We start from the raw sequence: 144179 nt of genomic DNA on the forward strand, positions 1-144179 counted from the left end.
GGGAAAGTGGATTGTGTAGAGGACACAGAGAGGCTGCAAAGAGATTTAGATAGGTTAAGCGCAGGGGCTAAGGTTTGGCAGATGGAATACAATGTTGGAAAGTGTGAGGTCATCCACCTTGGGAAAAAAAACAGTAAAAGGGAATATTATTTGAATGGGAAGAAATTACAACATGCTGCGGTGCAGAGGGACCTGGGGGTCCTTGTGCATGAATCCCAAAAAGTTAGTTTGCAGGTGCAGCAGGTAATCAGGAAGGCGAATGGAATGTTGGCCTTCATTGCGAGAGGGATGGAGTACAAAAGCAGGGAGGTCCTGCTGCAACTGTATAGGGTATTGGTGAGGCCGCACCTGGAGTACTGCGTGCAGTTTTGGTCACCTTACTTAAGGAAGGATATACTAGCTTTGGAGGAGGTACAGAGACGATTCACTAGGCTGATTCCGGAGATGAGGGGGTTACCTTATGATGATAGATTGAGTAGACTGGGTCTTTACTCGTTGGAGTTCAGAAGGATGAGGGGTGATCTTATAGAAACATTTAAAATAATGAAAGGGATAGACAAGATAGAGGCAGAGAGGTTGTTTCCACTGGTCGGGGAGACTAGAACTAGGGGGCACAGCCTTAAAATACGGGGGAGCCAATTTAAAACCGAGTTGAGAAGGAATTTCTTCTCCCAGAGGGTTGTGAATCTGTGGAATTCTCTGCCCAAGGAAGCAGTTGAGGCTAGCTCATTGAATGTATTCAAGTCACAGATAGATAGATTTTTAACCAATAAGACAATTAAGGGTTATGGGGAGCGGGCGGGTAAGTGGAGCTGAGTCCACGGCCAGATCAGCCATGATCTTGTTGAATGGCGGAGCAGGCTCGAGGGGCTAGATGGCTTACTCCTGTTCCTAATTCTTATGTTCTTATGTAATAAGATCATGGCTGATCTGATCTTGGCCTCAACTTCACTTCCCTGCCCACTCCCCATAATTCTTGACTCACTTATCATTCAAAAATCTGTCTATCTCCACCTTAAATATATTCAATGATCAGGACCTGCGGGGTATGAGGGGGTATGGATAATCACCTCATCTCAGCTGGGACAATAATCAGAATAAAAGGAGACAGAATTTGTACCACTATCAGTTATTTTGGTTATTAAGCAAAATAAAGTGTGGCAGATAATTGAGAATAATCACCATCATCATCGGTAGTCCCTCAAAGCAAGGATGACTTGCTTCCAAGCCAAAAAGGGATGAGTTCACAGGTGTTTCAATGAAGGACCTGACATTCTAGATCCCGAACTACATGTTGAAGGGTGGAAGATGCGTGTGCGTGGAATTTTTAACGTGTGGTGGCCGTTGCACACCAGCCACCACACGGGCTTGACAGAGCTCGGTCTTGGTCCCGTGGCAAGGATTAACCAAGATGAGTGGAGACCAGCTCTGCTACACGGACCTAGTGCGCACACATATCGCAGTGTGGCCTGGCCCATGCTGCCCCTGGGCCCTCACCTCTTCTGAGCCCCAAACTCATGCCTCTCCTGTGCTCCGGTCATTTCCATCTACAAACACTTGCCGCTCCTTCACCCCTCCTACTGTGTCTGCCCGCACTGCAATCAGCGACCTGGCTTTGCAGCCGTCGCTCTCCTGCAGCAACACCTGCTGCTCTCTGCAGTGGTATGCCGCTGCACTCTGCTCCCTCCAATGGCCCTGGCCTGCTGGTGGTCTTGCAGGCCGGGATCGCGCCAATTTCCGGAAAATGATGTTGCGATTAAATATGCAAAGAAGAGACCTGAAGTTAATTCTTTCACCGATCTTGAGGCTGTTCCACGGCAACTGGCCACTGATTGTCACAGCCGAACACGGACCTGTTCTCACCTGTTGACAATTTTGATTAGGCATAGTCTGACGTGAAGTAAGACAGCACCAACTTTAGAATTGTAATTCACAGCACCAGTACACCAATAACAAAGTTGCCCAAACTGGAGTCGTGTCTCTGTAGTCCTCATCACTAAGTCACGTCTTGGTCTCTCCCCTTCTTGTCTGGTACCTTCTCCTCCTCCGAGCATTTCATCTTGTTCCAACCTTCTCACCTCTCCTTTAAAATCCTATTTGTTTACTGTCCCCCCACCAAGCCCCACTGCTAGGTTCTCCTCATCCTCCTCCCTTTCTTCACTCAGAATCTGCCCTGAGCCACTTCTCATCCTCGGGGATTTCAATCTCCATCTCAGCTCACTTGGGTATCTCTCCATTGGCCTCCTTAAGCATTCTCTCCATATAAACTCTTCTACCCATATTCTCTCACACCCCTTCTTTGCCATCTTTAATTAGGTTTCCAACCCTTACAGCATCAAAATGGCCAAAGTCGCAAATGACATCCTCTGTGACTGACTGTGATGTGTTATCTGTCCTTGTCCTTCTTTACCTCTCTGTAGCCTTTGACATGATCGACCACACCATCCTCTTCCTCCACCTCAATATCATCCCTCTCCCCAGTCACTGTCTTAGGCTGAACCAGACAGTTTGCAGCCTTCACATAGAAACATAGAAACATAGAAAATAGGTGCAGGAGTAGGCCATTCGGCCCTTCGAGTCTGCACCGCCATTCGATAAGATCATGGCTGATCATTCCTTCAGTACCTCTTTCCTGCTTTCTCTCCATACCCCTTGATCCCTTTAGCCGTAAGGGCCATATCTAACTCCCTCTTAAATATATCCAATGAATTGGCATCAACAACTCTCTGCGGTAGGGAATTCCACAGATTAACAACTCTCTGAGTGAAGAAGTTTCTCCTCATCTCAGTCCTAAATGGCCTACCCCTTATCCTAACCATCCTATTTAACCTCGAGCTTCCAACCCCATATCCTATCCATCACAAAGACTGCCCACTTCCAGCTCTGTAGCATTACTCACCTCCGCCCACCTCAGCCCATCTTACGCTGAATCTCTCATCCATGCCTTTGTCACCTCCAGGCCCAATTATTACAATGCTCTCCTGGTAGGTATCATCCCCTCTCCTTCAATATAATTCAGCTCATACAAAACTCTGTTGCCCGTATCCTATTCTCCACCAAGTACCACTGACCCATTATCCCCGTCCTCACTGAATTACATGGCTCCTAGTCCCACAAAACTGAAACTGTAAAATTCTTATCCTTCCATGGCCTAGCCCTGCCCTATATCTGTAACCTTTTCCTCCCCTACAAGCCCACCCAGATTCTCTGTTTTTTTGACTCTGGGTACTTGCATGTCTCCCCCTTCCATTTTCCCCACCACTGGTGGCCGTGCTTTCATCTGCCTAGGCCACAGTACTCTGGAACTCCCTCCTCTTGGCCTCTCCGCCTAGTTCTCCTGTTTAAAACCCTCCTTAAAGCCCACCTCTTTTAAAAAGCTTTTGGTCAACCTTTTTAGTAACTCCTCCTTTGGCTCGGCACCCATTATTCCCATTATTTTTTCATTGCGCCCATGAAGCGCCCTGGGGCGTTTTTTTATTACATTAAAAGCACTTTATAAAAGCTAGTTGTTGTTCTGTATAATTCACTGGGCGGTGTCTTTACCAACTGAGCCATTGGAGAGCTTGAAGACTTATCATGGGATGATCATATGGGTTTGAAGAAGTTGAGGGATAGCAAACAAAAAGTATTCTCCAATTTATGCATCCCTTCTTTTAACAGCGAGTTGCTACCACAGTCTTAGCTTTATACTGCAGATTGCCTTGTGGCTGTCTGTTACGGTGATTAAAACCTCTGGTTAAACAATTGCACGGAGAGAACATTTTCAAGTTTGCAAGTTAATCGCATGGAAACCACTCTGACTCATTATCGCCCTTTACACCGCTGAATTAAGTGACCATCTTTCTAGTGCTTCCCATTACAGTAAAATCTGGTACTTCGAGCAAGGTCAGATTGCCCATTCAAGTGAAGTTGACATAATGGACCTTCAGGCTGTAGGCCAGAGCTGTTCCAGGATTTCTAGGTCTCAAAGAAGACATTTTCTACTTTACCTATAAAGTGCCTTTAAAACCATAAATAAATCATAGGCCAGCACTTGTTCACCTTCCACTCACAAGTGGTTTGTGTGCAAGCAAACACGGAGAGAAAATATATTTTTCGAAGAGTAAGTGATTGCTATTAGCAGGCTGTGATTATACGTTGGCTTTTAGTAAAGGTATATAATTAGCGAAAAAGAAAAATGGCCAGGGCAGTGCAGAAAACAACTTTGTTATAAGGAAAAACATAGTGCTCTTGTATTAACCGAGCAACAGACACCCTTGATGTCCCAGTAAAGAACTGAGCCTCACTGACTTGGAGGGTCCCAGGTTCCATTCTCAGTCTGTTTTAGCTGATCTCAGTCAGGGAAGCAGTTGTGGTGCTAAATTTGAACTCAATTGTAGTGCCCCAATCATGGCTCGGAGGCAGCACTCTCACCTCAGCAGGATTATGTCCTACTCCAGGGACTTGAGCACATAATCCAGGCCGACACTCCAGTGCAGTGCTGAGGGAGCGCTGCACTATTAGAGCTGCCGTCTTTCGGATGAGACGTTAAACCAAGGTCTGCCCTCTCAGGTGAATGGAAAAGATCCCATGGCACTATTCGAAGAAGAAGAGGGGAATTCTCCCCGGTGTCCTGGTCAATATTTACCCCTCAATCAACATAACAAAAACAGATTATCTGGTGATTATCACATTGCTGTTTGTGTGAGCTTGCTGTGCGCAAATTGGCTGCCGTGTCTTCCTACATTAAAACAGTGACGAGACTTCAAAAGTACTTCATTGGCTGAAAAGCACTTTAAGGCATCCTGAGGTCGTGAAAGGCACTATATAAATGCAAGTCTTTTTTTTTTCTGCTGGCAAGAAGGTATGCTAAACATTGACAGGGGACAGGATCAGGATCAGCAGTGCTGTATCCCATGGTAAAATAACTTGCCCACACTAACTGTCAAGGCTGACTTGTGAAAAATGGTCACAACAGTGGAACTATACAGCAGCAGGGGACAGGAGAGGAGAGGTATTTAAAAAAGAATATGAATTGCAAAAAATAATGGGTTAAAAATTCCAGTACGTTGGAAAGCTGCTGGTAACCTCATTGCTAACGGCCGCCCGCCGAGACAGTGTCCACTGGTATTTTGGTGCTGCCTGCTAATTAACATCAGCGTAGCGTTGATTTTGCGGTATGATGCGCTCGTTCTAGCACTAGCTCAGCAGGAGGGCAACGGTCGCGTCTGTCGCCCGCTTGCATTGAGGAACGGGGAAGAAAAAAGCGAACCTGTAAGCCATGTATGGAATAGTTCCCGTAATTACTTCAAAAATACTACTTGCTACCCAATGTTTGTTGATTTTTTAATAGTTCATGAAATGAATGCATCTGTGTAATACTAATCTTTACCCAAATTGTTACTCTTGAAAATATTTTAATGTGTAGTAATCGTGCCAGCTTTTAGTGGGTATTGCATACTTGACAAAAAATAATTATTTGATAAATCATTTGTTATGGAATTTTGAATAGATTAATTCTAATTCCTTAAAATCTTAAGCAGTTGAGTCCAATTTTGCTGGGGGAGTGAGGTTCTGGTGATAGTTTCATAAAGATAAAAGAGATCTTATCAGAGATGATCTTCAAACGTTGCAATGGATTTTAGGCAATCTGATGCTCTTTAGGAATGTATTTATTTTATTTGCTGGGAATCTGCCGAGGGATTTGCAGTTTTGTGCAAGTGTTCAGTTCTGAACTAAAAGTTTGTTCTACAAGGTTTCAACCATTGATTTACTGACCCTCAAACACAGTAGGCTTCCTGGAAAGCCACCAGAAAATTCAACCGCCCCTCCGCTGATGGGCAAAAAATGAAAATATAAAGAAAGAAAGACTGGCATTTATATAGTGCCATTCACGACCACCAGATGTTTCAAAGCTTGTTTTTTCACAACATTTTCACAATACACTGGAAAATAGCTCACTACCTTGCAATCAGCAATTCCATACAATTCGTTTGGATGCTGACAGCAGTTCCATACAATGCACTAGCATACATTTCATTTCAAAGTACAGTTGAGTACAATCCGTAAATCACGTTACATGTAGTACTGTACAAATAAGGGTATTACATGGAGCAGATGAGAACAGGTTTACATTACATTCCAGGATACATTTCAATACCGATCACGAATCACGTTACATGTAGCACTATGCAGATGAAAGCAGTACATGGAACGGATGGGGATACATTTATACTTCTTTACAAGTTACTAAACAGGACGTTTCAAAGTGCTTTACAGCCAATGAAGTACGTTTGAAATAGAGTCACAGTTGTAAAACGTGGCAGCCAACTTGCGCACAGCAAACTCCCACAAACAGCAATGTGATAATGACCAGATAATCTGTTTTTGTTCTGTTAATTGAGGGATAAATATTGGCCAGGACACCGGGGATAACTCCCCTGCTCATCTTTGAAACTCCCTCAGCACTGCACTGGAGTGTCAGCCTAGATATTTGTGCGCACGTCCCTGGAGTGGGACTCTGAACCCACAACCATCTGACTCAGAGGCGGGTGTGCTACCCACTGAGCCACAGCTGACAAGAAGAACCTTGGCAAAGAAGGCGTTTGAAGTTCCGACATCCATCTGAGGTGATTTCCACTTATCGGCCTCCATCTTCGTATACAATCTGCCAAGTCCTGCCAGACTCCTCATGGTTGTCACCGCTGCTGAAGTGCTTTTAGCAGCTGCATTTACGGGCGTGCTTTAGAGAGGGCGGCAATATTAGCGGCAAACTCCAAAATGGATGAACGGGCGTCAACTCGCAGTTGCACGAGCTGCTGAAAATGACGGTGGTCACGGGACATAAGAACATAAGAAATTGGAGCAGGAGTAGGCCCTATGGCCCCGCAAGCCTGCTCTGCCATTCAATAAGATCATGGCTAATCATCGACCTCAACTCCACTCTCCTGCCAGATCTCCATATCTCTTTATTCCCAAACTTCAAAAATCTATCTATCTCAACCTTGACTATATTCAGAGACCCAGCATTCACAGCCCTCTGGGGCAGAGAATTCCAAAGATTCACAACCCTCTGAGTGAAGAAATTCCTCCTCATCTCTGTCTTAAATGGCCAACCCCTTATCCTGAGACTGTGCCTCCAATTCTAGACACTCCAGCTAGGGGGAACAACCTCTCAGCATCTACCCTATCAATCCCCTTCAGAATCTTGTATGTTTCAATAAGATCACCTCTCATTCTTCTAAACTCCAGAGAGTATCGGTCCATTCTACACAATCTCACATCATAAGACAGCCCTCTCATCCCAGGAATCAATCTAGTGAACCTCCGTTGTATCGCCTCCAAGGCAAGTGTACCCTTCCTTGATAAGGAGACCAAAACTAAGGGACCCGCTGGCAGCAGGCAAAAGTGCAGCGACCGTCATTTCCCCACCCCCCGAATTGGGTCGTAACGGTCGCCCCTAAACCCTTGTATTTTTCGCCCAATGACTCAGAGTGCTTTTCTATTGATTTTTTTTCGATGGTTTGAATCAGAAGTCACAAGCCGCAGAAAGAGTTATGGTTCCTTTTGCACTGTTGCTCTTTGTGAGTGTTCCAAGACAATCTCAAAGCATCTGACTACTTTCAGACAGTCACATTTGAGATTTTCCCCCAGGGAAGGAATAAACAGAGTGTACACATCAGCAGGCAGTGCCATCAAGGTTCATTAAACATGTGGGATAATAATGTCAGTGAGCATTCCTCAATGGTGTGTTTTTTATTTATATTCTGTTTGCTATCTCTTTTACACGATATTAGTTGAGTTTTATTTAGATTTTTAACATCTTGTATATCCGTTTTGTCTGAACCACATGATGGGTGGGATCCAGTTTCCACTGACCATGGAATAGTGTTCAGCAAAACCAGACATGTGGTATAAATAGAGTGCTTCACAGGGAGCAGTGAGGCTCTCGGTTCATTACAGGAGTGCGGAAGGTCTTTGTTAATCACATATGAGTTCATCACTCACTTGTCTTCCTCTCAATTTGGGAAAATTGAGTATCTCAATTTCCACTAGCAGCACAAGCCTTTGTTTAGACATCACCAGGGACTTGATTATAAACTGAGGATAGCTCAGGCTAAATGTGTCTTAAAGAGGGACTGCCTCATATGTAAATTTATCTCCTTATGGAAAAGGTTACGATCAATGTTGGCCCCATTGAAGCACTCAAATAAAAGACAGATTCCTAATCAAGCAGAGAGTAAAGGCATATGGGATTAACTCAAAGCCAAGAACATAATTACAATCGTCTGCACACCTTGTGTATGCACAATACAATTTTTTAAAGCATAGATGCATTTGCAGGAAAGCGTGATAAGTACACGAGGATAACGGAATAGAAGGATATGCTGATGGGGTGAGATGAAGTAGGGTGGGAGGAGGCTCGTGTGAAGCATAAACACCGACACAGACCGGTTGGGCTACGGGCCTGTTTCTGTGCTGTAATTTCTATGTAATTCTATGTATAATGTTCTCCTTCTGTTCATATGTCTTTGAGAACCAGAAAGAACTTGCGTCATAGAAAGTGGTATGTCACCAACCAATTGATGTGTCACATCTTCCCTTCTAATCACTTCAACTTTGATGATGTACTGTGGTAACAACTTGACCCATCACCTAGATTTCTCAATAAGAAAATCAAAACAGGCTGGTTACAGAATGTCAGTGCCACTGAGAAAGTGAATATGGAGCTGAAGCCCGATGGAAAAGCGATTGTGTGACAGAGAAGAAGCATTACAGAGAGCATGTATTACAGAACGAATGGGGTAAATTTTAACTTTGTGTGACAGTGTAAAATGGGTGATAGCAAATTGGCAGCCGTGTTACATCTCTCCCGATTTTTGTTTCAATGAACTTCAACAGAAATAAATATCAGGAAACACGTAAATGGGCGGCCAATTGGCTATCACCTATTTTACACTATCACATAATGTCAGAATCAGAGAGCATGCATTTGCAACAACCATGTGTTTCAGGGAGAATGTGTTACAGACATTCTGCTTGATTGTTGACCCTGTCATTGGACTGGTGCACTGTGGCTGCAGTACTTTAGGATGCATTGAAGTAACTTTTCTCCTTTAAGACACTCCTTAAAACCTACCTCTTTAACCAAGCTTTCTGTTATATATGTAAACTTGTATTTACCCTGTACAGCCACAAGAGGGCTCATCCCCTGGAGTCCCAAGGGATCCCATAATCCCTTGGGAGCACAGGTATTTAAAGCAACCTCACAGATTGGAGAGGTACTCTGGAGACCTGCAATAAAAGACTAAGATCACACGTTAGTTTGAGCTCACAGTGTTCAGTCTGACTCTTTCTCCATACGTAACAACTGGTGACGAGATACAGATAGCGAACCCAAGGATGCAGAGAACAGTGGGCATCCTGGAGAAATTCTCGGAGGGGGATGATTGGGAAACTTTTGTGGAGCGACTCGACCAATACTTCGTGGTCAATGAGCTAGATGGGGAAGAGAGCGCTGCCAAACAAAGGGCCATCCTCCTCACCATCTGTGGGGCACCAACGTATGGCCTCATGAAGAAGCTGCTCACTCCAGCGAAACCCACGGAGAAATCGTACGATGATTTGTGCACACTGGTTCGAGAGCATTTGAACCTAAGGGAAAGCGTTCTGATAGCGAGGTACCGGTTCTACACATACAAAAGGGTCTGAAGGCCAGGAAGTGGTGAGTTATGTCGCCGAGTTAAGAAGCCTTGCAGGACATTGCGAATTTGAAGGACATTTGGAGCACATGCTCAGAGACCTTTTCATACTTGGCATTGGCCACGAAACCATACTTCGCAAACTTTTGACTGTAGAGACCCCAACCTTGAGTAAGGCCATAGTGATAGCCCAGGCATTCATTGCCACCAGTGACAATACTAAGCAAATCTTTCAGCACACAAGTCCTGCTACAAGTACTGTAAACAAAGTGATGTTGTTTTCGAATCGCAACGTACAGGGCAGGTCACACATGCCTGCAGCTGCACATCTGCAGATGTCTCAGAGTCCACCATCAAGGGTGATGAATGTAAGGCCATTAACACCTTGTTGGCACTGCGGGGGTGATCATCGTTTCCGTTCATGCTGATTCAAAGGGTACGTTTGCAAGGACTGTGGAACAATGGGACACCTCCAACGAGTGTGCAGGCGATCTGCAAATCCTGTTAAACCTGCAAACCACCATGTTGCAGAGGAGGACAGATCCATGGAGGATCACAATGAACCAGAGCCTTAACCGGGGAGGGTGAGGTACATGGGGTGCACACATTCACCATGAATTATTCCCCAATAATGCTGAATATTGAACTAAATGGACTTCCGGTGTCAATGGAGCTGGACACGGGCGCGAGCCAGTCCATCATGGGCAAAAACACTTTCAAAAGATTGTGGTGCAACAAGGCCTCAAGGCCAGTCTAAATTCCAGCTCGCATGAAACTAAGAACTTACACAAAAGAACTGATTCCTGTAATCGGCAGTGCTACTGTAAAGGTCTCCTACGATGGAGTGGTGCACAAGCTACCACTCTGGATGGTACTGGACGATGGTCCCATGCTGCTTGGCAGGAGCTGGCTGGGAAAGATACGCTGGGACTGGGACGACGTCCGAGCGCTATCGCCCGCTGATGACACTTCGTGTGCCCAGATCTTAAACAAATTTCATTTGCTGTTTGAACCAGGCATTGGGAAATTCCAAGGAGCAAAAGTGCAGATCCACCTAATTCCGGGGGCGCGATCCATCCATCACAAGACGAGAGCAGTACCATACATGATGAGAGAAAGGGTAGAGATCGAGCTAGACCGGCTGCAAAGAGAAGGCATCATTTCACCGATCGAGTTCAACGAGTGGGCCAGTCCCATTGTCGCAGTCCTCAAGGGAGACGGCACCGTCAGAATCTGTGGCGATTACAAAGTAACTATAAATAATTTCTCCCTGCAGGACTAATACCCACTACCAAAGGCTGAAGACCTCTTTGCAATGCTGGCGGGAGGAAAGGCGTTCACGAAGCTGGATCTGACTTCAGCCTACATGACGCAGGAACTGGAGGAATCATCGAAGGGCCTCACTTGCATCAACACGCACAAAGGTCTTTTTATTTATAACAGATGCCCTTTTGGAATTCGATCAGCGGTGGCGATATTCTAGAGAAACATAGAAAGCTTACTGAAGTCGGTCCCGCACAGGACGACATCTTGGTCACAGGTTGGAATACAGCCGAGCATCTGCAGAACCTGGAGGAGGCTCTTAGTTGACTCAACTATGTGGGGCTCAGGTTAAAATGCTCGAAGTGCGTTTTCCTGGCGCCTGAAGTGGAGTTCTTGGGAAGGAGGATTGCGGCGGATGGCATCAGGCCCACCAACATGAAGACGGAGGCAATCAAGAACGCACCAAGGCCACAGAACGTGATGGAGCGGCAGTTGTTTCTGGGCTCCTGAACTACTTTGGTAACTTCTTACCGGGTCTCAGCACACTGTTAGAACCATTGCATGTCTTACTACAAAAAGGGGACGAATGGGTTTGGGGCAAAAGCCAAGAAAATGCATTTGTAAAAGCGAGAAAATTGTTATGCTCAAACAAATTGCTTGTGTTGTATGATCTATGTAAGCATTTGGTACTAGCATGTGATGCGTCTTCATATGGCGTCGGGTGTGCATTGCTAATGATTTCGGGAAACTGCAACCGGTTGTTGATGCATCCAGGAGTCTGTCTAAGGCTGAGAGAGCCGACAGCATGATTGAGAAAGAAGCGTTAGCGTGTGTCTATCGGGTAAAGAAAATGCATCAATACCTGTTTGGGCTAAATTTCGAATTGGAAACTGACCATAATCCACTAATATCCCTGTTTTCCGAGACTAAAGGGATAAATACCAATGCATCGGCCCGCATCCAGAGATGGGCGCTCACATTGTCCGCATACATCTACGCCATCCGCCACAGGCCAGGCACAGAAAACTGCGCTAAAGCTCTCAGTAGGCTGCCATTGCCCACCACGGGGGATTGAAATAACACAGCCCGCAGATTTAGCTATGGTTATGGAAGCATTTGAGAGTGAGCAATCACCCGTCACTGTCCGGCAGATCAAAACCTGGATGAGCCAGGACCTCGTATTGTTCCGAGTCAAAAACTGTGTGCTTCACGGGAGCTGGTCCAGTATCCTAGTGAAAATGCAGGAAGAGATAAAGCCGTTCCAGCGGCGCAAAGATGAAATGTCTATACAGGCAGATTGCCTTCTGTGGGGCAATCGAGTAGTGGTTCCCAAGAAGGGCAGAGACACCTTCATCAATGACCTCCACCCAAGCATTATAATGATGAAAGCGATAGCCAGATCCCATGTGTGGCGACCCGGTATCGATGCGGACTTAGAGTCCTGTGTTCACAGAGGTAATACATGCTCGCATTTAAGCAATGTACCCAGTGAGGCACCGCTAAACCATGGTCTAGTGTTCACGTCGACTATGCAGGACCGTTCTTGGGTAAAATGTTCCTTATGGTTGTAGATGCGTACTCCAAGTGGATTGAATGTGAGATAATGTCGGCTAGCACATCTGCTGCCACTACTGAAAGCCTGCGGGCCATGTTTGCCACACACGGCTTACCCGATGTCCTGGTGAGCGACAACGGGTCATGGTTTACCAGTGCTGAGTTCAAAGAATTCATGACCCGTAACGGGATCAAACATGTCACATCTGCCCCGTTTAAACCAGCGTACAATGGTCAGGCAGAGAGAGCAGTGCAAACCATCAAGCAAGGCTTGAAGAGGATAACTGAAGGCTCACTGCAGACTCGCCTATCCTGAGTCCTGCTTAGCTACCGCACGAGACCCCACTCACTCACTGGGATCGCACCTCATGAACTAGTCATGAAAAGAGCACTTAAGACAAGGCTCTGGTCAGTTCACCCTGATCTACATGAACAGTAGGCGGCTTCAACAAAGTGCATACCATGATAGCGCAAATGTGTCACATGAGATTGAAATCAATGATCCTGCATTTGTATTGAATTATGGACAAGGTCCCAAGTGGCTTCCCGGCACTGTCGTGGCCAAAGAGGGGAGCAGGGTGTTTTGGGTCAAACTTTCAAATGGACTCATTCACCGGAAACACTTGGACTAAATCAAACACAGATTCACGGACTATCCTGAGCAACCCACCTTGGACCCTACCTTTTTTGATCCCCCAACATACACACCAGTGGCAACTGGCACCACGGTTGACCACGAAGCAGAACCCATCATCCACAGCAGCCCAGCAAGGCCCAACACACCAGGCAGCTCAGCAAGGCCAGCTGCACAGCAGCCCAGCGAGGGTCCAGCAAGTGATTCAACAATACCAGCTTTCACACCGAGACGATCAACCAAGGCAAGAAGGGCACCAGATCGACTCACATTGTAAATAGTTACACTATTGACTTTGTGAAGGAGTGTTGTTATATATGTAAACTTTTATTTACTCTGTACAGCCACCAGAGGGCTCATCCCTTGGAGTCCCAAGGATCCCATAATCCCTTGGGAGCACAGGTATTTAAAGAGGCCTCACAGGTTGGAGAGGCACTCTGGAGACCTGCAATAAAAGACTACGGTCATACGTTACTTTGAGCTCACAGTGTTCAGTCTGATTCTTTCTCCATACATAAGAATTGTGACCAGATAACATGTTTTAGGGATGTTGGTGGAGGGATAAATATTGGCCAGGGCACCGGGGAACCATTCCTTCATTGTCACTGGGTCACAATTCTGGAACTCCCCACCGAACAGCATTGTGGGAATACCATTGCCAGAAAGACTGCAGTTGTTCAAAGAGAAGGCCAACCATAACCTTCTCAGGGCAGTGATGGATGAGCAATGAATACCTTGTCGGTATTTCCCACCAGCAAAGAATAAATGCAAAAAAAGAAAGAACTAGAAAGAGAATGAGTGGAAAAGAAACAGAAGTAAAAAAGAAACAGAGACATGTTGCTGCTGACAGGGTTAATGGTGAGCGTCTGGTTGTTTCTGTTGAGCTGGCATTGTGGCATTGCTGACAGCAGAGTATTGTGTGTTGTGCTGTCAGCTGCTTGGGTCTGTGGTTGATGCTCAACTTTTTCTACAACACAGAAATTGCCAGTCCTGCTGAGGGTGAATATTTTCATGAAAAGCTCAAAAACAAATTAAAATATTTACATTACTCCATAATTGTGCAAATATCGAAGCCAACAACTTTAAAGATTGACTTATGCTGTGGCTCAGTGGGTAGCACAGTTGTCTCTGAGTCAGATGATCATGGGTTCAAATTCCACTCCAGGGACTTGAGCACATAAATCTAGGGTGACACTCCAATGCATTGCTGAGGGAGTGCTGCATTGTAGGAGGTGCTGTCTTTTGGGTGAGACGTTAAACAGATGCCCCGTCTGCTCTCTCAGGTGGACGTAAATGATCCATTGGCACTATTTCATAGAAGAACAGAGGAGTTCTCCCCACTGTCCTGGCCAATATTTATCCCTCGATCCACATCATTAAAACAGATTATCTGGTCATGATCACATTGCTGTTTGTGGGAGCTTGCTGTGCGCAAATTGGCTGTCGCGTTTCCCACATTACAACATTGACTATACTCCAAATGTTCTTAATTGGCTGTAAAGCGCTTTGAGACAACCGATGGTTGTGAAAGATGCTATATCAATCCAAGTCTTCCTTTTTTATGCCAGTAGCCGAGAGCATGTCATAATGCTGAAAGCTGATGATATTTTTCTACATTTGAGGTCACTTCTGCAAGCCAAGCTCCTCTTTCCCCCAATATTCATATAATACAGTAAATCGGGTGTAACTGGTTAAGATCTGGTGTTAACCCAGGAGAATGGTTAGGTACTTTCTTTCCAGGTGCAAATTTGGCCAGGTGCAGGGAGCACACTAATGAGGGGAATGGAAAATTGCTTATCACTGAAACTTAAAGGGAATCAGATAATTACAGGGAATAGGGAGACAGCAATTATTGGAGCTGTTGAAAGATTGAAAGGGAATCTCAACCCATTGGCAGCCTTTGCCGAGAATGAAGGGAGAGAGGGAAGGACCGACAGGCAAAAATCAAAGGCAAGGAAACCCAACACACAGACAGGAGTGTCCACATAAGTAAAAGAAGGACTTGCATTTCTATAGCACCATTCATGACCATCAGTCGTCCCAAAGCGCTTTATAGGCAATGAAGTACTTTTAAAAGTGTAGTCACTGTTGTAATGAAGGAAACGCGGCAGCCAATTTGCGCACAGCAAGTTCCCACAAACAGCAATGTGATAATGACCAAATAATCTGTTTTTTCAGTGATGTTGATTGAGGGATAAATATTGGCTAGCACACAGGGGATAACTCTGCTCTTCTTCAAAGTAACACCATAAGCTCTTTTACATCCATCTGAGACAACAAACAGGGCCTCGGCTTAATGTCTCATGTGAAAGACAGTACTCCCTCAGTGCAACACTGAAGCATAAGCTTGGATCTTTATGCTGGAGTGGGACTTGAACCCTCAGCCTTCTGACTTACAAGCAAGGGTGCTACCCACTGAGCCACAGCTGACAGCACTGGAACAGTACTGCACTTGACCTCTGTTTGATGGTTGTTGAAGTAGGGGTGACACTGCATGAGATGGCTGTGTAGAGGTGGCCCTACTTGTCACTCCGCAGCACCATAAAGCAACATTTCAGCACGCCTGACAGGAGGTGGAGGCAGGTTGGTGCTACCACTGACCATTCCTGTCAGTAGCTATGTCAGCCCTATATTGCATGTCCGCTATAGTAGTCTTTGCAGGGGATGGGAGAGTTCTGTATTTGCCCTGTGGAGCCATATCCCAGCAAGGAATTGATCCAGGCCCTGTGAAGACAGCCTCCCAGGGTCATCGCCAGGTAGGTGAGACAAGGCAGTAGAGATAGTTAGTGGCATCTTAGCAAGCGCAGCTAATGAGACTGTGCTTGCTGATTATATATCCTTACCATCTTTGGCCCTAGCATGCAATACTCCTAAAAGCACCGACCTAATCGATTGGAGTGCTTTTGAAGATCCATCTATAAGAACAGAAGAACATAAGAAATAGGAGCAGGAGTTGGCCATACGGCTCCTCGAGCCTGCTCCGCCATTCAATAAGATCGTGGCTGATCTGATCATGGACTCAGCTCCACTTCCCTGCCCGTTCCCCATAACCCCTTATCCCCTTATCGTTAAGACACTGTCTATTTCTGTCTTAAATTTATTCAATGTCCCAGCTTCCACAGCTCTCTGAGGCAGTGAATTCCACAGATTCACAACCCTCTGAGAGAAGAAATGTCTCCTCATCTCAGTTTTAAATGGGCGGCCCCTTATTCTACAATCATGACCTCTAGTTCTAGTCTCCCCCATCAGTGGAAACATCCTCTCTGCATCCACCTTGTCAAGCCCCTTCATAATCTTATACGTTTCAATAAGATCACCTCTCAGTCTTCTGAATTCCAATGAGTAGAGGCCCAACCTACTCAACCTTTTCTCATAAGTCAACCCCCTCATCCCCGGAATCAACCTCGTGAAACTTCTCTGAACTGCATCCAAAGCAAGTATATCCTTTCGTAAATATGAAAACCAAAACTGCATACCGTATTCCAGGTGTGGCCTCACCAACACCCTGTATAACTGTAGCAAGACTTCCCTGCTTTTATACTCCATCCCCTTTGCAATAAAGGCCAAGATTCCATTGGCCTTCCTGATCACTTGCTGCACCTGCATGCTATCCTTTTGTGTTTCATGCACAAGTACCCCCAGGTCCCGCTGTACTGCAGCATGTTGCAATCTCTCTTCATTTAAATAATAATTTGCTCTTTAATTTTTTCTGCCAAAGTGCATGACCTCACACTTTTCAACATTATACTCCAACTGCCAAATTTTTGCCCACTCATTTAGCCTGTCTATGTCCTTTTGCAGATTTTTTGTGTCCACCTCACACATTGCTTTTCATCCCATCTTTGAATCGTCAGAATTATGGTTAGCCAGACCATCTTATTATTATACCTGTGACATTGGGCCTGCTGTCATAATCTACTCAGGGATGCAGGAACCTCTGCTTGCTGTAATTCTCAGACAAAATAAGCTACGTGCACCTCTGTCGATAGGTGTACATAAATGCTGCTTTATGGTGCTGCATATGGTCACCTCCTCACGACCATTTCATGCAGCATCACCTTCATCTCAATAACCATCAAAGAGAGGTTGGATGCTGGGCTGCACCAGCACTTATAGAATCATAGAATCATAGAATAGTACAGTACAGAAGAAGGCCATTCGGCCCGTTGAGTCTGCGAAGAGCATTCCAGTTAGTCCCATTCCCCCACTTTTTCTCCTTCAGGTATTTATTCAATTCACTTTTGAAGGTTATCAAGCACTCGTTGCGTTAAAACGTTTTTCCTCGTGTTTTACATATACACATCCTTCTTCTTAGGCAGTCCCTCGGAGTCAAGGATGACTTGCTTCCACACTAATATGAGTTCTCAGGTGACTGAAGAGACCAATGCGGGTCCTACAATCTCTGTCACGGGTAGGATATACGGTGTGGTTAAAGGGATGGGTGGGTGGGGTGCTTGTGTTGTCGTGCGATCCTTCTGCTTGACTTCCCAGGCTGGGTCTCTTTTCTCTTGAAAAAAAGACCTAATCGAGGTCTTTAAAATTATGAAAGGTTTTGATAGAGTAGACAAAGAGGGAATGTTTGCACATGTGGGGAGGAGCATAAACTAGAGGCCATCAATATAAGATAGTCACCAAGAAATCCAATAGTGAATTCAGAAGAAATTTCTTCACCCAGAGAGTGGTGAGAATGTGGAACTCGCTATCGCAGGGAGTGATTGAAGCGAGTAGTATCGATGCATTTAAGGGGAGGCTAGACAAGCATATGAGGGAGAAGGGAATATGCTGATAGATTTAGATGAAGAAAGACGAGAGGAGGCTCAAGTGGAGCATAAATGCCAACCTGGACTGGTTGGGCCGAATGGCCTGTTTCTGTGTTGTATATCCTATGTAATCCTGCGTAATCCTCTGTTTTTACTTACGTGCAGACTCATGTCTATGTCTTGGGTTTCTTGCCTGTTGGTCCTTGGCTCTCCCCCTTCGTTCTTGGCAAAGCCTGCCAATAGGTTGAGATGCCTTTTCAGACTTTCAAGGACTGTAAGAATTTTTGTCTCCCAAATTCTACCACTTCCCTGTAAGTATCTAATTCCCTTTAGGGTTCACTGAGTGAGTGCGAGGGTACCAGTGAGCCGGCACAAAATATCCCTGATGCAGACTGGCCTGCCTGGAGTTCTTTTGTTAGTCTTCCTCTTCCATCTGCAAAAAGGTGGTCACACAGGTGGTCACTTGCATTGGGAACCCATTGGCAGTGAATTGTTCCTCCCCCTTCCCTAGCACAAGGACACACAACCTAATTGTCCCATCCTCACCAGTGCCCTAGTTTAGATTAGCTAGTTGGGATCTTCCGGTGTGTCTGACCTACTGAGTCATCAATTTAATCTCTGGGTTCAGGTCACGGTCCCAAAACATCCCAGCTTTACTCTCACAGTTTACGATATAATCTAGACCCTCTCCTTGTTGAAATTACACTATAATGACTTACATCCGATCATTGGTTTTGCTATTTTTAACAAAATTGAGGGCTTCAGATGACGTTTTTTTCTGGTAAACAAAAATTCTTTGTTCAAAAATCAGCAAGTAGAGCCACGCATCATTGTGAATGTTATTCAAAGCCTTGCTCTATTCTCAAATTCCCAGATATGTTTGATATATGAAAAAAATTTGCATTTGTGTTTTGGTCCTGCCAAGTTTCTGATGCTTGGGGTTAATGGAAGTCATTGCAGGAGCTGACTGAAGCCACTGCAGTGACGCAACCACAGCACTGAAACGGCTCAGATCAAGTTCACAATTCACAAACAAATTGACTTCCTCTGCGACTGTGGTGCATTATCCCACCTCAAATTAAGAAAATAAGAACATAAGAAATAAGAGCAGGAGTAAGCCATACGGTCCCTTGAGCCTGCTCCGCCATTCAATAAGATCATGGGCTGATCATCAACCTCAGCTCCACTTTCCCACCCGATCTCCATATCACTTGATTCCCCATGACGCCAAAAATCTATCTATCTCAGCCTTGAATATATTCAGAGACTCAGCATCCACAGCCCTCTGGGGCAGAGAATTTCAAAGATTCACAACCCTCTGTGTTATGTATGTAACTATGCAATACTTGCCACCAGAGGATGCGACTGTTGGAGTCCTAATGGTCACCTGCACACACGTGTAGGGCCAGTATAAAAGGTTGGCTGCCATGTTATTTAGGCATTCTGGAGTTGTAATAAAGAAGACTAAGGTCACACTAAGTTTAGCTCACAGTACTCAGCCTCGTGGAGTTCTTCTATACACAACAATTGGTGATGAGTAACAGAATACGAACCTTCATGCAACCATGGCTGCCATTGGAATATTAGAGAGATTCGTAGAGGGTGATGATTGGGAAGCTTTCGTCGAGCGTCGCAACCAGTACTTCGTGGCCAACAAGCTGGAAGGAAACACTAACGCGGCCAAAAGCAGGGCGGTTCTCCTCACCGTCTGTGGGCCTAAAGTATATGGCCTCATCAAGAATATGCTCACACTGACAAAACCAACGGAGAAGGAATATACAGAGTTGTGCACACTGGCTCGGGACCAACTGAAGCCGAAGGAGAGTATCCTCATGGCCAGATATCGGTTTTACACGCACCATCGCTCCGGGGGTCAGGACGTGGCGGATTATGTCGCTGACCTGAGACGCCTTGCGGGACCGTGCGATTTTGGAGCTGCGTTGGGGCAAATGCTGTGGGAATTTTTAATGCTGGGCATCAGCCACGAGGTCATTCTTCGAAAGCTGCTGGCTGCCGAAACCCTGGACCTGAGCAGAGCCATTGTGATCACCCAGGCACGCATGGCCACAGACGATAACACCAAACAAATATCTTCTCAACATCGAAGCTCATTGGCAGGTACTGTGCATAAAATAACGTTGCTAGCAGGCCATACTGTATATGGCAGTGCCTATACATCTGCAGCTGCAAGATCTGTGATGACTCAGAGTCCGCCATCAGGGGTGAATGTGAATCCGTTGGCGCTGCGGGGGTAATCATTGGGCCCATCAATGTCGATTCAAGCACTACGTGTGCAAAGGCTGTGCAACGATGGGACACCTCCAGCGAATGTGCAAATGTGCTGCGACATACCATGTGGCAGACGATGATGATCGATCCGGCGCGGATCACGCGGCACAGGCAACTCAACCCGAGGAAGAAGAATATGGGGTACATACCTTCCCCACCAAGAGCCCTCCTATAATGCCTAAAGTCAAATTAAATGGAGTTCCATTATGCATGGAGATGGACACGGTTGCGAGTGAGTCAATAATGAGCAAGAAGGCTTTCGAGAAACTGTGGGGCAATAAAGCACAAAGGCCCAAACTGAGCCCGATTAATGCAAAGCTGCATACCTAAACCAAAGTGCTCATACCAGTCAATGGAAGTGCAGCAGTGAAGGTATCGTATGATGGAGTTATGCATGACCTATCATTGTGGATTGTTCCAGGCAATGGCCCAACGCTGTTCGTCAGAAGCTGGCTAGAAAAGATTAGATGGAATTGGAATGACATCAAAACACTATCTTCAATGGATGACGCCTCGTGTGCTCAAGTGCTGAGCAAGTTTCCCTTGCTATTCGAAGCAGGCATCGGCAACTTCACAGGCGCCAAGGTACAAATCCATCTAGGCCCCAATGCACGGCCCATCCATCACAAGGCTCGGGCGGTTCCGTACATGATGAGGGAGAAAGTCGAGATTGAACTGGACAGACTCCAACGTGAAGGAATCGTATCGCCAGTCAAGTTCAACTAGTGGGCCAGTCCAATTGTTCCGGTGTTGAAAAGCGATGGCACGGTCAGAATCTGCGGAGACTGCAAGGTAATGATTAACCGAGTCTCACTACAGGACCAGTACCCGCTGCCCAAGGCGAATGACCTTTTCGCAATGTTAAAGAGGGGGAAGTCGTTCACCAAGTTGGACCTAACCTCTGCCGACATGACACAGGAACTGGCTGAATCTTCGAAAAGACTGACGTGTATCAACACACACAAAAAGCTGTTTATATACCACACGTGCCCTTTCGGGATTCGCTTGGCTGCAGCCATTTTCCAGAGAAACATGGAGAGTTTGCTGAAATCTGTTCCATGCACTGTTGTGTTTCAAGATGACATCCTAATCACTGGTCATGACACCATCGAACATCTAGACCTGGAAGAGGTTCTAAGATGACTAGACAGAGTGGGACTCAAGCTGAAATGCTCCAAGTATGTTTACCTGGCGCCAGAAGTCAAATTTTTGGGGAGAAAGATTGCAGCAGACAGCATCAGGCCCACGGACTCAAAGACAGAGGCCATCAAGAATGCACCCAGACCACAGAATATGACGGAGCTGCGTTCATTCCTGGGATCCCTCAACTATTTCGGTAACTTTCTACCCGGGTTGAGCATGTTGTTAGAGCCTTTGCACATGTTGCTACGTAAGGGTGATGACTGGGTTTGGGGCAACTCTCAAGACACAGCCTTTGAGAAGGCCAGGAACCTGCTATATTCAAATAAGTTACTTGTACACTATGATCCATGTAAACGTTTAGTGCTAGTTTGTGACGCCTCATCGTATGGGGTCGGCTGTGTGTTACAGCAAGTCAATGTGTTGGGCAACCTCCAACTGGTTGCATATGCGTCTAGAAGTCTGTCTAAGGCTGAGAGAGCCCATAGTATGGTCGAGAAAGAGGCGTTAGCATGTGTATATGGGGTTAAGAAAATGCATCAATACTTATTTGGACTTCGGTTTGAGCTTGAAACTGACCACAAGCTGCTCATTTTGCTGTTTTCAGAGAGCAAAGGTATAAATACCAATGCTTCGTCAAAGATGGGCACTAACATTATCCGCTTATGACTATTTTATCCGCCACAGACCAGGCACTGAAAACTGTGCCGATGATCTCAGCTGGCTACCATTACCCACCACTGGGGTTGAAATGGTACAGCCCACAGACTTGCTACTGGTCATGGATGCTTTTGAGAGTGAGGAGTCATGCGTCACAGTTCGCCAGATCAGGACCTGGACCAGCCAGGATCCTGTGCTATCATTAGTAAAGAGTTGAGTCCTAAAGGGGAACTGGTCGGCCGTTCCTGGGGAAATGCAAGATGAAATTAAGCCGTTTCACCGATGCAAAGATGAAATGTCCATCTAGTCAGATTGTTTCTTATGGGGTAATCGTGTGGTTTTGCCAAAACAAGGCAGGGAAACATTTATACGTGACCTACACAGTACCCACTCAGGCATTGTCATGATGAAGGCAATTGTCAGGTCGCATGTTTTGTGGCCCGGCATTGACTCGGACTTGGAGTCATGCGTGCATCAGTGCAACACTTGCTTGCAACTGAGCAATGCACCAAGGTAGGTTCCACTGGGTCTGTGGTCGTGGCCCTCCAAACCGTGCTCCAGGATCCACATAGATTTTGCTGGCCCCTTTCTAGGAAAGATGTTTTTAGTAGTTGTGGACGCTTACTCCAAATGGATTGAATGCTTAATCATGTCATCCAGCACATCCACAGCCACCATTGAAAGCCTCCGGGCCATGTTCGCCACCCATGGCTTGCCCGACAATGGACCGTGTTTTACCAGCTCAGAATTCAACGAGTTTATGACCCGCAATGGCATCAAGCATGTCAGGTCTGCCCTGTTTAAGCCCGTGTCTAATGGTCAAGCAGAGTGGGCAGTCCAAACAATCAAGCAGAGCATGAATTGCATGACAGATGGCTCCCTGCAGACCCGCTTGTCTCGCATTCTGCTCAGTTATCGGACGCGACCCCACTCGCTCACCGGGGTTCCCCCGGCAGCATTGTTAATAAAGAGAGCCCTCACAACCAGGCTCTCCCTAGTCCACCCAGATCTTAATGATCACATGAAAACCCGGCGACACCGGCAGAACATGTACCACGATTGCGCGGCTATTTCATGTTGCATTGATGTTAACGACCCTGTGTTTGTCCTGAATTACGGTCATGGTCCCAAGTGGGTTGCTGGCACTGTTTTGGCCAAGGAAGGGAATAAGGTGTTTCTAATCAAACTGTTAAATGGCCAAACGTGCAGAAACCATTTAGATCAGACCAAATTGCGATTTACTGACAACCAGGATCGACTTGAAGAGGACATCACCATCGACGATCCACCAACACACACCCAACCAACAATCGACCTCGCTGTCAATCATGAGGATGAAGCCACCGTTCCTGACAGTCCGGTCAGACCAGCCGCGATGCAGTGCAGCAATGGTCTGACCAACTCACAGGATTTGAACTGAGACAATCAACCACGGAGCGAAGGGTTCCGGATCGCCTCCACTTGTAAATAACTTGTACCGAAGACTTTGTGGGGGAGTGATGTTATGTATGTAACTATGTAATACTTGCCACCAGAGGGCACGACTGTTGGAGTCCTAATGGTCACCTGCACACATGTGCAGGCCAGTATAAAAGGTTGGCTGCCATGTTGTTTAGGTACTCTGGAGTTGTAATAAAGAAGACTAAGGTCACACTAAGTTTAGCTCACAGTACTCAGCCTCATGGAGTTTTTCTATACACAACATTTTGAGTGAATAAATTCCTCCTCATCTCTGTCTTTATTGGCCTACCCATTATCCTGAGACTGTGCCCCCTAGTTCTAGACACTCCTAGCCAGGGGAAACAACCTCTCAGCATCTACCCTGTCAATCCCCTTCAGAATCTTGTATGATTCAATGAGATCACCTCTCATTCTTCTAAACTCCAGAGAGTATAGGCCCAATCTACACATTCTCCCATCATAAGGCAGCCCTCTCACCCCAGGAATCAATCTGGTAAATTCTGCAGATTTTGACATGGTTGACCACACCATCTTACTCCCTATCTCTGTAACCTCCTCCAGCCCATCAGCCCTCCAAGAGCTCTGCGTCCTCCAAATTTGGACTCTTATGCATTCCCCACTCCTTTCGCCCCACCATTCGTGGCCATGTCTTCAGTTGCCTAGGCCATAGGTTCTGTCCTTTAAGATCCTCCTTAGAACTTATCTCTTTGACTAAGCTATTAGTCACCTGTCTTAACATCTCCTTGTTTGACTGGATCTGAATTTTTGTCTGATCGCATTCCTGTGAAGTGCCTTGGGATATTTTCCTATGTTTAAGGTGCTATATAAATGCAAGTTGTTGTTGCAGGAGCTGACTGAGGCCAATTTCTTTACAGTCCATAGATTTCAGTAGGTGGGATAGATTTTTGGTCTGTTTGTTGTTCTATTGACTTATGCCAGTAGGATTTGACTAGTTTGTGTTTTGTGTCTGTCAGTTGGTTATGATTTATTGCAAAACACATTCTAAATTAGAGTAAGCAAGAAAACAGTGCTGAGTGGCACAGCTTACGAGGAGATAATTGATGCCTGGTTGAGCAATTGGTTAGCACACGGTTATTTCAAACGTGAAATGCGAACCCTGGAAACGGTTGTTGTTTTTCTCAGATTTGTCTCCTCCTTGCTTAAAGATGCTGAATCTTGTTGAGGCAGCCCTTGCCTTGGGGATTGGGAACATTGACTAATCTCATTTTTAATCCAGACTGAAGCCAACGTTTAGCAGCTCTACCCAATTGATATCAGCCAACTCAGCATAGATCTGGCTCTGTACCATACCAGATTGTGTATTACCAACATTCGTATAGTTAAATCCCAACTCAATTCTTACTCCAGTGACTTTAATGTCCCAAAATTGACTGTAATTCAGCATACTTTACTGGCACACTCACTCAGAAAGGCCGTAGTAATGAGTGGTGTGGGAAATAGAAATGTCGCATTGGTGCAGTAACAGGAAGCACTTCTGAGGCTGGGGTAAAAATCACATTTTGTGGGCAAGAGTAGAGGGAGCTTTATTCTACACCTGTATTATAGGTGACTTGGGAGTGCTTGATGAGAGGATGCAGTGATAACTTTACTCGGTTTATAATCTATTCTGATCTGGGAACTGCTTGACTGATAAGTATTAAGCGTACATATTTATGCTTCTAACCTGTGCAGTATCTCACAGGCCATCATCATCATAGGCAGTCCCTCGGAATCGAGGAAGACTTGCTTAGGTGGCTGAACAGTCCAATATGAGAGCCACAGTCCCTGTCACAGGTGGGACAGATAGTCGTTGAGGGTAAGGGAGGGTGGGACTGGTTTGCCGCACACTCTTTCTGCTGCCTGCGCTTGATTTCTGCATGCTCTCGGCGATGAGACTCGAGGTACTCAGCGCCCTCCCGGATGCACTTCCTCCACTTAGGGCGATCTTTGGCCAGGGACTCCCAGGTGTCGGTGGGGATGTTGCACTTTATCAGGGAGGCTTTGAGGGTGTCCTTGTAAAATTTCCTCTGCCCACCTTTGGCTCGTTTGCCGTGAAGGAGTTCCGAAGTCTCGTGTCTGACATACAGACAATGTGGCCCGCCCAGTGGAGCTGATCAAGTGTGGTCAATGCTTCAATGCTGGGGATGTTGGCCTGGTCGAGAACGCTAATGTTGATGCGTCTGTCCTCCCAGGGGATTTGTAGGATCGTGCGGAGACAACATTGGTGGTATTTCTCCAGTGACTTGAGGTGTCTACTGTACATGGTCCACGTTTCTGAGCCATACAGGTATCTAACCTATGGCTCACAAGCCTTGGCAATCTGACCCTTGATGCCCATGAAATTCCTTGCTATTTGCTCTTATATTTCTTATTCTCTAAGCTCTGGAATTTCCTCCCTAAATCTCTCCACCTTTTTACCTCAAATTCCTCCTTTAACACCCTCCTTAAAACCTAGCTCTTTAACCAAACTTTTGGTCATCTGTTGTAATTTCTTCTTCTGTGGCTCGGTGTCAAATTTATCTGTTTTGTCATATCACTACTGTGATAAAGTGCCTTGTGATGTTTTGCTACATTAAAGGCGCTATATAAATAAAAGTTGTTGCAGTTGTTTCTTCTGTTTGAATTTTAGGGGCCTGAAGGTTTGGAAAAGGCACTATATCCTAAAGCAGAAGACCAAGATCAGTAAGTATCAACAGCTTCAAGTATATTCAAATTAATAGGAACATGGACTTAAGCTTGTTGTCTTGTCGTTGAGGCTCCATAGTTTGCACCTATGTCGCCCATAAGGACAAAAAAGTTCTGTCATTCCTTTCTGCACCTGACCTGGGGACAGAGTGCTTGATGAGGCAGTGTAAGGGAGCTTTACTCTGGCTTGGAAATTCCTGGGGCCCCGCTCCACAGTGGAACCCCTACTTTCCTGTACCCAAGGACCAAGGCCCTAACCCAAATCCTGGGGATGTAGTCATTTGCATAGCCAGGGAGATGGCCACTCTGAGCCAATCTGATCCACCCTTCTCAGGGTGAGCGGAGTCCTCCTGAGGCTCAAATGGGCTGAAGATTTTTTATTTTTCAATCTACAGCTCCCATGGCAGCCACTCCAACTAGAGCAGGCGATTGTTCTCCTCTGGAATCAATGACCTTATTCTGGTATGGTTTCGGGGCTTTCAGAAAGCCTTAAAGGGACCCCTACCAAGTTCAACTGATGTAAGTTCCGTTGAGGTCTTTCAAAGGCATAATTTCCTAGGGAAGCCTATGAACTCCTCCTGACATGTCCTATTGACATAGAGCAGTGGGCAGAAGATCCTTCCAATCCCCCACGACTGGAAGTCAAAGGTCTGGTCCAAATGTGATCCCAGTAGAACGAGGATCTATCCCACTCTCCTCCCCACTACTGCTACCCCAGTGAAAATGGGACTTACTCCCTCTCTACAGAAACAACAACTTGTATTTATATAGCGCCTTTAATGTAGTAAAACATCCCAAGGTGCTTCACAGGAGTATTATAAGACAAAAAAATAAATAACTTTTTGACATTGAACCACATAAGAAGAAATTACATCAGAAAGAACTAGGCTATAAGGAGCGTCTTAAAGGAGGAAAGAGAGGTAAAGAGATGGAGAGGTTTAGGGTCGGAGTCCCAGAGCTTAGGGCCCAGGCAGCTGAAGGCACGGCCACCAATGGTTGAGCAGTTATAATCAGGGATGCTCAAGAGGGCAGAATTTGAGGAGCTGGAGGTTGTGAGGCTGAAGGAGATTACAGAGATAGGGAGGGGTGAGGCTTTGGAGGGTTTTGTAAACAAGGATGAGAAATTTGAAATCGAGGCATTGCTTAACCGGGAACCAATGTAGGTCAGCGAGCACAGGGCCGATGGGTGAGTGGGACTTGGTGCGAGTTGGGACACGGGCAGCCAAGTTTTGGATAGCCTCATGCTTACGTAGGGTAGAATGTGGGAGGCCAGTCAGGAGCTCTTTAATGCAAGGAGCCCCTGTATCAAACCTGTGGTATATCTAATGTATATCTGATTGGGGAGTGCTTGATCCTGACATTGCATGCTCAAAGTGAGAAAGTATTTCATTTTACTGCATTAACATTCCTCATCATCATGAGCACAAAATATCCCCCCCCCCCCCACCTCACCTCAGTTCTGATGAAGGATTCCATTTGCAATTATATCATCATTTTATTTTAATATCAAATGTGGTGAAATCACACTGAGCGATATCAGCAAACAGTACATCAACGCATCTGTGTGAAATTCCTCTGCCTGCTATTGGCGTTAACCTATTTAAATAAAGAAATATTATATAATGTCCATATGCATCTGTTAATATGTTAATCTGCTAATATTGCAAAGTGCAATCTCCTTCAATAATGTCTGAGTTCAGGACAGTTATAAATCGCTGCAACATTACTCGTAAGTTTATATAATGGTATCTGAATCATTCTCTGTAACAGTGATCCATTATTTTCATGATCACTTGCTTGAGAATTTCACGTTAATTATGGAATGCAATCCACAAAACATTGATTAAAAAATCCTGGAATCCCATGTAATGAAAACAGATTTTGATTCATAAAGCAGCAGCCCTCATTATTTTAAATTAAATGAGCTGTTATAATTATGTTAAACATAACATTATCTTAATAACAGAACCGACAGAAACAAAACTACGGAGTATAAGATTCGTGGAAGAAACCGCGATGGAAGAACAAGTCACGAAAGTGGTATGACAAAGACTGAGGAAAGGGCGAGAAAGTGAGAGAGACAGGGCGTGAAGGAGTCGCAGGCAGTGCAAGTCTCCTCCGACCAGTTACTGAGAGCAGCGCTCCCACTTGACGCATTGGGTTGGAGCCTGGGGCAGGCTTTCCAAGTCAGCAAGATAATTGGATGCACAGAAAGGCACGTGTCCTGCAATCTGCGATATCAGCTCTTGACAACTCCGGCTTATTTCCACCTTTCCCTTTACAACACTTTGAGGGCAAACACCGAGAGACAAGCCAGCGAGGAGGATGAGACGCTCCAGCCCGAAGTTTTACATCGCTTTCCTCATCACTTACTCTTTCGTCCTGGGTTCAAGTGGTAAGGACCAGCTGATCTTTCTAAACTTCAACAGCCTCCTGAGAATTTCAAGCATTTTGTTTTGCTTTAAATAACTTTAGATTTCATTGAGTCTTCTTTATCCTTTGACTCCCAGGTTGTTCTCTGTGACAGGAATTTAAAAAAATAATAATCTCGACTAAAATCCCCCCTCCCCCACCTCCCCCCCCCCCCCCTTTTTAATTCCTTACAGTATTATTCACCGTGAGATGAGATCATTTCTTAACTGGTAGAATAACAAGAAGCTGTTTGAAAAACGCAGCCCTGGTGAGACTCACCTCTGTCAGTTTTCTATTTTGCTTAACAATTTTGTTTTTAAACAAGGAGTTGCACTCAGTTTCCAGCGAGATGTAAACAAGCAGCTCTCTGCATTGAAATGATCCCCGTTGCTAATTCGGATTTACAGACTATAAAAAGTTAGGATAAGCCACATGCCAACTGGGAAGGACGATTCTATCCCAACCCAGCTAAAGGGATTCTAGTTTTCTTTTTCTAGCCTGCTTTAGGAGGGTTCAAAGATGAAATCAGGGATTTTTGACTAACAACAACATATGGATTTATTCACTTTCTTGGAAATTATTGCCAGGACCATTGACTTTATGTGACTGAAAGAGCCAGGTCTGTTTTTACTTCATGGGATTTAGGAATTTTTTCCGGTGCATTGAGAATCACATTCCACAATCCTTCTGTTTTGTTTTGAAAATGTGAAAGCAGTGGCCTTGCCCACAATATACAAAGGGGCTGCTATTCCCTAAAATCAGGATCATTGACTTATGGCGACTGAGTGAGCCACATTCTGTTTCATGGTATGTGAATCTGGAACCTCAGCTTGATGTTGTAGGGATCACATTCTGCAATTCCATTCTTTTTTGTATAAATTGCAAACGGGTGGTCTTGACTATTGCCTCTGGAGCTACACTGATGTGAGTTCCTTGGGCTTGGCATGAATGGCCAGTATTAAGGTGTGCCTGCACTATTGGAGACTGGATGACTGAGGGATAGAATTTATACAACCCCGACTAAACCATAAATGTCATCAATCCAGAAAAAAGTAAATACTTTCACAATTAGCATTCAGTCTGAAAGAAAGGAAGACTTGTGCCTTTCATGATCTTAGGATCTCCCTAAGCGATTTATAGCCAATGACGTATGTTTGAAGTGTAGTCACTGTTGTAATGTAGAATACGCAACAGTCAATTTGCGCACAGCATGCTCTCACAAACAGCAATGTGATAATGACCAGATAATCTGTTTTAGTGATGTTGATTGAGGGATATATATTGGCCAGGACACTGGGGATAACTCCGTGGGATTTTTTACGTCCAACTGAGAGAGCAGACAGGGCCTCGGTTTAACGTCTCATCTGAAAGACGGCACCTCCGACAGTGCAGCACTCCCTCAGTACTGCACTGGAGTGTCAGCCTAGAATTTTGTGTTCAAGTCTCTGGACTGGGACATCGAGTAAGAGTTGGCAAAACAGTTTGGGAAGGTGAAAAATGGCATGTTTGTTTTTTTGTTGCCTTAGCTATTAGATAAAAGCCTCTACAGGCAGGCTTCGAGGGGGCTATTGAATGTGGGAAGAGATGGAGTGTGGCAGAGGGGTGAATGGTAGCGTGTGGGGATGTGATTGATGAAGTATCTGCAATTATAGTGGAGCAGAGATTGTGGGGGGGATGGGGGTGTTGGTCACAGAATTGCATGGAGATGATATTGGATTTGTGATGCTCCAGCTGTGGCTGAATAGCCTGCTGATACTTACTGTCTGGGCTCCCAAATGAAAAATGCCATTTGGGTAAGGTGGTGGAGAGCAAATGGTGTCCATCGCACCTGACCCCCAGCAAGAATCGGTGCCATGGGAAAGATGTCGGGGGTGGGTAAGAGAGCGAAAATGTAAGCGGTATTTTCATTTGAATGGCAGAAATGTAAATTTGTTGAAATCTGCATCTTGAAGCAATGATCTGACAGCCAATACAACAAACAAAGGAACTTGAAGATGATAAGAAGGTGGCAGATTCTGACATGAGATCAGTGTTATCTGGAACTGAAGAGGTAGTTTTACTAGTTACTTTGGTGCTGTGGCAAAGTGCTCGGCTTCACTTGGCACTTTGCCACAATAGCACAGAAGTGGAAACTCAGTGTGTGATGAATCACAAGCGGGGACCTGCATTCTGCCACTGTGATGCCAATCCCAATGCGATGCGCCATTGGGCCAACCCATAACACAAAAAAAGATTTTTAACATGCAACCTAAATCACTAAATTCATGTTCGCTTTATGCGAACAAAGACAGTTATGAACCGAACAGAAGATAAAATTCAACTTGGGCCCCAGTTAGATGACCAAGTGATTCTGTTAAATATTTTTTCTGCCTAAGCTTTTCTTGTAAAGTTTGAGCTTGTTTTATATGCTGATGCAGCTCAGTTCAAGTTAGAAGGGAGATAGACCATGACTGATATGGGTTGTACTGGCACACACGCATGACCAGTAAATGAAAAATTCTCAGCCAGATATAGCTCAAGAAGCAATTTATTTTTCCAGAAATCTTCCAAAAATCAAAAACAGTTGAAACAAAATCAGCATTCATCTTAACATGAAACAAAACCAGGGACTAAATTTGAGGCGTTTTTAAAGGAAATTTAAGCATTTGTATGACAGAATCCTTGTATATATTTACATGTAGCTTGGTAGCTGTTCAAAAACTGCAGAAACTTTTCTGGTGGGAGTTCCTTGTAGGCAGACTCAATTCAATATTGTTCATTCTCCCTGTGTCTCTCACTTTGATTGTAATCTTGAACATGATGCATTAATCTTTTAGAGATTCATTTAATACTCTGCACGGAACACAAGGCAATAAATGTGTACAGTAAATATAATGACAAAAAGATCTTCCAAAAACAATTTTATGTAAGAGAAGCTGTCTGGTTACGATGCTGCTGCCTGCGTATGTGTTTATCATCTCTCTCACATAACCACTCCACCCCTCCACCCCGCTCCCAGCCCTGCCCCATAATATCATGGAACAAAGACAAGGGAATCTACTGCCTCAGTGTTGCTCAACGTCCCAAGATGGGGCTGGTTTCTACTTTTGAAATCTGGAATTGGGAAAACCAGGCCTGGCAACCCTTCTCCCCTCTGCTGGTTAAAACACAGTTACAGAGTGCACATGTGGATCAATTCATTATGCATTGCACAACAGCCTGATTACACGATTTTGCCATTCCATGATGTATTGTGGAGCATGCAATCCAGAAACTCATACTGCCTTTCTTTGGATGCCGGTGGCAACAGCAGTATTTATAGCCCATCCCTAATTGCCTTTCAGAAGGTGGTGGTGAGCCGCCTTCCTGAACCGTTGCAGTCTGTTTTCAGCTATGCAGCATTGATATGATAGTGGGTGACAATTCTGTTTGCTAGAGTATACACTATGGTAGTATATCGCCTTTTCTGCCACTGGATTTTATCCAAGTTCTTAGCTGTTCCAGAACCAAAAGCATAGGATAACTGTGGAACAGGTCCTAAAGTGCAGTAGAGTTTAGAGTGAGTGACCTGAGATGGTGTCCGTCCCTTAAAAGAGAAATTAGTAAAAGTATCAGCTGAAGGACAAAACAGAAAAAAAACTTGCATTTTTACAACAAATTATCAGGTCTCTCAGAAAACTTCAGATGTCCTTCACATACAATGAATTATTTTGAAATTCAGTCACTGTTGTTATGTCAGCAGATGCAGCTGTTATTTTGCACACTGCAAAATTACACAAACATTAATGAGTGAATGATCAGTTTATCTGTTTTTTTTTCATGGTGTTCGTTGAGGAGAGGAATGATGACCTAGACACAACAAGAACGCCTCCCTTTTCTTCAAATAGTGCCGTGGGATCTTTGACACCCACAGGAATAGACAGAGCCATAGTACAATCTCTCATCTGAGGGATGGCAGTTCTGGCAATGCAGCACTACCTCAGTACTGCACGGTGATGTTCAGGCTAGATTATGAGTTCAAGTCCTGAATTCGGGCTGCACAAACACAGTTAATAACCTAGCAGTAAACATTTAGTGAGCCAAACCCTTTGGACTTCCACATTATAATTTGAACATTTCAGATAGAACGTTTCATCAGTTTTAAAAATTTGTTCCCAGGATGTGGGCGTCGCTGGCAAGGCCGGCATTTAATGCCCGTTCCTAATTGCCCTTGAGAAGATGGTGGTGAGCTGCCGCCTTGAACCGCTGCAGTCCATGTGGTGAAGGTACTCTCACAGTGCTGTTAGGGAGGGAGTTCCAGGATTTTGACCCAGCGACGATGAAGGAATGGCCGATATATTTCCAAGATGCCAAGAACCCCTCTGGTCACCAACTAGTTATAATGTAGCATTATCAGCACCGGATGACAACAGCAGAACTGACATTCTAACCAGTTTATCACTTGGCTCAGCTCCCGAATCAGTGTTGTTGAAAGAAGTAAAGCGAATTAGCATTTTAATCGGAGGCATTTTTCATGTTTCCTTTTCCTTAGAGGAGAATGTGTGGCTGTGTTTTTAATGGTTAGGTGACATCTATTATTTCATGGAAGAAGAATATTCTGTCCCACACCGATTTAAAGTTTAAAAATAATGTGAAACCGTCCTCAGCTTGGCTGTGGGATTGTGGTACTCGGATTAGAAAGTCTATTAACAATAATTGGCATTTCAGGGACGATCCCCGAGTCAGAAATGCTGGAAATCTAAAATAAAGCCTGAAAATGCGGAAAACGGCCAACTATTTGGCCACAATATAAATGAGAAGAAGGAGCTTAGTGTTTTGGGCGACATCCTTCATCAAAAATGAAATATTAACCTTCATGTGCAGTGCTGCCCCTGTGTGTGAGCCGAGACAGTGATTGTTGACGGGCTATTCAACTACAGGCGGCATCTCAGCCACAGCTGAGCAACCACGGCTTTATCCAACACTGTTCAACAGGGGTCACCGGTTAATAGTCCCAAGCAGGAACCCTGAGCCACAAAAGAATATGGGTAGGAATGGTATTCAATGTAGTTAAGCACAAAAATACTTTAGCTAAAGATGGTTTTGACTAATGTGAAGATCCTTTTGCTGATCTGCAGGAGTATATAATAATCTAATTATGTACTTAAATGAAAAGAAATAAATTGCAAGGATGGTGTGCCCAATATATTATCTTCAGCCCAATCTGCTCTATAATTATACTGTATGTGCAATTTGCTAAATATGAATGATACTTTAGAAGATTGCATGGATAAAAATATATGGTGGCGATCGTGGGGAGTAAATTGATGCAATGTGTTCCGAGTTGTATTTTTGGCTTAATTGCTCTGCAATCCATTTATACAGCAAATCTGCAAAATGAAGACTTGACTCATACCCCTCTCTCATTTTCCTCTTCCCCCACCTCCGTCTCCTGATGGTGTTGATTCCTTGTTAGGGTAATGCTCCACTGGTGCCAATTGGCCTATGATAATCTTGCCAAGAGTCCATTCTTCATGCCTGAGTCTGATCCCGCCTTCAGCCAGAATCCAGGCACGTATTTTCCATCTGGGGGTCACTTACCATCAAACAGGATCAGACACTCCCTGAATGGCGTTGAAATGGTTAAGACTGAAGTCGCAAAAAGAGTCTTCTTAGACTTTATCAGACTGTCAGCTGTGACTCAGTTGGCAGTACTCTCACCTCAGAAGAACATAAGAAATGGGAGCAGTGGTAGGTCATTTGGCCCCTCGAGCCTGCTCCGCCATTCAATAAGATCATGGCTGATCTGATCCTGGCTTCAACTCCACTTCCCTGCCCACTCCCCATAACCCTTGACTCACTTATCATTCAAAAATCTGTCTATCTCCACCTTAAGCACATTCAATGACCCAGCCTCCACAGCTCTCTGGAGTAGAGAATTCCAAAGATTCATGACCCTCTGAAAGAAATTCCTCCTCATTTCTGCCTTAAATGGGTGACCCCTTATTCTGAAACTATGCCACCTAGTTCTAGATGTCCCCATGAGGGGAAACATCCTCTCAGCATCTACCCTGTCAAGCCCCCTCAGAATCCTATATGTTTCAATAAGATCACCTCTCATTCTTCTAAACTCCATAAGATCACCTCTCATTCTTCTAAACTCCAATGTGTATAGGCCCAACCTGCTCAACCTTTCTTCATATGACAAACCCTTCTTCTCAGGAATCAACCTCATGAACCTTCTCTGAACTGCCTCCAATGCAAGTATTTCCTTCCTTAAATAAGGAGACCAAAACTGTACTCATACTCTAGGTGTGGTCTTACCAATACCCTGTACAGTTGGAGCAGGACTTCCCTACATTTATACTCCACCCCCTTGCAATGAAGGTCAACATTCCATTTGCCTTCCTGATTATTTGCTGTACCTGCATGCTAACCTTTTGTGTTTCATGCACAAGAACCCCCAGATCCCTCTGTACTGCAGAATTTTGTAATCTCTCCCCATTTAAATAGTAATTTGCTTTTTTATTTTTCCTACCAAAGTGGATAATCTCACATTTTCCCACATTATATTCCATCTGCCAAATTTTTGCCCATTCCCTTAGCCTGTCTATATCCGTTTGTAGGGGAACCAGTAGATAGTAGAGTCAAGTTCTCACTCTAGAGGCTTGAGCACAAAAATCTAGGCAGACACTCCTGTGCAGTAAACATAGAAACATAGAAAATAGGTGCAGGAGTAGGCCATTCGGCCCTTCGAGCCTGCACCGCCATTCAATGAGTTCATGGCTGAACATGCAACTTCATTACCCCATTCCTGCTTTCTCGCCATACCCCCTGATCCCCCTAGTAGTAAGGACAACATGTAACTCCTTTTTGAATATATTTAGTGAATTGGCCTCAACAACCTTCTGTGGTAGAGAATTCCACAGGTTCACCACTCTCTGGGTGAAGAGGTTTCTCCTCATCTCGGTCCTAAATGGCGTACTCCTTATCCTTAGACTGTGACCCCTGGTTCTGGACTTCCCCAACATTGGGAACAGTCTTCTTGCATCTAACCTGTCTAAATCCATCAGAATTTTAAACGTTTCTATGAGATCCCCTCTCATTCTTCTGAACTCCAGTGAATACAAGCCCAGTTGATCCAATTTTTCTTGATATGTCTTTCCCACCATCCCAGGAATCAGTCTGGTGAACCTTCACTGCACTCCCTCAATAGCAAGAATGTCCTTCCTCAAGTTAGGAGACCAAAACTGTACACAATACTCCAGGTGTGGCCTCACCAAGGCCCTGTACAACTGTAGTAACACCTCCCTGCCCCTTACTCAAATCCCCTCGCTATGAAGGCCAACATGCCATTTGCTTTCTTAACCGCCTGCTTTACCTACATGCCAATCTTCAATGACTGATGTACCATGACACCCAGGTCTCGTTGCATCTCCCCTTTTCCTAATCTGTCACCATTCAGATAATAGTCTGTCTCTCTGTTTTTACCACCAAAGTGGATAACCTCACATTTATCCACATTATACTTCATCTGCCATGCATTTGCCCACTCACCTAACCTATCCAAGTCACTCTGCAGCCTCATAGCATCCTCCTTGCAGCTCACACTGCCACCCAACTTAGTGTCATCCGCAAATTTAGAGATACTACATTTAATCCCCTCGTCTAAATCATTAATGTACAATGTAAACAGCTGGGGCCCCAGCACAGGACCTTGCGGTACCCCACTAGTCACTGCCTGCCATTCTGAAAAGTACCCATTTATTTCTACTCTTTGCTTCCTGTCTGCCAACCAGTTCTCAATCCACGTCCGCACACTACCCCCCAATCCCATCTGTTTTAACTTTGCACATTAATCTCTTGTGTGGGACCTTGTCGAAAGCCTTCTGAAAATCCAAATACACCACATCAACTGGTTCTCCCTTGTCCTCTCTCCTGGAAACATCCTCAAAAAATTCCAGAAGATTTGTCAAGCATGATTTCCCTTTCACAAATCCATGCTGACTTGGACCTATCATGTCACCTCTTTCCAAATGCGCTGCTATGATATCCTTAATAATTGATTCCATCATTTTACCCACTACCGATGTCAGGCTGACCAGTACTGAGGGAGTGCTGCACTGTTGGAGGTGCCGTCTTTTGGGGGAGAGTTAACTCTCAGGTGGACATGGCTCTATTTTGAAGTAGAGCAAGGGAGTTATCGCAGGTGTCCTAGCCAAAATCTATCCCTCAACCAACATCACGAAAACAGATTTTCTGGTCATTATCACATTTCTGTTTGTGGAAGCTTGCTGTGCGCAAATTGGCTGCCCCGTTTCTTACGTTACAACAATGACTGCACTTCAAATGTATGTCATTGGCTGTAAAGCATTTTGAGGTTGTAAAAGGTGCTTCAGAAATGCAAATCTTGCTTTTTTTTAAAAACTCAACATGTCCAACCAATGTCGAACAGCAACAAAGCCAATATAAGGGGATAAGCGGTTATGGGGAGCGGGCGGGGAAGTGGAGCTGAGTCCATGATCAGATCAGCCATGATCTTATTGAACGGCAGAGCAGGCATGAGGGGCTGTATGGTCTACTCCTGTTCCTATTTCTTATGTTCTTATGTTCTTATAATGTTGTACTACATAGCCAAAACAGTAGAATACACGATCAGAAGAAGCTGTCATCAAACGATATGGTGCTCTGGTCAGACTGCACTCTGAGTACTTTCTCCATTTCTGGTCACTGAAACACAAGGAAGACATTGAAACACTGCAGGCAAGACAAAAAAGGACCACAGGGCTGATCGCTAGTCTTCGAGGTTTAAATTATGAGGAAAGACAAGAGAAATTAGGCTTCTCATACTTGAAACAGGGCATTCGATCTTTAGAGTTATGTGAGATCATAAATTTTCATGGAAAAAGTAAATCTGGAAAATTACTTCAAATAAGTCAAAAGGAAAGTTAAGACTGCTTTCAGGAGGTTTTTCTTCACAGAAGGAGCAATTCATGCATGAAAATGATATAGTAGTGGATGCAAAACCCTTGGAACCATTGAGGAACTTATTGGAGGACTGGTGGGCCATTCTGAATGACTGAATGGCCTTCCTGCACTGATCTTGTGAATGGTGGCTGTGTCAACTGAGCACACACCAGGGACTCTGGTGAACTGCATGGCTCAGTGTCTAGTCATTATTTTTATGGTGTTTGATTTATTTTTACACTTCTCTCTCTGGAAATCTTTGCAAATGTTTCCGCCAATGACGTGCCAATAACACTGGAATTGTACTGATTGTCCCTGTTCTGTTCTTAAGATGGGGTGTGAAGATGCTACCTTTGCTCGTGACTCTTTCGTGTATAGTTGGAAATCCCCTGTAGTCCACTGCCTCCTGTCTCTCCTCTACATTTTCGTCTGTGTTTAATAGTTTTAATAAAGCAAATGAATTTACAAACAGCATTCTGTCAAATATGTTCTAACTAATGCAGAGAAAAGCATGTGTGCCTGTGTACATTGTTATATGTGGAATGTAAGTGTTGGGAACGATCAATACAACAGTTTGGATACTGCCAGCATACTGTTTTGTCCCTCCCTAGCACTGTGTTAATCGTTGTGCAAAGTCAGGAGTTTCAGGTGCAAGGTTGCTGTTTTCCCATCTGGTTGCCACTTGGCACTGAATACATTGGTATTTGGAGAAGGTCCATCTCTGAAGTACAATCTGTGTCAATGTTTTCCTTCAACCTCGCTGTTTCCAGTGATCTGATCTTCAGAGAACTGAACCAGCAAAAGTTATTTCGGGACTGCCCAACACACCATTCCAGACTATGCATCGAGATAGGTAGGATAAGCTGCCAAGGCAACTAAAATATTGGGTGGATCTAGAGAGGCTTGCTGGCAGGCTATGTGTCTTGCTTTTACTTCATCCCAGACGTTGTGGGAAAAGGTATGGGCAGCTTCCAAAAAATAATAGGCACCTCTATGGTCTTGCTTCAACTTCCTCAGTTTCTGAAAGGGAGCTGTTCATGTTGATTTGATCAAACTACAACAATCCATGCAACTTACAGAAGAGCAATCGCTCGGTAAAAGTCCTGGAAGTCCCTCCCTAACAGTACTGTGGGACTATCTTCACTACACGGACTGCAGCGGTTCAAGGAAGGAAGAAAGAAAAGAATGACTTGGAGTTCTATAGCGTATGTCATGGCCACCGGACATCTCAAAACACTTAACAGCCAGTGAAGTACTCATGGAGTGTAGTCACTGTTGTAATGTGGCAGCCAATTTTGCGCACAGCAAGCTCTCACAGACAGCAATGTGATAATGATCAGATAATCTGTTTTTTTGTTATGTTGATTGAGGGATAAATATTGGCCCCAGGACACCAGGGATAACTCCCTGCTCTTCTAAATATTGCCATGGGATCTTTTACATCCACTTGAAGAGCAGACAGGGCCTCGGCTTAACATCCCATCCGAAAGACGGCACTCCCTCAGCAATGCACTGGAGTGTCAGCCTAGATTTTTTGTGCTCAGGTCGCGGGAGTGACTCAAGAGGTGAGAGGGCTACCCACTGAGCCACAGCTGACAAGAAGGCAGCTCATCGCCACCTTCTCGAGGGCAATTAGGGATGGGCAATAAATGCTGGCCTTGCCAGCGATGCCCACACCCCATGAATTAATATTTAAAAATAAAATCTCTGGTCATCTTTTAGATGGATTTAATCTCCGTTAATCTGGTTTGGTGGAACCCAGCATGCACGAGATGGACTGAGTCAATATCTTGGTATTCTTGCAAATGTGCCATCCCAGATCCACGCCACACTTCTTAATGATATGACCAGTAAGTGCCCTTGATGTAGTCTGGCAAAACTCACCAAATGAATCATGATAAATGAGGAAAGGAAAAAATCATTCACTGGTTATGGGGACATTCCAAAGATGCTGTCCTGTTATACCAAGCTAACAATGTGCATCAATTGCTCCATAACAACTCTCATAAGAACATAAGAAATAGTAGCAGGAGTAGGCCCTCCGGCCCCTCGAGCCTGCTCTGCCATTCAATGAGATCATGGATGATCATCGACCTCGACCCCACTTTCCCACACGATCTCCATATATCCATTGATTCCCCTAGACGTCAATCTATCTCAGCCTTGAATATATTCAGAGACTCAGCATCCACAGCCCTCTGGGGCAGAGAATTCTAAAGATTCACAACCATCTGAGTGAAAAAATTCCTCTTCATCTCTGCCTTTAATGGCCGCCTCTTATCCTGAGACTGTGCCCCCTAGTTCTAGACTCTCCAGCCCAGGGGAAACAACCTCTCAGCATCTACCCTGTCAATCCCCTTCAGAATCTTGTATGTTACAATGAGATCACCTCTCATTCTTCTAAACCCAGAGAGTATAGGCCCATTCTACACAATCTCTCATCAAAAGACAGCCCTCTCATCCCAGGAATCAATCTCGTGAACATCCGTTGTACTGTCTCTAAGGCAAGTCTATTCTTCTTTAGATAAGGAGACCAAAACTGTGCACAGTACTCCAGGTGTGGTCTTACCAAGGCCCTGTACAATTGTAGCAAGACTTCCTTACTCTTGTACTCCAACCCCCTTGCAATAAAGGACAACATACCATTTGCCTTCCTTATTGCTCAGTTTCAAGGACTTAGTTGAGAGTTCTTTTGGAGCCTGTCACTGAAAGAATTCACTGTATTGTGTTAAATAAAGGGATGCACTGTTATTGTAAAAAGCAAAACAAAAACTTTTGTTCCATATATGATAGGATTTAATTTCAACCTTGTTCAGTGAATTCACATGATGGGGCAGAATAAGATAGCAACATGGCATCCATGGTAGTTGAGGAAGTGTCGAAAACAATGTCGGTTCAGTGCATGCAGTAAATATAAATAGACTGTGCATTGGGGGAATAAGGGACTTGGTTGAAAGTCTTGTCTGTTGGAGCCTGCCATCAGAATCTTCCTGTGGTTCATTAGACAGTTTTTTGGACGCGCTTTCAGTGACCTCCGTCAATACTTGTGGCTGGGCCCTCTTTTCCAACTACTCCATTGCAATATCTTGCTGTATGGTGAAGTTGCATCTCATTGCAACATACAGAATTCTTATAGGGCTTGACAGGGTAGATGCAGGGAGGATGTTTCCCCTGGTTGGGGTATCTAGAACCAGAGGTCACAGAATAAGGAGTCGGCCATTTAGGACTGAGATGAGGAGAAATTTCTTCATTCAGTGGACGGTGAACCTTTGGAATTTTCTATCCCAGAGGGCTGTGGAGGCTCAGTCGTTGAATATATTCAAGACAGGGATCGATAGATTTTTGGATATTAAGGGAATCAAGGGATATGGGGATAGTGCAGGAAAGTGGTGTTGAGGTAGAAGATCAGCCATGATCTTATTGAATGGCGAAGCAGGCTCAAGGGGCTGAAAGGCCTACTCCTGCTCCTAATTCTTATGTTCTTAACATGCAAGACCCTACCACGATCTTTGAAACTGTGGCGGGACTATAATGACACACTACGAACATCCTCCACTCCTGCCCCGCCCCCGCTCGCCCAAAACTAACTTTTGTCTCAACCTGGTATATGTATAAAATATGAAACAACACAGCTCTTTGAACGGTTAAAGTATTTTTATGCAGAAAAATAATTGCAGTACATTGGCCCCCTGTAGAAGTACATGCTTTAATTTGCACTTAAATGGAACCACAGATGTGAATCATAGTTTTCTGCTCAGTAAACTAGATCCAAATCCTACTTATACATACCCAGTGGTATGCCCTGGGGTATGACAGGAGCCACATGCTGCATGAAAATTGGTTTTACTGGTGTTGCAATTTTAGAGGTCTGAGGAGAAAAATGTAATGGGCATTTCTGCTTTTGGCTTTGTCTTTCCCAATTAATTTACAAATCATTTCACAGACCCACTGCAAGTCCTACAACGTGTAATTGCAATGAGTTTGACTTCTTGCAAAGTGTTTAAATGTGACTGCCGTTTACTTGGTAATACCTTTTGACATTTTATTGTCATTTAAAAAAAAGACTGAGATGCATTAGTGATTATTTGAGTGCTGCAGTGGAATTTTTTTTTTATAACTGAAAGTATTCTAACCTCTAATGGTTCAGTGGGTATCCCCAGTGTGGTTACTAGACATGTAGACAAAATGCCCCAAGCTTAATTTCCAGCCCATGCTGAGCTAGCTGATCTTAGCTGGAGGAGCAGTGAGGTCACTTCGCCGGGCTGAGAAGGGCAAAGGTCAGTGAGGGCTCCCGCTATCCAGTCAACCCCTACTGGAAAGTGCTCGTGGGCAGATGTTGGGTGAGGGCAAGTATGAGGCACAGTTCTAATGGCCGACATGGTTTAATAGCCTGCTGCCACTCACTATTTAGGCTTGCACATGAAGATTGGGGACTTGGGCTGAGGCCAATTAGGAAATTTCAGGCTCCAGGTCAATGATTGGCTTTCCTTCTCTTTCTCAAGACTGTTTTGCATCTGTGACATTTGCCGTATAACAGCTGGAGTCTGACATCTGGAATCAGAGGTGTGGAGTGTGACATAGAGAGGAGGAAAGACAGCGGCCTTGGGCAGCAGCGTAAAGCGGGCGATAGCGAATCGGCAGCCATTTTACACCTCGCTCGATTTTCTTTTCATTGACTTTAACGGAAACGAAAATCGGGCGGGGAGTAAAATGGGCTGTGATTTGTTGTTGGCCATTTTGCGCTGGCACTGAAGACTAGTCTTTCCTCCAATGGTCTTTACGTGTAGATATAAAGATAAGGGGAAATTGTATGAATTTGCACTCCTGGCATGGAGTGTCACCCACTGCAAATCTCAGTCAGCAATTTGGATACACATTCCCCATGATTTTCTGTCCATTAAAATTATTCATAGAGGCGCAGTATAAGGGATTTGCCTGTGAGATCGGGGTGGGCGGCAGTTTATTTAAGTTCAAAGCTATTCGTGTGCATGGACAGAATGGCCAAAACATATATAAAAAGGGAAACGTGAAACACAAAGGCCAGGAGTTGGCTGCATTTTACTGATGGACAGAGTTGCATCAATGAACCAATTATAGTCACTTAATTGCTGCAATCAGCATCAAGTTAAATGAATCGGCTTGATTTGCCTGCGAGTCAACTGGGACGGAACACATTCCCCACAATGAATGTGGTCATGAAAACATTGACCTTTGGTCACCCACTTCTGCCATCACTATACTCGTTAAGCTGTTGGTGAAATGCATTTTAAGCCTGCGATCTTTGAGCTGAGCCCAGTGAGATGGAGCAGAGATTTATTCTGGAAGGCCTCAGCTCTATTCAGGAAGTCACTAGTCAGCCTTTGAAACCACCAAGCTCTAAGAAGAGAGCTTGAATTTATATAGCGTCTGATCACGTCCCTTAAACACTTAAATGAACAGCCGTTCAGTGATGGATTGTTGGAGGCAGAATTTCAATATTTGACCCCCAGAGATATCAGCAGCTCAAGGCAATGAGTACTTGAGCTGTGCAGGCTAGATTGGCCCCGGATTTTCTCCCTGGATTGTGCTGAGTCATCCTTCAGATGGGGAGGTGGTAGGGGAACTGCAGTTTGCCTCAACATTGCCGGGTTAGGGAGAGGAAAATCACCCAAGTTCTTCAATCCTGCGCACTCCGTTTAGAAAGTGTGTGTGTATGGGCATCAGGCAGGCACAGAAACAGGTTCAGCTGTGATGCCCCTGCAGTCAAATAGCTGACCGACACTCACTGCCTACGATCAAAGTTGAGGAATAACTACCTGGCTGAGGGTAACCAGCCGCCTTGGAACCTGTCACCCGTCTCCTGTTCTTCCCCTAGCTCCCCCCCTCCCTCCCATACACACCACACCAATTCCCTGCATGGAACTAACACCGTCAGGGGAGAAGGGAAGAAAATTGGTGGAAATAAATCAAATCAGTTCCTCTGTTCTTGTAGCGCCAGGTGCTCAGAAAACTAACAAAACCGATTCACTGTCGGACGGATCAATCGCCGTCAAATGTGTCTGTTTGAAATCCAAGTTCATTCACAGATCACAACACAGAGTGAAATATATAGAGCTCAGACAGAGATGTAAATACAAGTTGTGCACGGGGATTAATTAATTGGGAATGGTAGTTTAAAGAGGATACTTCATAGGCTAAGTCTTTACAACTCTGCACAAACAGTCCCACACCTGTTCTTAAATCAAATACTTTATGACGAGGAGTGGTTGCTATGTTGATACAGGTGTGCATGGGGTGGGTAGCAGCAGCCATGGTCAAATAGTGAGAAAATCATTAATTTCTTCCAAGATTCTACGACATTTTTCTCTTCTCCACTTTTTCCATTGGTTTTTCCTTTCGTTTCTCCACTCTCCGCCCCTGTTCCAGTTCAATGGGTGCTAATACCTTCTGGTACCTCGCCCAACTTCAGGTGTCAGACGATCTGAATCCTTTATTTCACTGATTTCCCTCTACCACAGAAAGTTGTTGAGGCCAGTTCGTTAGATATATTCAAAAGAGAGTTAGATGTGGCCCTTAAGGCTAAAGGGATCAAGGGGTATGGAGAGAAAGCAGGGAATGGGATACTGAGGTTGCATGATCAGCCATGATCATATTGAATGGTGGTGCAGGCTCGAAGGGCCGAATGGCCTACTCCTGCACCTATTTTCTATGTTTCTATGATTTCAAGCAGTGGTCACTGGATTGCAATAGCAGTGGGATCCTAGCTTTATTTTTTTTACATTCCTATCCACAGCTGCCCCCCACCGACTGGCCCAGCCGTGATCAACTAACAGAATGGGAAGGGATCTAATCTGAAGCTTTTATGGTCTGTATGGCGGTTACCCACTGCCTGAACCAGCTGTTTACTCTTTTTGTTGAGACAGCTAAATGAAAGACCAAGGCCCATGGTGCAGAGTGCTACCAAGGGTGAACAGAGTAGGACAGGATACATCATGTTAGGTTTGGTGACACCACACTTGGATTTCAATAGATTGCAGGGGGAAAAGGACTGAGGGAAGTAAGAGTGCTACCATTTTGAGACCCCAGGAAAGAATGAGTTGAAAGAAAGACTTGTATTTAAATAGCGCCTTTCACAACCACCGGATGTCTCAAAGCACTTTGCAGTCAATGAAGGAGTGTAGTCACTGTTGTTGTAATGTGGGAAACATGGCAGCCAATTTGCACACAGCAAGCTCCCACAAACAGCAATGTGGTAATGACCAGATCAGCTGTCATTTTGTTATGTTGATTGAGGGAAAAATATTGGCCAGGACACCGGGGATAACTCCCCGGCTCGTCTTCAAAATAGTACCATGGGATCTTTTACATCCACTCAAGAGGGCAGATGGAGCCTCGGTTTAATGTCTCATCTGAAAGACAGCACCTCCAACAGCACAGCACTGCACTGGAGTGTCAACCTAGATTTATGTACTCCAGTCCCTAGAGTGGGATTTGAACCCACAACCTTCTGACTCAAAGGCAGGTGTGCTACCCACTGAGCCATTGCTGACATTAGGACAAGATTAACTTCAATTACAAACTTTACAAGATTGTAAGAATGCTTCACAACTTCTAGTAGCAATGGGCCTTCAAATAAATGTTTTTGATCTTACCCCTTTGAGGACGTTCAGTCACTTGTAGTGGAAATATGTTGAATATAAATTAAATCCCACTGGAACATAAATTGGACGCCTGTCAGTAAACACTAAACAATCCCGATCTTAGTGTATATGACTATGCAGTCGAACTAACACCTGGAAGCTCATTGGCCCGGGGGAATGAGTGACATTGTATCTGCATTGCCGGTTGACGAATTGTAATCAGTTCATGTTGAGCCCCACGGCTCTGAGTGGATTGACCCCAGTTGGTTGGATATCAGAGTCAAAACCCGTTCGCAAGCCTCGACACCAGAAACAACTGAGGCACAGAGATGGGCAGGGTAATGGGGGTTAATCTCATGCTAGTTAATCTGTTATTGATTGAAGAGCTGTCTCATGGCAGGAAGTAAATGATTCAGTTTGTCAACCCCGTGTTAAAGTCACACAATTCTACCACCTTTATGCAACTTAATGGACTCCTGGGGCATTATTATGACAGGAGTTCCCCTCAGGATGGAACAAGTCACTCTAATCTTTGACGTTCAACAACCAGTCTAACCTGAGACTAAACATACAGCTCCCAGATTTAATGCGGCTGCAAATGCCTTTGAAGTAAATCTTTCCATCATCATAAAGCCTTTCCTCAACCCCAGGTGGTGAAAGATGTTCCATTCTAGCTACAGGTAGAGAAAGCCACCTGTTTGCATCTGTACTCTGAATATCTTCTGGCTCCTTAGCAATGCTGGAAAATGTTTTAAAGAGGTGGAGTCCAATTTTCAGCCATCCCTTATTGTGTGTTTGGGCTTTCTATGGTCTGGCTAGTTAGGGTTCTTTATTTTGTCTTGTGGGTGACCCCTTTTCAGTATCTGCATCTTTTTCTTTTTTCTTTTTAAGTGCCAGCTGTGGCCCATTGGGTAGCACACTTGCCAGAAGGTTGTGGGTTCAAGTTTCACTCCAGGAACTAAAGCACATAAATCCAGGTTGACACTCCAGTGCAGTGCTGAGGGAGTGCTGCATTGTTGGAGGTGCTGTCTTTCGGCTGAGATGTTAAACCGAGACCCCATCTTGCCCTCTCAGGTGGACATAAAAGATCCCAGGCACTATTTTGAAGAAGAGCAGAGGAGTTCTCCCCGGTGTCCTGGCCCAATATTTATCGCTCAATCAACATAACAAAAACAGATGATCTGGTCATCATCACATTGTTGTTTGTGGGAGTTTGCTGTGCGCAAATTGGCTGCCGCGTTTCCCACATTGCAACAGTGACTACACTCCAAAAGTACTTAATTGGCTGTAAAGCGCTTTGAGATGTCCAGTGGTCATGAACCAGTGAACCAGGGGTCACAGTCTAAGAATAAGGGGTAAGCCATTTAGGACCGAGATGAGGGGAAATTTCTTCACTCAGAGAGTGGTTAACCTGTGGAATTCTCTCCCGCAGAAAGTTGTTGAGGCCAGTTTGTTAGATATATTCAAAAGGGAGTTAGATATAGCCCTTATGGCCAAAGGGATCAAGGGGTATGGAGAGAAAGCAGGAAAGGGGTACTGAGGTTGAATGATCAGCCATGATCTTATTGATTGGCGGTGCAGACTCGAAGGGCTGAATGGCCTGCTCCTGCACCTAATTTCTGTGTTTCTATGAAAGGCGCTATATAAATGCAAGTCTTTTTCTTTCTCTTTTTAAGAACGGGTTCCTGTCCCAGTCCCTGCAGGGTTAGCTGGCCTCTCTGGAAATCCAGCCTAGCTCAGTACATCTTTTCGGCTACCCAGAGCTGATGGCACTGTAGCTTAGCTATTCGAATTTGTAGATGACTCTGGAATTGTCAGCATAGTGAATGACAGATGACCTACATCCCAGTAAATGAATTGTTTGTCAGCCGTGGCTCAGTGGGTAGCACTCTCAACTCTGAATCAGAAGGTTGTGGCTTTCAAGTCCCACTCCAGAGACTTGAGCACCAAAGCTAAAATCTAGACTGGCACTCCAGTGCAGTGCTTGGGACATTAAAGGCAACATATAAATATAAGTTGTTGTTGTTGTTCTCCAGTGTATCCATGCTGTATCTGTTTGATTTTAGTAGTATATATAACAATCGTTCCTTGACCTGTTTGCTGTACTATTGAGATTATTTCCAACCTCTCTTATACTTCTAAAAATTGCCTTTATCAATAATAAAAGAAAGGAAGCACAGCCAATCCCTTCAGATATGATTATGCAAACTATATCAAAAACAACATTGTGAGCGAGAAATGCATTGGTGTCTCTTGCGTTACTTGCTGTTTTAGATGATCTGAAGTGGCAGAGTTGCTGAGGAGAAAAACACTGAAACTAGCTTGCATTATCTCTGTCATAACCTTATTGTACTAAAGGTCTTTCTTCTCGGATTGCGTGCATTTCCCAATGTAAACCTCTCTCCAAGCATACTATCATAAATGATTACATTATTGTCACCAGGATTTTAGTCAAATGTAATAGTGGGTGTAATATTTTCAGACTGGATCTCATCATCATAGGCAGTCCCTTGGAATCGAGGAAGACTTGCTTCCACTCTAAAGATGAGTTCTTAGGTGGCTGAACAGTCCAATATGAGAGCCACAGTCCCTGTCACGGTGGGACAGATAATCGTTGTGGGAAAGGGTGGGTGGGACTGATTTACCGCACGCTCTTTCCGCTGCCTGCATTTGATTTCTGCATGTTCTCCGCGATGAGACTCGAGATGCTCAGCGCCCTCCCAGATGCACTTCCTCCACTTAGGGTGGTCTTTGGCCAGGGACTCCCAGGTGTCAGTGGGGATGTTGCACTTTATCAGGGAGGCTTTGAGGGTATCCTTGTAACGTTTCCTCTGCCCACCTTTGGCTCGTTTGCCGTGAAGAAGTTCCGAGTAGAGCGCTTGCTTTGGGAGTCTCCTGTCTGGCATGCGAACAATGTGGCCCGCCCAGCAGAGCTGATCAAGTGTGGTCAGTGCTTCAATGATGAGGATGTTGGCCTGGTCGAGGACGCTAGCGTTGGTGCGTCTGTCCTCCCAGGGGATTCGCAGGATCTGTAAAGCACACCCAGCAGTGCAATTATAGATTCTGCCTTTCCAGATTTGGATTGTATCTGGAAAGAGCATTTTGTGCTGTATAACATGGTAGATTGAGTTAAGTGTGAATTTCTTCCTCCAGTGTATAGGGACCAATCAGCCAATGCCAACACTGGACAACAGAGGGCCATTACTGGACTGTTACAGTGCGGCTTTGTTGGGAAGAATGACGCTAGTTGAAATTTTTCCCATACAAATTCAAATCATTTATTATGAGCTTAGCGCATCAGACATGTCACTTGTTAAAGGATTACCTACTCGAATACTTATCATAGCTCATACCTTACAATCCACTTTTGTTTCATCAATTGGATAACGCTGACAGATACCCAGTTTGTGAGCCTACCCTGGAATATTCACGAGGAGGATGCACAGTATTTAAACCCTTGTTGTTAGAAACATAGAAACATAGAAAATAGGTGCAGGAGTAGGCCATTCGGCCCTTCAAGCCTGCACCGCCATTCAACGAGTTCATGGCTGAACATGCAACTTCAGTACCCCATTCCTGCTTTCTCGCCATACCCCTTGATCCCCCTAGTAGTAAGGACTACATCTAACTCCTTCTTGAATATATTTAGTGAATTGGCCTCAACAACTTTCTGTGGTAGAGAATTCCACAGGTTCACCACTCTTTGGGTGAAGAAGTTTCTCCTCATCTCGGTCTAAATGGCTTACCCCTTATCCTTAGACTGTGACCCCTGGTTTTGGACTTCCCCAACATTGGGAACATTCTTCCTGCATCTAACCTGTCTAACCCCGTCAGAATTTTCAACGTTACTATGAGGTCCCCTCTAATTCTTCTGAACTCCAATGAATACAAGCCCAGTTGATCCAGTCTTTCTTGATATGCCAGTCCCACCATCCCAGGAATCAATCTGGTGAACCTTGGCTGCACTCCCTCAATAGCAAGAACGTCCTTCCTCAAGTTAGGAGACCAAAACTGTACACAATATTCTAGGTGTGGCCTCACCAAGGCCCTGTACAACTGTAGTAACACCTCCCTGCCCCTGTACTTAAATCCCCTCACTATGAAGGCCAACATGCCATTTGCTTTCTTAACCGCCTGCTGTACCTGCATGCCAACCTTCAATGACTGATATACCATGACACCCAGGGCTCGTTGCACCTCCCCTTTTCCTAATCTGTCACCATTCAGATAATAGCCTGTCTCTCTGTTTTTACCACCAAAGTGGATAACCTCACATTTATCCACATTATACTTCATCTGCCATGCATTTGCCCACTCACCTAACCTATCCAAGTCACTCTGCAGCCTCATAGCATCCTCCTCACAGCTCACACTGCCACCCATCTTAGTGTCATCCACAAATTTGGAGATACTACATTTAATCCCCTCATCTAAATCATTAATGTACAGTGTAAACAGCTGGGGCCCCAGCACAGAACCTTGCGGTACCCCACTAGTCACTGCCTACCATTCTGAAAAGTACCCATTTACTCCTACTCTTTGCTTCCTGTCTGCCAACCAGTTCTCAATCCATGTCAACACACTACCCACAATCCCATGTGCTTTAACTTTGCACATTAATCTCTTGTGTGGGACCTTGTCGAAAGCCTTTTGGAAGTCCAAATACACCACATCAACTGGTTCTCCCTTGTCCACTCTACTGGAAACATCCTCAAAAAATTCCAGAAGATTTGTCAAGCATGATTTCCCTTTCACAAATCCATGCTGACTTGGACCTATCATGTCACCTCTATCCAAATGCGCTGCTATGACATCCTTAATAATTGATTCCATCATTTTACCCACTACCGATGTCAGGCTGACCGGTCTATAATTCCCTGTTTTCTCTCTTTTCCCCCCCCCTTTTTTAAAAAGTGGAGTCACATTGGCTACCCTCCACTCCATAGGAACTGATCCAGAGTCGATGGAATGTTGGAAAATGACTGTCAATGCATCCCCTATTTCCAAGGCCACCTCCATAAGTACTCTGGTATGCAGACCATCAGACCCTGGGGATTTATCGGCCTTCAATCCCATCAATTTCCCCAACACAATTTCCCGACTAATAAGGATGTCCCTCAGTTCCTACTTCTTACTAGACCCTCTGACCCCTTTTGTATCCGGAAGGTTGTTTGTGTCCTCCTTAGTGAATACCGAACCAAAGTACTTGTTCAATTGGTCTGCCATTTCTTTGTTCCCAGTTATGACTTCCCCTGATTCTGACTGCAGGGGACCTACGTTTGTCTTTACTAACCTTTCTCTCTTTACGTATCTATAGAAGCTTTTGCAGTCCATTTTAATGTTCCCTGCAAGCTTTCTCTCGTACTCTATTTTCCCTGCCCTAATCAAACCCTTTGTCCTTCTTTGCTGAGTTCTAAATTTCTCCCAGTCCCCGGGTTCGCTGCTAGTTCTGGTCAATTTGTATGCCACTTCCTTGGCTTTAATACTATCCCTGATTTCCCTTGATAGCCACAGTTGAGCCACCTTCCCTTTTTTACTTTTACACCAGACGGGGATGTACAATTGTTGTAGTTCATGCATGCGGTCTCTAAATGTCTGCCATTGCCCATTCACTGTCAACCCCTTAAGTATCATTCGCCAATCTATCCTAGCCAATTCACGCCTCATACCTTCAAAGTTACCCTTCTTTAAGTTCTGGACCATGGTCTCTGAATTAACCGTTTCATTCTACATTCTAATGTAGAATTCCACCATATTATGGTCACTCTTACCCAAGGGGCCTCGCACAACGAGATTGCTAATTAATCCTCTCTCATTACACAACACCCAGTCTAAGATGGCCTCCCCCCTAGTTGGTTCCGCGACATATTTGTGTAGAAAACCATCCCTTATGCACTCCAGGAAATCCTCCTCCACCGTATTGCTTCCAGTTTGGTTAGCCCAATCTATATGCATATTAAAGTCACCCATGATAACTGCTGCACCTTTATTGCATGCACCCCTGATTTCCTGTTTGATGCCCTCTCCAACATCACTACTACTGTTTGGAGGTCTGTACATAACTCCCACTATCGTTTTCTGCCCCTTGGTATTCCGTAGCTCCACCCATACCGATTCCACATCATCCAAGCTAATGTCTTTCCTTACAATTGCATTAATCTCCTCTTTCACCAGCAACGCCACCCCGCCTCCTTTTCCTTTCTGTCTATCCTTCCTAAATGTTGAGTACCCTTGGATGTTGAGTTCCCAGCCTTGGTCACCCTGGAGCCATGTCTCCGTGATGCCAACCACGTCGTATCAATTAACTGCTGTCTGCGCAGTTAATTTGTCCACCTTATTCTGAATACTCCTCGTATTGAGGCACAGAGCCTTCAGTCTTGTCTTTTTAACACACTTAGACCTTTTAGAAATTTGCTGCAAAGTTTTTTGCCTTGGGTTTCTCTGTCCTCCACTTTTACTCATTTCCTTTCTGTCTTTTGCTTCTGTCTCCATTTTGTTTCCCTCTGTCTCCCTGCATTGGTTCCCATCCCCCTGCCATGTTAGTTTAACTCCTCCCCAACAGCACTAGCAAACACTCCTCCTAGGACATTGGTTCCAGTCCTGCCTAGGTGCAGACCGTCCGGTTTGTACTGTTCCAACCTCCCCCAGAACCAGTTCCAATGCCTCATGAATTTGAATCCCTCCCTGCTGCACCACTGCTCAAGCCACGTATTCATCTGAGCTATCCTGCGATTCCTACTTTGACTAGCACGTGGCACTGGTAGCAATCCCGAGATGACTACTTTTGAGGTCCTACTTTTTAATTTGTTCCTAGCTCCTTAAATTCGTCTTGTAGGACCTCATCCCGTTTTTTACCTATATCGTTGGTACCAATGTGCACCACGACAACTGGCTGTTCACCCTCCCTTTTCAGAATGTCCTGCACCCGCTCCGACACATCCTTTGCCCTTGCACCAGGGAGACAACATACCATCCTGGAGTCTCAGTTGCGGCCGCAGAAACACCTGTCTAATCCCCTTACAATTGAATCCCCTATCACTTATCGCTCTCCCACTCTTTTTCCTGCCCTTCTGTGCAGCAGAGCCAGCCACGGTGCCATAAACTTGGCTGCTGCTGCTCTTCTCTGATGAGTCATCCCCCTCAACAGTACTCAAAGCGGTGTATCTGTTTTGCAGGGGGATGACCGCAGGGGATCCCTGCACTACCTTCCTTGCACTGCTCTTCCTGTTGGTCTTCCATTCCCTTTCTGGCTGTGGACCCTTTACCTGCGGTAAGACCAATTCACTAAACGTGCTAGTCACGTCATTCTCAGCATCGTGGATGCTCCAGAGTGAATCCACCTTCAGCTCCAGTTCCGCAACACGGTCCGTCAGGAGCTGGAGGCGGATACACTTCCCGCACACGTAGTCGTCAGGGACACCGGAGGCATCCCTGAGTTCCCACATAGTACAGGAGGAGCATAACACGTGTCCGAGCTCTCCTGCCATGACTTAACCCTTAGATACACTTAAATTGGCAACAGCAATGCTAAAAGTTACTCACTGATATAGAAGAGAAAAAAGAAAAGCTACTTGCCAATCACCAGCCAATCACTTACCCCCTTGGCTGTGACGTCACCTTTCTATTTCTCTCTACTTCTTTTTTGCCTTCTCCCTGTAGCTGCACAAGCTCCGCCTCTCCACGCACCTCCTCGACTGCCGCCGCGTTGGGCCTTTTATAGGCCTGTCGCCGACCCCGGACTCGCGCCTCTCCACGCACCTCCTCGACTGCCGCCGCGTTGGGCCTTTTATAGGCCTGTCGCCGACCCCGGACTCGCGCCTCTCCACGCACCTCCTCGACTGCCGCCGCGTTGGGCCTTTTATAGGCCTGTTGATTAAGTCTTAAGGATTTGGAATTAATCAAAATTGGTAATTAAACTACAAGATCAAAGCCAGTGTTCTGGAGGAGTTATTGGTGAATTTCTATTGTATTAAAACTCTAGATTTTGAAAGAAAGGCATGTAAAGAACATGGATGTTGGAGTAGTATAGAAGGAGAGGCCGAATCTACCCAGGGTCCTGGAAACCCTTATCTCTATAGTATGCAGCAAGAGATTTCATGTTAGCTCCTCTATCCTCTATCTTCAAGACAATGTTGTGTGGCACTGCTGAGCTTCTGGGAGCATGTACATCATAGAAAATGCAGCACAGTGGGAGGCCATTTGGCCCATTGTATTTATGTCAGGATTAGCTTCTCCAATCCAATTTCTATACTCTTCCCCCATATCCTTTAATATTTTCCTATCTCAAATGTTTATGTAACCCCCTTTTAAGCATTAAAACTCCATGTTTCAAAAGCCCCCCAAAATCTTCTGAAATTATTATAATAAGCCTTTGCTTAACATAATTCTTCTGACCTTATCCTCCCACAGCTCCTGCTTCTTATACTAATCCCAAGTTATGTCATGGCAAAACTGATTTAATATGTGTAATGTAGTGTGTAAGATAGATATTCTGAGTTTTCTTTCATTTGGTTCGATGGTTTGGGTAGCAACAATAGAGCAGATTCTTCAATGGTCTGTGGGCAAAAACAGGCTCAATAAATCAAAAGACATTTTCCGATTCTGTGCTTTCTTATATTCTTAGACTGTGAAGAATCTCACTCGCAATCATGACTCAAATGTCAGTGAAACGTGTTAGACTCCCGTGGAGGGTGAAGGGCTTCCTGAAACTATGGCATGGACCATTATGGAGGAATGGCCAGGGATATCTCAGAAGGTTGAAGATGTCCACTGTCTGTTTAGACAGGTTAATTTGGGGAAGGGACCTTTAGATACCATGGGGGCAAAATTCCTCAGCCCCTCAATTGGGGGCAGTAACCGACTTGAAGCGGGACTTCCGCCCCTCACAGGAAGTGGAATGCAATGTCGCATGCTCCACTTCCTGTTGGGGCAGGTTCTGGGGCACTACTCGGGCACATTGGTCAGCGCTACGTGGCTGCTTCGCGTTTCAATGCCCCTCCCCTTCCAGTAAAGGGGAGGGCCATTGTGTACTCTGCCTGGCCTCTGATGGCCTCCACTGGGTCACCAGGGCGGAGTGGGGCCAAGGTCACAGCCCGACACCCAACCGGAGTGCCGGGCTGCATGATGGCGGGCCGGACACTGCCAAAGAAACAAAGAAGGGTCCGACCGGTCAGTTGGGTGGAAAAAAATGGTGGCATGCGGCGCTCCGGAACTCCCCTTTAATTTCCGCCCCGCGAGTGGATGTTGGCCAGGTTCGCGACCTGCGAGCTGGGCCCTGATGCCGCTCGTGGCAGCCTCGCGGGGCGCTGGACAATTTACCACCACGGGGTGGAAAGGGATCGGCACACAGCGTTTAGAGGTTGGCGCGCATGGCGATGACATCATCGTCAGTTGCGTGGCAGCCCGGGATGCTACCGGCGGGGTGCGGTGTCACCATGGCAGCGCCGCCGCTAACTCCTGTGCAATTTCACAAGAGCTCGTAGCGCCCACAACCCACCTCCGCGCCCCCCGCCGCCGGGCGTAAACAGTTTCACGCCTCGTTAGTGCCCCCTGGAGGCGCTAACGTGAGATGCAAAACAGGGCAGTTTCGGCCCACATGTTTTCTTTTCAAAAATTCTTTGAATTTGCGAATTTTCAGATCTTGCCTTTTAACTGAATCAGACCAAACCTCATTGTGTAATTTGCCCTCATGTTCCTACACGTCCGTCCCTGGGAAATTGTGCAGTTGGTTTACAATAGGCGACTGGAATGTTTCCCAGTGCTGTGGACAGAAGGATGTTGTAAAACTGGGACAGTGGCCAGGTAGGATTCAGAAATACAATTGTTGCCATGCCCAGAGATATGCAAATCTGCACAGTACCCACCAATAAAATAGAAACGAAGAGAAAAAGGCACAAAAAGGTCTGGTTCTCTATCAACACATGTTGCATTCTGTTCTTTAATTTTATAGGCTTTTAAACTAGAAAGTTGAAGATGCACCAAGTGGGGTTTAATGGTTTATTTCTGTCCAAAGACTTCTATCTCCTATTTCTGACTTTTGTTGCTTTGGAGACTTGGTTCAGGTTCTAGTTGCGAGAAGCTGCACCAAGTGAAGGTAAAGCTGAGCTCAACCCCTTGACTGTCCTGTGGTGAAAGACTCCACCTGATCTTGAGTGAGATCTGAGGGACTCGCAGATTAAAAAAAATATTTGCTGCCTGATACTAACATATCACAAAACATGGCCAAATCTAAAGTATTTTAAAATCAGTAAATGAGCAGCAAATGGCAGCAATACTTTTATGCTGACACCAATTTGGTATTTAAATTTGGCTTTGACTTCCTCGGCAGCACTTCCCAAACCCACAACCTCGACCACCTAGACAGACAAGGGCAGCAGACGCATGGGAACACCATCACCTGCAAGTTCCCCTCCAAGTCACACACCATCCTGACTTGGAAATATATCGCCATTTCTGGGTCAAAATCGCGGAACTCACTCCCTAAAATCACTGTGGGAGTACCTTCATCACACGGACTGCAGCGGGTCAAGAAGGCGGTTCACCACCATCTTCTCAAGGGCAATTAGGGATGGGCAATAAATGCTGGCCTTGCCAGCGACGCCCACACCCCAGGAACGAATAAAAAACATAAAGCTCACCAGCACCATACTACAAGAAATCCAAAGTCTGTCTTTTTCAAATCAATTAAATATTATTAATCCAAAATGTGTTATGGTTTTAATGATAAATGATTTATGGTCAGAACTGTGTTAACATGAGCCCAATTAATAAGAGCTGATCATTCCTCCGTAGTGTAATCTCTCATCACCTTTCATCAAATCATCATCATCATAGGCCGTCCTTCGTATCGAGGATGACTTCTTCCACGCCAAAAAGGGATGAATTCACAGGTGTTTCAATGAAGGACCTGATATTCCAGGTCCCGAACTACATGTTGAAGGGTGGAAGATGTCTGCGCGTGGATTCTTTTAACATGTAATGGCCGTTGCACACCAGCCACCACACGGGCTTGACAGAGCTAGGTCTTGGTCCAGTGGCAAGGGTTAACCAAGACGACTGGAGACCAGCTCTGCTGCACGGTCTTAGAGCGCACACATATCGCAGTGTGGGCTGGCCCGTGCTGCAAATCACCACATGAATCAGAACACTTTTTTTCAGAAGGCAGTCCATGAAATAAATGCTCGGTTTTAGCTTCCGATTTATTGGGGATAAGAAAAGAAGTTGCAGGCATGTGGTTTATTGTTTCTGTAGGATGCAAGATAAATGGGGATTAAATGCATGTTCTGGCTGGGTTTAGTTTTGAGCCGAACTTGAGGTGAACATGCAATTATAATTGGATAATGAAAATCATATATTCCTTGCAAATTCCTGCTCAGGCAGGAATTCACCTTTCTGTTATGAAAGGGATTAAATAATGAAAGGCTCTGAACAAAGTTATTATCGCCGGAGTAAAGTCCTTAAAATAGTGCTTGGTAAAGAGAGAATTGAAATAGAGATCATAAGTACAAATTCACAATTTGAAGATTAGCAAAAGTTATTTTCTGAAGGGATAGTGAATGCGTTGCATTCCAGAGAAAGAGTCAATTATACCTTTAAAAGGAAACTGATTGATTTTTTTGTAAAGGGGGATTGAGGATTATTAATAGCATAAAGGTTTTTCAGGGGAGGAATTTAGGACATTTTCCAATTTGGCAACTATTAAGAAATTGCAAAACCCCAATCTGTACTTTCCTGTCCATTAAAACTAATGGATGGTAAATTTGCACTGGGGGTTTGTGCAACTTCTGATCAAGGCATAACATCTTATCATCGGCATTTCCCAAAATAGGGAATTGTCAGGTGAGGGTGGGCGGGGTACCCATGAAAAATAATCATACATGACGTGAGTTTGGTGGACTGAATAGTTGTTTCTTTCTCCAGGCTTATAAAGTCCCACTCCGAACACTTGAGCACAAAATCCAGGCTGACACTTGAGTGCAGTGCTGAGGGAGTGCCATATTTCGGGTGAGACGTTAAACCGAGGCCCCGTCTGCTCACTCAAATGGATGTAAAAGATCCCATGGCACTATTTCAAAGAAGAGCAGGGGAGTTATCCCTGATGTCCTGGGGCCAATATTTGTCCCTCAATCAACATCGCATAAATAGATTATCTGATCATTATCACATTGCTGTTTGTGGGAGCTTGCTGTGCATAAATTATCTGCCGCGTTTCTCACATTACAACAGTGACTACACTCCAAAAAGTATTTCATTGACTGTGAAGCGCTTTGGAATGTCCTGAGGTCGTGAAAGGCGCTATATAAATTTAAGTCTTTCCTTTTTCTTTCTTTTCAGGCTAATTATGCTAATATTGGGGAGGCGGGATGGAAAATGCAACATTAAAATGATTTGTATCTCTTGTGGCATTGCTCATGTTAAGTTGTTTTATCGTTACCGGTGGGTGGGCTTGACAGTCAGCTGCTATGTTAGTAGGAGAGGAACAATGAAACAGTAATGATACAGGTACAGAAACATTCATTTAGGTTAGTATGTTGTGATTGTTTCCTTTCTTAAAGGTGTAGGCCAAGCTGAACTTCAAGTAATTCAGTTGGACAACACGGAGTGTTGCTAAATGAATTAGTCAATTGAAGTCGCTCCACACTAGATCAATCCACATTGATAAAATAGTGGGGTGGGGGTGGAATCTTGCAAGCTGTTTAGGAACATGATGGTCTGGACTAACCTCACAGGAGCCAATGACCTTGCCAGACATTGACACAAGAGCCAATGTTAATTGTGACTTTGACGGTGTTTACAGTCTGCAGTACTCGTTGCTTCTTGTTCTGAGTTGTGTGCACAGCTCGATGTGTCAGTGTGAAGAGAGTAACTGATCTCTGCCTGTTTGGTGGTTCATTGAATTAGAGATGTTATGATATGTTTTGCCGGTATGAGACTGATTGCAGACGAAATAATGTGCACGGCGTGATGATGCTGGAATAATCTGTTCAAGTGCACTACGTTGCCGGTTAATGAGACTCATGGGGTTTTTCTTCTCAGTTTCCCCCTCGTACCCTGAAGGCACTGGCGGGGTGGTGGGAAGGGGGGCTGGATTTCTTTTATCCGCAATAGGGCGGATTGTGGTGGAGAATGATAGAAAATTCATGCGGCGAGATCTGTTGCTGCCTCAACTCCCCAACCGGGCTTTCCCTTCCCCCATTGGGACCATCAGTGGCTGCACTTTCCCCACCTGATGCACACAAGTGGCAGTGGGAGCACAAAGCCCCGGTCCTACCCCTCCAGTTTGCCCCACTTACTGCCGCTCCCTGTGGCTGCCGTGTGAATGTTGGTAAAGGCCTTGAGGCCCTTCAGTGAATGGGGAGGCCTTGTAGTGGCCTGCCCTCCCTCCAGTTGGCTCCAAACACTTACTTTTTGAAGGCCTCAATAGCGACTGAGGCCTTCGGTGGGAGCCTCGGTTCCAATTTTCATCAGCCCCCTTTTAAAAGAACCTCGATGCCCCTTCCTGTTCTGTAGTGGGGTCCCCTGCTGCAACAGTGTCAGAGTTTACTCGCTTGAAATCCTTTTGGCAAGAGGGAGGCTGCCATGAATACGGAATGAGCCCTGACTCCGGAAAATAGTTTGGGCGGCTACAGAAGGACGGCGGGGGGGGGGGGGGTGGGTGCGGTTTGGTGGGGCGAGGGGAGGAAGTCCTGTGCAGCTGGAACACAACCCTGAAGAAAATAATTCCCACCCCTCCACTGACTTACTTGTATGGTTCCATGGACACCTGCAGCCCTTTAGCACACGACCCAAGTCTGCACCAGTTGGGGATAAATGTTATTATTTAGCATTGCTGCTGGAAAACTTCACAAGGTGCGAGCACATATCGGAATTTGGGTGAGGATGTCGGCAGTCTGGTTTGCAACTCACAATTTCCGTCTATTTTAATGGACAAAAAAAATCATGTGGGCTGTGAACAAGCCGCATTGACATCCGTGGACGAATTCCTGCTATGCATGGTCATCCCGCGAAACTCTGCGCCAGGAATGCTTATCCCTTATTATCCACAGCCTATTCAACCATGGAGGGCATCGTGACTGATCTCCATCCTGTCCTCAACCGAACTCCACACATGGGCACCTTCCAGTAGGAGCTCCCCCGGTAGCAATCAGGAACGGGATTCCTGGCTCATTTCCTTTTCCCTCTCCCCAGCTCAGGGTACTGGATAATTCTGACAACAACCCCTGCTGCCTGGTTGAGATCAATTAACTGAGCACAGACTGGGGGTTGGGGGTGGTGCGGGTGCGGGGGGGGGTGTTTGAGCAGACTTCTTCCTATTCTGTATGACTCAATACCACCCAGTGCCTGCACCCCCTTTGCCACGAGAGCAGATGCTAGGAGTATTTGGTCGATGGGAATAAATCCCAGTGCTTGGCACTTTCTTGTCAACCGACGAACCGCGTCTTTTGTTTAGTTGCTGCGAAATGTTTCTTAATTGACTTTCAAAGGAAGAGACCGGATGGCGGAGGAGAGAACACAAACATACACTGAAAAACCAAAAACTATAAATAAATAAACCGAGCTTCAAGATTTCTCGGCAGCTCCTTGGCATGTTTAGATAAGAGTTCGCATGATTCTGTTATTGGGAGTCCAAGTTTACGCATGGAATCACAAGTGGGTTCTATTTGTACTGTGTGACCTCGAAGTAATGGAAATGCTTGAGTGAATGCTAAAATGGATAATTTAAACATTACATGTGTTCTTAGTGCTCCTCTTGTCTTTTCTTCGGTGGGTTTACTCCATTAGTAATATTGGCCCCTGAACTAGCAGCAACAACAACTTGTATTTATATAGCGCATTTAATGTAGTAAAACGTCCCAAGGCGCTTCACGGGAATGTTACATGACAAAAAAAATAAAATTGACACCGAGCCGCATGAGTAGAAATTAGGGCAGGTGGCCAAAAGCTTGGTCAAAAAGGTAGGTTTTAAGGAGTGTCTTGAAAGAGAAAAGAGAGGTAGAGAGGAGGAGAGCTGTAGTGAGGGAGTTCCAGAGCTTAGGACCCAGGCAGCTGAAGGCACGGCCACCAATGGTTGAGCGATTATAATCAGGGATGCTCAAGAGGGCAGAATTTGAGGAGCGCAGACTTCTCGTGGGGTTGTGAGGCTGGAGGAGATTACAGAGATAGGGAGGGGACGAGGCCATGGAAGGATTTGTAAACAAGGATGGGAATTTTGAAATTGAGGCGTTGCTTAACCGGGAGCCAATGTGGGTCAGCGAGCACAAGGTGATGGGTGAGCGGGACTTGGTGCGAGTTAGGACATGGGCTGCCGAGTTTTTGGATCACCTGAAGTTGACCTCAAGCAGGCTGTAATCATGCTGTGCTGCCAGTGTACTTCAGTGTTGACCCAGCTGGAGTTAGCGGGCAATGGGAGAGCATTTAATTTGCATGGGGCAAGTGGCCATCAATGCGGACACTGTGGGCACATTTCTGGCACCCATCGGCCCCATGCTACCGGGAAAATCCAGTGCCACAACTCACTTGGGTGTGCCGGCTTCCAATACTGAGCCAGGTTCTGTATAAGTCAGAGAAGCAGGAGCACCTCAGGGAGTTCCCGCAATAGAGAGTCTTCACCCCAAGCTCCACCTCCCCGATGACATTTGTAGGGTGAAGTTGGAGCTTAAGTCCCTTAGAAGGCAGGCTGATTATCCTGGAGATGGTAGGGACCCAGTGTAACTGGGCCCCTGCAGTTTTCCGGTGGGTTTGGCTGCTGGAATTATGGCACGAATCCATGGAAAATTGGGGCCACTTTGTTAATAAACGAGACCAAAAAGCAAAAATGCACACTCAAATTTCCCACTTTGAACCTTCTGTGTCACACTATTTCCTTCAACCAGGAAGTTCAGATTATCTGCATGGCCACTCTCGATAATGGTAACATCGCCCGTCTCTGGCCTTGCCTCAGCTCATCTGCTGCTGAAGCCCTCATCCATGCCGTTGTTATCTCTAGACTTGACTATTCCAACACACTCCTGGTTGGCTTCCCACATTCTGCCCGATGTAAACTAGAGGTGATTTGAAACTCAGCTGCCGTGTCCTAACTCGCGCCGAATCCCGTTCACCCATTACCCCTATACTCGCTGGCTTCCGGTTAAGCAATGCCTCGATTTCAAAATTCGTATCCTTGTTTTCAAATCCCTCCATGGCCTCGCCCCTCCCTATCTCTGTAATCTCCCCCAGTCCCACAACTCCCGAGATGTCTGCGTTCCTCTAATTCTGCTCTCTTGAGCACCCCTGATAATAATCGCTCAACCATTGGTGGCTGTGCCTTCTATTGCCTGGGCCCCAAGCTCTGGAACTCCCTGCCTAAACCTCTCCATCTCTCTTTCCTCCTTCAAGGCACTCTTTAAAACCTACCTCTTTCACCTGCGTAAATTTCTACTTATGCGGCTCGGTGTCATATTTTTTATCTCATAAAGCTCCTGTGAAGTGTCTTGGGACGTTTCACTACGTTAAAGGTGCTATATAAATACAAGCGGTTGTTGTTGTGTGTGATTAGCTGACACAAGCTGTGTCATGTTAAAGGGGAAAAGTGTGGAACATCCACGAAAGATAAACAAGCAGTGGCATATATATATATTATATATATGTATGGCACCTTTCATGTAACAGATGTCCCAAAATATTTCATTAAGGTTTCATTAAACATCAAACAGAAAGTAGAAGAATGTTAGTGGAGGTAAATGAAGGCCCATCGTGCCTGTGCAAGCTCTTTGAAAGAGCTTTCCAATTAGTCCCACTCTCCTTATAATACACCCACCATATTTGGGCAGACATGTAGCGGGTCTTCTGCCATCATTCCTGGTGGGAAATCCCTGAAGTAGTGACGGGCAGTGGGGAGCTTGTGGAATGCCTTCCCGTCTGCTGGACTTATGCCAAGGAGCTAGGTGTATCTCCAGAGGGAAAGCTCTCCCACCATGTAGAGCGCACCATTTTTCACAAGCCAGATGTCACACTCCACGCTTTATGTTCCAGCTATCAAATTCCAGCTGTCACACTTGCTTGCAGATGCATAAAATTCTTAAAGATACATTAGTCACTTCATGCTGGATGATTCTGAGGTACAGGCTGAAACCTACAAGCATTTTCTAATTTGGAAAGCTCCCTAGCCAAACAATTAAACTCTCAGTGACCCGAGCCTATGTTTACTTAACAACAATGAGACTTTGTGGCTTTAAAAGGACACAGTCCACCGTGGCAAAATAACACATTGTGCATTGCATGGTATAACGCTCATTTCTTTGTGATTCGAAATAATGAGGTCGAAATTGCTCTGTTTTGTGACTCACGTTAGTACCTCCAGAGGCGCTAAAGGGACGCAAAACTGTTTTCGCCCAGGGGGGGGTGGGCACGCTACTGGCTCCCGTGAAATTGTGCAGGAGTTAGCAGAGGCGCCGCCATGGTAGCGCCACACCCACCCTGCCGGTAACTCTCCGGGCCGCTGTGCAACTGGCGATGATGTCATTGGCGTGCACGGCGACCCCCATAGCGCTGCGCGCTGACCCCTTTCCGGCACCGCAGCGGAAATTGGCCAGCACCCCGCGAGGTGGCTGCGAGCGTTGTCAGCGTCAGCTCGCGGGTTGTGAACCGGGCCGACATCCGCTCGCGGGGCGGAAGTGAAAGGGGAGGTCGGGCGTGCCGCGCGCCGCCAGTTTTCACCGATCGGCCCCTTCTTTGTTTCTGTGGCGTGGTCCGGGCCACCAGTGTGCAGCCCGGCATTCTGTTTGGGTGCTGGGCTGCAGCCTCAGCACCACACCACCCTGGTGGCCCGGCAGAGTGCGCAGCAGCCCTCCCCTTGAACCAAAGGGGAGGGACGTTAACGTGGCCAAGTAGCACCCCGGAACCTGCCCCAACAGGAAGTGGAGTGCCCAAGATTACGCTCCACTTCCTGTGAGGGACGGGAACCGCAATTTCGCGGCCGGGGCGGCACTTCCGTGCCAAGCGCAGGAAGTCCCGCCCCGATTTGGTTACTGCCCCCAATCGGGATGCTGGGGAATTTTGCCCCCAGTGTATCATCTGTATCAGCTTTTCATCCAACCTTCCGTGGAATAAGGCATTTCTCTCATTTAAAATCTTAAAAATTCCATTTTCCTCTCCCTTTGCTGCCATCAAAAAGAAGGAACTGACTTTGAACAAAGATCTACCGTGTTATTGAGCCAAGTTTCTTTGGCCCTTCTGGCGCACTCCCACCATAACTCTGCTGGGAATGCAACGGAAAACTAGGCCGAGACCCAGATGTCTTGGAGTCTGATCATGCCCGGGAGTTTCCATGGCAATTTATTGTCACCAACGCCTCTCCCCACTCCAAACAAGGCCATTGATGTCGAGGGCGCAGGGCCGGGGGCAGGAACTCCCAAGCCTGGGACTTCCCACATCCTCAGACTCTGCTTGGTGGCCAGTAAGCTTAGTGAAAGGAGACGTACGGGCCGATGGATCGGGCACCCGCCTTGAGCAGATCAGGATTATAGCCGAAACCCTTGAAGAGAAAGGCAACAATTTTATTCAATGGTTACAAAGAGGGGACTGCTGGGGGCAATATTTATTTCTTTTTCAGGTGACACCCTTCCCCTCAGGCGGACACTATTTTGTTGCAATTTGCGGCTTTTTCATTATGGCAGGCATGCGTACTTCGCCGCTGATCATGCCGCTGCCCAGCGGTGACATGCGATCAAAGGGACCTCCCCCAACTCACAAACTTCGGCAGGGTCAATGGCGGAGGTCTGTGGGAGGTCACGGTCCTGGTGTTTCAGAGCCTAAACGCTTCTTGTTGCTCCACAGGTCATCCTTGCTACTCAGACCCTTGCCAGAATGGAGCCACCTGCCTGTCTGGAGTCTCGTCAGATCCCTATTACTGCATCTGCATGGAAGGATATACCGGGAAAGACTGCACCGAGATGGAGCAGGGTAAGATGCCTGGGAAAGGCCTTAACTGGCACGACCAACGCTGCGGAGTGAGCTGGTTGTTCTCGCGCCTTGTGTTTCTGTCTGCATGGCTATTTTCTGTCCTTTTTCCCTTTTTGTTGGTTCAAACATTTCACAGTTCTGTGGCGTTACGCTGAAAGCAAAGCAACCAAAATTGGGTTGAAATTAAAGAAATAATTGACAGCAAATAAATGTTAGATGCAGCAGCAAAAGATCGCTGCCCAGTGACTAGAACTTGGCTTCGTTCCTGATGGCTTCTCCGTAAGCAGAATTTACTAGAGAAAGGACACGGTCAGTCGCCATCGATATCTCAACGATTAGCAAAGCTACGCAGCTGTTAGTTGGGGATCTTTGACAGTAAATCCAGCTGTTGATTCTTTCAACTTCTTCACTCAGAGAATTGTGAGCATGTGTAAAAGGGAGTTAGATGTGGCCCTTGCGGCTAAAGGGATCAAGAGATATGGAGAGAAAGCAGGAGTGGGGTACTGAAGTGCATGATCAGCCATGATCATATTGAATGGTGGTGCAGGCTCGAAGGGCTGAATGGCCCACTCCTGCACCTATTTTCTATGTTTCTATCTTTCAAACTTTGGTTCTATTGACTGCTGATGTGTTGGAATTGAGACAGAATAAAAAGAGTTGCATTTATATAGCACCTTTCATAAATCTCAGGACATCCCAAAGCACTTTACAGCCAATGAAGTACTTTTTGAAGTGTCGTCACCGTTGCAGGTATTGATGAAAAAGTGAGTTCAATTCAGTGGCCACCCAGCCTCAATTGTGCACTGCACAAAGAGGTAGGCAATGCTTCAAAATGATGTGTCATCTCTCCTTCCCAACTGCTAAACAGTGTCAGGTTACATCTAAACCTCTTAGCCATGGTTAAAATGAAATAAAAAGACCATTAAAGCAAAACACTTGAATTTATATATCACCTTTCATGATCTCAGGAAGTCCCAAAGTGCTTCACAGCAAATTAAGTAATTTTGAAGTGTAGTCACTTGTTGTAATGTGGGAAACGCAGCAGCCAATTTGCACACAGCAAGCTCCCACAAACAGCAAAGTGATAATGACCAGATAATCTGCTTTTCGGTTTTGATTGAGGGATAAATATTGGCCAGGACATCAGGGAGAACTCCCCTGCTCTTCGTTCGAAATAGTGCCATGGGATCTTTTAAATTTACCTGTTTTAAAAAAAAATATGATAGGTTAAAATATCTGAGGCGGGGCCAAGAGCCAACTCAACTGCGTTTAAAAACGGAATAACTTTATTGTATAACTGCTGCGTCAGGTGCACAGTGATTCCAAACTCTCAACTTTCAGCAACTCTTCTGTCTACTCAGCAAGTTTACCATCATTCTAGATTAATTGACCCAAGGTATGCCAGCATAAGGGTGGTTGATATAACCATAGAAAGGGAAGTTTAGGGCAGACATCAGCAAGAAATTCTTCACCCACAGAGAGGTCCCTTGGAATGGTCTCTGGAATAGGTTAATGGACAGTGATAATTAGACTCGTTCAAGAGTTGGTTAGATGCGATGGGAGAAGGTAGGTCTTTTATTCTGGATAGATGAGTTTAAATGTATCTTCCTTGTGATCTGAGGGGAGGATTTTGCAGAGTTCAGTCACACGTACCTGTATATAAATAATTATATTCTGATGGATTGACTACACCAAATGGATCAATTTTGCTTATAAGAATGTAACACAAGAAATAGGAGCATGAGTCGGCCATTTGGCCCTTCGAGCCTGCTCCGCCATTCAATAAGGTTACAGCTGATCTTCTACCTTAATGCCACCTTCCCGCACTATCCCCAGATCCCTTAATTTCCTTTGTTCCCAAAAATGTATCGACCTCTGTCTTGAAATACTCAATGACTGAGCAGCCACAGCTCTCTGGGGTAGAGAATTCCAAAGATTCACAGCCCTTTGAGTGAAGAAATGTCGCCTCATCTCAGTCTTAAATGGCCAACTCTTTATTTTTAGGTTCTAGACTCCCCAGCCAGGGGAAACATCTTCTCAGCATTAAATGTAACTAAGCACCTCCCTTGTTGCACAGTCACATCCATCAAGTTATTAATTCAATGCCTGGATTAATAGAACTTGGGGCTATAATTAATTAGAACAATCTGGAGCTGAAAAATGTATCTAAATCAAGTGGCCTCCTTCTGTGCTGTAAAATGCTATGATCTATGAAAGAAAGAATTAACACTTACATAGTGTATTTTAATGTGCCCAAGCCATCCCAAAGCACTTCACAACAAAAGAGTTAATTTTGAAGTGCAGCCCCTGTTTACTATTTAGGTGAATAGAGCAACTATTTGTAGCTCAGCAAAACCTCACAGATGAGATAAATGGCCAGTTAATCGGTGTTGTTATTGTGATGTTGGCTTAGGGAGGAAAGTTGGCCAGGACACTAGGAGAACACCGTGCTCTTCAATAGTGCAATGGGACCTTTGTCATGTATACCAGTGAACATCAGTATCTTTAGGAGAGGAGGACAAAGCCTTATAAGGGAAAGGATCACCCCAGAAACTGTTGGACCAGTAAACAAGATGAATTAACTTTTTTTTTTTGAGTTAGCACTTTCTTTGCTGTTAACCAAGCAGTTCCCAACTTTGCAGTTTACACTTAGCTTATATTTGTGAGCAAGACGTTGGGAGTCAGAAATACTACTGTGGGGACTCTATCTCGGGGAAGATGGCTGAAGTTGGGCACTTCTGCAAAGCCATTTTGCTTATTTGCTTCAGCATAGCTGTACCCAGGAAGTTCTTTCGCATCACTTCCTGTGGTACATGACGTAATTGTGCAACCATGTTTCTTCTCCCCACTCTCAGCACGCCATCTTTTTATTTTAATATAATTTATTGATGCAATCAAAACAGGAAGTGGTGCAGAGCAACCTACCGGGTATACGTTGGAAGACATAAGGTATAACGATGTCACTACATACTCCAAACCCTCAGGTAAGCTGCCTGTGATTTCTGACAACAGAAGCAACGTTGTTGGACAGAAATTCAAGCTTGGCCTTGCTGCAGCTTGCAGATCTTCACGAGTCTTGTGCGGGGTTCAAAGCCACTCTCGGACTCTCGTGGAAGATGCCAAAACCTCTTTCTTTCTTTTTTTAGTCTCTCTAAAATGAGTGTTTGGCAATTGGAACTGCTGCTTCGTGTGTGTGTGTGTGTGTGTGTGTGCATTGACCGCTTGGGCTGCTGCACTCCCTTTCCGTTCTCGGGCCTGTGTTTGAACGCTAGCTGCCAGCTGTAGCAGTATGGGGGATTGCTAGGCGCATTTCTCAAACTGGCGGGCCCATTCTGACACCTGCCTGCTCGCCCTCCAACAATCTGAGCAAAATGCATTCCAGGGAATCTTTTCAACTCCGGAGCTGACCAGTTGTAAGTGAGCTTTCTGCTTCTTGCGCCTGCAGTGTGTGAGCGCAGAGCTTCCGTGGCGAAGCGGGTAGCCAAGGCGATAGCTGAATATTAAGCCTTTCTTCCAGCCGAGAACCTGCGTCGTCCTACACGACAACCATTTGCCGACACAGGCGGAAGCTTGCACTCCAGGTGAATCATTGTCTGCGGTCATCAAATTGCTGCCTTTATCGAAAGGTCAGACCTGTTCTTGAAATCTGTAACTACTGTCTGGTACTTAGCCCAAAGGAAGGTTCTTGCCCAACAATTAGCTCAAATTCTGACTGCTTAGTCCCTCCTTTCCTGACGTGGATGAACCCGCAGTACCTTGTCTAAGTGAGCATTCCTCACCAGTGAGCCAGCGAGCGAGTGTCACTCGGCTATTCGAGCATGCCAGCGGGAGGCCAATCATGTTTTAACCGATAGTTGATGCACTCATTTCCCACTGACTGGGAGATTGATTCTGACATCGCTTGTTTAGTCTCGCCTCTTTAATCTCAAGTGCCGATTTTAACACTGGGCGGGTGCGGATTGGGCTCGGTAGGCGAATCCCCACGGACTCCTCTGCTTGAGGCCCCTGGCCATTTTAACTCATTTCAATCGTTCAGCTCTGCCGCCTGCCCGAAACCGGCAGGAATGCCGTCATGACCGGCGGGTGGGAACGGGATTCGGGGCGGGAGTCGCACGCTAACTGGGGCCAAAACAAACCGCTCCCAGCGAGGTTAGTCATGCAGGGCCTGCGGGAGTGGGGGGAGGGGAGAGCGCTTCTGGGCCAATCGCAGTGAAGGAGGTCGGGGACGGAGGGCCCTAGACAAGAGAAGCCCAAGGTTCCCTTGTTGGACCAGGACAGGCAATCCTGCTCCCCCTCGGCCGCAAGGAACCTTATCAAAATTTAAAAAATGATTACTTACCTGGAGATTGTGTGCGAATCATGCATTTCAGAGGTAAAACTATGGCACTGTCCGAATGACATCATCAAACCTGGCATTTCAATATTTATGAAGCCTGCACGCGCCTTCATTGTGCGGTCTCCACACTCCCCAAAACCTGGCAGTTAAAATGGCGGGTGGGGGGACGGGATTCGGTAATGCTGCAGGAACCGCCTGGCTGCCATTTTAACGCCCCACCGGCACTTTTCCCGCCGGGCGGGCTGAGTTAAAACCAGGGCTTAACTGTAGTTCCCCGTCACCAACCCAGTTTATTACCTCAACACAGGCTTGTGCTGTAGCCAGGAACCTTCCTGGTTTGCATGGGTCGGTGTCACACCGAAAGCTGTGTTGAGCCACCGATACGTTGAAGGAGTAAATATGTTGGCTGGCAAATTCCTGGGAGCTGCTCTCGCTCTGCCGTTCACTGGAAACCCCGATTGTGCCGCACTTCTGAAGAGGTTATGGCAGCTCCGAGGAATTTCCCGTCCGTCATTGGGAAATCTGGCAGACCCTTCAGGCCACTGTTCCCGTACACTCCCCTAAACTCCTCTCCTTACCACTTCACTAGAATAAAAGACAATGACAACAATAACTTTGCATTTATATAGCCCCCTTAACATAGTAAAACGTCCCAAGGCACGTCGTAGGAGCGTACTCAGACACAATCTAACACCGAGCCGCATAAGGAGATATTTGGATAGGTGACCAAAAGCTTGACTAAAAAGCATCTTAAAGGGAGAAAGCGAGGTCAAGAGGTTTAAGGAGAGAGTTCCAGACCTTGGGGCCTAGGCCAAAGAGGAAATCTGACAGACTTCCGCTGGTTGGTGAGTCCGTAATTAGAAGGCATACATTTAAAATCATCACCAGAAGAAGAAAGGGAGATATTTTGAGAAATTCTTTAAACAGAGGATTGTTAGGGGATGACCAAACACAGAATCCATAACATCTTTAAAAAAAAATTGGCTGAGTGGTTAACTCCAGGCTACCAATTTAAATGGCAACTTTCTACACACAATTATTTCTTTGTTACATTGCAGGTCCTTGTCACCCAAACCCCTGTCAAAACGATGGCCAGTGTGAATTGATGTCACGCAGAGGAGATGTCTTCAGTGAATACACATGCAAGTGCCCCACTGGCTTCCAGGGCATTCATTGTCAAACAAGTAAGTGCAGGGATTTATTTGGGAATTATTATCCGAGGAGAAACTATGGACGTCACAGTTGTTAAACCATTGGTGCAGTCATTGTGTGCTGGTGATGTGAAGTGGCAGAAAAATGGAGCCTGAATCAAATGGTCCCTCCCTCAATTCCTCATGAAATGAGCAAATATATTAATTAAAAGGCAGTCATGGAATAGAAACATAGAAATTTACAGCGCAGAAGGAGACCATTTCGGCCCATCGTGTTCGCGCTGGCCGACAAAGAGCCGCACGGCCCTCGGTCAGCATCTTGGAGTTCAGGCATCCATTGTAAATCACCAGGGGGGAGATTTGCGTAGCACCCTGTTTGGATGCATCAACAGTCACGAGGCACGATTTCCTGGGCAAGGTGTGGAGGGTCCCGCCCCGTGACCTAAATTCAGGTCACCGCCCCCGAGAGCAATTGGAGCGCAAAATAACGCTCTCCATTTGCTCTGTGGGGCGCGAGTGGGCTGGAAGGAATCCGAGAGGGGCGCAGCGCTATGCGTAGAAAGGACCCTCCCTGTCATGTATTCAACCAGCATTGTAACCCATGTATAAACTGACCTAAGTTGTACACTGTGAGAACACTGACCACTAGGTGGGAGACACTCCTAACCTGGACCTTCAGGTATAAAAGGGGAAGCTCCACCCACCTTCATCACTTGAGTGCTAAGGAATAAAGGACAGGTCACAGACTGACCTTCTCTCAAGCATGGGCCTCGTGTGCATTTATACTGTGTAGTAAGGACCTATCAATAGCGACAAGAAACTGGGATTTAAACCACGTGAGCATGACCACTAGCAGAACAGACGAGAGGTACTGTGTTAAGGAATGGCTGGGACAGAGATTCAACATTGTTAAAGCAGCACACAGTTCTCCAGGCAGACAAGGGCAGTCAGGCATGCCCCAACATGTAGTCGAACCCAGAGGGGGAGTTCGACAGAGACAATGGCAAGCTGAACAGCGATTCACGCCATTGCAAGGGACAATGGGGCCATCAACACCTGTTAATGGTGCACTCAAGGACAATAACAGGGGCAGTCAGGGACGATCGACTGGCAAGGGACCTTTTGTTTCAAACCGCAACTCATGCTGGAGGTGTGGAGGCATACATTCAGCCGGAGTTTGCAGAGATGAGCAAAATACCTGCAGAAATTGCAGAAATGGACACTGGGGGAAATCGCTGGAAGCTGAAGTTCAGCGAGTTCATGTGGAGCACGTATACAGTTCATACACCAGGACGCCACCGATAATGATGAAAGTGCTCCTCAATGGCATCCCAGTATCAATGGAGTTAGACATGGGTGCCAGCCAGTCTATGATGGGTATCAAACAGTTCGAAAAGTTGTGGGCATCCAAGGCCAGGAGGCCAAAATTATCGCCGATTGACGCACAGCTACGGATTACACAAAGCAGATCATTCCGGTGCTAGGCAGCGCCACGGTAGTCATGACCCACAAAGATTCGGAGAACAGGTTGCCACTCTGGGGAGGAGTTGGCTTGCTGTCATGAACTGGAAATGGGGCAATGTCAATGCAATTTCCTCTGCGGAGCGAGTATCATGCTCACAGGTCCTGGACAAATGTGACTCATTATTTCAACCCGGCATTGGCACTTTCATGGGGGCCAAGGTAGTGATTCACATAAACCCGGACGCCAGACCAGTACACCGCAAGGCCAGAGCGGTGTCGTACGTAATGCGGGAAAAGATAGAAGGCGAATTGGACCGCCTGTTGAGGGAAGGCATCATCTCGCCAGTCGAATTCAGTGATTGGGCGAGCCCAATTGTACCGGTGCTCAAGGCGGATGGGTCGGTCAGAATATGTGGCGATTACAAGGCCACCATCAATCGGGTGTCACTCCAAGACCAGTACCCGCTACCGAGAGCGGAGGACCTCTTTGCGACGCTATCCGGTGGCAAACTTTTTTCAAAATTGGACCTGACCTCAGCTTACATGACCCAGGAGCTGGCGAGTGAGTCAAAGAAGCTGACCACCATCACAACACACAAGGGGTTGTTTGAGTACAACAGATGTCCGTTCGGGATTCGCTCGGCCGCCGCGATCTTCCAACGAAATATGGAAAGCCTCCTCAAGTCGATTCCAGGGACGGTGGTTTTTCAGGACGACATCCTCATTACGGGTTATGATACTGAAGAACACCTCCACAACCTGGAGGAGGTGCTACGCAGACTGGACCGGGTAGGTCTGCGACTGAAAAAGGCGAAGTGCGTCTTCCTAGCTCCAGAGGTAGAATTCCTGGGGATGAGGGTAGCAGCAAACACGATCAGCCCTACTGCATCCAAGACGGAAGCGATACAGAGAGCACCCAGACCCCGTAACACGACGGAGCTGCGTTCGTTCCTGGGGCTCCTGAACTATTTTGGTAACTTTCTTCCCAAATTGAGCACGCTGCTAGAGCCGCTACACGTGCTCCTACGCAAAGGTCGCGAATGGGTCTGGGGGGACAGCCAGGAAAGGGCTTTTAATAGAGCACGCAATTTGTTATGTTCCAACAATCTGTTAACGCTATATGACCCATGTAAGAAACTTGTGTTAATGTGCGATGCGTCGTCCTATGGTGTCGGGTGTGTGTTGCAGCATGTCAATGCCAAGGGCCAGTTACAGCTGGTAACTTATGCCTCCAGGAGTCTGTCCCAGGCAGAAAGGGGCTACGGGATGGTAGAAAAGGAGGTGCTCGCATGTGTATATGCGGTAAAGAAAATGCACCAGTACCTGTTTGGCAGGAAATTTGAGCTGGAGACAGATCACAAACCCCTAACGTCCCTTTTGGCCGACAAAAAGGCCATAAATGCAAACGCATCGGCCTGCATACAGAGGTGGGCACTCATGTTAGCTGCCTATGACTACACAATTCGGCACAGACCGGGCACCGAAAACTGCGCCGATGCACTCAGCAGGCTCCCGCTAGCCACCACTGAGGGGGCTACCGAGCATGGTGCTGAGATGGTCATGGCTGTTGAAGCTTTCGGAAGCGAAGGCTCACCTGTGACAGCCCGTCAGATTAAAGTCTGGACAAATAGAGACCCGCTATTGTCTCTAGTCAAGAAATGTGTCCTGAATGGGGACTGGGCAGCCACGTACAGGGCATGCCCTGAGAAATTTAAACCATTTCACAGGCGCAAGGATGAGCTCTCGATTCAGGCCAATTGCCTACTGTGGGGAAACCGTGTAGTCATGCCCCAGATGGGCAGAGAGGTGTTCATCAGAGAACTCCACAATGGGCACCCGGGCATTGTCACGATGAAGGCAATTGCCAGGTCACACGTTTGGTGGCCAGGGATAGACGCAGATCTGGAACTTTGTGTTCGCAGGTGCAACACGTGTGCCCAGCTGGGCCATGCGCCCAGGGAAGCCCCCCTTAGCCCCTGGCCATGGCCCGCCAAGCCTTGGTCACGCATCCATGTGGACTACGCAGGTCCTTTCATGGGGAAAATGTTTTTGGTTGTAGTAGACGCCTACTCCAAATGGATCTAGTGTGACATTTTAAATTCAAGCACATCCTCTGCCACTGTAGAAAGTCTACGGGCAATGTTCGCCGCCCACGGTCTAATAGACATCTTGGTCAGCGACAATGGCCCGTGCTTCACAAGCACTGAATTCCAGGACTTCACGGCAGGCAATGGAATTAACCATGTTAGAACGGCATCATTCAAGCCAGCCTCAAACGGCCAGGCAGAATGAGCAGTGCAAATATTCAAACAAGGGATGCTCAGATTCCAAGAGGGTTCCCTACAAACCCGCTTATCACGCCTCCTGTTGGCCTATAGATCCCGACCACACTCGCTCACAGGGGTTCCACCCGCAGAGCTACTAATGAAAAGGACGCTCAAAACCCGATTATCCCTTATACACCCCACCATGAAAGAAATTGTCGAGAGCAGGCGCCAGTCACAATATAACTACCATGACAGGAATGCGAGGGCGCGATGTATTGATGTAAATGATCCTGTTTTTGTCCTCAACTATGCTGCAGGGCCCAAATGGCTCGCAGGCACTGTGGTTGCCAAAGAGGGAAATAGGATTCTGGTAGTTAAACTTACCAATGGACAAATCTGCCGCAAACATGTGGATCAAACAAAAAGGAGGTTCAGCAATCCCATAGAAGAAGCAGAGGAAGAACACGATATAGAGTTCACTCCACCACAGGTGACCGAACACCGGAACCAAAGGGAGGAGAGCCCAGACAATGTGGGCAGTCCGGACAGGCCTGAGGCACTGCAAACAGCAGACACTCAGGCCAGTGCCCAACAACTGGAGCCCCAACTCAGGCGCTCTACAAGGGAACGTAAACCACCAGAGAGACTCAACCTGTGATCCCAATAAGACTTTGGGGGGGGGGAGGTGATGTCATGTATTCAACCAGTATTGTAACCCATGTATAAACTGACCTAAGTTGTACACCGGGAGAACACTGACCACTAGGTGGGAGACACTCCTAACCTGGACCTTCAGGTATAAAAGGGGAAGCTCCACCCACCTTCATCACTTGAGTGCTAAGGAATAAAGGACAGGTCACAGACTGACCTCTCAAGCATGGGCCTCGTGTGCATTTATACTGTGTAGTAAGGACGTATCACTCCCCTTCATTAAATGGGAGGGCCAAGCTGCTGACTCTGTGGGTCGCAATTGGACCACTGAGGAGCAGGGTTCCGTGGCATCAGCGGAGTAGATTCGCGGCGCGGACCCTGTGAACGTCACTGCCATGGGCTGCGAGCGGTAAATTGGTCGTTTTTTTTTTGTTGAAGGGCCACCTCCCCTTGAAATTTTGCGGCAAGCGGCCTACAGCCCTGGTACGCACCCCCCTGAATCTATCACTGGCATCCCCCGGCGCAGCTACAGGGGGCGATCCCGAACCTTCGCTCTGGGGTGAAAATGGATTGCTGCACACGATGGTGACGTTGTCACCGCCGGCGTGAGGCGCTACCGGTTACTACCGCCGCTCAACTCCCGTGGAATTTAGCGGGAATCGTTAGCGGTGCCGCACCTGGGCGAAAACTCATTTGCAACCCATTAGCACCAACGGGGGGTGCAAACGACCTGAAATTCTCCCTTCAGCGCTCTGATCTGGTGGTCTGTGATGATCTTTGAACCCATCTGTTAGATAAGTGGCATATAAAGTTTACCCTTGCAAGGCTCCGCTCCTATTCCGAGCCTCGCACGATGGGAGTTTAATTTGCAGAATTGGTTCAATATGGACTACAGCCCTCTCTCTGTCCCTTGCTCAAGTCTAGTGAGGGTTCGTGAGCCTTGAAAATGTTTTCCTATAATCCCTATTATTATTGATGATTCTCTATATAATCTTCCTATAGTCTGGGTGGAGGAATCATTTGGTTTTAAGAGCATCAACTGTGCATCCAACACTTTAAAAAGTTTGATTCCTATAATTAAAAGACTGTTCTTGATACTAAAGCCTGTGAGAGTTAGTCTCGACCCTGGGGCTAGGTCAGAGTGATCAATGTGTCTCCTGACAGCCCCCATGATATCAGTGGCTCGCCAGCCAGAAGCTCACCACGCCATCACTCGGGCTTGGATCTCATCCCAGAATAGTTTCGGGAGAACCGGACAGCTGACTCGTCTCAAAAGGACATAAAGGGGGATTGTTCTCAAACTGCAGTTTCTGAAATTTCCAATCACGTTACAAATTTCTCATGGCGAGACCAATGCTGGAAATATATTAGGTTGTTATGTATTAAATCATCAACACTAAATCATTATTCCCTCTTGGCAGTAGCATCTGCAAACATGGGGTCTGCTTCCACATGTATGCTGACAATACCCAGCTTTACCTCTCTGCCATCACCCTTAAAATTATAGTACAGGTTGAATCTCTCTTATCCAGCACCCTCGGGGCCCGGCCTGTGCCGGATAAGTGATTTTGCCGGACGAGGGGAGGTCACATTAAATTGGATGGTACAGGTACTGAGTAAGGGGATATTGGGGCTGGCTGGCTTGGAACTGGGAGTGCGGCAGAGAGATCGTGGGGTGGGGGAGGGGTGTGCAGTGGATTGTGGGGTCAGGCCAATGATTGCGGGAGTCGGCAGCGAGGAAGGCCTTCAATTTGTTCATGTCGGAGCTCTGAGCATGCGCCACTCGGTGGCCGGGAATGGTGCCGGATGAGGGAGTCCTGGATAAGGGAGATCCAACCTGTATCGCAGAATGATGCATCACAGAAGGAGGCCATTTGGCCCATCATGCCTGTGTCGGCTCTTTGAAAGAACTATCCAATTAGTCCCACTTCCCTGCTCTTTCCCCATAGTCCTACAAATTTTTCCGTTGCTAGTATTTATCCAATTCCCTTTTGAAAATGACTATTGGAGCTGCTTCCATCACACTTTCAGCTTTTGCGTTCCAGATCATAACAATTCGCTGAATAAAATTTTTTTTCCTCATCTCACTTTTTTGCCGGGCCTTTTTTGCCAATTATCTTAAAGCTGTGTCGTCTGAACATAAGAAGAAAATAAGAAATAGGAGCAGAAGTAGGCCGTACGGCCCCTCGAGTCTGCTCCGCCATTCAATAAGATCATGGCTGATCTGATCTTGGCCTCAACTCCACTTTCCTTCCTGTTCCCCATAACCCTTGACTCCCCTATAGTTCAAAAATCTGTCTGTCTCAGCCTGGAATATATTCAATAACCCAGCCTTCACAGCTCTCTGGGGTAGAGAATTCCAAAGAGTCACGACCCTCTGAGAGAAGAAATTCCTCCTCATCTCCTTCTTAAATGTGCGGCCCTTTATTCTGAAACTATATCCCTAGTTTCTAGATTCCCCATGAGGGGAAACATCCTCTCAGTTTCCACCCTGTCAAGCCCCCTCATAATCTTATATGTTTCAATAAAATCGCCTCTCATTCTTCTAAACTCTAATGAATATAATCCCAACCTGCTCAATCTTTCCTCATAAGACAACCCCTTCATCCCAGGAATCAACCAAGTGAACTTTCTCTGAACTGCCTCCAATGCAAGTATATTCCCCTGACCTGCGAGAGAACAGCTCCGCAAGTCGGGCTATAAAAGAGCTGGAGTGGCATAGTGCTTCAACCTCCAACGCGAGCTGCTCCAAGTGTGCGACGATTTTGAGATGGGCGACTGGGTGACGTCATCAAAACCCAGGTCGCCATTTTGGAGCGTGGGCAGGAACATCGGCAGGACCCAGGTACAGAGGAGTGGGAAGGTCGGGGCGGATGAACGGCGAGAGATTGGAGCGGAGGTGCAACAGATGGGGGTTCGGGGCCCAGGAGAGGCGAGGGCCCAGGGGCAGCACGGGGCCAGCCCACACTGCAATGTGCGCGCACTAGGCCCGTGCAGCAGAGCTGGTTTCCAGATGTCTTGGTTAATCCTTGCCACTGGACCAAGACCTAGCTCTGTCAAGCCCGTGTGGTGGCTGGTGTGCAACGGCCATCACACGTTAAAAAAATCCACGCACAGGCATTCTCCACCCCCTCAATTGGAGTTCAGGACTGGAACATCGGGTCCTTCATCGAAACACCTGTGAACTCGTGGAAGCAAGTCATCCTCGTTTGAGGGACCGCCTATGATGATGATGATGATCCCTCCTTAAATAAGGAGACTTCTGGTTACTGACCGTCCTGCCATCTACTCTATCGAAACGCCTTGACTTCATTAATTATGCTGCGGTATCTGACTGCCTGTCCAGGTTGTGAAGGAGGTGGAGTTTTCTCCAGCTCGGACCCTGCCCAGAAACTCCACACCACAGCCCCTTGCTCCTTCCCTTCCCAGCTACTCACTCACATTGAACCTGCCATTATGAAACTTGCTGTCCTTCAAGCCCCATATATAGCCCATCACCAAGACTCCTAATTTCCCTGTTCACAATATTGCCTGCCTTCTCTCCGATCTTATCCCCACTGCCACTGAAGCCTCATCCATGTCATTGTCACCTCCAAGCCTGACTGCTGCAACACTCGCTTCATCTGCCTCTTCAGCTCCACCTTACACGATGCCATGCCCACACCCATCCCAGATGAAGCCCTTCTCGCCTAACACCGCATTCCTTGGCGAACTTTATCAACTTCCCATCTCCCGCCACATTTATTTGCAAATTGTGAAAACAAAAAGCAGATGCTGGAGTTCAGAAACAAAAGCAGAAAGGTCTGGCAACACTCAGCAGGTCAACCAGCACCTCCGGAAAGACCCTTCGTCCCGTTCTCGTGAAGGGTGCACCCCTGAAATGTGAACTTGTTTCTTCTCTCCACGGGTGCTGACCGACCCGCTGAGTGATTCCAGCATTTTCTGATTTCCAAATCATTCTCTTTGTCTCTAAGTCCCTCCATGGCCATGCCCAACCCTATCTCTTCAACCTTCTGCAGCCGTAAATCACAGCTCATCCGCCCGACCAAATCTAGCTTTCTGTGCATTCGTGCAACCACCAGCCCCCCCGCTATACTCCCCCCACCCCCCCCCACCCCCATCTCTCCAACTTTCTCTGTTCCATCTACTGTGACGGGCCTCCAGCCATCATTACCACACACCTTTTCTGAAGCCCCCCCCGCCTTGCTACAATTTTCCTCACTCTGAAAAGTTGCTGCAAAACCAATCTCTTCAACCATACCTTTGGTTGTCTTCCCTAAACTGCCTCCCAAACTCTGGGTTGTGTTTGGTCCTTCTTTGTTAAGTGTCTGAGGACAATTCTCTATTACTTTTTATTATTCAGTCACGGGATGTGAGCATTGCTGGCAGAGTCAGCATTTAATGCCCATTCCTAGTTACCCTCGAGAAGGTGGTGGTGAGCCACCTTCTTGAACCACTGCAGTCCATGTGGTGAAGGTGCTCCCACAGTGCTGTTAGGGAGGGAGTTCCAGGATCTTGATCCAGCAACGATGAAGGAACGGCGATATATTTCCAAGTAGTGATTGTGTGTGAATTGGAGGGAATCCTAGCTGTGATCTGTGGGTTTGGGAGGTGTTGCCAATGAAGCCTTGGCATGTTGCTGCAGTGCATCCTGTAAATAGTATGCCCTGCAGCCACGGTGTGCCGGTGGTGGAGGGAATGGATGTTTAAGCTGGTCAAAGGTGCTATTTAATTGCAAGTTGTTGTTGTTTTAGCTATTGCATAGTCGTAAAGCACAGCTGTGTAGGACCTGATAGTGTGGAGCTCACTCAGTCGGACCGTACTGGGGCCAATCTTGCAGAATCTCATCACTCAACAAAAGATATGGACTTATTTTGCCATATTTACAAATCAAACTTAACCACTGGTTTTCTGTTTCGAAGAGGATACCTTTGCTCTTGAACAGAACTTTCCAAACTTGATGTCAAACTTAGACTCGCCTGATGAGAGTTTCCCTCCAAGGGTAGCCCTTGATCTACATTTGAACTCTCTAGAACTTCAGGATACGCTCAGTCCTGGTACGCTCAGTGCGGGTATGCTCAGTCCTGGTATGCTCAGTCCTGGTACGCTCAGTGCGTGTACACTCAGTCCTGATACAATTAGTTCTGGTATTCTTAGTGCGGGTACACTCAATCCTGGTACGCTCTGTGCAGGTACGCTCTGTGCGGGCACGCTCTGTGCGAGTACGCTCAGTGCGGGTACACTCAGTGCGGGTATGCTCAATCCTGGTACGCTCAGTGCGTGTACGTTCAGTGTGGGTACACTTAGTCCTGGTACGCTCAACATGGGTACACTCAGTCCTGGTATGCTCAGTCCTGATACGCTCAATGCGGGTACACTCAGTGCGGGTACGCTCAGTCCTTGTACGCTCAGTCCTTGTACGCTCAGTGCGGATACGTTCAGTCCTGGTACGCTCATTCCTGGTACTCTCATTCCTGGTATGCTCTGTCCTGGTATGCTCAGTGCGGGTACAGTCAAAAATTCAGGTGGACTCAAATTTATGCCTCCATCTTTAATATTTGGGCTGTTTCCCAGCTGATGAAAGATGAGAGGTTCTTCGAAGTGGATTTGTATTCTCATCTTTGGTCGACGATCAGAAGAAAATTTTCCAATATTTTATTAAAAAAAGTAAAACAGTAAATAAGCGGAAATCTGAAATCAAAACACAAAATGCTGGACGTACACAGTGAAGCCATTTGCATCTGAAGAAAGACATTTTACCATTTCGGATAGTGCTCGGAACTGCACGGATTTGTGATGAAAGGTCTCCACCCAAAGGCGTAAGCACACCTTTGCTTGTTTCAGCTGCTGATGGACCTGTAGTGTATCTCCAGCAATCTCTGCTGTTTTCATCCTTCCTTTTCAGATCCTGCTTCTTGCCTTGGGGCCATTAATTCTATTCCTTTCTCCCACACCTTTCTGTGAGCTGCCTGAAGGAATGTTGCTGCTGAAGAGTGGGAGAGGTGTTTACTAAACACGGAATTCTGGGATCGAGAAGATTACCGTGCTCTCAATATGCAGCCGCTTTGAAAAGGGTTTACAACAGCCTGGGAAGATGCTAGAACACCTGCTCGTAGGAGAGAGGATTAAAATATTAGCAAGATGCTGTCTCAGAAGTCTCAGCACCAGACCCTGAATTCTGCTCCCTGCCAGCTGATTGTCGTTCTCACTCTGCACTTCTGACATTTCTATTCAACACATCCCCATTCATTTTAAATCAAATATAATTTCATTTAATTTGTGAATAAGCATCTTTTTCTACAAAATTGGCCAGTGCACATCAAAGCCACTCCTTTCTATTTTCTATTGAAGTGTATGGAAATAGAAACGGGAGGCCGATCTGATCGCATCCATTTTACACTCACACCCAAATTAAAATGACCCCCAACGAGTCCAGCCATATGGCACTGAGGTAAAACCCTCTCACTAAGCAAAGCAAAGAAATTGAACAGAACTAGAACCTGCGTCCCACAGCTTACTGTCAGGAGAATGTGGAACTCGCTGCCACAAAAGGAGTATTTGAGGCAAATAGCATAGATGCATTTAAGGGGATGCAAGAAAAGCACATGAGGGAGAAAGGAATCGATGGTTATGCTGATAGGGCGAGATGAAGAGGGTTAGGAGGAGGCTCGTGTGGAGCATAAACACTGGCACGAGCTAGTTGGGCCGAATGGCCTGTTTATGCACTGTAAATTCTACGTAATACTAGGAACCAGCAATTAAACTAAATAAATTCATTGTCTGGGGGATTTCAGTTCACCCCCTCCCACAATAACATAGAAACATAGAAAATAGGTGCAGAAGTAGGCCATTCGGCCCTTCGAGCCTGCACCACCATTCGATAAGATCATGGCTGATCATTCCCTCAGTACCCCTTTCCTGCTTTCTCTCCATACCCCTTGATTCCCTTAGCCGTAAGGGCCATACCTAACTCCCTCTTGAATATATCCAATGAACTGGCATCAACAATTCTCTGCGGCAGGGAATTCCACAGGTTAACAACTCTCTGAGTAAAGAAGTTTCTCCTCATCTCAGTCCTAAATGGCCTACCCCTTATCCTAAGACTGTGTCCCCTGGTTCTGGACTTCCCCAACATCGGGAACAATCTACCCGCATCTAACCTGTCCCGTCAGAATCTTGTATGTTTCTATGAGATCCCCTCTCATCATTCTAAATTCCAGTGTATAAAGGCCCAGTTGATCCTGTCTCTCCTCATATGTCAGTCCAACCATCCCGGGAATCAGTCTGGTGAACCTTCGCTGCACTCCCTCAATAGCAAGAACATCCTTCCTCAACAAGGCATATAGTGAGTATCAGCAAGAAAGAAAAAAGAAAGACATGCATTTCTATAGTGCATATAATGACCGCAGGACATGCCAAAGCGCTTTACAGCCAATTAAGTACTTTTGAAGTGTAGTCACTGTTGTAATGTAGGAAAAGTGGCAGCTAATTTGGGCACAGCAAGCTCCCAAAAGCAGCAATATGATAATGACCAGACAATCTGTTTTTAGTGATGTTGATTGAGGGATAAATATTGGCTCAGGACATCAGGGATAACTCTCCTGCTCTTTAAAATAGTGCCACGTGATCTTTTATGTTGACCTGAGAGAGCAGACGGGGCCATGGTTTAACGTCTCGTCTGAAAGACGGCACCTCCGACAGGGCAGCACTCCCTCAATACTGCACTAGAGTGTGAACCTAGATGTTCTGCTCAAGGCTCTGGAGCGGGACTTAGAACCCACAAACCTCTGACTCAGGGGCCAGAGTGCTACCCACTGAGCCATAGAGTGGTGCTTGTACCAACAACCCGTTAACTCTGATGTAAGAGTGCTACCGATTGGTTCAAGCTGACACCTTGCATTTAGTTGAATTTTTACTCGGAATACAAATAAAGAAAGTCTTGCGCCTACGAGCTCAGAGCGCTTTCATAAAAATAAATGCAGAATTTATACTTCTGTGTGTGGGCAACTTACTGTGTTGTACAAAGGAATGCAAACATCACATGAAAATCATTTCATGCAGCGAGCCAATGGAATATGGTCAAAATAATCTGTAAAATGTCCCAGACAGTAACCCTTGTAGTTTACCTGCCACAGTAAGCAGTTCGGTTACTGGGCTGGTTATTGCTGGGATTGCTGACTAGTCGCTGACTTGGGGTGCGGTTATACTGCAGACATTGCGTTATGCTGGGCCAACTGACAAGTTGCATACCCATCTCCCAGCTCTCTTGTCAGGGAAAACATAGAAACATAGAAAATAGGTGCAGGAGTAGGCCATTCGGCCCTTCGAGCCTGCACCACCAGTCAATAAGATCATGGCTGATCATTCACCTCAGTACCCCTTTCCTACTTTCTCTCCATACCCCTTGATCCCTTTAGCTGTCAGGGCCATATCTAACTCCCTTTTGAGAGCGTTATACATGTGTGTAAGCACGCACATGCATAAACAGGCACACATTTGTGCTCACGAGTGCCACACGCAGACATGCACACAGACACAGACACATGAAAATGTGCACATGTTCATAGATGTATGCACACAGACAGATCATCATCATCATAGGCAGCCCCTCGGAATCAAGGAAGACTTGCCTCCACTCTTAAAATGAGTCCTTAGGCGGCTGAACAGTCCCTGTCATTGGTGGGACAGACAGTTGTTGAGGGAAAGGGTGGGTGGGACAGGTTTGCCGCACACTCTTTCAGCTACCTGTGCTTGATTTCTACATGCTCTCGGCAATGAGACACAGACAGATACACACGTGCACACGTATATAGTGTCAGCCAGTGTCTCAGCCGGTAGCACCCTTGCGTCTTGAGTCAGGAGGTTGTGGATTCAAGTCCAGAGACTTGAGCAGAAAGTCTAGGGTGACGCTCAGGTGCAGCATTGAGGAACTGCTGCAAATCAAGGCAAAATAATCTTTAATAAAGTAACTTATACTGAACGAAGCAGTTCTCATTCTGGGATGAACTGAATCCCTTTATCAGCCTCCAGGTCTGATAGTTCTTCCAAGAGAAATTCTTTGATGAAGAGTTGGCCTTTGTTCTAAGTTTGATTACACAACAAGCCTCTTATTGACCCGCCCACTCCCTCCTTGCCCTGAGGGAGGAGCGCAATCTCTGTAACCAATCAGAGATTATCTGCAGGGAGTTAATTAATGCCTACAGGATATATATTATTTCCTTTCAAGTAGTGGATAATAGAAGAGGGAAGTATTTACAGTGTGAAGTACCTGTATTACCCAAGTTACGTGACGCATTGTGGCAAGTGAGAGATGGCCTCCTTCCCTGCATCTGGTGGCAAAGCATAAATAGCACTTGCCATTTGTTCTGTCTGTGGGCAGACTGAATTCTTGGCCTACCTGCACAGGCTGGTAACATTTTCCCATTGTCAACATCAGGGGAAGATCCACATCAGAAGTGTGAGGTCCCATGGACTACTTTTGAACAGCTGTCTGTGAACTATAGCCTAGGCCTCTGACTACGTCCTAGGCCTCTGACTGTTTCCTAGACTTCTCATTACTTCCTCGGCCTCTCACTACTTCCTCGGCCTATGACTGCATTGCTCTTTTTCTAGCTGACTGGACAGTAGTAGGGAGGTGGAGGGGCAGTAAGTGCCTTCTTCTCCAGTACAAATCAGAGACATTTTCCCCCAAATTACCATCTGTAAAGAAAACATGGCAACACAACATGAAATAACTACTTGTATGTCCGTCTTTTAGGTGCTGTCTCCAACAACAACAACAACAATTTATATTTATATAGCGCCTTTAACATAGTGAAACATCCCAAGGCGCTTCACAGGAGTATTATGAGATAAACATTTAACACAGAGCCGCATAAGTAGAAATTAGCGCAGGTTGATCAAAGAGGCATGTTTTAAAGAGCGTCTTGAAGGAGGAAAGAGAGGTAGAGAGGCAGAGAGGTTTAGGCAGGGAGTTCCAGAGCTTGGAGCCTTGGCACGGCCACCAGTGGTTGAACGATTATAATCAGGGATGCTCAAGAGGGCAGAATTAGAGGAACGCAGATATCTCGGGGGAGTTGTAGATCTGGAAGAGATTACAGAGATAGGAAGGGGCATGGTTATGGAGGGATTTGAAAATAATGATGAGAATTTTGAAATCGAGGCATAGCTTAACCGGACGCCAATGTAGGTCAGCGAGCACAGGGGTGATGGGTGAACGGGACTTGGTATGAGTTAGGGCACAGGCAGCCGAGTTTTGGATCACCTCGAGTCTAAGGTAGAATGTGGGAGGGAAGCCAGGAGTGCATTAGAATAGTCAAGTCTAGAGGTAAAAAAGGCATGGATGAGGGCTTCAGCAGCGGATGAGCTGAGGCAAGGGTGGAGACAGATGGTGTTACGGAGGTATTACATTCCAGTCTCTGAGTCCACCCTGTGATATAACTGGGGCAAATGTAATCACACAGAGACAGTATGAATGGGGTGTAAGTATCCCATGGCATTAGTTGGAATATTTCACCTGCATGTTGGCACAAGTGAGTCAGTTGTGGAGATTGGTGGGGTGTCGGATACCTGTTTCTTCCGCTGTTAAAAATCACTCACTGTGTTAAAAGTGTGATCTGTTTGATCTGTCTCACTCTTCAAAAAAATACTCTGATCCATGTTTTTAAGTGAGTTTGCAATCTGTCTCACTCTTCAGCATCATACAAACCTCACTTTGTACTTTCCCAGTGTTACTGGCTTTACTGGTTGAGTTTTTCATCTTAGTTGTGCTATTCGGGGCCTCCGAATTGGTGAGAAAGTGGATAAATTGGAGGTTAGATCATTGCTGCCTGATCTCCTATACTTCAAATCGGCTGGTCTCAGAGGTCATAGGCCAGGGTAATTATCCAACCCGTGAACTCGGGATTTGAGGTATGCTGTGGAGCGACAGGTAGTTTGTCTTTCTCTCTCTCACACTTTCTCAACAGAAACAATTTGAATTTGACAGTCAGTGAGAAACATGACTGAACAATCATAATCTCACCACAGAATGTTGCACATCTATCTCTCGATACCCTATTGAGGCCACAACGTAGACAGCTATAAGCTGCTCGGTCACTCACCTCAATAAAGCAGCTGAATCGGATCAGTGGAACCCGGCAACAGGTGATCCCACATTCCAGGAGTTTCTTCACTCATGAATAAGACCTTTGTAATTGGACCCCTGTGAACCCATGAAAGTCATTGGTTTAATCCCACACATTACTTCCTACAGAAGAATGAAGCACTTTGGGGAGGGAGACGACTGGAAGCGAGGTTTCCGCTTATTACAAGGTACAACATGGGCATGGGACCAACGCAGTCTAGTTTTAACAGGCCTGTGCGACAAAAGGAATCCTTGTACTTGATGATAAAACATTCCCAGGAAAGCTCATAACCCAGACATTTGAACATCGAGTAAGTTAATGAGAGATTGAGAGCTACTGATATGTGGATGATGGAATCAAAATGAATGTCGGGAAAAACAGGTTCCTGCAAGATCCCAAGTGTTTGGTGGATCTAATGCCCTTTGAAAATATTACAGCAATTGCAAAGCACACAAACTCTTTTAGGGAAGTTAGGGAATTAAGCAATGAGTAGCTTAGTTAATTTACTGCCCAGGCCTGAGACAGAGGTGAAGCTCTTTAATGAAGACTGATGTACAGATGTGGTACTCCTAATGTCCAGGGGCCATTTGCAGTGCCTAGCTCCACTTCCCCGTGGCCCTTGGCAGACTCATGGCTCTGTTTATCTCTTGGCCTCTGTTCACACCCTGTCTACCTGTGCGATGTTCCTGAGCTGGGATCCAATATCGTTCCCTCTCCGCTATGGCCTCTCCAGATAAAGGCAGCAAGGGGATGGATGCTATTGAGAAGCAGGGTTATCCCAGTTTCTCTGAAAATACCCGAATAAAACAGAACTGAAAACAATGCAGAGAAGGGGTACAAGGCTGATCCTGAGAGTCAGAGGACTGTGTAATGAGGAAAGACTAGAAAAACCTGGGCCTAGAAATTCGTCTAGGGCAGTGTTGGCAAACGGGTAGTATTAGCTAGGCCACTCGTTATACGCAGGTCTTTCGGTTCTATTGCAGTGAAGCTAAACATCAGGTGCTGCAGATAACGGGCGGCCAATCCGATACCGCCCACTTTGCGCCACTGCCCGAGATGAATTTCTAGGCCTTGAAATCTTCAGCCTTGAAAAAGAACCTTTTACAGGATATAAGATTCTAATTGGACTAGAAAAACTTCATCCTGAGAACTATTCTAACTTAGATCATGAGTGCAGGACAAATGGAGCCTACCAAACAAACGAGTAAAAAGTCAAGGTCAGGATTGATTTCTGGAAGTGTTTCACATAAAGAGTGATTGCTATCGAGAATGGTTGCCAAGTACGGTAGAGGAGGCAAAAACTCTGGGAAATTCAAGAGGCATTTAGATTTTACAATGAGGAATCGTAAGCATTTGTAGAAGCATGGGTTAGATGGGGAGAAAAATTCCCCTTATCTGTACTTAGCTATTTAAAATAACTTTAGTCTCAACTGGACTGTATTAAATTGGCCTGTAGTTTATTCCTGGTCATCCTATGGGGAAGTGCAGGAGTTTCAGTTAGCATCAGGTCACAGAGACATGTTTGAAATCTGAAGTATATTGCATGAGAAACCGCAGGGGAAACCCTGTGCTCTGGCATGGGAAGTAAGATATAATGTCCCCTCTTCTCCGATTTTCCCCTTTTTATTTTCTTGCCTTGCTTCCCTCCATCCTTTGAAGATAGTTTGGGGCACTTGGGTTTGGTGAATCTAGGCTTTGTGTTTATATTGTTCTGTCTATAAACACACTGACATTCTAATGCAAGAATGTTGCTTTGCAATGTGCCATTGTGATTGGCTGTTCATTAATGGCACTCTTGTTTTTACTAATAAAAGTAACAAGCCTGTCGAATAATTTTTAATATTAATTATCGAGAAGAGGGTGGCGCTGTCATGGTGGGTATTCTGTTCCTGGGATGTGGGCATCACTGGCAAGGTCAGTATTTATTGTCCATCCCTAATTGCCCTTGAGAAGGTGGCGGTGAGCTGCCTTCTTGAACTGCTGCAGTCCGTGTGGTGAAGGTGCTCCCACGGTGCTGTTAGGGAGGGAGTTCCAGGATTTTGACCCTGCGACGATGAAGGAACGGCGATATATTTCCAAGTCAGGATGGTGTGTGACTTGGAGGGGACCATGGTGGTGTACCCATGCACCTGCTGCCCATGTCCTTCTAGGTGGTAGAGGTCGCGGGTTTGGGAGGTGTTACTGAAGAAGCCTTGTCGAGTTGCTGCAGTGCATCGTGTAGATGGTACACACTATACCCACGGTGCGGTGGTGGTGGAGGAAATGAATGTTTAAGATGGTGAATGGGGTGCCAATCAAGCAAGCTGTTTTGTCCTGGATGGTGGCGAGCTTCTTGAGTGTTGTTGGAGCTGCACTCAACCAGGAAAGTGTAGAGTATTTCATCACACTCCTGACTTGTGCATTGTAGAGGGCTTTGGGGAATCAGGAGGTGAGACACTCATCACAGAATACCCAGCTTCTGACCTGTTCTTGTAGTTACAGTATTTATGATGACCCCCAGGATATTGACAGTGGGGGATTTAGCGATGGTAATGCTGTTGAATATCAAGGGGAGGTGGTTAGACTCTCGCTTGTTGGAGAGATGGTCATTGCTTGGCACTTGTGTGGCGCGAATATTATTTGCCACTTATCAGCCTAAGCCTGAATGTCGTTCAACGATTGCACATTCTTAATTGCCCAAGTTTTTGTTGCAACTGAGTGGCTTTCTAGGCCATTTTAGCAGGCAGTGAGGTGTCAGCCAAACTGGTGTGAGACCAAAATCACATATAGACCAAACCGGGTAAGGACACTAGTGAACAAGCTGGGCTTTTACGACAGTTAAACAGCTTCATGGTCACTTTTACTGGTACCAGCTTTTTATTTCCAGATTATTTCATCTGAATTCAAATTCTCAAACTGCCCTGGTAGGATTAGAACCCATATTCTCTGGATTATTAGTCCAGGCCTCTGGATTAACCAGCCCAGTAACATAACCACCATGCTACGATAACCTAATATCATCATCACCAACAACAACAACTGCAAAACAACAACTTGCATCTAAATAGTGCCTTTAATGTAGAAAAAAATCCCAATGCCTTCACAGAAAGAAAAAAACTAAAAGGAGAGTTAGGAGATTGTGACCAAAAGCTTGGTTGAAAAGACGGGTTTAAAGGAGGCTTAATAATTTGGAGAGAGAAATAGAGAGGGGTTTAGGGAAGGAATTCCAGATAGTGGGACTGAATGTTTGATGTCGCTCTCACCAATGGTAGGGTGAAGGGAGTGGGCTGGTGGATGGACATTGTTTGCGGTGTTTTTAATGAATTAAATATTAACAAATATTCAATCTCTTTTTTCAGATGCCAATGACTGTGCCTCCCAGCCGTGTAAAAATGGAGGGCAGTGTGTGGATCTGGATGTAGATTACTCATGTAATTGTCCGTCTCCGTACGTAGGGAGAAGCTGCCAGCTCAGTAAGTATTTGTGTTACTAATCAGCTCCTAACCTTTATGTTGGGTGGGCACCGGAAGGGGCTGTGGGTTGGATACGTTCCTATTCAGCTCTGGGACCATGGGTTCAAATCCACCCCAGGCAGAAAGAATGATAGTCTCCCCATCTACTGGTTACACGGAATGGGACTGAGTTTGCAGCACAAAAACTGCCTGACGTCTGATAGAAATTGTCAATCTTACTCAGGGCGGCTTGCGTGACAAATAGAAATTGGGGCAATAGGGGGTGCTCTCCTAAATCCTTAACTAGGTTGTGTACAGCTGAGGGAGAGGACACGGACGGATCTTTTCTTGATGTACAGTAGGTTGTAATGGTGTACCAAGATGATTAATTCATGGTGGATTGTAAACTTGGTGATGATACTTGGAGTGATATTCAGGTAAATATCACAAAGTTAAGTACAGATGAAGGAGGCCATTCAGCCCATCAAACTCATTCTTCCACAGAGATCTATATACCCACATTAATGGGGCTTTGTTGGGACAGAGAAGAGGGAGCTTTACTCTGTATCTGGCTTGTACTGTACTTGACCTAGAAAAAAAGTCACGGCAAGTGTTTCATTCCCCAGTGCTGACATCTCTCCTGATGAGCACCAAAATTGTCTTATTTTTTAAAAATTTGCTCACGGGATGCGGGCGTCGTCAGCAAGGCCAGCATTTATTGCCCTTGAGAAGAACCGCTGTTCTTTTTGTAGCAGTTTGCTACAACAGAGGGCAGTTAAGAGCCAGCCACATTGCTGTGGGTCTGGAGTTACATATCAGCCAGACCAGGTAAGGACGGCAGATTTCATTCCCCAAAGGACATTAATGAACCAGATGGGTTTTTATAACAATCTGGTATTTTCATGGTCACCATTACTGATACTAGCTTTTTATTCCAGATTTATTTAATTAACTGAATTTAAATTCCCCAGCTGCCTTGGTGGAATTTGAACTAATGTTTCTGGATTATCAGGCCTCTGGATTACTAGTTCCATCACAGAACCACTAGGCTACCAGGGAGAAGTGAAGGACTTGGAACTGCTCATACTGAAAGTCCCCATTAACGATTCTTTTGTGGTTGTATACTTAATTTACTTGTGGGGCCTATAATTTCTGCCATGTTTTTTTTTACATTCTTCCATGATAATAGTTATGGTGATGTAAATGCTGCTCAATGAATCAGGTCCCTTCTGTCTGTGTCAGCAGTGGCTCAGTGGGTAGCACACTTCCTCTGAGTCAGAAAATTGTGGGTTCAAGTCACACTTCAGGAACTTGAGCACATAAATCTAAGCTGACACTCGAGTGCAGTGCTGTGGGAGTGCTATACTGTCAGAGGTGCCGTCTTTTGCATGAGACATTAAACCGAGGCCCCGTCTGCTCTCTCAGATGGACGTAAAGAATCCCATGGCACTATTTCAAAGAAGAGCAGGGGAGTTATCCCCGGTGTCCTGGCCAATATTTATCCCTCAGTCAACATAACAAAAACAGATTATTTGGTCATGGTCACATTGCTGTTTGTGGGAGCTTGCTGTGTGCAAATTGGCTGCTGCCTTTCCCACATTACAACAGTGACTACACTCCAAAAGTACTTAATTGGCTATAAAGTGCTTTGAGATGTTCGGTGGTCGTGAAAGGCGCTATATAAATGCAAGTCTTTCTTTCCTAGTCTATTGTGGCTGTGAATTACCTTCCACCCCCCACCCAACAAACTTAGAAATAAATGTATGTGGCGCTCAGGAAGGAATCTACCCGGCTAGTGGGGTGTGGGTTTACTGAGACAATGGGTTGTTAACTTTGCGAGTGATCGGAATGTAGAGGAGCCAGACTGAAAAGCTCACAAGCATCGTGCTGTTAGCCTGCCCTTCAGTATAAACGCTGTGTTAACATTGGTTTTGTCTATCCTTTCTGTCTGGAATTTCAGGTAACAGTCAGCTCTTTTGCTGACTGGGTGACTGCTTTGCCCAATGTGTTACTGAGCCATACAGACCATGAACATCCCTGGCCCGATCTTGCATTGAAATAAAAAAAAGCAAGATTTGCATTTATGTAGCGCCTTTCATGACCTCAGGATGTCCCAAAGCGCTTTACAGCCAATGAAGTACTCTTGGAGTGTAGTCACTGTTGTAATGTGGGAAACGCAGCAGCCAATTGTGCACAGCAAGCTCCCACAAACAGAAAACAGATAATGACCAGATCAGCAGGTTTGGTTTTGTTGATTGAGGGATGAATATTGGCCAGGATACTGGGGATAACTCCCCTGTTCTTCTTCGAAATAGTTCCACTGGATCTTTTACGTCCACCTGACGGGGCAGACGGGGCCTCGGTTTAACATCTCATCCGAAAGACAGCACCTCCGACAGTGCAGCAGTCCCTCAGCACTGCACTGGAGTGTCAACCTAGATTTTTGTGCTTAAGTCCCTGGAATGGGACTTGAACCCACAACCTTCTGACTCAAAGGCGAGAGTGCTACCCACTGAGCCACTGAATTGCAAACTCATCGCAGTGTCTCCAGCGTATTTTTTATCGCAGGACCTCAGAACTACTTCCCTCCCTCAGCCTTCCCTTTCTTCGACCATCGTCATGCTTTCCAAATCCAGGCTGGGTGTCATGTAATCAGTGCTATCTCCTGCTTTTTCTCCCCCAGCTCTTCAACCTTGCTGGTATCCTGCACTACGATCCTCAGCACCTTGCCAAGGTTCGTCAGTCATTTTAAGAAGCCTCATTCTCAATTATTGATCGGTTTCCTTTGACCTTCTCGTTTCAGCCTGTGCAACTGTACTGGGGATGGAGGGAGGAGCAATAGATGACCACCAGATCACTGCCTCCTCAGTGCACCTGGGATTCCTGGGCCTGAAACGCTGGCGCCCAGAGCTGGCACGGCTCAACAACAAGGGAATTGTGAATGCTTGGAGTATGGCAACCTTTGACCTTAACCCCTGGTTTCAGGTACTGTGTCTGAGAGAATCTTTCTACTAATGGGATGACAGGAAACCCTCTAATGGACCAAGTTTATGTTAATAGACTTGGTGCTCAAAATGTCTAACCAATTGCAGAGCAGCGATCAACAAAGCCATTAAACTGTTGAACTAAATCGGCAGATCGTAGGGTACAAGTCAGAGGAAGTCACAATCAAACTGTATAGTGTACTGATGAGACTACACTTTGAGTATTACTTAGTATTTACAGCACAGAAACAGGCCATTACAATCATAGAATCATAACAATTTACAGCACGGAAGTAGGTCATTTCGGCCCATTGTACCCATGCCGGCCAACAAAAAGCTATCCAGCCTAATCCCACTTTCCAGCTCTTGGTCTGTAGCCTTGTAGCTTACGGCTCTTCAAGTGCATATCCTGGTACTTTTAAAATGTTGTGAGGGTATCTGTCTCTACCTCCCTTTCAGGCAGTAAGTTCCAGACCTCCACCACTCTCTGGGTGAAGAAACTACCCCTCAAATCCCCTCTAAACTTCCTACCAATTACTTTAAATCTATGCCCCCTGATTGTGACCCCTCTGCTAAGGGAAATAGGTCCTTCCTATCCACTCTATCTGGGCCCCTTATAATTTTATACACCTCAATTAGGTCTCCCCTCAGCCTCCTCTGTTCCAAAGAAAATAATCCCAGCCTATCCAATCTTTCCTCATAGCTAAAATTCTCCAGTCCAGGCAACATCCTCGTAAATCTCCTCTGAACCCTCTCTAGTGCAATCACATCTTTCCTGTAATGTGGTGACCAGAACTGCACGCAGTACTCTAGCTGTGGCCTAACTAGTGTTTTATACAGTTCAAGCATAACCACCTGGCTCTTGTATTCTGTGCCTCGGCTAATAAAGGCAAGTATTTTGTATGCCTTCTTAACCACCTTATCTACCTGTCCTGCTACCTTCAAGGATCTGTGGACATGCACTCCAAGGTCCCTTTGTTCCTCTGCACTTCTCAGTGTCCCACCATTTATTGTGTATTCCCTTGCCTTGTTAGCCCTCCCCAAATGCATTACCTCACACTTCTCCGGACTGAATTCCATTTGCCACTGTTCTGCCCTTCTGACCAGTTCATTGATATCTTCCTGCAGCCTACAGCTTTCTTTCAGCCCAACAGGTCCAGGAGCCTCGTCCCACTGCTGCAATTAAAAACAGAAAATGTGGAGCGAGACACAGAGTTAAAGGCCCTGATATTGAAATGGGGCGGGTTTGGTGAGTTTGGGTCAGGAAACCCAGAAGTCCGGGTTGCCCCGCATGCTGTGCTGTTTTCCAGCAGTACTCTTGGCCCAGAAGTCAGCCTGATTGACAGCCTTGGCTTCCAGTCGGGCAGGGAGCACTCCGGAGCAGGCCGCAGCCCTAGATAAGGAGCCTGCAGCTGCTAGTGTGAGTGTGGGGAGGCTCCCATCCGCAATCCTGGAATCATGGTCCCATACCGCGGGTATCCAATCTCTGGTCCCATGAAGAGTCGTCCGATCCCTGATGGGGGGGTCTTTATTGGGGGGGGGAGGGGGCTCCAATCCAACGGAAGAAGGTAAGTATGGGGGCCGGTGGGGGGAGCACTCCTGCTCCTCCTGACCCACAAGCAGTGCTGTAAATGCACTTTCCTTCTCCCGGACCTGTGCTCACCTCTCGTCAGCTGTTGGGTTTCCTGAGGCCTGGAAAGGGACTTGCAAATGGATGCAATGCTTACCTCAAGCATACAACTTCTCGGCTATATTGTATGATGCCTATTTCTTTTCCTGCATACAAGAATTTACTGGTCTGTTTGCCATGTATTACTAGGTACTAGTAATCATGTACTGTGATTTGCCTACCCATCAACCAGTGTATTGGTCCCTCCATGGTCTAGTAGGACCCTGCCTCTGCAACCATCTCCAGTCCTATGTCTCAGTTTGAACCTTATGTTCTTTTGAATCTGATCTACTCTCCGTCTATCCCCCCAACCTCGTCTTCCAAAGCAGAAGCAGAAGCCATCAAACCCCTGCATTCTGTAGTTCCTTTCCCAAACCCCTCTGCCTTGCTAAATCTGCTCCCACTTTCAAAAGGCCCCTTTTTGACTTTGCATTTGGTCACTGACCCCATCTCTCATCCCAACTCCTGGCTGGTGTCCAGTCCGGTCTGTGAAGTCCCTTGGAATGGTTTGCTAAATGACTATGACTGCAAGTTGTTGCTGTATTAGATCTGAATGAGTTTCTCATCCATTTAAAAGATAACATAATATTTGATCCACCTTGATGCCAATCATCTGACGTCACTGTTAAGCCACAGAACATAACTTTAAAGTCTGGCCTTGCTGTTATTCAGCCTTTTGAGCCTAGGCATTCATGAATGCGATTCCAATTTGCCTGGCTACTGCATTTCTTCAAAGGAATGAGTGCACTTAAAGCTACAAAGCCCCTGTGCATCCACTGCACCTATTCCTGTTTATTGGTTGTGTGGACAGGTGTAGTTTCGACAGAGCAGTAGTGCTATATATTTCAGAGACATGGACTATGTACATGCAGGCAACTCAAAACATTGGAGAAGTACCACCAATGCTGCCTCCGCAAGATCCTGCAAATCCACTGGCAGTATAGGCGCACCAATGTCAGTGTTCTCGCTCAGGCCAACATCCCTAGTATCAAAGCATTGACCGCACTCAATCAGTTGCGATGAACGGGCCATATCGTCCGCATGCCCAATACTAGACTCCCAAAACAAGCGCTCCACTCATGAGTTCTGACATGGCAAGCGAGCCCCAAGTGGGCAGAGGAAAGGCTTCAAGGACACCCTCAAAGCCTCCTTGAAAAAGTGCAACATCCCCACCGACACCTGGGAATCCCTGGCCCAAGATCGCTCAAAGTTGAGGAGAAGTATCTGGGAAGGCACCAAACACCTTGAGTCTCTTCACTGGGAGCACATGGAAACCAAGCGCAAACAGTGGAAGGAGCGCAGGGCAACCCAAGCACCCCACCCACCTGTCCCCCCCAACCACTGTTTGCCCCACCTGTGACAGAGACTGTAGGTCCTGCATTGGACTCATCAGTCACCTGAGAACTCATGTTAGTGTGGAAGTAAGTCATCCTCGTCTCTGAGGGACTGCCTAAGAAGAAACGGTTTTGACAGTGATAACCTCACCACTAAATCTGCCAACTCTCATATCTGGACTCATAAATCAAAAATGGCCACATGGGCGAGGTACTAAAGAGTGGCGATCACCTGTGAAAGTGTACCCCAGCAGGGGTCACTGGAGCAAGACCCCCACAAGATTTGCTCCCTCTATTGATCAGAGGCATTGAAGACAAGCATCATATCCCACTACTGCCCAGCAGAGATCAGCTATCTCAGTACTGACCACAGTTGGAACCTGGGACCCTCCTCGTCTGAATGGTTCAGTACCACACTGTTGGTGCACTTACACACTGAGCAACTAACGTCACTCCTTTCAGTCTTTCACAGTTCCAGGGACAAGGGGACGACAAGTTTTCAGGACTTATCCAGAATTTTTTTGTTGCTCTCCCTCTATGATGCTGTAAAATGGCCATTGAAGCAGCACTAACTACAGTCACATCTCATTACCCCTTCTCTCCATTAACACAATACTATACTTGATCAGAAATGTCCTCTTTTACACAGGGGTGAGGGTGGTAGAATCTACCATTTTTGCACCTCGAAAAGGGGGGGAGGGGCATTTTGGGCCTGTTACTTTTGAATTAAATGGTCAATTTGCAATATAATGACTTGTTTTGAAGTAAAATGTCTTTTCGTTCTCACAAAAGGCTATATTTCTGTTTTGCAGGTGGATTTACTGAGAAAGATGCAAATTACTGGGGTCATCACACAGGGGGCCTTGGCAGTGGGGGCTCCGGAATATATCAAAGTGTTTAAAATTGCTTACAGCCTCGATGGAGTAAACTTCATCATCTTCAAAGGCAGCGGGAATAATAAAGAAAAGGTAAGGTGCAAATTACAAAGGCCTTAATGGGCAGGACCTTGGGTAACTTCTACAGTTAAAAAGGATATATATCACGGAATTTCAGATAGGTTCAAATGAAGGCCAGTCAGCTCACTTGATCTCATCCATACAGAATCCTAGTCAGTAGTCAAATACCCTAAATGCTACAAAGGGAGATAGTGTTTGGTGTCTGATGGCCCACTTGGTAATAATGCTACACTATGTGGTCTTTCGGATGAGACATTAAACCTCTACCCTTTCAGGTGGACATAAAAGATCCCACAGCACTATTTCAAAAAAGAACAGGAGAGTTCTCCAGGCCAATATTTATCCCTTGGCCAACATCAATAAAAGAGATTATCTGGTCATTATCACAATGCTATTTGTGGTTATTATTTCGGGTTTGCGGCTTCGGGGCTTTCTCCCCGTCACAGGCCCAGGCTAACGGCAGCCATCTTGGTGCAGGAAGGCAGGTTCAGCGCTCCGCCATCTTGAATCAATGGAGGTCCCAACCTGTGTGAGAACACCAGCGGCAGGTCGGGGCCATAAAAGGAGCAGCGTGGAGGCCTCGGGAGCAACGTAGGGGCCCCGGGAGCAGCGTGGAGGTATACTACTTCAGGGAGCAGTGCGAGCTGGTGCAGGAGGGCAACGGCAGCGAAGAGTGATGTCATCAAGGTCCAGGTCGGTGATTGGAGCGTGGGCAGATACAGCAGGAGCGGCGAGGTCGGGGCGAAGAAGCAGCGAGAGACTGCGGAGGGATGTGATCGGGGCCCAGGAGAGGCGTGAGTTCAGGGCCGGGGGAGCACGGGCCAGCCCACACTGCAATATGTGTGCACACTAGGTCCGTGCAGCAGAGCAGGTCTCCAGTCGTTAATCCTTGCCACTGGACCAAGACCCTAGCTCTGTCAAGCCCGTGTGGTGGCTGGTGTGCAACGGTCACCACACGTTAAAAAAAATCCACGCCAAGGAACCTTCCACCCTTCAGGATGTAGTTTTGGACCTGGAATATTAGGTCCTTCATTGAAATACCTGTGAACTCATCCTTTTTTGGCGATGAAGCAAATCATCCTCGCTTCGAGGGACTGCCTATAATAATGATGGCTGTTTGTGAGACTTTGATCTGCACAAATTGGCTGCCGCGTTTCCTACATTACAACAGTGACTACACTTCAATATATACTTCATTGGCTGTAAAGCGCTTTGGGAGGTCCTGAGGTCATGAAAGGCGCTATATAAATGTAAGTTCTTCTTTTACTGAGCCATTCAAGTTTAATTACTGGTCTTTTCAAACTTAGCTGATCTCAGTGGGGTGGTGCTGGGGGTGCTACAATTGGCGTCAGTGCTACTGCTGGTGGGCTAGAATGGTGGAACCTTCGAGTCACTGTTCAGTGATTGCTGCTGGCCAGTGTATACGCTTGGACATTGGTTAAGGATAGGGTCAGGCCTGGCTGTAATGTTGCCCATGGTCAACATACCTGCCAGCACTCATTGTCAAAGCTCACATTAAAGGGATAGCCACTCCGGTGAGTTAAGTCAGGGCAGCCAACACCTGTGGAACTTTACCCCAGTGAGGAGACAGAGGAGGGGAGACATTTATGGGAGGGGAGGGGGGAAATAACAACAAAAAACCTCACTGTTCCTTACTGTGCACCTCTCTGGCACCCAGATGTAGGAGCCTTTACCCAATTAGACTGTGTATTTTTATAATTCATTAATTTAGGGGTATGTGTGCATAAATCGTTGAAGGTGGCAGGGCACGTTGAGAAAGCAGTTAAAAAAGCTTATGGGATCATGGGCTTCATAAATAGGGGTATAGAGTACAAAAGTATGGAAATTATGATGAACCTGTATAAAAGACTGGTGCGGCCCCAACTGGAGTATTGTGTCCCATACTGGGCACCGCACTTTAGGAAGGATGCAAAGGCCTTAGAGAGGGTGCAGAAAAGATTTACGAGAATGATTCCAGAAATGAAGGACGTTGATAGACTGGAGAAGTTGGGGTTGTTCTCCTTGGAGCAGAGAAGATTGAGATTTGATAGAGTAGTTCAAAATCATGAGGGGTCTGGACAGAGCAGATAGAGAGAAACTGTTCCCATTGGCGGAGGAGTCAAGGGCCGGAGGACGCAGATTTGGGGTGATTGGCAGAAGAACCCAGAGGCGATGTAAGAAAAAACGTTTTTGTGCAGCGAGTGGTTGGGTTCTGGAATGCATAGTGGAGGCTGACTCAATCTTATCTTTCCAAAGGAAGTTTGATAAGTATCTGGAGGAAAGAAATTGCAGGGCTACGGGGAAAGGGCAGGGGAGTGGGACTGGCTGAGATTCAGCACGGGCTGAATGGCCGCCTTTCGTTCTATAATTCTAATTTATCGATGTCATTTTCATTGACCAGGATTTCCTCCTTTTCTTGCTCCCACAGTTATTTACCGGGAACCACGATAACAATGAACAGAAAAGGAATCTGATCGACCCACCTATCATTACCCAATACATCCGCCTTATTCCTGTGGTGTGTCAGAGAGCCTGCACACTACGTATGGAGCTGATTGGCTGTGAATTGAACGGTAAATCTTAGAGTAGGAACAGCTGGGCTGGGATGACAATCGACAATTCTGGGATTTGGTACTGGGGGGTGGGAGAAGGATGGAAGAGGAGATGTATTCCATGCCAAAAAGCCTTTGGGGGGAGGTGGCTGATGGAAAATATCCCCAGCATAGCCCAGCTGTTGTTGCATTCATGCAGGAAACAGTTTTAATGAGGGTTTTAGGGCAAGGGGAATAAACATTATAGCATCCTGTATGTTAATGCAATTTCCTGGGTAAGAGGTGGTGTTTACTCAGATAATGAAACATGTGGCTAGCATGAGATTGTTGGTTAGAATTACAGTGCTGGTTCGTGTGACATAGTTCGTTAGAGGGAGATTGCTGCATAGCTTGATGTTATTAGTTCATAGAATCATAGAATGATTCTTGCTATTGAGGGAGTGCAGCAAAGGTTCACCAGACTGATTCCCGGGCTGGCAGGACTGACATATGAGGAGAGACTGGATCGACTGGGCCTGTATTCACTGGAGTTTAAAAGGATGAGAGGGGATCTCATAGAAACATCTAAAATTCTGATGGGACTGGACAGGTTAGATGCAGGATGAATGTTCCCGATGTTGGGGAAGTCCAGAACCAGGGGTCTCAGTCTAAGGATAAGAGGTAAGCCATTTAAGGCCGAGATGAGGAGAAACTTCTTCACTCAGAGAGTTGTTAACCTGTGGAATTCTCTACCGCAGAGAGTTGTTGATGCCAGTTCATTGGATATATTCAAGAGGGAGTTAGATATGGCCCTTATGACTAAAGGGATCAAGGGATATGGAGAGAAAGCAGGGAAGGGGTACTGAGGTGATGATCAGCCATGATCTTATTGAATGGTGGTGCAGGCTCGAAGGGCCGAATGGCCTACTCCTGCACCTATTTTCTATGTTTCTATGTCTATGATACAGCTCAGAAGGAGGCTGTTCAGCCCAGCTTTGGTACAGCTACCCAGCTAGTCTCACTCCCCCACTCTTTCCCAACAGCCCTGCAATGTTTTTCCCTTCAAGTATTAATCCAATTCTCTTGTGAAAGTTACTATTGAATCTGCTTCCACCGCCCTTCCAGATCACAACAACTCGCTGCGTAACAAAATGTTTCCTCTTGCCGCCTCTGGTTCTTTTGACAATCACCTTAAATTTGTGTCCTCTGGTTATTCACCCTTCCGCCACTGGGAACAGTTTCTCCTTATTAGAGTAACATTGTGAGTTTGCTGGTTAGAGTGAGACTGCTTAGCCTGACGTTAGTGAGAATGACCTGGTTAGTTAATGGGAGATTGTTGGTTAGCGTGAAATTTTTGGGATGCAATTTGCTGAATTATTTTATTTTACTGTCCCTCCCTCCAACTGATCGGGTCAATAGTCAGCTGAAGGTTTGAAATGGCTCCTGACTTTTTATAGTATCTGGGGCACTGATATTATTGTCCCAGCTGTCAATGCAAACATGAGACAGTCCACAATGAGAATAGACCATCCTCCTGGCAGGCTTACTCCTCCACACACCATGTACAAACTATCATACTCTGGACTCTACTCCAGCCATTTAATCTCCTTCCACAGACCATGTACAATCTGCCCTATCATGGCCACTATCCCATTCATTTAATCTTCTGAGGGAAAGTTGCATCTAAATACATCCTTAACCCTAAAGTTAATCAAATGCAACTCCAGTATATTCACCCATTCTCCCATCTCCACTATTTAACCACCAAGAACACCTCCCCCCTGCCCCAAGAACCACAACCGCACCAGGACTATGGTGAAGAATTTGATTGTCAGTCTGGCCTTATCTTTATAACCTCCAATCCCATTCTAACTGGATATTTACCCCACTCCTTTTTCAAGGAGTTAATGAATTTGGCCTCAGTGTGGGTCAGTTTGGCTCAGATATCTGAAGGTGGGATGAGTTGGTAGCACTTTTGCTATTGAGTGGAGAATGTTATGGGTTCAAGGTCCACACTAGGGCCTGTGTACATAATGTAGGTTGACTGTCCATTGCAGTATGTAGAGTGCGCTGTACTGTCAGTGGTGCTGTCCTTCAGATGAGAATTAAATCGGACCCATCTGCCCGTTCCCGTGTTCCTGTTCTCGCGTTCCTATTCTCTCCATGTCCAGGACAACTTTACTTCCTCAACCAATGCCATCAACAAATACAGATTGACTGGCCATTCATCCCATTGCTGCTGCAGATTGCCTGCTGTGCTTGCTTACATAACAAAACTCACCACACTTCAAAGCAAATCACAGTGTGTCAAGTGTTTTGAGACGTCTGATAAGCTGCTAACTCATCGCAAGTATTAATATTATTTATTTGTTCTTTCTCAGTTGCTCAGAATCTGCCACGTGGTGTTAAGGATGGGATATCCCATTACTCGAGGCAGTGAGATGAGTGGGAGAGCAGAGGAAGTCTGCCAATCTGTTTATACACTATCACTGACATCCTTATTGACAGTGAGCGTTCGGTTACTAATTGGAAACAGTTCATTTAACATAAGGTACTTGGAGTAACTGACAGGCAAACAGAAAATAGCAGCAATGGGAGAACTTTAGTGAGCGAGCACTGGGAGACTTGTTCTTCCCCCCATCGAGCAGAGTGAGCCGTGCCCCCCCCCTCCATCGAACACAGTGAGCTGTGCCCCCCCCCTCCATTGAACACAGTGAGCTGTGCCCGCTCCTCCATCAAACACAGTGAGCTGTGCCCGCTCCTCCATCGAACACAGTGAGCTGTGCCCGCTCCTCCATCGAACACAGTGAGCTGTGCCCGCTCCTCCATCGAGCACCGAGGCATGTACCCCCCCCCCCAACATTGGGCACTGTGAGCTGTGTGTCCCCCCTCCGCCCCATCGAGCACAGTGAGCCGTCTCCCCCCTCCTGAGCACTGAGCCGTGCCTCCCCCCCATCGAGCACTGTGAGCTGTGCCCCCCTCCCCCACAGCAATATATTCACCTTTTTCCTGAAGGCGCTGACTCTTTGCTGGGCTGAGTTTCCACATCCACCAGTAATCCTTGGGCACCTCAGCCAAGAGGCCATTCTTCAAGTGTACTTCTGAACAGTGAGTGTTACCAGACTAGTCAATCATGGGGCCAATCATAGCTGAGGCTGGTCCTGTCTTCACCCAATGTTCACACAAGCACACTATCCAACAGGCATCACTGGATCAGTGAAGAATCTGAAATCGGGTGTTGTGCCTACTGGTGGTTCACCTGACATGAGCTAACTCAATAACTTTATCAATTTCCAACTTACTTTTTTCCCCCAGCTCTATAGGGTGCCCTTTGTGCCCATGCATTATTTTCCAACCAACAAAGAACCTGTAGTTAAGCTTCTAAACTACACGAGGGGAACTTCAAGACAGTCCAGGGAGGACCTGCCCTTTGACCTTGTGTCTTTTTGTTCCCTGTGAGGGCACTCCTCACTTGTGCCTCATACCCACCCTTGACAGTCAGGCAAAGATCAGGCCCTTGTTCTGTTTGCAAGTATCAGGCCAAGCCTATGTCCTGCTATTTTGTGGTTCATTTTGATTGTTATCAGGAACACTGGTTTGTGTTTTTTTTCCAAAAGCAAATCGGCCGGAATCATGAAATGTGATCCCAAAAACACCAGTGGAATATCCTGAGATCTCATGTGATTAAAAAATTGACTTATTCAGTGATGGTAGGACAGTGGACCCAACCATGAACACATAGTAGGGACACAATGCAACATCTCTAAGGTGGTTACGCATAATATTCATCTGTGGGAAGCAACTGATCGAGGATCGAAATGGACTTTTATCCTTTAGTTCCATTAGTCGGATGGATAACGTGTATCAGATAAAAGGTGACCTAAATGAGTCAGGGCTCAATCAGCCTGATATCAACCCATTGCTGTGCAATATGCTGAAAATGGATTTAGCCAGAAAATGGGACTATTTTTCCATTAGTTTTGTGATTATTTAATCGAATAAAACAGTGGAATATTTCAATGTTCAATACGAGCTGAGCTCCCAGTATCTCTGTGTGAATATGAGGCCCACTACTTTGTATCTGACTCTGCTCTTGATGTTCAGTGATAATTAGAGCTGTATTGTGTGCGGCTAATGAGGTGCTTATTGGGGTGAAGTATTGGGTTGGAGTTTAAAGTTTGCATTTTTGACTTAATCTTTGGCTTTCCCTTTGACTACTTGTGTGCCGAATTCTATTGGGGGACATAAAGCTACTTTTTCCTCCTATTTTCTTATCTCCTTCTCCCCTCCCCCCACCTCCCAGCCCACCCTCGGTTGAGACAGGTAACTCAGGTATGGGCTCTGAAAACCTTCCATATACTGGGTGCTCTATTTGGCCAGCTTCACCTGTGACAATATATTCTCGGAATCAATCAGCATCTTCAGGAGAGAAAGGGCAAAAAAACTGTGAAGAGGACATTACAGCCAAAAAGACTCGGTTAGGTTTCCTGACCACGACCACCAAGTCCCGCTCACCCATCACCCCTGTGCTCGCTGACCTACATTGGCACCCGGTTAAGCAATGCCTCAATTTCAAAATTCTCATCCTTGTTTACAAATCCCTCCATGGCCTCGCCTCTCCCCATCTCTGCAATCTCCTCCAGCCCTACAACCCCCCCCGGGATGTCTGCGTTCCTCTAATTCTGCCCTCTTGAGCATCCCTGATTATAATCGCTCAACCATCGGTGGCCGTGCCTTCTGTTGCCTAGGCCCTAAGCTCTCGAACTCCCTGCCTAAACCTCTCCGCCTCTTTCCTCCTTCAAGACGCTCCTTAAATCCTACCTCTTTGACCAAGCTTTTGGTCACCTGCCCTAATTTCTCCTTATGCGGCTCGGTGTCAAATTCTTTGTCTCATAATAAACTGTTGTTGAAGTGATCTTTCCCAGCTCTTCAGGGTCTCTTAGTTGGACAGTGCCTGACCAGAAAGTTCTGTATAGGAAACCATGAGAATAATGAAGAGCTTAGCTACTGGCTGACCTGGTTAAGTCAATGCTGAGGCAAACACTCCCAGGTTCAATGGGTTAGTTGATCTCAGCCTGGGCTGGTACTTGGGCAACCCTGGTTTGCCTCAGCACCTTTGATTTAGGGGGTGGACAATCAGGGTTCCTGCTTCTGATCACTGCCCAGTGAATCCAGCTGAAAAGTGCACATGTTGACATTAAGTGAGAATAGGCTTCTGCGTGGTTGTGATGCACCTGTGGGGGAGAAACTTAGGGCTTTGGCAGCTGAAGGCAAGGCCGCTAATGGTGGAGCGATTAAAATCGGGAATGCTTAAAGGACCAGAATTGGAGGAGCTTAGATATCTCAGTGGGTTATAGGGCTGGAAGTAATTACAGAAATAGGGAGGGGCAAGGCCATGGAGGGATTTGAAAATAAAGATGCGAATTTTAAAATTGAGGCGTTGCCTAACCGGGATCCAATGTAGGTCAGCGAGCACAGGGGTAATGGGTGAATGGGACTTTGAGTTAGGACATGGGCAGCAGACATTTGGATGACTTCAAGTTTACAGAATGTGGGAAGCTGGCCAAAAGTGCATTGGAATAGTCAAGTCTAAGGTAACAAAGGCATGGACGAAGGTTTCAGCCGCGGATGAGCTGAGACAAGGGTGGAGTCGGGGGATGTAATGGAGGTGGAAATAGATGATCTTAGTGATGGCGCAGATATGTGGTCGGAAGCTCTTCTTTGGCCAAAACTCACTAGCCTTACCCATGAAGAATGGCCACTTGACGAGGTACTGGAGGTGGTCCGGTGCTCGTGGAACCGAGAGCGTCATGATAGTGGGAGAGAATAAAAGATGGTATATTATATTTACTGACTTGGAGGCACTTCCCACTCTGTCTTAAAAATTTGTGTTTACAGTTTACTTAAACACAACAGGTTGCTCGCAGCCACTTGGGATGAAGTCAAGGCTCATCGGAGACAAGCAGATTACCACCTCGAGTACGTACAAAATGTGGGGAATTGACGCGTTCACCTGGGCACCATGCTTAGCTCGTCTGGACAAAAAAGGGAAAACCAATGCATGGACTGCCGAGGTCAACAACCAATCACAGTGGCTTCAGGTATCAGTGCCAAACCTTCTTGACTAAGTGAATGCGATTGAAGTTCAAGGCTACTCTCATGATTTAGTGAACAAATAAATTGGGGCCTGGATGCTGCCATGATTGGGTAGGTGGTCCGTCTCCCTCTGATGGAACGCACCCGTGCTTTTGTAAGGAACCTGTACCCTCATGTTAGAATTCGAGCTGAACTTGTTAAATGTGGATCCAGGAAAATTGTCTTCCTGCAAAGGGTTGCAAGAATGTGAAATGCAAGGCCCCTGAAGGGCGGAAATGTAAAATCAATTGATGTGTTTAAAAGAGGGAGCTAGATGCTTTCTTGGCAGTAAGGGTATTAAGTAATGTGGAGAGAAGGTAGAGATTTGGGATTAAAAAGATGGAGCTGCCATGGCTATCACAATGATGGAACAAGTTCAATTAATTGAAAGGATTGCTCTTTTTCTTGTTGTAGTGTATTTGCTTAATAATTCATAGCTACGTATTTGCTGTAAAGAACTAGTTGGTTTATTAGCAAAGGTTTACCAATCAAACTGAACATTACCAGTTCATCCACCAGGTTCACAACTGCACGCCTCATCGTGGAGAACCTGAACTCAAATAATCGGGGTTTTATTGAGTCTTGTGAACATCACGTGACTGGCTAAGCCACTCACAGTGCAACAGATCCACAAGCCTGGGAGCTTGCTCACAGGTGCATACATTACACTTGTGTTCCAACCACAATCTGGTTTCATGCCCAGGAGCAGAGCTACTGGAAATAGTGGGAGATGAACCTCAGTCAGTGGTGAACTTCAAATGCACATTGCTATGGAAAAATAGTCCATCATTTGGGACCAATGTTTAAAATCTGAGCAAGTTATTAGGATAAGTAAAACCATAACCACCCATACATGTGTAGAAGATAATAGTTCCAGGTCCTGTTGGGATCATGTGAGTAACATCTGTGGAATGCCCAGGTTTGAGTTGATTAGCGTAGATTATAATGTTGCATTGATATCCTTGAGTTTTTACATCATCATCTTTGGAGGAGGGGGTCAATGAGATGTTGCCCAAAGTTGTATCTAATTGCCACTTGTCCGCTGTGGCTGTTCACCTCCCATAAGAGTTTGAGGTGCACAGGGACAAGTTTGATTAATATCAGGGCCAAGTAAGACCACCAAGATTCAGTGACTAGGCTCATACAGGAGGAATTGCAACTTGGGTGGGGGTGCGAGAGTGTTTCCACCACTCACAGAGCCAGGCTGCAGTACTGGTCACTACCTTCAGGAGCAGCAGAGTGCTGGCATAAAAATTGGAATGAGAGATGATATGCGCTGCATGGAGTCCATGAGTTTGCAATTGTTATACGGTCTGTTGTCAGTTCGATTGGACCAGTGTTCCTTTATTATTCTTATCACTCAGACGTACCTTCTGTGATATCTATCTGTTGTCTCTTTTCCAGATTAATCTATTGGTTCCTAAAAAAATCACTGGCATCATCACCCAAGGAGCAAAAGATTTTGGAGTCCTTCAATATGTAGAATCCTTTAAAATTGCCTACAGCGACGATGGACTGTCATGGTCTATTTACCAGGACAACATCACAAGGACAGACAAGGTAAACAGTATGGTGTGCTATGCATTTATGGTGCTGTTTGCTAAGAAGTCCAACAGACTCAAGAAAACTTCAAAAGAAGTGAGTGGGGGAAACATTCATATTTATTCTTGCTGGTAATTGTGGCCACACTGTCAGCTTGGCTCAGTTGCTGGCAATTCCACCTCTGAGAGAGCAGATTGTGGGCTAAAACTCCACTCCAGGTCTCGAGCACCTAATCTACACTGGCAATACCGAGGGACTGTTGCATCGTCAGAGGGGCTGCCCTCCTGATGAGGTGTGAGACTGAGACCCCCATTTGCCTGTTCCAGTGGTCCAAGTGAATGTTACAATAAAATGACTGGAAAACCCGTGGCCACCATCAGAGGCTTCCTGCCGGCAGGGGAATATTCCTGGAGTCCTGGCCAACATTCCTCCCTCAAGCGACGGCACCAAAAACAGATGGTGGGATCTTGCTGCGTGCAGAATGGTTGTTGTGCTTCCCACGTAACAGTCACTGCATTTCAAAGCAATTTGTCTTTATGGGAAGTACTTTGGGACATTTCTGAGAGATAAGCTCCTTACAAACACAAGTCTTCTTCCTGCTTAGATTTAGGTGTGATTGAGCAAAGGCTAAGAGTTGGAGCAGGGTAACGACACTCTTCGACCGATTAAGCCGTCTATCGAAGGGAATTCTCCTCCAGCATCCCACCTGATGCTGAGCAAGAGAATACAGCAAATAATCAGAAAGGCAAATGGAATGTTGGCCTTTATTGCAAAGGGGATGGAGTATAAAGAGAAGTCCTGCTACAACTGTGCAGTGTATTGGTGAGGCCACACCAAGAGAACCGTATACAGTTTGGGTCTCCTTATTTAAGGAAGGATATATTTGCATTGGAAGCAGTTCAGAGAAGGTTCACCAGGTTGATTCCTGAGATGAAGGGGTTGATTTATGAAGAAAGGTTGAGCAGGTTGGGCCTATACTCATTGGAGTTTAGAAGAATGAGAGGTGATCTTATTGAATCATACAAGATTCTGAGGAGGCTCAATAAGGTAGATGCAGAGAGGATGTTTCCCCTCGTGGGGGAATCTAGAACTTGGGGGCACAGTTTCAGAATAAGTGATCGCCCATTTAAAACAGAGATGCGGAGGAATTTCTTCTCTCAGAGGGTTGTAAATCTGTGGAATTCTCTGCCCCAGAGAGCTGTGTAGGCTGGGTCATTGAATATATTTAAGGCAGAGATAGACAGCTTTTTGAGCGATAAGGGAGTGAAGGGTTGTGGGGAGTGGGCAGGGAAGTGGAGCTGAGCCCAAGATCAGATCAGCCATGATCTTATTGAATATCGGGGCAAGCTCGAGGGGCAAAATGGCCTACTCCTGCTCCTAGTTCTTATGTTCTTATGTTATGTAGAATGCCAGAAGGTTTCAGGCCATGAAGCTTGCATGTACCTCACTGCCCTGACTGTGATTTCCCTCCCTCTGCCCCTAGAATGTCCGCTACTGGACACTCCCTCCCTCCCCCTGGAAGGGGGTGGGCGGGGCCTGGGAGCCAGTGGATTTCCATCCTTTCAGCCCAGTTACTGCCGCTTTCTGGGACCACCATGTAAAAGAATATATAAACTTGCATTTATATAGCACCTTTCACAACCACCGGATATCTCAAAGCGCTTTACAACCAATGCAGTACTTTTTGAAGAGTAAACGCGGCAGCCAATTTGCACACAACAAACTCCCCTGCTCTTCTTCTTGCCCATGGGATCTTTTGCGTCCACCTGAGAGAGAAGACGGGGTCTCAGTTTAACATCTCATCTGAAAGGCGGCAACTCCAACACTGCAGCACTCCCTTAGCACTGCACTGGAGTGTCAGCCTAGATTTTTGTGCTCAAGTCTCAGGACTTGTGGGCTTTGAACCCGCAAAGGTGATGTAAGCAGCTGCTAATGTCCTGATTTTGGCCAATGGTGCGAGAGGGCCTTGAAGTGGTCTCCTCCTCCAGTTTTCCCCCAACATTTACCCGCCAAAGGCCTTGATCTCGGCCCAGGCCCTTGGTGCGAGTCTCCCTCCTGATTTCCAAGGTACGTCGGCCCCTTTACGGTCGCTCACCGCTCTTCTGGCGGTGCAGTTTATGTTGAGTTCGCTGATCTCCGCAAGGGCGAGTGTAGGGGGCTGTTCCAATTCGCCTCAGGCTGTTGGGTTAAGGAGGGTAAAAATGTGAGGCTTCCCACTCCTGTTGTCAAACCAGTGACCCCTGCTGGATAGTGTGCGCTGGTACATCAGAGGACGGGGTTAGGCTTGGCCGTGGTGCCCCTCCACAATTCGGTGGTCTGCCAGCACTCAGTGTCTAGGATCACATGAGGAATGGTAAATCAACTGAGGTACCAGAGCCCACGGAATCGTACCCCAGCCGTTTGAGGAGAAGGGCGGTGGGGGGGATTGGGGATTAAAAAGCTTGTAATCAGAATAACAATGACCATTTTCTTTGCTTATTGAAACCATCACTGTAGGTTTTCCCGGGGAACTATGACAACTACAGCCACAAGAAGAACATATTCGATCCCCCATTCTACGCACAGTTTGTGCGGGTCTTGCCTCAGACCTGGCATGAGCGGATCACCCTCCGTGTGGAGCTGTTGGGATGCCACGAATAGACACTGACTTCTTGCATGCAATAGAAGCGCATTCAATATGTGTTACGTGCTGATCTGCATCACTGTATTGTACCTGTTTATAGACACTGGAACGCCAGCTTCACTTTATCATAACCTTTCATCGGCAGAGGCTGATTGACCATATTCTAAAGCGACAAGACCCAGAATATTTGTAGCCTGCCTCCACCTTCACCTGTGGCCCTGCATGACTAGCTTGCCCCATGTGCCCCTGGACCTCCGGTCACAGCTTTGCCGCGGGACATCAATGCGAATTGCTGCTGTTTCCTCTCCTTCTCCTGCTTAATAGCAAAGGAAGGCAAGGGAATGCTATTGGGAGGCAGGGTTACCTCAGTTTCAATACAGTGAGTGAAAGAGCCCGATTAAAATGAGATGATTGGGGCAGTTGATCCTACTCCTGACGTGAAGTGCCTGAGTTCCACTTGCTAACTGGACGGAGCACTGTGATTGAAATCAAGAGCTCACCCTGTGGAGAAATCTCAGGCCTGTGTCCCATCACTGCTTGGTCCAGCATCCCTGACAACGATCCGGAAGCGATTGGGATTGTGGCCAGAAAAATGAGTGGGTGACATTAAGTGGATTAATGAGTGAAAACCTCTGCTCCACATTAGCCTGCTTTCTCTCCAATGTGAGAGAGATCAGAAAGGATCTTTCACTGCACCACATCATTGGCAAGATATTAAGCTGGATAGTCTCTTTGTAGATTTGGATTATGGAGTGAAATCTCTAAACTTGCTGGGTGTAATTTAAACTTTTGACATTAATGTAAATCAGGCGATATCGGATCTGTTGTCCATCATACACTCTCCTTATTATCATTTCTGTAGACTTCAGTGTAATATGAAAATCGGGAGAGCTGTATAATGGCCGGCCGGTTCGAAAGCACCCATTTTACACTATCGCCCAAAGTCACAATTACTCCCGTAATCTCCTCTACTGGAAGCCTTAAGGGTTAGTAGTCCATCTTGCAATGGGGTACAGTATGTGTGCAAGACACTGGGACAAAATAAGTGGATCCCATTTTGCTATACAGTGAGCTTCTGCAGGATTACAATCAATGTAATGGCTGCGTCAGAAGTTCAGGGAGCTGCACCTGCCAACGACTGCAGTGTGCAGTGGTCAGAGCAGCCACAGATTGGGCCAGACTGAACGTCTGCAGGAGGGCACCTGGGCAGTGGATGTCAGTGACATCCTGAGACTGAAGACAGAACAAATGTCCCACACAAAGGCTAGTGGAAATCTGGAACTCTCTCTCTCCCTAAAAGCTGTTGAGGCTGAGGGCCAATTGAAAATTTCAAAACTGAGATTGATACATTTTTTGTTAGGCAAGGTTATTAATGATCACGGAACCAAGGCAAGTCGATGGAGTTAAGATACAGATTAGCCATGATCGAATTGAATGGTGGAACAGGCGCGAGGGGCTGAATGGCCTCCTCCTGTTCCTATGTTCCTAAATGGAGAGCAATAAGTGTTTGGCAGGTTACAGTCTCCCATTTATCCCCTCCCCTGTCCCCCCTGCCCATCCCCCACCCCCCTCCCCCACCACCCAAAGTCTTAACAAAGAGCATTACACTCCAAACAAGTTTACAGCTGCTACAACTGACAAAGGCATCACCTTCAACTAAATTAAAAAAGCAGGATTAGTGAAGAGGCCAGTTTCTAATCATACACCATTTTAATTAACAGAGAAATTAGACACTTCTTATGGGAGACACCTGGAGGTGATACCTTTGCTCGCTTGTGGTTGCAACCTGTCTTGTTCCTTTGCCGATTTCCCCTTCAGGCCATGTGCACTTGTTACTCAATAGCCGGTGTGTAGATCAACCCTGCTCTGTCAGGGAATCGGAGAACGCGGGGGGAAATCAGAGCACTTGTGTCTGCACTGCTCACTTGGCAACATGTGCAGCACCATGAGAGTTTGTGAATTATCAGTGCCCCATTAATGTTGATAACACTGTCCATTCAGAAATGCTCCATAAAATGATACACCTGACTTTAACACACACAGACTTGTGAATGTGCCTGCAGGCAAACCCCAGTAAAACAAGGTACTTTTCTTACGGATGCCGTTTAGGTATTTATTGACTTATTAACTTGCGTCACCAGCTCTTGCACCTTGGTTTTCCGATAGATTCGATGTTGTGGCTTAGTTTGCTAACTGAGAATTTTAACTCATTCATTTGTTGGTACGGCATTTATATTTTCCATGGAACTTCCCATGTCATACTCTCTATACTGATAATGTCAAGTCCATATAAATGTTTGAAGCAATTTGTAGAGTAGAGTGACACTGAACCGATGCACGTACAGGGAGTATGTATCCCAATTGCAAAATTAATCAGGCAATGGGAAAGCTGGACGCCCTTGTCCAGATACACAGAACAATCCTGACAACCCTGACCGAGGACCTTCTCCAGGAGCTTTTATATTATGTTGGTGCTGCCAATACCCAGTGATCAAATGGGACAATGGTCTTCTCATCTGGGGCTGGGGGATTGCTATCTGTGATGCATAGAAAGCCACGGTTGAACAGTAAAGATGTGAGAATGGATGAGCTTCTGGAGGTTGGCCTGATTACCTTTGGGGATCAGGGAGTATTTATATAGAATTCTGCCTGAGGAAAGTAAATGGATCAAGTGAAGGACAGGATTGATTGTACATCAGCAAGGAGGAAGATCAACTTGTTGAAGTAGAGTCTGTGATAAAGCAGATTTTACATGGACTGTAGGGGGTGATTATATGGGTGGAGTAGAGTCCATGATAAGGTAAATTATAGATTGATGGGAAAAATGGTCTTTTTTCAATCTATTGTTTCTCGTGTTCTAAGTTAGTGTGTGTGTGGCTGGGGATCGGGGAAGGGGGAGGGGGCAGGTACAGAGATGGACTCAGCCAATTGGGAAAACAAGGGAACCAAGATCAATTGGATGCATGTATGCTGCAGAATGGGTGCTTTGGAAGACTTTTCCCAACAGTGGACATTTTACAACAGTGACTAGTAGAAGCAGGCAGCCGATTGTTGCTTCGGACCAAAGTCTGTGCTTGACTGAAGTCGGATTCCAAATGAAGCTGTTGAATCATAGAATCTTACAGCACAGAAGGAGGCCATTCAGCCCATCGAGCCCATGCCGGCTCTTTGAAAGAGCTCTCCAATTTGTCCCGCTCCCTTGCTCTTTCCCCATAGCCCTGCAAATTTGTCCTTTTCAAGTGCATATGCGATTCCAATGCTTGTGTGTCCTGGTGAAGTTGCAGGGTGCGGGGTTGTATTAAGTAGGAAGTTAGGCAAGGTTTCTTTCTATGGCCTGTGTTTCTTGGCTTTTCTGATTGTAAATAGTATTGGCCTAGATTATCGTGAAAATGAGTCAAGTGACATTGTTTCAGCTAACCCCTTTCCCCACCAAAAAAATCCAACAAAACTCAATGATGCTGACTTTTTTAATCAGTGGAGCATGCTTAACTGCTGTCAGGCATCATGGGAATGTCCTGTGCTTATGGAATGGGGTCATAAGGTCCTACGATGCATTAAGGCCTTTCCAATGAGGACAAGAGAAATGAAAAGATCTTCCTTTTTGGATTAACCCTTCTTGTGCTGAATGTCAGACAACTTGCAAGCTCTTAATCTTCGAACAAAAATTGTCTTGCGTTATAAATATTGTAGTGTGTAGAGCACAACACACACTCTTTCACTCACTGTAATCTCTGATTTAGGTAAGAACTAACCCTACTGGATTTTTATTCAATTATTGGTGCAAACAATTAAAGGGGATTAAAACAATGTTTTCTAGCTTTCTGTGTCTCAATATCAGTTTTGAAACTCTGTATCGCAGCAATAATCCTGATTCATTTGATAGACCAACACGTTTAAGCTTTTGTTTTCTTTTCAACTTCAGTATCCTGCACCGTGTTCCTTGACCCTTCATTGAGGTATATCACACACACACACACACCTTCAATTCATTGACAATTTGCAAAGCATCTGTAGTTTAAAAAAGAAAGACTTAGATTTTTCAGCGCCTTTATAACAGGCAATTAATACTTTTTGGAGTGTAGTCACTGCTGTAATGTAGGAAACGCTGCAGCCAACTTGCACTCAGCAAACTCTCACATACAGCAATGTGATAATGACCAGATTATCAGTTCTTTTAGTGATGTTGGTGGAGGGATAAATATCGGCCAGGACAACGGGGAGAACTCACCCTGCCCTTCTTCAAAATATCACCATGGGATCTTTTATGTCTGAGGGGGCAGACGGAGCTTCAGTTTAATGTCTCAACGAAAAGGTGGATGAAAGTGTGAGAAACGGACGGGGTGACATTCGATACCGCCACATTTGGGGGTGGTAACAGCCACGAGGTGGGAGTTCCTGTGCCAGGCACGGGAGTCCCGGCCCGTGAGCTATATTGGGCTTACCGCCTCCTCGAGGATGGGGGCAGGGGTGGGGTGCAAAGCCATGCGAAGTTTGCATTGCTACGCAGTGGGACGCATAGCGCAGGTGCGGGCTGCAAGATCACCGCACGGACCCCGCTATCTACTAACAAGACGGTAAGTCGGCCATTTTCTTTTGCTGCCGCACCTCCCCTTTAATATTCGCCCCGCGAGCGGGCTCTAACACTGCCTGCGGCACCTTCGCGGGGCGCAACCAAATTTTCACTTCGGGACGGACACGGGTCGCTGCGCACGGTGATGACGTCATCATCGGCGGCGCATGGTGCTGTGCGCAGCCAATAGGAGTGGGGCGCTACCGGTTACCACCGTCACTAAATTCCCACGGCATTTCGCTGGAGCCGGTAGCGGTGCCACGCCCTGTCGAAAAGTTATTTGCACCCGGTTAGTGCCCCCGGAGGTGCAAACAACACGAATTCTTCCCCCGAGTGTCACAATGTGTGAGTTTTGTTTTAAAGTGACAACAATTTAAGATTGTGACCTGAGGATTGAAGCGGTTTTGTCATTTAGCTGAATAGGTTGATTGCAGTAAGTGTTTAGAAAAGAAAGACTTGCATTTGTCTAGCACCTTATCACATCTCTTAGAAATGTCTCAAAACACTGCACACATAGTACATTGGTTTGAAGTCCAGTGACGTTCTAATGTAGGTACATGCTACCGCCATTTGTCGGACAGCAAGATCCCACGCAGCAATAAGATGATGAAGGATCAGTTCATTTGTTTTTGGTGGTGTTGGTTGAGGGAGGAATGTTGGCCAGGATACTGAGAGAATTCTCTTCTCTTTTTCAAATACTGCTGTGGGATCTTTGGCACCCACCTGAAGCACTGGAACAGGGAGATGGGAAAACAATGGACATTAGATGTGGGAATAAAAACATTTCTAAATGGTGAATAGATTTATTGAACTGAGTCCGCTGATCCACGCTCTCGTGGCATCAAGGCCCACAGTGCCATAGGGTTGGGGCCAGGACAATCAGCTTTGGTTCCCTCCCCTTTCCCTCACCAGCGACACCTGCTGGAAACCGCGTGTATGGAAATCAGTCACGGATAGGATTGGGCTCGGTTGTCATGGCCCCTATGGTTGAATCATCATAGGCGGTCCCTCGAACGAGGATGACTTGCTTCCACATGAGTTCACAGATGTTTCAATGAAGGACCCGATGTTCCAGTCCTGAACTCCAATTGAGAGGGGGTGGAAGATGCCTGTGCGTGGATTTTTTTAATGTGTGGTGACCGTTGCACATCAGCCACCACACGGGCTTGACAGAGCTCGGCCTTTATCCAGTGGCAAGGATTAACCAGGACGACTGGAGACCTGCTCTGCTGAACGGATCTAGTTCACACACATATCGCAGTGTGGGCTGGACCGTGCTGCCTCTGGGCCCTCGGCTCTTCTGGGCCCCATACCCTCATTCGCCGCACCTCCGCCCACGATGTTTCAGGGCCCGGCGCTCCAGCTCTATTTGTAGCCCCGACCTGCGGTGGTGTTCTCACACAGCTCGGGGCGGCCTGCGATGTTGTACCCTCCAGTTGAATAGCCAACCAAAACTTAAGTATAAAAAATGGCCACTTGGGTGAGATACCAGAGGCCTATGAGTGTCTGTTGAACTATATGGATAAGAGCACAAGCCTGTGTTGTCAGGAGCTTAATAATGGTTGAACAGCCTGCTATCAGTCACATTCTCGGCTCACAGAGGCAGACTGGCCACCTGGACGATTTATTGCAGGGTGACCAGTGCTCATGGACCTTCGGCATAAGTGGGCAAAAAACATGCATACACCTTTTCCTTGCACCGGATCCATCCCCCTCCACCCTTGCCACTCAACCTCCAGCAAATCAGCCGGGGGAACAAGGAATGTTTTCACTTGTGTTGTATTTGCCAACATCAGAAGTCTATTTGCCAACATCAGAAGTCTGCAGGAGGCCGTTCAGCACCGATTCATTCACAAGCACAAGTTTCATTATAATACCATCAGGTATTGAGCTTGGGGGTGATGTAGAATCTGTGAATATGTGGGTTCGTTAGGGGTTGGGGAGAGACTTCAATGCTCCCACATATAAAGGGAGCAGCTTTCTCCTCATTAACAAAACAAACTAAGCTTCTTTTGTAGGAGTGAACTGGAGCGAGCGGGTAGAATATCCTGCAGTGCAGGGGACGTTTGAAATGTGCCAGGAAAAACTTCAAACACCTTTAATTTCAGACCCATAATCCAATCTGGAAAAGACATAAAACAGTTCCTCAGGCTTACAGAAATCAGTGCCTTTAAATATATCGTAAAATGAAAGTGGCCAATTGTGACTGTGTTTCATCTCGTCCCTGACCATAAGGTCTATTCATTCCACTGTCCAAACCACATGAAGAGATGGTTTTGAGTTTTGCACTATCCTGTCTGGTGGATTCACTCCAATCACTGATTAGAACTGGACTGATGGCCAACTTCAAACAACAGATTTGTGGCCAGTTACACACATAAAAAAGAATTAAAGTGTTGGATTGAAAAGATAAGCAATAATCCCAAAGCAAAATTCGGGCACTGTAGAACTTATTTTAGTACAGGTACATGGTAAATTAAGAGAAAAATGGGATTGGGTGGCTCAGTGAGTCAGAATGCTGTCCTATCTTCTCTGGGACTTGAACTCAACTTCAGTCCAGGCTGGTGTGAATCTGGGGAGTATTTGATGGGCTAGCGCAGAAGGTTGTGGCTTCAAGACCCATTCCAGGAACTTGAACACATAAATCTAGGCTGACACTCCAGTACAGTGCTGAGGGAGTGCTGCACTGTCGGAGGTGCCGTCTTTCGGATGAGGCGTTAAACCGAGGCCCCGTCTACTCTCTCAGGTGGACGTAAAAGATCCCATGGCACTATTTCGAAGAAGAGCAGGGGAGTTATCCCCGGTGTCCTGGCCAATATTTATCACTCAATCAACATAACAAAAGCAGATTATCTGGCCATTATCACTTGCTTATGTGCTAATCTCTCACCGTGTGGGTTAACCTTGCACTATGTGGGAGTTCCTTTCACTGTGGCATTGCTGCAACCACTGCCAAGCAAAGTTTAAAATGTTTCCCTAAAGTTCATCTTTAGTGGTGTCCCGCACTCCAGGACTTGGACAATCACTGGGGCTTCTCAAGCAGAAAATGGGGTACACTCGCTCTCACACTCACACATAGAAATCCATACAGACACATGCCTTTCATGCACAGATATATGCGTATATATACACACACACACACTGTTTAACTGCAAGTACATCTGGTCTGGAACAGAGGGGCACAGGCTGCCTACCTTCCTATCTCAGGGGAACCATGTTTGTTTTCAATGTCAGTCGGCATGAATACTGAGATACTGCTGGGCTGAGCCAGGCCCTGATCACATCCACAGACGCTCACAACCAGAGCCAAGCCATCGTCTCACCGACCACCGAGTCTGCATCGAATCCCAAGCAACTTTAAATGATTGCAGAGGAATAACAAAGATGTTTCCAAACTCTTCTCCTGGACTCTCAGCAAAGTTATTTAATACAGAGTGGGACTAATTTATGCCTGTTTGACTTGGGTTCATCCTCTGCACACTGTCCCATCAAACCCTCCCAGGGCGGGTACAGTATGGGTTAGATACAGAGCAAAGCTCCCTCTACACTGTCCCATCAAACACTCCCAGGGCAGGTACAGCATGGGTTAGATACAGATAATCCTCCCTCTACACTGTCCCATCAAACACTCCCAGGGCAGGTACAGCATGGGTTAGATACAGATAATCCTCCCTCTACACTGTCCCATCAAACACTCCCAGGGCGGGTACAGCACGGGGTTAGATACAGAGCAAAGCTCCCTCTACACTGTCCCATCAAACACTCCCAGGGCGGGTACAGCACGGGGTTAGATACAGAGCAAAGCTCCCTCTACACTGTCCCGTCAAACACTCCCAGGGTGGGTACAGTATGGGTTAGATACAGAGCAAAGCTCCCTCTACACTGTCCCATCAAACACTCCCAGGGCAGGTACAGCATGGGTTAGATGTTAGATACAGATAATCCTCCCTCTACACTGTCCCATCAAACACTCCTAGGTCAGGTACAGCACAGGTTAGATACAGAGTAAATCTGTGTCTACACTATCCTATCAAATGCTCCCAGAGCAGGCCATCATAGGCAGTCCCTTGGAATCGAGGAAGACTTGCTTCCACTCTTAAAATGAGGCCTTAGGTGACTGAACAGTCCAACATGAGAGTCACAGTCCCTGTCACAGGTGGGACAGATAGTCGTTGAGGGAAAGGGTAGGTGGGACAGGTTTGCCGCACGCTCTTTCTGCTGCCTGCACTTGATTTCTGCATGCTCTCGACATCGAGACTCGAGGTGCTCAGTGCCCTCCCGGATGCACTTCCTCTACTTAGGGCGGGTTAAATACAGAATGAAGCTCCCTCTACACTGTTCCATCAAACGCTCCCAGGTTCCAAGCACATCACGGGTTAGATACAGAGTAATGCTTTCTCTACACTGGCACGTTATGCATTTCCTGATCAAGTACAGCATACGTTAAATGCATGCAGTTTTACCCATTAGTCTAACGCGCTGACAGTCTATTACCCTCTATGTAATTCATTGACAGTCGTTTACCGTAATCAATTTCCTGTGACAATGTAATGAAGTAATATACATCCCACATTTTTTGGTGGATCTCTCAGTTTTGTAATCGAAGCTCCCGTTGACAGGAGTGACTCAGGAAATGTTGAGCAAGCCAGGAACATGTGGCTGAGAGCGGTACCCAATATGGCCAAACTGGTTTGAACAGGACTGTGAACTTTGTCATTTATTTGGCATGAAGGATTTTCACAATGCCAGACAGGAAGCTGGGAGCAGCAAGGATCTAATGCAACGCTTTAAAGAAGCAGTTAATCTCAGAGCTTCCCCATTCTCACTGATTGCAGCAATGAAACAGAGAAACATAAAAAATAGGTGCAGGAGTAGGCCATTCGGCCCTTTGAGCGTGCACCACCATTCAATATGATCATGGCTGATCATGCAACTTCAGTACCCCATTCCTGCTTTCTCTCCATACCCCTTGGTCCCTTTTAGCTGTAAGGGCCACATCTAACTCCCTTTTCAATATATCGAACGAACTGGCCTCAACAACTTTCTGTGGTAGAGAATTCCACAGGTTCACAATTCTCTGAGTGAAGAGGTTTCTCCTCATCTCAGTCCTAAATGGCTTACACCTTATCTTTAGACTGTGACCCCTGCTTCTGGACTTCCCCAACATCGGGAACATTCTTCCTGCATCTAACCTGCCCAATCCCATCAGAATTTTATATGTTTCTATGAGATCCCCTCTCATTCTTCTAAATTCCAGTGAATATAAGCCTAGTCGATCCAGTCTTTATTCATATGTCAGTCCTGCCATCCCAGGAATCAGTCTGGTGAACCTTTGCTGCACTCCCTCAATAGCAAGAATGTCCTTCCTCAGATTAGGAGACCAAAACTGTACACAATATTCAAGGTGTGGTCTCACCAAGGCCCTGTACAACTGCAGTAAGACCTCCCTGTCCCTACACTCAAATCCCCTAGCTATGAAGGCCAACATACCATTTGCCTTCTTCATCGCCTGCTGTACCTGCATGCCAACTTTCAACGACTGATGAACCTTGACACCCAGGTCTCATTGCACCTCCCCTTTTCCTAATCTGTCACCATTCAGATACTATTCTGCCTTCTTGTTTTTGCCCCCAAAGTGGATAACCTCACATTTAGCTACATTATGCTGCATCTGCCATGCATTTGCCCACTCACCTAACCTGTCCAAGTTACCATGCAGTCTTTTATCATCCTGCTCACAGCTCACACTGCCACCCAGCTGAGTGTCATCTGCAAACTTGGAGATAATAGATTCAATTTGTTCGTCTAAATCATTAATGTATATTGTAAATAACTGGGGTCCCAGCACTGAACCTTGCAGTATCCCACTAGTCACTGCCTGCCATTCTGAAAAGGACCTGTTTATTCCTACTCTTTGCTTCCTGTCTGCCAACCAGTTCTCTATCCACGTTAATGCATTACCCCCCCAATACCATGTGCTTTAATTTTGCACACTAATCTCTTGTGTGGGACCTTGTCAAAAGCCTTTTGAAAGTCCAAATACACCACATCCACTGGTTCTCCCTTGTCCACTCTACGAGTTACATCCTCAAAATATTCCAGAAGATTTGTCAAGCATGATTTCCCCTTTCATAAATCCATGCTGACTTGGACTGATCCTGTCAATGCTTTCCAAATGTGCTGCTATTCCATCTTTAATAATTGATTCCAACATTTTCCCCACTACCCATGTCAGGCTAACCGGTCTATAATTCTCTATTTTCTCTCTCCCTCCTTTTTTAAAAAGTGGTATTAGCTACCCTCCAATCCATAGGAACTGATCCAGAGTCCATAGAATGTTGGAAAATGATCACCAATGCATCCACTATTTCTAGGGCCACTTCCTTAAGTACTCTGGGATGCAGACTATCAGGCCCTGGGGATTTATCCACCTTCAATCCCATCAATTTCCCTAACACAATTTCCTGAATAATAAGGATTTCCTCCTTCTCGCTAGACCCTTGGTCCCCTAGTATTTCTGGAAGGTTATTTGTGTCTTCCTTAGTGAAGTTGGTCTGCCAATTCTTTGTTCCTCATTTTAAATTCACCTGATTCTGACTGCAAGTGACTTACATTTGTCTTCACTAATCTTTTTCTCTTCGCATATCTATTGAAGCTTTGCAGTCAGTTTTTATGTTCCCTGCAAGCTTACTCTCATCCTCTATTTTCCCCCTCCTAATTAAACCCTTTGTCCTCCTCTGCTGAATCCTAAATTTCTCCCAGTCCTCAGGTGTGCTGCTTTTTCAGGCCAATTTATATGCCTCTTCCTTGGATTGAACACTATCCCTATTTTCCCTTGTTAGTCACGGTTGAGCCACCTTCCCTGTTTTAATTTACGCCAGATAGGGATGTACAATTGTTGAAGTTCATCCATGGGATCTTTAAATGTCTGCCATTGCCTATCCATCGTCAACCCTTTAAGTATCATTCGCCAGTCTATCCTAGCCAATTCACGTCTCATACCATCGAAGTTACCTTTCTTTAAGTTCTCTGAATTAATTGTGTCACTCCCCATCTTAATGAAGAATTCTACCATATTATGGTCACTCTTCCCCAAGGGGCCTTGCACAACAAGATTGCTCATTAATCCTCTCTCATTACACAACACCCAGTCTAGGATGGCCAGCCTCTCTAGTTGGTTCCTTGACATATTGGTCTAGAAAACCATCTCTTTTACACTCCAGGAAATCCTCCTCCACCGTATTGCTACCAGTTTGGTTAACCCAATCTATATGTAGATTAAAGTCACCCATGATAATGCTGTATTTTTATTGCACGCATCCCTAATTTCCTGTTTGATGCCATCCCCAACCTCACTACTACTGTTTGGTGGTCTGTACACAACTCCCACTAGCATTTTCTGTCCTTTGGTATTCCGCAGCTCTACCCATACAGATTCGAGATCATCCAAGCTAATGTCCTTCCTTACTATTGTGTTAATCTCCTCTTTAACCAGCAACGCTACCCCACCTCCTTTTCCTTTCTGTCTATCCTTCCTGAATATTGAATACCCCTAGATGTTGAGTTCCCAGCCTTGGTCACCCTGGAGCCATGTCTCCGTATTCCCAATGACATCATATCCATTAACAGCTATCTGTGCAGTTAATTCATCCACCTTATTACGAATGCTCCTCGCATTGAGACACAGACCCTTCAGGCTTGTTGCTTTAACACTCTTTTCCTTTTAGAATTATGTTGTAATGTGGCGCCTTTTGATTTTTGCCTTTGATTTCTCTGCCCTCCACTTTTCCTTATCTCCTTTCTACCTTTTGCTTCTGCCCTCATTTTACTTCCCTCTGTCTCCCTGCATAGATTCCCATTCCCCTGCCGTATTAGTTTAAACCCTCCCCAACAGCACTAGCAAACACTCCCAGGTGCAGACCATCCGGTTTGCACTGGTCCCACCTCCCCCAGAACCGGTTTCAATGTCCCAGGAATTTGAATCCCTCTCTCTTGCATTCAAATTCCTGAATAGTCAAGTCGAGGAGCCACACGGGGTAACATTAAAAACCACGCAATCTAGAAGTTTGATATTCATTCTGGTCTGACTCAGCTGCTATCACCTGAGTTAAAAATGGCAAAATCTCTTGAAGAGAATCTTACCTGTATGGAAAATAAAAACCGACAGGTTTAATTGTGTGTGTGAGAGATTGACTATGGTGAACACTTCTGGCCTGTATGGTACTTTATTACAACAATGAATTGTCCTACTTTATAACAGTGACTACACTCTAAAAAATACTTCATTGGCTGTAAAGCGCTTTGGGACATCCGGTGAGTGTGAAAGGCGCTATATAAATGCAAGTCTTTCTTTTATGCACATCACTTATGAAAACACAGGCAACTTGCCAAATATTAACCTACAGCACAACTTTAAGTTAGGGTCAAGAAGGAATCAGACACTAGATCTAACTCTAAATGATTCGTTTTGAAATAATTATATAAATCAGTGATCCAAGCATTTGGGATCCAGATGTAGCTACGGTTCAAATGCTGAAGTGAGGTAAGGTTTCTCTGCTTGTTTTTCCAATTTAAGAAAATAATTCTTGAATCTTGGATACTAATCAGGAGCGGAAATCCAGCCCTGGGCACTAAAGCCAATTGCAGCGAATCCCACCCCATCTCACTGAGATTCGGTAACTCAACACAGACTTGTGATCAGACGCAGGGTCTCGCTGAGTGTGGAGGGGGGGAGGCAGCGCACGAACTGACTGAGCCACAAACCAATGGCAATAAATTGAATTTGAGATCATTCTGATTTTGTATCTCTTTGACTGGGCATAAAATGACTTTTAATTGGGTAGATTACTGGGGTTTAAAGAAAAAGAAAGACTTGCATTTATATAGCACCTTTCATAACTACCGGACATCTCAAAGTGCTTTACAGCCAATGAAGTACTTTTGGAGTGTAGTCACTGTTGTAATGTGGGAAATGTGCTGGCTGACTTGTGCACAGCAAGCTCCCAGAAACAGCAATATGATAATAACCAGATAATCTGTTTTTGTTATGTTGATTGAGGGTTAAATATTGGCCAGGACACCAGGGATAACTCACCTGCTCTTCTTCGAAATAGTGTCATGGAATCTTTTGCGTCCACCTGAGAGAGCAGATGGGCCTCGGTTTAATGCCTCATCTGAAAGACAGCACCTCCGACAGTGCAGCACTCCCTCAACACTGTCAGCCTAGATTTATGTGCTCAAGTCCCTGGAGTGGGACGTGAACCCACAACCTTCTGACCCAGAGGCGAGTGTGCTGCCCACTGAATCACAGCTGACACCGTTCTATTGTGCACTATAAACTGAGCCAGGGCGATTAACAATATAGCAATCTGTTTTGCAGGGTGAGGAGAAGGAGGTGGGATCCTTTGCTTTGTGTTTTTTTTGAGCTGTGAGACTCTGAATAGCACTGTGTACTTTATGGAACTGTGAGACCCTGTATGGGACATTTTTAAAAAAATTGTTCCTGGGATGTGGGCGTCACTGGCAAGGTTGGCATTTATTGCCCTTGAGAAGATGGTGGTGAGCCGCCTTCCTGAACCGCTGCAGTCCGTGTGGTGAAGATACTGGGGTGGGGGACTGTGTACTTGGAGTGGTGGGGATGCTGTATGGGACTGGGGAACTGTGGGTGCCTGTATTTTATTTTAACTGGTGCACTGACTAGGACCTGTGGGCTGTAAAATTAGAAAGATGAAAAATGCAACAAATTAATCTACAAGGAAGAAAGGTAGAGATTGTTCACAACAGACACAAAAAATAAATTAGATAAATAAATAGATAGATGGATAGAGATGGAGAAAGAAATAGAAAAAGGAGACATAGATAGACAGACAGACAGATAGATAGATAGATAGATAGATATCTATCTATCAGAGGCGGACCCTCGAAACGAGGATGAATTGCTTCCACATCAAAAAAGGATGAGTTCACAGGTGTTAGACAGATAGATAGATAGATAAACAGATACATAGAGAAACAGATAGATAGATATAGATAGATCGATAGAAGCAGATAAGTGCATGTCATTTAACAGTTATACCCTTTATTGATCTAATCCCAAACATAGTTTACACAAGGACCTTTTACAGAAAGAGGCACAGCTGACCCTAGCACACACCAAACTTTAACTTGTAGTTTAGTTCAGACGGTGAAGGCAGGTAGGTTTTTTTTGGTGGGGGTGGAGAATGTTGAGGTCTCCACATTTCCATTGGACCGTCTAAATTCCAACGGCCACAGTTGTGTGAGTGTAGGCGAGCCCCCTACACTGGACAGGCAGACATGATTCAATGGCAGGTCCTCCTTGAAAAACATATTGGGTAATTGCAGAAGTGTGACGGGCTGTGTCCGGCCGGGCGAGCAGGGGCTGCTTTAAGGACGGAGCGTCACTGGACCGTCTGATGACGTTGAGTTACTTACCCCATGTTTATAAAGTACAGTTATTAGGTGCCAAGGATTTACTACAAGCTCTGGATACAAAGGGGCAGCAGCACTTGGCAAAGGATTGAACTTTATTTTTTGCAGGAAACTGACTTGAAGCACCTAAAAAAATTGTTCAACTGTAAGTACAAGATTTTCTCTGTTTAAAGGTGCAATTGAAGATTTGTGCCTTTTCAGTGCATTTTTGTACATATTTATATTAGAAATTGACCCTTTAATAGAGTTTCAGCCGAAATTTAAGGAAAGATAAACACGTTTGCAACTTTCTTTTCAAATTTGCAACAAAAAATACGAACAATATTTGGGGAGGGGGGCGGGGATTTCGTTTTTTGCTGAGAAGATGAGAGTTTAAGGAGGAGGAGAGGGGGAAAAGGCTGCTTGGGTCTGGGGGGAAAGTGAAGCATTGAACAAGGAATCGGCTTCCTGGTGATAAGTTACCTGTTCAAAAACGCAAGCTGTAATCTCATTCTTATAAAATGTGTAAACTAATTTAAATTTATTCCAGTACCTGCTGAAAATACTAAAAGTCCAGAAAACAAAGTTAAGGGTTAACAAAGTTTTGTTACATAAAATTCATAAATCAAGTTAATTGAAGAGGAACAAAGAATAACATGTTTTGTAACTTTTCTGATATCCAAAGCGAACTAGAACAACGTGGAAACACCACATTTTAGTGTAAAATTTAAATCAGATTAATTTTGATTTTTCGAGATTTCGTTACATGTTTAATTTTTAGACAACGTTATTATTACTAGGATAACTTATTCTGAACGAAAAGTTGTGATGTAGATTAAAAGGGACAGATGAAGAAAGAATGTCCATGTTGATGGTTAGTTTGCGGTGTGGTTAAGAGGTTTGTGCGGAAGTGAAGGTCTGAGGTTTTACAAATTCGAAAAAATTCCGAAACTTTTGGAGAAGTTTGAATGAAGTAAGCGACTGTCTGCGGCGCCCTCTGCCGGCAACGCTGCCGTCCTGCAGCGGGCATCCCAGAGGGTGGGGACTGACAGGAGCCTCTTGCAAGGGGCTATGGGGGCTCTCCAAGAAATAACATCTCACAAGACACATCGAATTAGAAGTCCCATAAAAAATATAACACCTTCCAGATGCACTCTGGTGTATGTTTTGTTTTTACGGATTTGTTTTTAGCTGGTTTTAATTTTGCTGATCTTTGATGCAGATTTGGGTCATTTTCTGCCCACTGCGTTGTTTCTGTTTGGAGCTTTCTGTCAAATAACGTTAAGAATCACAGCAAATATTTTCAGTTCAGTACAGCATCTGTGTTTGGTTGAAATAAAAAGACTTGTATTTATATAGCATCTTTCACAACCTCAGACATCCCAAACTGCTTTACAGCCAACGAAGTACTTTTTGAAGGGTATGGGGTAATGTAGGGAAAGGCGGCAGCCAATTTGCGCACAGCAAGCTCCCAAACATAGAACTGTGATCATGACCAGATCATCCGTTTTTTTGTTATGTTGATTGAGCGATAAATATTGGCCAGGACACTGGGGATAACTCCCCTGCTCTTCTTCGAAATAGTGCCATGGGATCTTTTACATCCACCTGAGGGGGAAGACGGGGCCTCGGTTTAATGTCTCAACCGAAAGACGGCACCTCCGACAGTGCAGCATTCCCTCAGCACTGCACTGGGCGTGTCAGCATAGATTTATGTGCTCAAATCCCTGGAGTGGGACTTGAACCCACGAACTTCTGACTCAGCACACAAATTGACAGCACTAATCGCCTGGTAATGACGCAGAGAAGTGATTTTCCCCACTTTGGAGTAACGAGAAAAGAACAATAATAACCACTGCTGGAAAAAAACAAATGATTGCGAAATAATCTAATTTATAATATAAATAAACTATTCTAAAGAAACTATTTTAGTGTCCAGTGTAAATAAACACCAATTTTTAAACGTGTTCACTCTGGAGTTATTGGTTTATCATGAAAGCTTTAAGTCCAGCTGATTTGACACTGACTATTACTCTGTGGGCTCGAGATGTTTTAAGCACGGAGCTTGTCTGTAAGACCACCTCTGGGATTTAGACCAGTGGGCTTCACACTCGGATGACGGCTTCAGGACCCAAGCACATAATCCAGCCGAATGTTCCAGTGAAATATCGAGGGAGCGCTGCACTGTCGGAGGCAATGACCTTCAGATGAGACAAGAGGTGCTGTCTGTCCTGCTCGGGGTGGGGTGATATTAAAGATGCTGTGATGCTTTTTGAAGAGGAACAAAGAGTTCTCCTGGTGGCCTTGTCAAAAGTCCTCCTTCAACCATCGCTGCCAAAAAATAGATTATCCGGTCATTCGTTTGATTTGCTGGTTGTGGGATCTTGCTGTGTTCGCTATATACCAACAGTACCTGCACTGCCAAAGCAATGGATTGGCTATGAAGTGCTTTGGGACTTACTGGGGACATGATAATGTGTTGTATTTTATATGTGCTATAATGTGAAAAATATTCAAATTTTATCTTGATTTCGCTCCTGTGACGTGTCTAGGGATGTTTTACTATGTTAAAGGCGCTAAATAAATGCAAGTTGTTCTTGCATAATTGCGAGTCCATTCTTCCTTTCCTTTCTTGCCGGGCCTTGGATTTGGAGTATTTGTTGGTTGTTGGGACGGTGTCGAGGGGCAGTCACTAAGATGAGGGTCAGTATGCACAGCCCAGGTTCATCGGGCGAGTTACAAGCAGCCGTGCAGCACTCTGCAACTCCCCCGCAGCTGCCACACGGGCTTTTAAATAGGACAAACTGTGCATGCGCCGTATTCTGAATGGGCCGCATAGCCCTTAAAGGGGCCGCGCACCCCTGAAAAATGAAAGGGAACATTGGTTATTTTTGTTTCTGAGGTTATAGTGTCTCAGCTCCCAGGATCCACGTATTAACATGGCCACAAATGGGCTCAGTTTAGCCCCTTGTAAATTGAACGGAATAAGACATGGCAGCGTTCATGACCCCTCTGCATCACTTCAGGTGTTACATGCGTTAGCAACAGACATGTGTGGCCCAGTAATAATCCATCAGCCTGTCACCCCCACCCTGCTCACAAGACTTGGGCCCGAGTCTGATCTGGAAATTCGAATTAATTTTCTAGGGAAACAAAAAAATCACATTTTCTGAACACACTACGAGTGAAATTTCTGCTGTTACGTTCGTTTGACTCATGAGGCAATTGTTTCTTCGACATTGCGGCAGAATTGGGGAGGGGATGGGTAAAAACGTGACTCGAGAATTCAGGTGATGTCTCCACAAGATGCAGCTCACAGAGATGCAGCAGTGAAGACAAGAATCATTCAAAGTATAAAACTCTCCAAGTAACCCATCACCAAGGCTGCTGACTGGCAGCTTTCAGGAGGAAATGGATGGAATTAAAAAAACATAATTCACGGGATGCGAGAGTTGCTGACAAGGGCCAGCATTTATTGCCTTTGAGAAGGTAGTGAGCAGCTTTCTTGACTGCCTTGCTAGAGGGCAGTTAAGAGTCAACCACATTGTTGTGGGTCTGGAGTTACATATAGGCCAGCAGCTTTCCTTCCTAAAGGACTTTAGTGAACCAGATAGGTTTTTGTGACAGTTTCATGGTCACCATTACTGATACTAGCTTTTTAATTCTAGATCTACTTAATTAATTGAAATTAAATTCCCCAGTTGCCATGGTGGGATTGGAACTCATGTCTCCAGATCATTAGTCCAGGCCTCGCGATTACTAGTCTAGTAACATAACCACTATGCTACCGTACCTCCGGTATGGTGAAATCATTAAGTATAATCTGCAGAACAACAGTAAATATCCAACCACCGCATGCAATACAAATGGAATTTCTCTTCGATAGTCACCCATGAACCAGGAACCCTGAGCATTGTCTCTGCAGCCAGTGCACAAAATCCAAGGGTCTGACGGACAGACCCAATGCCAGAAAAAGCAGCTATTTGTACGTGGGAGGCCACTCATAACACCCAAGTAATGGGCATTCGGGTGAGAATAACAAGACCTCGTCCCTAAAATCGTGCTGTAAATAATCTAACTATCCCTTCAAGAGATATGGCTGCTGTAATTGATAACTGGAGGTCCATTGGAGAGCACTGATTTTTTTTTAATTTTTAATTTATTTGTTGCCAATCTTTCCAATTCTTTGTCAGATCATCTTGTCAGATTACAAACGCCAGAGGTCACCTTGCACACATCAAGGATCACTCTGCGCCAATGCTCTTAGCCAAAAGGCCTAGAGCCACTGCACCGTTCCTGGAAGTACTGCAATACCAGGTTCGTGCCATGGAGGTGGGTGTGTGCCCCCCACCCACCTCCATGGAGGTGGATGGGTCAAGCCACCCCACCCACCTCCTATTTCCCTTGGAGAGCACTGATTGGCTAACACCACCCCACTGTAGGAGTGCGCCAATTGGATGCATCACCCAGTGCTGTGCATTAGCGTCTGGCAAAGCCTCACTGCTCAGTTGGCAGGGCAGCAGTTGATGTGGTCGGTACAAAGTGTCAGCCTTGGCTCAGTGGGTAGCATGTGGGCTGCCTCTTCAGTGCAGTACTGAGGGAGTGCTGCACTGTCGGAGGTGCCACCTTTCGGCCTAGACGTTGAACCGAGACTTACCCACTTGTCCCTCTCCTGTCCGCTGTCGTTTGAGTTTTCTACCCTGGTCTCTGCTCCCATCTGCTGTTTGAATTTAACAATGACACCTGCAGCAGTTGGTGCTGAATTATTGTTTTAGTTCAGGAGATTGAGACTGGAGCTTGTCAAGTTGAACATGTAAAATATTAGCTTCTTCTTGAACTATTTCAGGCCATCATTTGTGATCCTCGCTGCCGTGTGGGCCAGGACAGTCTTTCCCAACCTTTGGGACATTCTTGCATAATCCACACTGACAGCCTGAACCACTATAATATTTAAAAGTTAAAATGGACAAGAGATTTAAAAACAATATTAATTTTCAGTTTAGTGTGAGGAATGTTAGAACTGGGATACTAAGTGGCTGTCAGTCACTTACCATCACTTACCATTCTATAACAAATTCAACATAGAGAAATATCCCAAGGCACCTTCACAGAACCACAATCAGACAAAAAATCGACACTGAGCCAAAGAGGGAGATATTTGGCGGGGTGACTGAAAGCTTGGTCACAGGTTTTAAGGAGGGTTTTATAGGAGGAGCAGCGTATTTCTGTATCTGACTCTGAGTGTCAGCATTATCACCCTTCCGATGGTTCAGTAGGCCATTGTCCTTCTGTTGTACCGATCCACACAGAACGGAAAGGTTCAGTGCTGGCTTGGGCTCAGCCATGATGCTTTCCACAGTTACCCGTATCCTAACTCGCACCAAGTCTTGCTCACCCATCACCCCTGTGCTCGCCGACCTACATTGGCTCCCGGTTAAGCGACGCTTCAATTTTAAAATTCCCATCCTTGTTTCAAATCCCTCCATGGCCTCTCCCCTCCCCATCTCTGTAATCTCCTCCAGCCCCACAACCCCCCAGAGATGTCTGCGCTCCTCTAATTCTGGCGTGTTGCGTTAATCACTCGACCATTGGTGGTCGTGCCTTCAATTGCCTAGACCATAAGCTCTTGAATTCCCTCCCTAAACCTCTCCGCATCTCTACCTCTGTCTCCTCCTTTAAGACGCTCCTTAAAACCTACCTCTTTTGACCAAGCTTTTGGTCACCTGCCCCAGTATCTCCTTATGTGGCTCGATGTCAGATTTTGTTTGATAACCTTCCTGTGAAGCGCCTTGGGACATTTTACTACATTAAAGGCGTTATATAAATACAAGTTATTATTGTTCAATAATCTGCTTATACTCACTATTTAAGCTCACACATCAACAATGCACAGGGCCACTGACTTACAGTCACAGAATAAGTTTTCTGCTTTTAGTACGGGTTTCGAGGATTTTTACTAGTGTTTTGGGGATAGAATTCTATAGTTATTTCTGGACATTGGGTCCATAATGCTGTAATTACCGATCCTGGCCACCGGGCGGCGCAAACGAGGCCATTCCTAGTTTCCGCACAGCGCCATTCAGTGGCGAGAACCAGTTACTACACCAACGCAACAGGTTCCGATGAGAAAGGTCGTTACACCGCCACTGCGTGGCAAACACTAGTTATTACAGCAATACATCAAAAATGGCTAAAATTCTGCTTGCCAAATTTCTAAGCAGACTTTTCTTGGGGACCAGTGGATTTTTGTTATTATTTCTAGCTTCTTATGAAAGAAGAAAGACATTTGCAATTTGCTCTCAGTAGAAACATCACTGAAAATCACAAAATGGTTGGTGCAACAGCAAAATAATAGATTTCAGTTGTAATTCATTCCTGGATGCTGAAACCTCCCTCAGTCTTCGCTTCCTCCTACGATCTATAGGCTTCTAACCCAAGCTTCACATTGCCGAACCACTAATTTCCTAGTTGAAACAGACACTGAGCCTAACTGCTCTTGTTTTCTTTTGCAGGACAGCTACTGATTGAGACAGGGATTTTCAGTGATGAAGTTTGCTGTGATAGTGCTGACACTGCAGCTCAGCTGCCTGGCCCAGAGTCTGGCGCAGAACGGTGCATTCTACATTAATGGCAACGGCAACGGCAATGGCAATGGCAACGGGGAGCGTAAGTACTGCTGGTACTGCCTTCATAGAACAGAATCATAGACATTTATGGCACAGAAGGAGGCCATTTGGCACATCGTGTCCGAACCGGCCAAAAAAGAGCTATCTATCCGAATCCCACTTTCCAGCTCTTGGTCCGTAGCATAGAAACATAGAAACATAGAAAATAGGTGCAGGAGTAGGCCATCCGGCCCTTCGAGCCTGCACCACCATTCAACAAGATCATGGCTGATCATTCCCTCAGTACCCCTTTCCTGCTTTCTCTCCATACTCCTTGATTCCTTTAGCTGCAAGGGCCATATCTAACTCCCTCTTGAATATATCCAATGAACTGGTATCAACAACTCTCTGCGGCAGGGAATTCCACAGGTTAACAACTCTCTAAGTGAAAAAGTTCCTCCTCATCTCAATGGCTTACCCCTTATCCTTAGATTGTGTCCCCTGGTTCTGGACTTCCCCAACATCGGGCACATTCTTCCTGCATCTTACCTGTCCCGTCCCGTCAGAATTTTATATGTTTCTATGAGATCCCCTCTCATCCTTCTAAACTCCAGTGAATACAGGCCTAGTCGATCCAGTCTCTCCTCGTATGTCAGTCCTGCCGTCCCTGGAATCAGTCTGGTGAACCTTCGCTGCACTCCCTCAATAGCAAGAACGACCTTCCTCAGATTAGGAGACCAGAACTGAACACAATATTCCAGGTAGGGCCTCACCAAGGCACTGTACAACTGCAGTAAGACTTCCCTGTTCCTATACTCAAATCCCCTTGCTATGAAGGCAACATACCATTTGCCTTCTTCACCGCCTGCTGTACCTGCGTGCCAAGCCCTGTAGGTTACGGCACTTTATAAATGCGATGAGGGTTTCTGCCTCTACCACCCTTTCAGGCAGTGAGTTCCAGACCCCCACCACCCTCTGGGTGCAAAAAAGTTTTCCTCAACTTCCCTTTAATCCTCCTACCCATTACTTTAAATCTATGCCCCCTGATTATTGAGCTCTCTGCTTATCCTTACAATGTCGCCCCGCTTCATCCTAGTGACTGTTGCTCTGTGTTGTTGATGAGTCCAGTGTGATGTCGGCCTCGCTCAGAGCACCTCCTTTCCCACGCTCGCCGCTGTACTCTCACTGAACAAGATTGGTTGAATTTTTATTCGTGATCAATAACGTTTGTACACATGGCTGTTTTGAATGCCCAGCACCCATTAAGAAAGAAAGGCTTGCATTTATATAGTGCCTTTCACAACCATCGGACATCGCAAAATTAATTTACAGCCAATGAAGTACTTTTGGAGTGTAGCCACTGTTGTAATGTAGGAAACACGGCAGCCAATTTGTGCACAGCAAGCTCCCACAAATGGCAATGTGATAATGACCAGATAATCTGTTCTAGTGATGTTGATTGAGGGATAAACACTTTTCAGGACTAACTGGGATGCTTGAGCAAGCCAGCAGTAAGTGCATGGACTGAGGAAGGCCATTTTGGCCCATCGAGCTGATTCCTTCCACACCTCGTCAGAGGCTCTATCCCACCATGTGATACCCTAGTGTACCCATCTAACTGTACATGATTCAGATTCAACGAGTTGGGCCCCATAGCATTTCCATAGTCCTAGCAGCCTGGGAAGGCTCTCTAATTTCTTCCCCTTCTCCCCTGAAGATGTTGACTCATTGCTGGGTTCTGATTCCACAGGCACTAGCCACTGTCCACCACCTTATCTAAGTGGCCCTTTTTCATGTCTGAGCTGAGACATTGAGTGTTAGTCGGGTACCCACCTGTAGAAGGCTTCTGATTCTCCCCTCGTCTTTTGGATGAGACGTTAAACTGAGGACTCGTCTGCCCCCTCAGGTGGATCCCATGGCACTATTTCGAAGAAGAGCAGGGGAGTTATTCCCGGTGTCCTGGCCAACATAACAAAAAAACAGATTATCTGGTCATTATCACATTGCTGTTTGTGGGAGCTTGCAAATTGGCTGCTGCGTTTCCCACATTACAACAGTGACTACGTTCCAAAAGTACTTCATTGGCTGTAAAGTGCTTTGAGATGTCCGGTGGTCGTGAAAGGCGCTATATAAATAAAGTCTTCCTTTTTTTCATTTTCATCTGAAACATGTGTAGCGAGGGTTACTGAATAGTGGTGAGGAATCACATTCCGGGCTGATTTTCCGCCTCCCTGGTCCAGGGTCACTCTGGTCATCTGCTACCAAGATTGGGATCAACCAACTCATCATAGACCGGGGATCAGACTTGGCATCTTCCTGGTTTGCTGTGCCTCAGGAGCACATCAGACAGGGCGACTCCAGCCTCTTGTTGTAACAAGGATTGGGCAAATGTGAGCAGTGAGTAGTTTGTGCTTTGGTTACCTTTTTCAGATTACAACAGCGTCAAGATCCACATTGAAACCCAAAAGGACCAACTCTTCGCCTACCGGGGCGAGAACGTCACCCTGACCTGCCACTACCATTACCAGCCAGCGGTGAATATGACTCGAAAGGTCCGGGTGAAGTGGTCCAAACTCAACATGGACTTCTCCAAGGAGAGCGACGTCATCGTGGCGATCGGGCTGCGCCATCGCAGCTTCGGAGAGTTCAAGGGGCGCGTTTACCTGCAGCAGGACGAGGAGCGGGAGGTCTCACTGGTCATCACGGACGTCAGGCTGGAGGATTATGGGAAGTACAAGTGTGAAGTGATCGACGGGCTGGAGGACGAAAGCAGCATCATTGAGCTGGAGTTACGAGGTAATCGGCGGACAACAACAACTTATATTTATATAGCGCCTTTAACATCCCAAGGCACTTCACAGGAGTATTATCAGATAAAAGATTTGACACCGAGCCGCATAAGGAGAAATTAGTGCAGGTGATCAAAAGCTTGGTCACAGAGGTAGGTTTTAAGGAACGTCTCGAAGGAGGAACGAGAGTCAGAGAGGCGGAGAGGTTTAGGCAGGGAGTTCCAGAGCTTAGGGCCTAGGCAACAGCAGACACGGCCACCAATGGTGGAGTGATTATAATCAGGGATGCTCAGGAGGGCAGAATTAGAGGAGCGCAGACATCTCGGGGGGGGGGGGGGTTTGGGGCTGGAGGAGATTACAGAGATAGGGAGGGGCGAGACAGCACACTGAGAAACAAGTGGTTCCTACGGAACTGCATGGTCTACCGATGGCTCAGGTTGGATGGACCTGGGGAGAGAGTCTTCCGAGGGCTGATCTTCAGCTCCTCCCAGTGGCTGATTTCATGAGTAACATCAGCAAAGCACTTTGCACAAAGGGGGGCGGAAATCTGGAAATCTCTCTCTCCCAAAGTTGGAAATCAATTGAAAATTTCAAAAATGAGATAAATATATTTTTGTTAGGCAAGGGTATTAAGGGCCATGGAACCAAGGCGGGTAAATGGAGTTAAGATACAAATCGGCCACAATCTATTTGAATGGCAGAACTGGCTCGAGGGGCTGAGTGGCCTCCTCCTGTATCACTGCTCCTCGAGGCCTGGAGAAACATCCGATCTCTTGATGGGGCTATGTCTATGGGACATGACTAAGAAGGGGTAGGGTATAATTCTACTGCTGCCAGCATCCCCCTTTCTTCTTCTTTCTTAGGCAGTCCCTCGGAGTCGAGGATGACTTGCTTCCACACTAATATGAGTTCTCAGATGACTGAAGAGACCAATGCGGGACCTACAGTCTCTGTCACAGATTGGAGGGACGGGTGGCTGGGGTGCTTGGGTTGCCTTCCGCCGTTTGTACTTGGCTTCCGCGTGCTCCCGGCAAAGAGACCCGAGGTGTTCGGCGCCTCTAGGTACTGCTCTCAAATGGCCATAGTCCACGCGTGAACCTAGGCATTGAGTGTTGGCAGGTAATTGAGCATAGGGGCTTTTGTGGGACCTGCTCACACCTGATGTGCCCATACTTGGGCTGGATTGTGATCAGGAGCGGGAACCCTGGCTGATTCCCCATTAACCCTCTCGACAGGAAGGAGCTGAGGCAAATTGTAGCCCCAGTTGCTGCCCTAACCATGATCAGCTAACCCAGTACAGAGCAGGGGTTGGCAACCCTAGTCTAGATGATCTGGATTATACCTTCGACGGTGCAGTTACCAACAAGAATACAATTGCAGAGCATTGTGGCGGGGTATAGAACACACTGCTGTTTTTGGAGCAGGTAGTTTGTGGCGGTTAACCGCGGCTCATTCCTTGTCTTCCAGGTGTGGTCTTCCCGTACCAGCCACACCACGGCCGCTACCAGCTGAACTTCCACGACGCCAAGCGAGCCTGCGAGGAGCAGGACGCCATGATCGCCTCCTTCGAGCAGCTCTTCCAGGCTTGGGAGGATGGACTGGACTGGTGCAACGCCGGCTGGCTGATGGACGGCTCTGTCCAGTACCCCATCACCACACCGCGAGGACCCTGCGGCGGCAAGGACAACTCGGCGGGCGTCCGCAACTACGGGCAACGACACAAAAACCTGCACCGATACGACGTGTTCTGCTTTGCCTCAACTCTGAAAGGTACGGATCAAAAGGGCAGTGGAGAGTTCATGGGTGCATCACCACAACAACAACTTGTATTTGTATAGCACCTTTAACGTAGTGAAATGTCCCAAAGCCCTTCACAGGAGTATTATGAGATAAAAGGTTTGACAACAAACTGCATAAGTAGAAATTAGTGCAGGAAGAGGTAGGTTTTAAAGAGCGTCTTAAAGGAGGGAAGAGAGGTAGAGAGGCGGTGAGGTTCAGGCAGGGAGTTCCAGAGCTTAGGGCTCAGGCAACAGAAGGCACGGCCACCAATGGTTGAGCGATTATAATCAGGGATGCTCAAGAGGGCAGAATTAGAGGAGCATAGACATCTCTGGGGGGGGTTGTGGGGCTGGAGGAGATTACAGAGATAGGGAGGGGTGAGGGCCATGTCGGGATTTGAAAACAAGGATGAGAATTTTGAAATCGAGGCGTTGCTTAACTGGAAGCCAATGTAGGTCAGCGAGCACGGGGCGATGGGTGAGCGGGACTTGGTGCGAGTTAGGACACAGGCTGCCACACTTGGAGGATCTGGTGGTACTCGTCATTGTATGGAAACAATCCACTCTTTACCATGAAGATCCAGCCTAGGCAAAAAGATAGCCCAATAATTGTCTTGGTTAACTCGCAGGGAAACTCTATAATCGACCCAACTGAGAAGTTTCACTCTAATTAAATGTGGTTACAGGTCGCTGGTAAAGTCCGAACTTGTAAAATGCAAGACTTCACAAAGTGAGAAATCTGAGCAACTCAAGGACTACCGGGGATGATGGGTGAGCGAGACTTGGTGCAAGTTAGGACATGGGCTGCCGAGTTTTGGATCACCTCTAGTTTACGTAGAGTAGAAGGTGAGAGGCCAGCCAGGAGTGCATTGGAATAGTCAAGTCTAGAGCTAACAATGGCATGGACAAGGGCTTCAGCAACGAATGAGCCGGGGCAGGGGTGGAGACGGGCAATGAGACGGATGGGAGATACCCACAGAAGTAAGACATTGATCTTCAGGCAGTGTGAGGGCACAGCGAGCACATCATGGTGGAAGAATAGGGGTCTGTGCCCAAGATTCTGTGCGCAGTGGATTGCCAGTCGCAAATGTGCCACATGAGGTTGGCACGGAGCAGAGAGTTAGTGCCTTCCTGCAGGAAGGAAGGGGTCATCAGTGGCTGGGTCTCTCCTCCAGCCTCGGCTACTCTTGTGTCCTCCTGTTAGTGTTGATGTTGTCGGGGGTGAGGTCTCAGGTCTATGCTCCCCTCCCAGTGGCAACAATGGGGCTGGGAAGACCACGCTCAGGGTTAGGAAGGTGCACTGACATGGGAAGAGCGAGGAAAGTGGTAAGCCAAATCACATGTCTGTAGCTTTGGTGTTGCTATGGAGATCACTAAGCAACTACAATGGATTTTCTCAAGCTACAAAAATAACTAATGTTTACATTTTAAAAAACCTACAGTAGATATTTTAAATAGAATAGAAATGTAGGGACTATTATTTTCAATGTTTTCCACCCAATGGCTAGAAATTGTTCATTGTGTTTTATTTATCTCTTATGTAAAGTTGGAGTGGGTATGGTTTGCCTAATGAATAAAACGTACCACAGGGAGACGTTTCTAGTAACTAACATCAGGATATTTGATGGTCGAAAGCATCGACCCAATCCCACCTTCACCCAATGTCTGCCGCTTTGGTTTTCCAGCAAGGGTCACTTGAAGCAAGTGCCTGGGTGATTTTTGTTTGATTTCCCTCTCCGTAACCCAACAGCATTGACAACAATTGTAGTGTCTCCTCAGCACAGAGCAGGGCAATTTAAGACTTGCTGCACTGTCGGAGGCGCCGTCTTTCGGATGAGACGTTAAACCGAGGCCCCGTCTGCTCTCTCTCAGGTGGATGTAAAAGATCCCACGGCGCTATTTTGAAGAAGAGCAGGGGAGTTATCTCCGCTTTCCCTGGCCAATATTTATCCCTCAATCAACATAACAAGAACAGATTATCTTGTTGTTTGTGGGAGCTTGCTGTGTGCAAATTGGCTGCTGCGTTTCTTACACTACATTACAGCAGTGATTACACTTCCAAAAAGTACTTCACTGGCTGTAAAATGCTTTGGGACGTCAGGAGCTCCTGAAAGGAGCTATAGAAATGCAAGTCTTTCTTTGTGAAATCAGCCTCTCGACACATTGGGGGATTTTTTAATATTTATTTTATTCACGGGATGTGGGCGTCGCCGGCAAGGCCAGCATTTATTGCCCATCCCTAATCGCCCTCGAGAAGGAGGTGGTGAGCCGCCTTCTTGAATACAACTGAGTGGCTTGCTGGGCCATTTCAGAGGGCAGTTAAGAGTCAACCACATTGCTGTGGGTCTGGGGTCACATCTCGGCCAGACCGGGTAAGGGCGGCAGATTTCCTTCCCTGGAGGCCACAAGCACCAGGCGCGCTTGCAATGCCTTGCTCTGTGCACTATCCTGAGGCAGAATGTTTGCTTCCTGTACTGACTCCAACCTCTCGCGGATTCTTCCAGGTAAATTGTACTTCTTGCGTCATCCACTGAAGTTCAACTTTGCCGAGGCTGTGACAGCCTGCCGCGAGGATGGGGGCGAGATCGCCAAAGTGGGCCAGCTCTATGCCGCCTGGAAGTTCCTCAAGTTCGATCGCTGCGAAGCTGGGTGGGTTGCCGACGGCAGCATTCGCTACCCCATCGCCTTCCCGCGGCACAAGTGTGGCCCAGCAGAGCCTGGCGTCCGTACTTTCGGCTTCCCCAGGAAGGAGAACGGGAAGTTTGGGGTCTACTGCTTCAAGATGAGCTAAAAGGCAAGGGGTGTGTCGCTGTGTTGATCACAGGAGGACCTTCCCTTCCGTCGCCCCCATTGTTTATTGAGCCAATGTTAGTGCTCATCTTTAAAGGTGAAATCAGATTATTTAAAAAAAAATATTTAAAATATAATCTTCCTTGTTACAACCTCCCAAATCTATTTGGAAAATCCTTTCATAAATAGCATTCATTTGAAATTCCTCATATAGATCTATCTTCTGTTTGACATCCATAGTACATAGGATTACATAGGATATACGGCACAGAACAGGCCATTCGGCTCAACCAGTCCATGCCGACGTTTATGCTCCACTCGAGCCTCCTCCTGTCTTTTGTACATTTGTTTACACTCACTTCAGGAGGATTTTATTTTAAAAAAATCTACAAAACCCAGCCTATAAGAGTTCATTAAGGCAGCTTTGAAAAACCAAAATTTCCTATTATACTACGAGACTCCATATTATCACTTTGGCCAGTAAAGGAGTTTTTGCATTCAGAATCTCTGTTGCACTGGCTCATCTCCTGTTCTGCCAATTCCCTTATCCCCATTAGTTTCCATAGTCTTCATTTACCAGTCTAGGAATGGTCCAAGCAGTGATCCTGGCCACAGCATCGAGATCAGCCGACTTGTTCGGAGGGGATGGTCCTCGGGTTGGGATATTGTGTTGCATTGTTGGGCACAGATCTGGCAGACATTTGTCCAATGCAGAGCAGTGAGTTTGGGATGTATCAAATGAGCCCAAGATATGGGTTTTGGTTTATATTATCCTATCTACACCATGACACCATATTGATCACCTGAACTCAGTTCAACTGTTGACACTTGACAAGCAATTTTCAGAATAATTTAACGTACCGTTCTCTAATACGACACTTCTCACAGGATTTTGATTGAAAAACTGCTGTACAGGAAATTAGACCCAGCCGTTGTCTGAGTTGAGCCAAATACTCCCAAACAACCTTTGTAGATTTTAAGGCGTGATTAGAAGGCCTGTTGAGGGTAATGTCTATTCAAGGTTTGTACATTTTGGATTCACAGTTGGTAAAACGCAGGGCTATGTTTAAGAGATAATTGGTCGGCTGATACATGGGCCTCCACTGACAGGAAGTCTGCCATATCGTCCTGTGAGGAAGTTAGAGACACAGAGAATAGATCAAATTCTCGTCACCCCATGGAGATAACAAGGATCAGATCTAGATGGTCCTCATTTTCCCCCAACCCCATATCATTTCGCCCACTGGTGGGGAAAATTGATACCTTCCCACTCCGGTAGGGAGCAAGGACCAGGGGTCACATATTCCACCAAAAATCAGGCAAAACGTCTTGAACTTGACCATCAGGGATCAGCACTCCAGCGTATTCAAAGTGGCACATGGTAAATAAGGGGTTGTCCAGAGAAGAACAGCTGACAGATGTGTAGAGAGGAACATTACGAAGAGTTTGTGTGTGTGTCGAGGAGAGTATTTATCCCTGGTCACATGTACATGGTCAGGTGCGTCCTGTCTGGTCTATCTCTAGTCTTCAATTGGTCAGTTTCTGCACTATTGGGGTGACCTTGGACCTGGTTTCATTCTCATTGGTGTGTCTAAGGCCCTTAAACTGTTGGAATGATGTTGCACTATAAGCTTGCCTAATTTGTGAATGGGTTTGAGTGGGGTCGCCACTGAATCTCAGGCCTGGGGGGATGTCCACTTTCACTCGGGCAGAGCCAGTTCCATGTTTCTTTCAAGGTCCCCCCCCTCGTCTCCTCAAGGCACGGGCTCCCTGCAGTGGGACAGTTCCACTCGCGGAACTCCAGTATCTCACCCAAGTCACCACTCTCCATGTGCGGGCCTCGACAATAAGTGTCATCATCGATTCAACCATGGGAGGGAGCACAGTTGAGATCAATCCTGCCGACATCCAACGTCCACTGCATAGAAGTCGAGAGCAAGAACCCAGGCTGATTTTTTTCTTTCCCCCTAGTTCAGGGGCATTGAGGCTAACGGTAACACTCCCAACCTCCGCCCTACTCGAATCGCAGACCAGGATCAAACCTGGGACCTCCAGCTCTGTGTAGCTCACCCACTGAGCCATCAGTGAAGCTTAGATCGTCTCACTGGGAGGCGAGGAACATTTTAAATTCAATTATTCCCAAAGCAATTCATTTCATACCTTGTCTTAAAAAGAAAACGTGTGATTTCACCTTTAAAGTGTGAGCAATTTGACCAACCGAGAAATCAAAATGGTTTGTTAGCCAGGAAGTAAAGGAAACATTTTTAATGGGTTGATTGTCAGAGAGACTGCAGCATCCTGTCATATTGGGGGGAGGTGGGGATTCGGAAATTTTGCATTTTTCAAAGTTTTATAGATATTTTATAACGTTTTATTAGTTTGAACCAGACATCATTATCACTCAAATCTCTGATAAGATACTTTAGCCAAACACGATTCTGTCATGCATAGAGGCCGATAGGCAGTTTATCATCAGTTCTCACTCGATGCCCACACACACACATTCCAGCAATCACTGGATGGCGATCGGGAGAAGGAACCCGAGCTGACGGTTCACCTCTTCCACCTGTCCAGCCCAAACATGCTGGGACCAATTGTGTGGCAGCTAATCCAGCATAGAGTGCGGAACAGAGGTGAGTTATCCCGGGACAGTGGGGAACACAGGTGAGCTATCCCGGGACAGTGAGGAACACAGGTGAGTTATCCTGGGACAGTGAGGAACACAGGTGAGTTATCCCGGGACAGTGAGGAACAGAGGTCAATTATCCCGGGACAGTGGGGAACAGAGGTGAGCTATCCTGGGACAGTGGGGAACAGAGGTGAGCTATCCCGGGACAGTGAGGAACACAGGTGAGTTATCCCGGGACAGTGGGGAACAGAGGTGAGCTATCCTGGGACAGTGGGGAACAGAGGTGAGCTATCCTGGGACAGTGAGGAACAGAGGTGAGCCATCCCAGGACAATGAGGAACAGAAGTGAGCTATCCCGGGACAGTGAGGAACAGAGGTGAGCTATCCCGGGACAGTGAGGAACAGAGGTGAGCCATCCCGGGACAGTGAGGAACAGAGGTGAGCTATCCCGGGACAGTGAGGAACAGAGGTGAGCTATCCCGGGACAGTGAGGAACAGAGATGATTTATCCCGGGACAGTGAGGAACAGAGGTGAGCTATCCCGGGACAGTGAGGAACAGAGGTGAGCTATCCCGGGACAGAGTGAGGAACAGAGATGAGTTATTCCGGGACAGTGAGGAGCAGGCATTTTGGAAACAATATTTTTCTAGACCACCAATTAGCTGAATTAAGTTATGCGCAGACTGGATTATGTACATTTGTATAAAAACATGATTTGAAAGTGCTTTCAAACTAAATATATAGACCGTTCTTGTGGTAATTATTCTATTCAGAATGTTTATTCCAAAGCGAATATTCATTTAAAGATAAATAGGTGCTATAATGGGCAGTAAATGGTCTGTGTTCGATGATGTACATTGGCGTACCAGAGTTATTGTGGGTTATTGTGAAGTTTGATTAAGCTGTTCCACTGATTGGGAGTTGGTGGGAAGTGGACAATGGACACAATAAACCATTTAGGGTCGGGTTACTGAGTTGGATTTGATTAACCCTTTCTATACCGCAGCATTCCAAAGATAATCAGAGATTGGTTGATGCGTGCAACTCTGAAATTCTGCAAACGGACTGGTGCAGCGAGCTTGTATCCTGTCTTTGCTCCTCTGGGAAGAAAGCCTCCACTCTTTGCCAGTGGTGGGGGTCCTACATGAAATCAGGTTGGGCAGTTCCAAACCAGTTCCCCATGATCAGGGGCCTGGAACTTTGAACTGCCAATTACTGAACACAAATTGGCTTTAAATCGAGTAATCTCACTCGGGGAAGTCACAAGAACAGCTGGTGCAGGAAACAGACTTCTAACAGTCACACGGAAGAAACTGTCCTCACGGGGAGGATTCCACTTATACCCCACCATCGTTGGGGCCCAGGGTTCCATTGCTTCAACACCACATCTCCGCAATATCCAGAAACTGTAATTGTTACAACAATATTTTCTCAACAAAGACTCCACTTCTGTTGTGTTTGTAGTGTCAGTTGTGGCTCAGTGGGTAGCACACTCGCCTCTGAGTCAGAAGGTTGTGGGTTCCAGTCCCACTCCAGAGACTTGAGCACCAAAAATCTAGGCTGACACTCCCAGTGCAGTGCTGAGGGAGCGCTGCACTGTCGGAGATGCCGTCTTTCAGATGAGAAGGTAAAACCGAGGCCCCGCCTGCTCTCTCAAGTGGACATAAAAGATCCCATGGCACTATTTCGAAGAAGAGCAGGGGAGTTGTCCTGGCCAATATTTATCCCTCAATCAACATAACAAAAAACCAGATTATCTGGCCATTATCACATTGCAGTTTGTGGGAGCTTGCTTGTGTACAAATTGGCTGCTGCATTTCCCACATTACAACAGTGACTACACTTCAAAAAGTACTTCATTGGCTGTAAAGCACTTTGAGACATCCGGTGGTCAAGAAAGGCGCTATATAAATCCAAGTCTTTTTCTTTTTATCCCCAATTTAATTTCTCTCAGTAAATGTCGAGCTAGTGGGCAGAAGTATGAGATCCTCTACAACTTTAACATCAAAATGGGTGTGAGGTTCATGTGTACTTAAAGGTGACCATCCCTTGCTATCTTATGGTTTGCTTGGCAGAGATGCAGTACTGGCATGTTGCAGTGAGTTGAGATCTGACCACCTCGATTGGGCTTCTGCCTGGTGGGCAGCGGGTTGCATACTTGCACAAGAGGCCGAAGCTGTGACTTGTGCAAGTATGCAAGGGTGTCAGGTGCACTTTTGGTGCTTTGACATGTTTAACAAGCTCTCTGCTCCAAAAGGTACTATTGCGGAGGCCTGTGGCCACTGCATACTTTGCAACAGAAGTCCCATCTCTACTCTTATATGCATTTGAACATGCAAATCTTTGAGGCTGGCACATATAAATTATAAAATAGGCATTGCATCAAATTTCTGTCAAGGGCCAGAAACGCAAGGCAATGGCTTGCTCTGGGGGCCACTCAAAGGAATGATGGTGGGACATGGTCTGTGCCCATGAATCCTCATGTTCTTGAGCTGATTTCAGTAGTAGGGAGTGGCTGAGTGGTCCTTTCACTTGTGCTATGATTGCTAGGCAGCTTGGTCCAAGTAGCATCCCTTGCTTTTCTCCACTTGAAGAGCAAGAAACTAAAGCAGCACCGATGCCCACTCCGGTAGCATTTCCAATCAGACCAGCCTTGATGAGAGTTGCAAGGCACGTGGAGCAGTAACTTTGCCGAGGCTCACAGATGAAGGGGAGGTGGCCTGCAAAATGGCCAGTGGATGTATTATGAGTGGCCCCGGTATTGATGTGTAAGCACCTTGACCACACTGCTTCTCTTGAATGCAAGCGACTACCTAGGAGCAAAATCACCCACAGACACAACCAAAGCATAGATGGAGCCAAAGCCATTGGGTTTCCGAGACCAGCTGGTCTCGGAAGAAAGCCATGTTCTAGGTTTTGGTTCTAACTTGGAGTCAGGTAGAGCAAGAGAGATCCCAGCCACTAAATGAAAAGACACAGATCTCAGTTCCCAGTTTAAAAGCTGGTCAGGAATCTTTCCCACCCCACGTTCTTTGAATCAGTGCAAAACATTCAGTCAAAGACTTCAGAACAAATGATCAACGAGAGAATGCCTCCCTCTTGATAATATTGCTTATTATTTAGATTCTTAGCTATTCTGTTACCTCATAGTCACTACATACTGTTGTCCTAATATGTTGCTTTTATATTGTATTAAAATAAATTTTTACTGTTAAGACTATGGATACATGTCTGCTAGCCTGTGACTAATTATCTTTCAGAAAAGCACAACGGTGGTTGCAGTTAATATTTACGTTGGGCTATATACTCCATGTCTTCCTTTACATGTTGCCAACAAGGCTCCTCTGTAAAAACAAGTCCTTGTGGATGAATGAGACGTCCACATCAAAAGACCTTTCAAATAAATAAGTTGTAATGGTTCAAACCCGGCCTGGTCTATTTGTACTAAAGAGACAAGATGGAGTTTACGTGACGAGTCTGATATGGAAATTATTATTTAGAAATGAGGGCTATGAACAGGTGGAAGAGAATGGAATGAAAATGAGACATTGGGTAGAATAATTTGTTTATGAGAATGAATCCCAATAGCATAGGCTTTACAGAAGTGGGCCAAACATCACTACACTTCTATTATTAAGGCTCAACGTGATTTAAGGGTTAATCCATCAGAGAGATAATCTCTTTTAATAAAGCTTTTATAAACTAATGGATACAGAGTGTATTGCATTCATCTACCACTAATAAACATGGACCTATCTGTCAAAGGGACTGAGGTTGTGCAGATTTTCATCTTCAAACATTTATTTCACCTTTGTCCAATTGCAACTTCCAGTCAATTTAAAACCCTTGACGCTTAATCCAAATTATTCTGGTCATTGCATTAAAAATTTAATCTTTTCCCAAAATGCTGAAGAGATGCAATAAGTAGATGTACATTAGCACAAAGAGGACTTGGCCAATGGGAAGAAAGTCTTTGCTGGCAGTAGATGTTTTAAGTGAATAAGTTTGGTTTCTAGTGATTGCAGCTAATTTAGTGAAGTGGAGAGTTACCTCCAACACTGACAAATATGTGTGTTTTACTCATTAAAATGTGTGCCTGGTTTGTGCCTTTGGCATCTCTAATACATCAGTACACTTTTACATTTAAAACCCAAAGTTCAGAACATGTACAAGCTGGTTGCTTCGTATCAAGGGATTGTGACATATGCAAGTTAGGAAGTGTGGGGAGAAGTATCTTAACTGACACTTATAATTGTGTCTTTGAATTCTGTGCTTTCTCTCCAATGACATCAGTCATTGAAGGTTGGCATGCAGGTACAGCAGGCGGTTAAGAAAGCAAATGGCATGTTGATCTTCATAGCGAGGGGAT

The 144179-nt window shown here is 46.0% G+C and overlaps 2 protein-coding genes across 6 annotated transcripts; both read left to right on the top strand.

Annotated features, from left to right (window-relative positions):
* Positions 1 to 28330: 28330 nt before the first annotated feature.
* On the top strand, positions 28331 to 112028 carry LOC139227600 (lactadherin-like). 5 transcript variants are annotated; one of them, XM_070858468.1, is made up of 11 exons: positions 28331 to 28521; positions 63896 to 64021; positions 66925 to 67005; positions 69416 to 69541; positions 88355 to 88468; positions 91251 to 91432; positions 95247 to 95402; positions 97819 to 97963; positions 103820 to 104022; positions 105461 to 105616; positions 108095 to 112028. In XM_070858468.1, the coding sequence occupies exons 1-11, from the start codon at positions 28452 to 28454 to the stop codon at positions 108236 to 108238; spliced, it is 1503 nt and encodes a 500-aa protein (XP_070714569.1). In that variant the 5' UTR covers positions 28331 to 28451; the 3' UTR covers positions 108239 to 112028. The 5 variants fall into 5 exon arrangements, with proteins under 5 accessions (XP_070714569.1, XP_070714570.1, XP_070714573.1 ...); XM_070858469.1 differs by having other exon boundaries at positions 103838 to 104022; XM_070858470.1 differs by lacking the exon at positions 66925 to 67005 and having other exon boundaries at positions 28333 to 28521.
* An 11272-nt stretch (positions 112029 to 123300) lies between these two features.
* LOC139227601 (hyaluronan and proteoglycan link protein 3-like) lies at positions 123301 to 143234 on the top strand. Its single transcript, XM_070858473.1, has 5 exons — positions 123301 to 123385; positions 129732 to 129885; positions 132255 to 132620; positions 134081 to 134383; positions 136896 to 143234. The coding sequence occupies exons 2-5, from the start codon at positions 129765 to 129767 to the stop codon at positions 137180 to 137182; spliced, it is 1077 nt and encodes a 358-aa protein (XP_070714574.1). The 5' UTR covers positions 123301 to 123385; positions 129732 to 129764; the 3' UTR covers positions 137183 to 143234.
* The last annotated feature ends 945 nt before the right edge of the window (positions 143235 to 144179 follow it).

The sequence above is a fragment of the Pristiophorus japonicus genome, chromosome 17 (genome assembly GCF_044704955.1).
Source record: "Pristiophorus japonicus isolate sPriJap1 chromosome 17, sPriJap1.hap1, whole genome shotgun sequence".
NCBI lineage: Eukaryota > Metazoa > Chordata > Chondrichthyes > Pristiophoridae > Pristiophorus > Pristiophorus japonicus.

What these genes read in the sequence shown, in the direction of transcription:
- LOC139227600 (XM_070858468.1), top strand. Translation starts at nt 28,452, where the DNA reads ATGAGACGCTCCAGCCCGAAGTTTTACATCGCTTTCCTCATCACTTAC. An exon ending in CTGCACCGAGATGGAGCAGG is followed by an intron (nt 64,022 to 66,924) that starts GTAAGATGCCTG and finishes CAATCAAAACAG; the next exon opens with GAAGTGGTGCAGAGCAACCT. An exon ending in TACATACTCCAAACCCTCAG is followed by an intron (nt 67,006 to 69,415) that starts GTAAGCTGCCTG and finishes GTTACATTGCAG; the next exon opens with GTCCTTGTCACCCAAACCCC.
- LOC139227601 (XM_070858473.1), top strand. Translation starts at nt 129,765, where the DNA reads ATGAAGTTTGCTGTGATAGTGCTGACACTGCAGCTCAGCTGCCTGGCC. An exon ending in TGGCAATGGCAACGGGGAGC is followed by an intron (nt 129,886 to 132,254) that starts GTAAGTACTGCT and finishes TACCTTTTTCAG; the next exon opens with ATTACAACAGCGTCAAGATC. An exon ending in CATTGAGCTGGAGTTACGAG is followed by an intron (nt 132,621 to 134,080) that starts GTAATCGGCGGA and finishes CTTGTCTTCCAG; the next exon opens with GTGTGGTCTTCCCGTACCAG.